This window comes from Macaca mulatta, chromosome 6 (genome assembly GCF_049350105.2).
Source record: "Macaca mulatta isolate MMU2019108-1 chromosome 6, T2T-MMU8v2.0, whole genome shotgun sequence".
Taxonomy (NCBI): Eukaryota; Metazoa; Chordata; class Mammalia; order Primates; family Cercopithecidae; genus Macaca; species Macaca mulatta.
Window position 1 is genome coordinate 37,671,744 of NC_133411.1, and position 144,179 is coordinate 37,815,922.

At 41.5% G+C, this 144,179-nt stretch overlaps 1 protein-coding gene across 3 annotated transcripts; it reads left to right on the forward strand.

Annotated features, from left to right (window-relative positions):
• The first annotated feature begins 22,207 nt into the window (after positions 1–22,207).
• On the forward strand, positions 22,208–106,407 carry SLC1A3 (solute carrier family 1 member 3). Of its 3 annotated transcripts, NM_001266066.1 has the most exon segments (10): positions 22,208–22,340; positions 23,966–24,241; positions 47,125–47,262; positions 88,839–89,043; positions 91,871–91,913; positions 94,719–95,011; positions 97,431–97,664; positions 98,199–98,393; positions 101,985–102,119; positions 104,186–106,393. In NM_001266066.1, coding segments are annotated over 9 exon segments (1,629 nt in total). In that variant the 5' UTR covers positions 22,208–22,340; positions 23,966–24,060; the 3' UTR covers positions 104,391–106,393.
• The last annotated feature ends 37,772 nt before the right edge of the window (positions 106,408–144,179 follow it).

Here is a 144,179-nt window from a genome sequence, read left to right on the forward strand (position 1 = left end):
AGGGACCCAACCCAGCTGTCCCATTCAGTATTGTCCTGGCAACCCGGTGTGGTTGATCTTTCCCTTGCCCTACTTTTTTTAAAGCCCTTTCATCACAGCTTTTCCCTTTGGAACATAACAAGAAAGGACAGAGGTGAAGGAGTGATGGCCACTCCTTGTCCCATTCGCCACGGTACTAGTTGGCCTGTACTGCCTGGGCAGCCACCCCATCCCCAGACTCCACCCTGCTGGAGTGCCCCTTTCCTGCTGGCACTGGGGCTAGGTCTGGCTGCAATGCAGTCAGCTGGCCCTGTCCACCTTCCACTTTGCTCCATTTCCCTTTCCTCTGAGCGCTTTCACCACCATCAGGCCTCGGTTCAGCCACTGCTGCTGACCAGTACTCTTCTGCTAAAGAGGAACAACTCCCTGGTGAATGCCAGAATCATCCTTAAAAAGCCTAATGGAGAAGTCAGTTCTTTAAGATACCAGCTCTTAGTCTCCCTCCTCCAGAACCACAATAATGCTCTGGCCTTGCCAGGTGCCTCCCTTACATGTTATTCTACATTCAGGGAGAGACACTATTCACACTTTCAGGGTGTGTGAACCAAGACTCTGAAAGATGAGTAACGGAAGGAAGGAGACAAGACCATTTCTTCAGTGTGTAACAGACTCCAGCTGTACACACACCACCTCCAGGTAAATGTTTCTGGGGCTGGTTACTGATGCTCACAGTCATTAGGCAACTCACCCAACCCTGGAGCTGAACCTAACTTCTCCAACTCCAAACCCAGCATTCTTTCTAGAATTTGAGAAAAAAACACTTATCCCCAGATCTCTCAGGAATAAAATGGCTCCCTCCCAAAGGCTCCCACAGCACTCCCACCTTCACCCACAGCCTCATTACCTGCATAGTTACCTTTACCATCCTGGAGGGTAAGGCTGCCATTTTGTTTCTCTTAACATCAACTCTCTGTCTCCCACACTGGAGATGCTCAACAATATATGCTGTATGGAGATATTTTAAGACAGACGAAGGTCTCATAGAAAGTTTTTATAAATACTTAGGATCAGGCTCACACACAAAGGTGATTGAAGACGCTGACATTTTTTCGTAAGTGAATCTACTCCTGATCTGACCCTCCAACCCAGCGCCATTAAAAACACAATATACATTTCCTCCTTCTGTCTGTCCATGGGAGTTAGTAATAACCTTTATAGTAATTGTTACAGTATGTCAATATAACTTCTTTCTCATCCTATCTCTCTACCAGGCTTGGAGTTTATCAAGGATAATCACCTTGTATTTCATTTCTGTGATAGATAAATAGTGGGTGGTAGGTAAATGCTTTTTGAATGGATGAATGAAGATTAAATGAACCAGATTCTCTGCTTGAAATAGGAGGTGGGGAAGGTTGATATTGGCTATGAAGTTGTCAGAGTCTTTGATCTATTGAATGCTAGCGTTCAAAGGCACTTTAGAAGTGAAGCCAAATTCCTTCATCTTACCAAGGGGGAAGCCCAAAGAAGTTTAGCAACTTGCCCAAAGTTACACAATTAGCCATTGAGCTGGAACTAGACCTCAGGTCTTCTGGTTCCCAGTTTAGTGACTCCTGTCCTTTTGAGAATTTGTAACAAAGAGGAGGGAAGACTTAGAAATCTCCCAAAGTGTCCCCATTTCTCCTTCAACCCAAGTTCCTTTAGAAGCCAGCCCAAAACTGTTATCCCTTTTTAGGAGCCTTATATCCAAGGCAGCTGTGGGAGATCATGAAGAACTTGAGCTGAGGTGGATAAGGAAAGCCCCAACTCCCCTGATGTTCTCTCCCCTTCCCTCAAAAATTGCTTTCACTTCCAAGAATTTACCTTCATCTGTAAGATGGACAAAGTTTTATATTGAAGGACTTTTATCACAAAGTTATTTACAAAAGTAAGCATTTTGCACAATCTAAATGTCCAAAAACAGGAAAACAGTTAAATAAATCATGGTACAGCTATACAATGACTATTATGCACTAATTGAAAAATCATATTTTGATAATACAATGAATTCATGCCTGACATAAAATATTAATATTAGCTAACATTTAATGTTTACCATATGCCAGGTGCAAGCTAAGAATTTTACACATCATCTTATTTAGTCCTGACAGCAATCTTGTGAAGAAGGTACTATTATTACCTCCATTTTACAGATGAGGATACTGAGGTTTAGAGAGGTTAAGTAATTTGCCCAAGCTAAAACAACAACTAAGGATAGAGTTAGAAACTTTAGAAAAATGTCTTTATTATAAAGTTAGGTTTTAAAAATCAGATGTACAACTTTCTGTATTATAGTATTCCAACTATCTAGTTATTTTCTTCAAAGAAAATATCACCAATGTAGTTGGTCCTGGCTAGTAGAAATATGTACAGCTTTTGTTTTCTATAATGTGCAATATTTTTCAAGTGTTCTATAATGAATAAATATTTCTCTTATTTTATTTGTTTGTTTTGTTTATTTAAAGACACAGCAAAAACAGTTTTAAAAAGTATTCTCCTCGGGAAATGGCAGCTACATCATCAGAATTTGAAAAAGAGGAAAAGAGGGGATACCTTAGAAAAAGTCCATAAGAAAATGAGAGAAGTTGAGCCATCTGGCTGCCGGCACCCTACTCCCACCTCCTCCAAGCCTCCTCCCCTTCACCAGTAAGAACACTCCCAACTCAGGACCCAGAGTAGCAAGACAGGAGCTGCTTGTCTTGCAGTACCAACCATCAGTGAGATATAGGTATATGGTTCAGATTTTGCCTCTCAGATCCACTTGTGCCAAACTCGAGAGCCAATGACCCAATATAAAGGAATCACGATGTCTTTTTTCTCCCACTTGAACATTTCCCAAGTTTCAAACTAGTGAAAGTTGCTGAAGATTGTGTCCCCCACATAGAAATGATGGCCATACTAGTAATGAGCAGTTAGTAACAGCCAACATTCCCCAGTCTTCACACTGAATAATCTCTCTGTGGCACTGGAACCTGCTTACGTTTGTCTTTGTTCATTCGTTCAACAAACTTTCATTGACCACACAGTATATGACTTTTCCCCAAGCATTGACAATACAGAGGTTAAAAAAAGACAGACCAGCCCCCTGTCCTCACAGAATGTGTCTATAAACTCTCTAGCGTTCCTCCCCTCAAGCCCTGGAATATGGCCTGGCCTTGGTGACTTGTTATTCATGAATAAAATACAGCAGAAGTGACACCGTGTCACTTGGTAGTAAACAGCAATGAAGCTTCTCCTTAGCTTTCTCCGGAGTGCTCTTGGAACCCAGGCGCTTTGCTGCAAAGAAACCCAGGCCATAGGGGGAAGCCTCATATAAGTGTTCTGGCTGAGGGTCTTGACTGAGGGCTCAGTTGACGGCCACTATCAACTACAAGACACGTGAATGAAGAAGTTTTTGAGATGATTCCAACTCCAGCCTCATCTGGCAAGTAAATGAGAGACCCTGAGTGAAACCTGCCAACCTGAGCAAAGGCAATCTTTCAAACTATGAGAGGTAATAATAAAAAATAATGTTTGCTTGTTTTATACCACAAAGTTTGAGATTTTTTTTAGGCATCAAAAGATGAGTTTATGGCGTAGCAGGGGAAAACAGACATTAAATAATTATCCAAAAAAAGAAATCACATTATAAGAGTACCGTGAGACTCTTACCTTTCCTGGTTCACAAACCAGAAACACATCCCAGTTCTCCTCTATGCCTTCCCAGCTTCTCTCTCCTCGTTAATGGCATCTCTGTCCTGACAAAAACTAAAACTGCAGAATTTGTGTCATTCTGCACTATTGTTTTCAGACCCATACTTAATTGGTTATCATATCCTGTTGACTCTATTTCCAGAGGTACCTCCCATCTGGCTCTTTCTTTCCAATCCTATCACCACATGGGCCCAGACTGGGCCCTGAGAATCTCATCCCTGGCTTATTGGAATGCCCTCTCCCATCAGTCTCACAGCCTCCATTTACTTCCTTGTCAATCCATTCTATTCTCTGCTGTCAGACATATGTTCCTGTACCAGGTCATCCCCAATTTTTGCCTCCTCTGCTCACAAAACTTTACTATCTCTTCTCATTTTCCCCCTCTTTTCCTTACTCCGCCATCATGGTGTGTGCTTGACTTCACTTCTCACAAGACTTTCAGGATTAAGTGATTCCTGGTCAAGAAACAAAAGCAAAATCGTCCCATTCCCCAGTGGATTCGGATGAAAATTGGTAATAAAATCGGGTACAACTCCAAAAGGAGACATTGGAGAAGAACCAAGTTGGGTCTCTAGGGAATTGCACGTGAGATGGCACACATATTTATGCTGTCTGAAGGTCAAAATCATGTTACCATATCCAGCTGAAAATGTCACCACTGTCTGCAGAGCTGGACATGTTTCATTGGGAAGATATTTTTCCTCTCTGAATCTGTTATGAGCCCACTGGTTGGTTGAGTTGAGTAATAAATAAGTGAGACCTTCTGTTTCAAGGGAAAAAAAAAAAAAAAAACTTTACTATCTCTTCATGGCCTAACAAATGCAGGCCAAATGTCTTAGACCCTTCCTGGTCTGCTGTTCACCTCTGATCTGGCTTTGTTTTCCACACAGTTCTGCTACTGCCTGCTACACTCCGATACTCTGGACTTCTCCATACACTCTGAAAGCCTCTTCTCGTTGATGCCTCTGAGCTCTCTATCCCTCTATCTGGATGTTTTCTTCCTTCCCCATGTGTCCAGGAGTCTACCTCCTATGACTTTCAAGGCTCTTATAGCAGCAATTTTCATCAGTCCTAAGGCCAGCTAATAATGATAGCTGTGCCTGAGAACGGCTCATGGCCCAACACTTTGCACAGTGGAAGTTAGGAGTTTTAACTGAGCATGTGGTCAGCTAGAGACTACAGTTCCCACTTCTAATGCAACTTGGCACAATCAGGTGACTAAGTTCTGGAACATGGAATGTAACCAGAAATGAAATCAGCCACTTCTGGGTGATGTCCTTAAAAAGATGAAGCATGTCTTCACCTTGCCTTTTGCCTTTCTTGCTTGCTGGGATGTGGAAAGGGCCAGAGCAACCGTCTTGGTCTTAGAGCTGGAAGCCACATGTGGAAAATGTGGAGGCCCCCTTATAGCTGCAGACTTCCTACCTCTGGACAGAGAGAAGAATAAACCTCTATTATGCTCTGCTACTGGAATTTGGAGTCTTTTTGCTATAGTAGCTTAGTCCATACCCCAACTAATATAATAATCTTTATATTGACATTTTTATTATATGGCAGGTACTCTTCATCACATTATTTAATTTTCATAAATGTCATTGTGAAGAAGATAATATTGAAGATGAAGAAATTGAAGCTCAGAAAACTTTGCAACTTGCCCAAGGCCACACAGCTAGCAGGTAATGAAGTCAGAACTCAAACCTAGGCCAGATGATTTCAGAAACTATACTCTTAATGACTATTTATCCCTTTGCTCTGTTCCACAGCCTTAAAGGCATAGATAGATCTCGTTCAGGTTTGCCTAGTGTCCCCAGAAGCACTTAGGAAAAAATGCTTATAGATGCTCAGTAAATGTTTGTTGAGTGAAGGATTGATCTTAGGAAAACTTTGTGAAAATTTCTAACTAAAACAATGTGATACATGGCTGGGCGTGATGGCTCACACCTGTAATCCCAGCACTTTGGGAGGCCAAGGCGGGTGGATCACCTGAGGTCGGGAGTTTGAGACCAGCCTGACCAACATGGAGAAACCCCATCTCTACTAAAAATATAAAACATTAGCCAGACATGGTGGTACATGCCTGTAATCTCAGCTACTCAGGAGGCTGAGGCAGGAGAATCACTTGAACCCGGGAGGCGGAGTTTGTGGTGAGCCGAGATTGTGCCATTGTACTCCAGCCTGGACAACAAGAGCAAAACTCTGTCCCAAAATAATATGAATAATGATAATAATAATGATGTGATACAGTTAACTGTTTCTGGTCACCAGCAGCCTGCATCCCTATTTTATAGAGACCATTATTGTGGGTGCTTAATACCAACAAATCTCTTCACAGAGAATACCATGTATTGGAGCACTTTTTGTCCATATCACTATTCGTCTTACAATCAACAGAGAGTCTATGTGAATTGATTGGGAAAAGCGTTTAGCCTGTTTCAGTCATCTATATTTGTTTACACAGATGTTTTTCCCCTTGTTCAAGCAGAAGACTGTGGTTCAGAAATCAGAGACGGAAATAAAATTAGGGGCTTTTTGAAGACTGCTGTGTGGTATCCTGCATCCTGGGCTCTCAGCAGGGATGTGGGGTCCAGGGACTTTCAAAGTCTTTCTTTGTGCTATGTTAAGGGTCCTGGTAGAAAGTGAATAGTGCTGAGATCTTGGGGCTGTGGGAGAGGTTATTATAAAGTACCGGCATCCTACTGTGAGGGCTGAATGTGTTCCCTCCTTCAGGGCTCTTATCTGGAGCGCTTCGATAGAAAGGGAAGAGAACAGAATGCCTGAACTGTTCTAGGGCTGTCTTCAGCCCTCCTCTGGGAAAACTTTTAGCAAGAAACACAAATCAAGGGGAAGCTAAAGAATGATTTCTTAAAAGGGTCTTCAAACAGTAACAGCCAGGCTTTGTTTTTTTCAATTAAGAGGACCAAAAGAAGAAATTACAGCCAATTTTCTTTCTAATTAAGTCCCATGGACCTCCCAAAATACAACACAGATGCTGTGACGAACACTAACGCTCTTCAGTGAAGTACGCTTGAACTCAGTGGCACTTAGAGAATGATTTTTGAAACTAAAAATTTAAAACAAAAACAAAACACACAGAGAGAGAGAGAGACAGAGAGAGAGAGAGAGAGAGAGAGAGGCCATAAAAGCTTATTGTAATCATGGCTTGCACTAACCCTTTGGGAGGTTATGCAGTAAAGTTGAATTCTTTTTCATCAGTACATTCAAAGGAAATTCATTCTTCTCTTTCACTTCCAATACGGATATACATTTAAGATGATTCTTCCTCCTATGTGTACCTACCATACTGATATTAATATATCAATTTAAAACTGAGCATTATTTCATATTAGAACATATGTCTGGTGAGAATGCCCATGCCCTAGCATTTCATGAAGCCCTGTGTCCCAGGAAGAAGTTATATGGATAAGAAGGCTAAGATGATCCTACCACCTAGAGGACATTTACATTAGGAGGAGCTAGACAAACACTGAAGAGACTTGCTTGACCCAGTGCTGGTCAGTTTTAATGAGGCCAAATCTCATGGAACAGGGGCAGGATGGGCGGAGAGTGGGTGATCAGCCCTGGCTAATTCTAGTTTCAGTTCAGCAAATCAGAATCACGGTTCACAGCAGCAATCCCATGGATGCCATCAAGTGTAACCACCCAAGGGTTTCACCTTGCCTGCTGCCTAGACAGAGCTGATTTATCGAGACAGGGGAATTGCAAGAGAAAGAGTAATTCACACAGAGCTGGCTGTACAGGAGACTGGGGTTGTATTATTACTCAAATTAGTCTCCCTGAGCATTCGAGGATCAAAGTTTTTAAGGGTAACTTGGTGGGTGGGGGAGAGCCAGTGAGCCAGGAGTGCTGATTGGTTAGGGAAGAAATCACAGGGAGTCGAAGCTGTCTTCTTGGGCTGAGTCAGTTCCTGGGTGGGGGCCACTAGATGAGCTGAGCCAGTTTATTGATCTGGGCAGTGCCAGCTGATCCATCAAGTGCAGGGTCTGCAAAATTTTTGAATTTTGAACCATGTGAATATATTAACTATTCAGAAGATAAATAAAATGGAAATTATTTAAAAATACGAATTATTCACTCTCCTGATGGTGGTAATGGTTTCACAGGTATACAGCTATGTCAAAACTTATCAAATTGCACACTTTAAGTATGTATAATATTATGCCACAGTAAAGCTACTAAAAATATGATAAATGACAAATTTATTCACTATCCAATAAATACTATTGGGATATTTGGCTGCCATTTTAGAAAGTGAAATAGAAAAGTTAGATGCTTACATTACAGCAGACATAAAAACATAATCCAATTGGATTAAAGTGCTACACGAAAAACAAAACAAGCTGGGCACAGTGGCAGGCACCTGTAGTCTCAGCTATTCAGAAGGCTGAGATGGGAGAATCATTCGAGCCCAGGAGTTCCAGGCCAGCCTGAGCAAAACAGCAAGACTCCATTTCTAAACAAGATAAACAAATAAAACAAAAAGGAAAACAAAACAAAGCAAAAGCCCTATAAAACTGTTGAAAGAAAATATTGGAAAGTTACAATGTATGTTTATTGCTTTTGAGTGGGGAAGGCCTTTCCAAGAAATACACAAAGCTTAGAAGCCATGGAGAAAAAGTAATAATAGCAGAATTCACCACCTAAAATGTAAAGCCTCTGACAAGAAAGGCACCATAAATAAAGTTAATGTCATTGAACAAGGCATCAAGATATCCAGTAGAGGCCGGGCACGGTGGCTCATGCCTGTAACCCCAGCACTTTGGGAGGCTGAGGTGGGTGGATTGCTTGAGACCAGGAACTGGGCAACGTGTTGAAACCCTGTCTCAAAAAAAATATATATATATATATGTGTGTGTGTGTGTGTGTGTATGTCTCCAGTAGAATATACATCCAGTTGAATATATCTTTAGAGATAGCAGGGTCCTCCACCATTCTGCACCATGGACCCCTATCACAGTCTACTGAAGCGCCTTCTCAGATGACATCTGGAGATATCTGAAACAATTGTAAGGTGATATGAAAATATCTGTGATTTCTATGGGTGACAAAGTCCGAGTACTGCTAAAACTCATGTAATTTTCTACCTACATCCATTAGTTGAAGGAATTGCTGAATTTCAACTAAAGGTTAATGAAAATAAAGAGGTACTGTTTCTCCCATTCAAGTTCACAGACCCCTGGAGCCTATCCACAGAACCTTTGTAGGGTGTCTCCAACCCCACAGGCAGTGTTCCAGGGAAAGATCTTGGCATAACCTCAAAAGACAAAGAAATGCAAAGGGTAAAATGTGAAAGTCCAATCAAGTGGTATAGACCCCCTGGGGTTGCTTAAATTAGGTGCCCTCAAGCCTTCAAATTCATAACAGAGAGACAGAAAAGAACACCTTCCTTCATATGGCAGCGTGAAAGTAAGAAGCAGCACCATGTGTGCCCAGCTCCACATGTCACACCCAGCCAAAATCTCTAGGCAATGGGCACATGACTAGCTGAAAACAGAATTCCAAAAAATTCCCCTAGGAAAGCATCCGAAAATTGTTTGGATGACATAATTATTTTCTTAGCAGGTATGTATCTATAATCCTGGGGAGATTTAGAATTAAATGCAGAGGTGAAATAAATAAAAGACAGTATTCTTTGCTTATGCCAAATTAGGGGAGACTCTGAGACTATTTGATGTTTTCAGTTCTTGTAATTTTAAGATAATTTGGCATGTTAGATAGGATTTCTGCTTTTTCCTCCCTTACCTCATTATCTTCCTTCCAATTCCTCGATATCTTCTCCACTTCCAGACATTGGAGAGCCCAGGGCCCAGTCCTTATCTGTTCACTAGCTACACTCACTCACGCCCCATAGGAACACTATCTATAGCAGATAAAACCAAATCTAGTCTCAAACCAGACCTCTCCCATGAATTCATTCTCTCATATCTAACAGTTTATTCAACATCTCCCCTCGAGTATCTCAAATTATGACTTCCTGCCCACAAGTCTATTCTCAGTCCTCCCCAAATCAGTAAATTACAACTACATTCCTACAGCTACTCAGGCCAAAAACGTTGGTTTTAGAGTCATTAAATCTTATATAAAAATTTGGCTAACAAAATGAGGCAGAATAATATAATAGAAATCAGATTAGGTATAATACCAGCTTTTGTAATCGTGTTTGTTGTACTACCATGTGTAATGTTAAATAAAACAACTTTTCCGGGCGTGGTGGCTCATGCCTGTAGTCCCAGCACTTTGGGAGGCTGAGACGGGAGGAACACTTGAGGTCGGGAGTTCGAGACCAGCCTAACCAACATGGTGAAACCCCGTCTCTACTAAAAAATACAAAAATTAGCCAGGTGTGGTGGCATGCGCCTGTAATCCCAGCTACTTGGGAGGCTGAGGCAGGAGAACCACTTGAATCTGGGAGGTGGAAGTTGTAGTGAGCCGACATCACATCATTGCACTCCAGCCTTGGCAACAAGAGTGAGACTCTGTCTCAAAAAAAATAAAAAATAAAAATAAATAAATAAAACAACTTTGACCATTTAATTTTTAGTTATTCTACCCCATTTTGGTTTTGAATCTTCTCCTCCATCTTCATTCATTGTCATGCTCCCTTGGCATGATTACACAGAGCTTTAAATTCCGTGTGTGTCACAGGTCCCAAATGTAGAGCTCCAGCTTCACCTCTCTCGAGAATGCCGTTGCCACCTAGAGATTTCCATTGGAGATCTATGAGCATTCAGAGCTCTTCATTCCCCTGCACCTAACTTGAACCTTCAGCCCTCCACCTCATTTTAGTTAGTCTATTTACCTCGTTGCTCAAGTCTAAAACTTCAGCTATATCTTTCACATCTCTCTTTTCTTATTTTGTCCAATTTTTCATCAAACCCTGACAATTCTTCTTCCAAACTGTATCCCTAAGTTGTAGCACTTCTCCGCACATTTATGGTTGTACCTTAATCCAAGCCACCAACAACTCTCACTAGGCCTTTTTCAATGGCCTCCTAGGTAGTCTCTCACCCTGCTAACCATTTTCCACAAATCAGCCAGTTAGCCTTAAAAGAAAAAAAAAAAAAGCCATTTCATTCTTCGTGATGTCCTACGATGTCTTCCTATTTCACCCTGAGTGAGCTCCAAAGTCGTTTCCTAAAGCAGTGTGCATTTATTTGTTTGGGGTCTGTCTCCCCCCACCAGAAAGTAAGTTCCATGAGAGTCAAGATGTCCTGTCCTTTGTTCACTGCTTTATCCACATCTCCTTAAACAGTGCCAGGCAGAGTGGGGCTCAAGAAATACTTGTGGCACAAAAGAGAATAAACTGCTGAATGTGGAGTGAAGGCTGGGAGTATAAAGCAGTGGAGGAAGGAAGGAAACACTAACATTTTAGTCTATATTTTGTACACTTTTGCAAAGAGATGTTTTGAAGACTTCAGTCTTCAAAAATCTAAAAGGAAAAGAAAATTTATTTAAACTTGCTAACAAGTCCAAGTTCTATATAACGACTGAAAGGGCAGTATAATAAGATAGCAAAATCTGTGGGGCCACTGTGGGTAGAGCTGAGGAATCTGGAAATGTTAAATCAACTTTAAGAGGAAGAGGCCGGGCACAGTGGCTCACACCTATAATCCCAGCACTTTGGGAGGCTGAGGTGGGCGGATCACCTGAGGTTGGAAATTTGAAGACCAGCCTGACCAACATGGTGAAACCCTGTCGCTACTAAAAATACAAAATTAGCCAGGCATGGTGGTGTGCACCTGTAATCCCAGCTACTCAGGAGACTGAGACAGGAGAATCACTTGTACCCAGGAGATAGAGGTTGTGGTGAGCTGAGATCACGCCATTGCACTCCAGCCTGGGCAAAACTCAGTCTCAAAAAACAAAAATAAAAACAAAAAAGAGGAAGACCAGGGCTCGGTGTGGTGACTCTTGCCTGTAATCCCAGCACTTTGGGAGGTCAAGGTGGGAGAATCACTTGAGTCCAGGAGTTCGAGACTAGCCTGGGCAACATAGCGAGACCCCATCTCTACAAAAATTAATAAAAAGTTAAAAAATAAGAGGCAGAGCAGATAGAAGCCATGCTGTAGTCTGTATTGACTTTGTAATGAGATTCAAACCCCAGCTTTGACTGGACACTGTATCCCTGAAGAACATCTGTGCCCTTGTCCACTCTTATTTGTTCTTTTCCATTTTCTCACCTTCACAACATCGATTTCAACTCATACAGCCAATGGGCATTTTAAAATGTTCAGACAGCTCCTTTTGAGTTAAGATACACCTGAAGGAAAGGTTTGCTTCCATAAAGCATCAACATATCCAAATAAAGATTGCAATCTCATCAAAAAGACCCAAGAGAATACTTCAAAATGGACAACCAGCAACCAGTGAATTCTGCCTAGTTAGAAGCTCCAGACTTTGAGGACTCGTGGATTTGTGATGATTTTTTTCTGTCTGTGATGAGGAATTGGGAAGATCAGACATTCCTGGTGGGTAAAGGAAATGCTAGAGAGGAAGCTCCAGGATTACCAGTAAGTGTCTCTTGACAAGGGCCAGTTTTGGAAAGGTGGGATTTGCTAATGCCTGGCTATGGTAATGAGTTTGCAGGAAATGACTGATGAAAAGCAGGGTTAACCTGAAGTAAATTTACCCCTCAGCAGGCTCCTTTCCTTAACTCCCCCCCCCCCCCCATATTTTAATCAAGAGGCAAAGCCCCTGGCTGGGATTAGACAGGGACCACATTTTAATCACTACACTTCTTCATAACAATAGGCGTCACGTGACAGTCCTAACTTCCTGGAAGATTTTGAAAGCAGAACTAGGGGGTAAAAAAAACAACTCTGAATCCTTTGGGATTTAGTGAAGGAAAGGTCCAAGTCCAAGTAGCTCTCCAGAAAGGGGAGACTCCAGCTACCCTGTGCAGGGCTTGAGGGGTGAGTTCCATCTTAAATATTACATTTGAAAAACATAGCAAACATCTAAAAAGAAGTTCCCTAATAAAACTATTCACTCTCTTCTACATCTGGTGGAAGGTGCTTCTTCTAGTGTTGTCTCTCTGCCTTGTGAATGTTAGCAATTGTGACAATTTGGTGGATCTATTGTCCTCTAAGACAGGTCTTCCTCTAATGGAAGAGAAGAAAAACCAGGGTTTTGATCAGAGCATAGTGGGGGCCTGTGTCTGCTGATAGATATCTTGGAATATGGAAGAATGTTGGCCACCTGGGGGTTGCTCCCATGGTATCTGTGTCACATTTGGATGTTTGGGTTTTTTGGTGTGTTTGGTTGGTTGTTTTGTTTTGTTTTTGGCTCATAGAGATTGGGTAATTCTTGGAAGTTCTGGAGGCTGATAGTGTTGTTGGTGGTGTTACTGCTTGTTCTGCCAGGTACTAGAAAAAAGACTTTAGCGTGCTCCAAAGTGCATTAACACAAACTGAAAACTTCTTTTCAACCCAAGAAATGCTGTGACTGCCTTGTCAAGAAAGCAAGGTATACATCTTATTTCAGCTTTGTTTCCACTCCTTAATTTGTCCAGACTTGGAACTCTCTCCTCAGTCTTTTCTCTGGTCTCTTGCCGTGGGTAAACAGCCATCTGGGTCCCCTTGCTGGTCCCCTCACAGGACTTGTCGTGTTCCTGCCATTTCTTCCACCTGGCACACCTCTCTCTAGCTACTCCTAACTCCAGAAAAACCTTCCTCATCTTTAGAGTTCTTTCTGAAATGCTGCCTCTTCCATGAAACTCTCTCTTTCCCCCCACAACTGGAATGAATTCGTGTCTGTCCTGTCCGATGAGGGATTTTATGTTTTCATCTCTCTCATGAAGTCTTCCTCTGTCACGTATTTCTTTGCATATGTTTTCCCTACCATAATGTCAGATCCTTGAAGACTGCCACGATTTTGCCCCACTTTGTGTATCCCACCTTCCCTCCAGGGCCTTCAAACATAGTGGGAATCTGTAGAATTCTGAGGGTGGTATTTTTATCAGGACTGTTAGTCCCAGCAAAGCAGAATTGTGTAGCACTTAAGTTCCCAGGCTTTAAATGCAAGAGGACTAGGGTAGAATCTTGGTCCAATCACTCAACCAGCTTGTGACCTAGGCGGTTGCTAATTCTCTGAGAATCTCAATTCCTTCATTGGGAAAGTGGGAATAATAAAACTTAGTAACAATAAGATTGTTGTGACAAGTAAATGAGGCAAATATAAAACACTTGGCATGGTGCCTGACACATAAGTCTTTTCAAAAAGACTTAATAAGTGGTAGACCTTTTATTATTGTTACTATTACCATTAGCCGTAAACTTCTACGCAGAGACCAAAATATTCTTACTACATGTTAATCTACTTAAATAAATTAAGAGTGATTGCTCTGGAGAGAGGATTTCATGAGCCCCACCAATTCTATCTTTTTCCAAAGACTCTTCTTTAAAGAGCAATCACTTTCTAACAGTGCTGACCAATAGAAATATAATGTGAGTTATATATATAAATTAGAAATTTCTACTAGCTACAGTAAAAGAAGCAAAAAGCAGCAAGTGAAATTAATTGTTTTCTTTGTCACCCTGGCTGGAGTGCAGTGGCATGAACACAGCTCACTGCAGCCTTGACCTCCCGGGTTCAAGTGATCCTCCCATTTCAGGCTCCCAAGTAGCTGAGACTATAGGTGCCCACCATCATGCCCAGCTAATTTTTGTATTTTTTGTAGAGACTGAGACTGGGTTTTGCCTTGTTGCCCTGGCTGATCTCAAACTCCTGCACTCAAGCAATCTGCCAACCTTGACCTTCCAAAGTGCTGGGATTACAAGTGTGAGCCATGGTGCCCAACCAAAATTAATTTCAACATATATTATTTAATTCAATATATCTGAAATATTACCATTACAACATGAAGTCAATATAAGTATTAATGAGATATTTTACATTTTGGGGGTACTAAGTTTTCAAAATCTATTGTATACATAACACATAAAACAGCGCATCTCAAATCCTACTAACTCTATTCAAGTGCTCAGTGGTCACATGTGGCTAGTGGTTAACATACTGGGCAGCACAGATTTGTAACATAGAATTTGAAAACCTCACCCTCATAAATGAATCCTGTCATTCCAGGCTTTCACAGAATGTAGTTGGTACTACAAGAGAATGTGTCTCTCTGAAAATGGTTAGGACTGGGAGTGCCAACTCTAGGTTCTGGTCTGGACTCTGTCATTTACTTGGATAACTTTGGGTAAACCACTAAATTTGGCAGTTTTATTTCCTGTATTTGTCCTGGGGCTTAGCTAGCTCACAAGTCACAAAAAATAGGACTGGCCTCTTCAACTCAGTCTGTCTCATTGCCACCTCGCGTCCCTAGGAATAGGCCTAAGACCTGAGACAGAAACCCCTAGACATCCTACCTACGGTTGAACTTTTTTTTTTTTTTTTTTGAGATGGAGTCTTGCTCTGTCACCCAGGCTGGAGAACAATGGTACTATCTCAGCTCACTGCAAGCTCTGCCTCCCTGGTTCAAGCGATTCTCCTGCCTCAGCCTCCTGAGTAGATGGGACTACACGCCAGCACCACCACGCCCACTAATTTTTGTATTTTTAGTAGAGATGGGGTTTCACCAACTTCGTCAGGCTTATCTCGTACTCCTGACCTCATGATCCACCCGCACAGGCCTCTCAAAGTGCCTTTGTGGGTGAACTTTTAAAACAAGCCATGTTTTGAAGAAGATTGATTGATTGATTTTGAGACGGAGTTTCGCTCTTGTCACCCAGGCTGGATGGAGTGCAGTGGTGCGATCTAGGCTCACAGCAACCTCTGCCTCCTGGGTCGAAGTGATTCTCCTGCCTCAGCCTCCCAAGTAGCTAGGATTACAGGCATGCGCCGCTATTTATTAATTGAGGTATCATGAACACTGTGGAGTTCTTGGAGTTTAACTCATCCTTTTCGTTTTTCACCCAGAGATTATTCCAGTTTATGGGAATTTCATTCTTAGAATTTGAGTACTTTGAGTTACCCGATCCAGTCATTTCCAAATCTTGCCCCAACAACTTGGAACACACTCAGGGTCCAGATGCTGGTGGTTGGGGTTAGGGAAGAGAGAGGAGGAGGGGAAGCTAGAGGAAGGGTGAATCAGTGGCTCTGCCTCCCGACCCTTCAGGTTTATAACTGATGTGTCATGCTGCTTGTTTCATCATGAGATTTGATTGGAACAGAGGGTTAAAAAAAATTGAAACCCAGACCTCACCTCACTATTCAGTTTGGAGGAGAGGACCTCCAACAATACCATATTTGCCCAACCTTGCACCACTCAGGTCTCCTGACCCCCAGTCTCCATGCATTTTTCTCTAATGTCACATGACCTATGCTGATTTCACCTGTTGATTATTAAGCGATTTTGAAGAATCTACTGGACTTCAGCAAACAAGTGAGGACAGGGGTAGGTATAAACTAGTCATCCTGCGTTAATTCTATTTCAAGCAAGTGTGATCCTTCCTTCCTGGGAAAGCAGCGGAATGAGGAAAGAGGCTTGCATTTGCTTCTTCTATGACTCAAAAATGAACTGCCTCATAATTCAATGGGAATTCCCTGCCTGGCCAAGGAAAAGGGGATTGTTAAGCATTCTGAAGTCTTTCTTCCCTGGTCTTTCAGCTTAGAATCAATCCATAGGCACGACATTCACAGAAGATGGAATTTTACTCAGGAGCACAGCCCAAGTCTTGAATGTATGTTTTAACGCGTAAACTAACTTCATTCTAACCTTACCCCCACATTACTATAATTGCATCCAATGTCCAAAAGTTATTCCAGCCACTAAGGTTGATTTGTGCTCAAGGCCCAGTTTCCACAGTTCACCCTGTTTTCTCAACCCAAAACTGAATTTTCTGTTGCTTTAAAAATTAGCATATTTTCTCAGTGCCTGTTTCTGACTTACAATAAACAATGCCCAGACCTCCTGCCAAAAAAATGTCCAAACGCGAAATAGTTGCTATAATAGTCGTTTTTGTGATGGCAACTTTGAGCTGTGTGCTTTTAAATTATAATTACTTTTTTTCCTTACAAAAGATGTGTATCTGTCTTGATTGCTGTAATTATGATTCTATACCAGCAAACAGTTATAAAACATTCATGTCATCACTGTGCTTCATAAAACTCATGCCCTTCAATAAGCTTCCTTTGGTGACTGTATTATGTTTGTGTTTAATCTGTGGCAGGGAAATCCTAATGAGAAGCCATTAATCACTGAGTGTATATGAAAATTTGTGTCCTTAACTAAACAGACCAAAGTGGATATGGCAAGCCCGTTATTGGCATGACATGATTTCGAATCAGGAAAGCGACTTGAGAAAAACAATCTGGTCTAACCTAGTTTTATGGATGACATTCAGAATTGGGAAGGGAGAGCATGTGGCTTAGTGACTGCACACATGGGACCAGGAGCCCAGAGATTGAGGTTCGAAACCTGAACTTGGCAGTAAGGAATTATGGCACAAACTGACTTGACTTCTGCATTCATCCTCGCTTCCCAGCTGTGATGTGTAGAATCCACACATTAAGGAGGTGCCTCACCCAGGGAGCTACTTGGGGGCAAGAAAAGGGGGACGCTGACAAAGGCTATGACTCCCACTCACCCCACATTCAATTAGAGCAGCCACACTGGGATCTATTTTACATTGTAATGATTGAAGAAGGAACTCATTGGCTTTTTTTTTTTTTCCTTTTAAGTTTGATGTTTACTGACTTCCATTCTCCAAGTCTTAGGATTGGAAATAGACAGATGAACCCTCTCATGTTTGTGACTGTGTTGCATCTGCTTATTGGTGCAGCAACTCTTTTCTGAGCACCTTTCATTCTGGTTCCTGAGTAACCAGTAGTAATCCATACAGGCCCTGTGCTCAAAGACCCTACAGTCTAGACAGGGAGAATTGCAGCACAAAGTGGTAATGACTCTGGAAATTTAAACCCAGGGGGCCTTGGGAGCACATAGAAAGGGCAACCAAGCCTGTTGGATTTGGAGAGTGGGAGAAGATTAGAGTTGACTCCCCAGAAGAAATGACAGATGGTAGGCCTTCCTTTTAATGTTCTTTCCTTTCTTTTCTGTCTTTAAAAAAACACCTGGGGGCTTCTTTTGGGAAAAGATGATAAATCAATATGAAGAACTCTTGTCTTAGCACTGACTATAATCCTCAGCATGTTACTCAATCCCTACTGATCTCCAACATCTGGGTCTATAAGTAATAATAGAGTAGAATATACCTCAAAGTATTATCATGAAGATTAAATTAGATAATGTGTGTAGAAGTACTTATAAAACTATAAAGCCTTATAAAAATGTCTGCTGAAGGCTTGAATTCCAATCAACCTACATAATCTTTCCCAGCTAAACTGATATTCTTGGTTCTACAAAGGCTTGACTCATGTTGAGCAACTGGGGAAAATGTCACTTTTCAATATAAATAATAATTGATAACAATAACATGTGTGAAGCCTTCACTAAAAAGCAGACCCTCTTTAGCTTTAGAATGGAGAAAACATGTTGTTTTTTAAGGCATCATTGTGTCCACCTGTTGGCTCGCTTGTGATAAAAAGAACAGTTGGTGTAACTTCTCGCCATGTGGGAATCTATATCGGGGAATTCCTCTTGCTGGTCTTCACCTTTGTGTTGGGGTTCCTTAGGTTTCTGCCCTTGCTCAGTCCTCTTCTGAAACCTCATCACAGGTCAAAACAGAAGAACTTGCTAGAGCCACATGCTGATAACTAACTTGAGTGAAGTGGGCAGGCCTAGTGGGCTGGACAGTGCACACTCCACCTACAGTAGGCAGCCTTGGCTCAGTGTCAGCCGACCCCTAAAGGGCCTCAGTATTCTCAAATGGTGAGTATTTTTCAATGTGAAAGTGAACTCACCCAGTTTGTAAATGCTCCTCCTGCCCCTTGACTTCCTAACCCAAGTCTTAGTCACTTCAAGGCTTTGCATTTTACCTAAAATGAAAATTACTCCCCTGCTTAAATCCTGTGGCTGGCTCCCCGTTGACTAGGAGTGGAGTTCAAGTTGTAAATTTGGCCCCTACTGGCCTGTTCTCCAGCAGGAACCGCTACTGGCTCCCTGCCATGCCACGCTATGCCTGCTATGGGCAGGCACCTGCTAGAAACAGTGTACACAATGTGGATCCAGGCGCGGCTGCTTCCCTCAAGTTGCTACCAGTCTTTTTGACAGACTAACTGGAAAATAGGCCTCAGCACACGGCAATCTCATAACTTTCTGTTGGGCCCTGTCCTGGCCCACTGCTTAATAATTACGATGTGTTTATGGGCTCCTTGAGGAAAGAACGTGGTATTTGGAGCACAGTGGTTGCTCAATGTTTGTTGAACGAATAAATGAATGTGATAAAGTTAATTTTAGTTCACCTCTCTGTAGTTGGATGTTTTTAAGCTTCATGTGACTATGACTTTAAAATAAAACCCAGTTATTTAAAAATTCAACTAACTAGACTTCACCACAGGTTTTTTTATTGTTATGCTTTTTACATTCATATTTAAGAAGAAAAAAAATCAAGACAAAATGGAAGACTACTACTACTACAACTACCACAATTTCTTCTACACCTACTGCCTCTAACACATCCACTGTTACACTCTGGGGTTAAGTCAGGTCTTGTTCATTGTCTTAGTATTCTACAATTTCCAAATTCTAGAAGGGGAATTGATATTCTGATGATCCTGAAATGCAAGCTATTTAAACAAGGATTGATTTTAAAACTGTCATTAAATTAAAAATCAACGTGGAAAATATTGAAAAAAGATTAAAAGGTTTTCTAATCCATTTTGTTGCTCAAAAAAAATCCAATTAACCAGAATTTCCTAATTTTGAATAGTGAAGTTCGACTGGCCTGTACCACGCTAAGATCAGTGCACGCTTATTACCGTAATCTCTTGTTCTTCAAACCAATAAATGCTCCCTTTAAGGACAGGTTGGATTTGGTTATTTCTTGTTATACTGACATTTTTTTCCTCAAAAGAAAGAATTTACCTATAACATACTTAATCACACAATGTTCAAAGAAAGATCTTGGCAGATTTTTTCAGCAGGAACAGCATTTGCTGCTGGTGTTTGTGTTTTTCTCATTTGATAATACTAACGTTAATATGATCCCCCAGCTCTGTGTCTCCCACCCTGAGTAGCTTTGAATGAAATACAGCATGCAGAGGCTTGTTCATAATTTCTTGATCTTTCATTTATTTAGTGTTTCTATGAAGGAAAAAAAAAAAAAGATGTTTTAAAGCTCAAGGGACTTAACTGTAAAGTAGAGAGGAAAAGGTAGAAATACGTGTTGAGGAAACCCAGGGGGCCCCCAGGGCATTATTTTTGCTATAGCTTTCCAGAAAGAGAAAGTGGTGCTTAAAGAAATAATTCCCAATGTTTCCCTCCAGACTAAAATTCGGATGAACTCTGAACTGAGACTCTTTGCATCTCATTTTCTCATTAGGTTTTACTACAGCCAACAAAACTTTCAGTGGTGAATTACTTCCCTTCTCAACAGAATACCAGACTCCCATAATTCTACACAAACTGAAATAATGAAATGGTTTTTAACCAAGCTTTAGGGATTAGAGAGGAAAAAAAAAAGTAAAAAAGAAAGGGCACCAGGGTCTTCCCATCTCTATGCTAACCAAAGTGTGGTTTTCCAGCCCTTTTTCTTGCCTATTAAAAAAAAAATAAAAACAAAAAACGGAAATGCCAGTGGGCTTGAAACCCCATTTAAAATCAGATTTCTCTTTCAAGTTCCCTTGCAATACAAATCAAAGTCATTTCTACAAAAAAAAAAAAAAAAGTTGGGGGGGTTCAAATTAATCCTAAACCCATGGCTCAAATAGGACCTGGTATAGTAAATAAATGCTTTTAAAAGTAGTCATGGCATTGAGAAATGGTTCCATGCACCTAAGCCAGAGGCACCAATGTAAAAACTAGTAATTGTATATTAACACAAAAGATTGAAAAGCATTTTGTTTCACATCCTAATATTATTCCATTCACTTAAAAGAGTTACTTAATATTGACGCTGTATCAGGCATAAGACAGGTTCTTGCCCTCAAAGAACTTATAATTTAGTTGAGAAGCCAAAACCTAACATGAGCTTTAAAAGAAGGATGCAGTACAAAACATGGTATAATTAAGTGTTAAACAATGCAGTATAGATGCTCAGTGACCTAGGAGATCAGAGGACGGGAAAGGTCACTGAGGGCTGGGAATGTCAAAAGCCTGTATTTTCAATAAGTTCTTAAAATGATAGCATGTTAGAAAGCTGTTATAATTGCTGCTAATTTGTAATTTTAAAGTGTTGACATGATTCACCATTGCTTTCCAACCAGTAGCTGTTCAAAAGGACATACAGTTGAAGGTAAAAGGAGATATTTCTTTATGATCTCCAGAGATTTGTATTGAGGGGAAAAAAGACATACTTTCTTGTTGAATAATAGACCAATAATTGAGCATATTTTGCATGGGGAATACTAAATTGAGTGAACAGGAATTCAAACCTCAGGCTGTGATTTTGGTATAAATTTTTGTTTCTAATAAACCATTTTCTTCCTGCTAAATAAGCTTAAAGTTTTGGGAATAAGTCAGCTCAAAAAACTTTTTTTTTATTTTCTAATATCTATTTTCACAATTTATTTTTCTTTTAAGAAAAGTGGACTAAAAGTGCAAGTCACATTCCCAAGGCAATGAGAATTTTTTAGCTCTAAAAATGGTGTGTGTGGCAGGGAGAACATTTAGCATCCTTTAAAATTGAGACATCTGAACAGCAACTTATCTTTTGAAATCACCAGATCTCAAGTGTGCTTTGCACTCTTGGTCTTAAAATGCGTTTCATTTTCTAGTTTGGCAAACATTCCAGTCTCCTTACATTTGCTACCTTTTCCGTCTCTGCAACACAGGCAGTCTGAGCTAAATTAGGTTTGTTATAATGAAGTTTTGAAGTTTAAACTGCTAAAACAGAGGCATGTCCCTAACTTTATACAAGTTTAGAGAATCGTAGTAAGCATTATTTTTTTCTCCATACTTGTCTGCATTCAGGGTCTTCCCAAGAAATGTCAGTTAATTCCCCTATTCGAAAAAGAGGGACTTTTTCGTAACAGTTGTACAACCAGGCTAAAGAGCACACCCTTGTCTTTCCTGAAGGGGAGGCAACCTGCAGTAATATGAGGTAATTAAATTTAGCCTTAGAAATGTCTTTGAAACGTTCTAATCAAGACTTTCAGCTTTCCGATTGTGTGCGCTTTATTTTTCAATTCTTGCTAGTCCCGGTTTTGCATTTCTAATGACAGTGAACTGACAACGCGTGAAAGCGGTCTGAGGAGCAAAACAAAGCCAGCAAGCCTGCTTCTGGTGTGCCAAGATTAATCAATATTCCAGAAACCTCGCGGTTTCCCCCTCCTCCCCTGTGCGGTTTCCATTCCCCGCTCCTCCTTTCCCGGGTACAGACTCCTCCCCTTTTCTTAAGTTGCCCTGATAGTAACTTGCAGTCTCAGAGCACATGCACACTGTCAGGGCTAGCCTGCCTGCTTACGCGCGCTGCGGATTGTTGCTCTGTTGTACCTGCTGGGGAATTCACCTCGTCACTGCTTGCTATCTTTCACCCCTTACAAAATCAGAAAAGGTAAGTGTCACATTCTGTGTTCCTGCTGGGTTTAATTTCTCCTTTCACTTCTCTGCCGATCTATTTTGCCTTCCAAGCAGAGGAGTAGCCTGAATCAAGGCTAGCCATTTTGGTAGATAAAGTCCATGTTAGTCATCTCACGTCGTGAGAGTGTGGTGTCTATTTATGCCGGGTCCTCTGCTAATTTGGAGTTGAGTCATTCGGGGTGGATTGGGGGCAGACTGTGGCGCGAGATCTAGAAAAGGATCAAAGTTGAGCGGATCTGCTTAAAAGTGACTGGTAAGAGAAATCAGAGCTATTAGTTAAAAAAAAAAAAAAAAAAAAAAAAGTCTGGTCTCTCCTACTTCCCAGTCTTCATTTCTCGCTAAGCATTTAATCCGGTGTGACGTCTTAAACAAATTATAAGTCTTAATATCACTGACCCCAACTTGCAATTATATTTAAAAGGCAAACTGTTAAGTCTTTTTTTTCTTCCTGCACTGGGATTTGCTAAAAGCTTGCGAGGAGTCATTTGCGAGGAGTCCTTTGGTTTCCAGTTACCTCCCCCACAGGCGCACACGCTGGCTGCTTGCGTTGGCAGCGACACACAACCAGGGTACGGCTGGTTTTCACTCGGATTGATTATGGGAAGGGCTATGGATTAGAACTCCTGTAAAGCACCAGGAGGAATCCCTTGATTTTTCAGAACAGCTGATTTCCACCAGGAAAGAGATTTACTGAAATGTAGTTAAATAGCGTGAGTGGTTTAAAGAAACCAGAAACCACACGCTGTAATGTTTGGAATGAAAATTGGTTTCATCTCCTCATCTGTTCTAGAAATCCTAAATCTTAAAATGCTAAAAAGTCAGCGATGGTTTCCTTGGAAGACTCCAGCATGTGTGTCACAAAGAAAAACGCTACTTCAGACGTCTACTTGTGATAAAAAAAAGAAGCTGAATTGTGATTTCAGATGATTTATAGATGTGCCCAGAGCACTTTGCTTATTTCATGGAAAAAAAATGAAAAAATTACCCTGTAAAATAGTCACATGTATTTCCCGTGTACTGTGGGCACTTGTGTTCTTTTTATGACCATATTTACTAGTAGATATTATTATTTTTTAATGAAGAAAATAGCTGGTTACTTCACTACATATAATAGAGAAACTTCCACCTATCAATATCTTAATTATTTTTATTGACCTGGTTGTGCCTTCAATCATGTATACAGCATAATTTGTCAAGTAATGATTGAGTACTTTCTGTGCATTCAGTTCAATTGGACATTTATTGAGTGTGTACGTTGTGCAAGGCATGGGCTGGGTTCTGCGGGGGATAGGGGATAGGGGTTCTCAGTCAGATCCAGCTCTGAAGAACCCTTTCATAGCCTCATTGGAGAGGGAAGGATGGATTTTTAAAAAGAAAATAGAACATAAGTTCTGCATATATATCCCGAATTTATGCACATTTCCCACACGTGGTCCACTAAAATATGCACACTGCAGCCTTGAAGTCTGGTATTGTGACTCTCCAGTCCTTGATTCCTGCTGAGATTATGCAATTTGCCAAGAGCTTGCCTGGTGTAGAGCAGCACTGATTTCTCACCCCTGGAGGCTATAACTCATGTCTCTTTTTCTCCCATTCTAGCTGTGTTTTCTAATACCAAAGAGGAGGTTTGGCTTTCTGTGGGTGATTCCCAGACACTGAAGTGCAAAGAAGAGACACTCCTAGAAAAGTAAAATATGACTAAAAGCAATGGAGAAGAGCCCAAGATGGGGGGCAGGATGGAGAGATTCCAGCAGGGAGTCCGTAAACGCACACTTTTGGCCAAGAAGAAAGTGCAGAACATTACAAAGGAGGATGTTAAAAGTTACCTGTTTCGGAATGCTTTTGTGCTACTCACTGTCACCGCTGTCATTGTGGGTGAGTCATTTGATTAAAAACAAACAAACCTGTATCTTGTTTCTCTGGGGCATCTGGCTGCCCGGGGAATATTATCAGATGAACTAGTTGTATCAAAATGATAGCCTAGGCTTTCCTCTGAGCTTGATGATTTTTCTCCACAAAAATGACTGTCTGGGCATGTTTGGAAGAATATATCATAAACACATCATTAGGCATCATTAAGCATTATGCAAATCAATTGTGTGAGAAAAAAATAAATACAATATTTTCCTATTTCATATAAGGAGAAAGAAGCGATAATTTCATCATTAGGCATGACAAAGCAAGCATGCTAGATTTGGCCAAAATGTAATTATATACAATGTCAGTTCCACTTAAAACTAATTTATACAATTAGTACACCTAAAATGAGATGTTGGTTCCAAATATAATTATATTCTAACTGATGCTGACTTGAAGCTAAGTATCAAGACTTAGACACAGAGGCCGAATCCTTTATATGTTTGCACTCTGTCACCCAGCAACTGGGAAAGGTAGATTGGGGAAAATGTTAACACAGATCTCTTTCATTCATTGCTTTGCAGAGCCTGCCATAACCAGCTATACCTTTTTTTGAGTCATTTCCATCTCTTACTAATTTAGCAGGGTTGACAGCAATCTGTACTAATAAAATATTACTGTTTTGTTTATTGATCTTAAAAGTTATCGTTTATTACTTATGGGTGGCATTGGTCCTACTTTAAAATATAGCTGAAAAAACCTACTTATTTGGAATTTTTGACCAAACCAATACAGAAATCCTTAGGTTGACAAACATACAAGCCAAAGGCAGGTTGTAAAAATGCTCTAACTTAACCTACCAATTTGCCACCAAAAAAGAGCATTCAGTACAGTTTTAATCTCTACTTTGGAGTTTGCCAAGATTTCCATCAACTTTAAAGAGGTAATGATTTAATAAAGATTAAGAAAATTCTGTAGTGTGTAAATATAATTATAACATTTTTCAAGGAAATTGAATTCTTAAATTGTAGACAAATGAAATATAGCAGGAGAGTGTGTCAGAAGACTTCAGATACCTCCCATTTTAACATGATTCTCTTCCATTAGTAATCACTGGTGATAAATGATGGTTCAATTAATTTTAGAGATATTCAAAGAGAACATAGCCTAACTGACCCAGAGAAGTAATGGCTTTCCACAGTAGGTTTCCAGGCTTGAACATTTTCCTGGATGAAGTATTTCAGTCCCACATCATCGTCCTGGAAGTCAATGCAGAATGCAGTCTGCTTGCCTCAGTTTTCACTCTGAATCAAAGTCATTGCCAAGCCAAGAAATAGCTGCATAGTAATAATTGCAAACATTTGTATAGTACTATTCCAGCTACTCTGTAGGAGTTTTGTTTATATCGGCTCACTTAATCCTCAAACAAGCCTATGAAGCGAGTGGGAATGTATGATTACTATGATCTTCCTCATTTTGTAGATGAAACTGACTGTGGAGACATCAAGCAATTTGCCCAAAGTCACAACACTAGCAAACTCTGGAGCTGGAAGTCAAATTCAGTCTAGTGTCAGAGGCCATTCTCTTAACCACTCTATTCTTCCTCTGCTCTAATGCTAGTTGACATCTTCTAAGAGATGTCAGGAAGAGAAATACCCTCATAAGTTAATGAAGGCCAGTTAGCTAGCAATGCTAGATGCATTCACATAGCATTGTCATTTAACTGTATGATTTACCCAGTTAAACTCAACATAAAACTTACAGTTCTCCTATAGACCGTTAAGCCACATCCTTCTCATTCATTTAACAAATACTCATTTATAATTCATGATCCTGTACATATAATAAATAGAGCTCAGTTATACTGGAGTATATTTGAAAAAGACGGAGAAACACCATTCAAAATGGTGTTGTAAACACCAGAAGAGTTGAATTTCTAAGACAGAAATGTTTCATTCAAGAACAGAGGAATGGAAAGTCATAAAACTTAAACATGGAAGACAGATTGATGGAGAAGGAAGTTCCTAAGTGACTAGTACAAAGCAATAACATCTCTAATAAAAGGAAGATAATGCCAGTATTTAAAAGTCTGTTTTTCTCTAGGAGTTCTGGGATCATTCCTTACCCAATGAGGGCTTTCCTAAGATTTGTGAGAACTGCAATAAGAGTTGGCTGAGCTAGGGTAGATAAGTTGGCCGGGTGCCCTCATGGTTGGCTTTACTAATGGAAACTGAGGAGGCAGAAGCAGCAAGAAGAAGGCACTAACAAAGAAACACATAAAAAGAGCTCATTGACAGTCCAAGAGACCACTGAGTCTACATCAAAGACTTGGAATAGCAAATAGACAACTTAGGAGCAAACAGATTTAGGAGAGAAGGAAGAACCCTTCAGTTATCTGTTAGTGTGTCTTCCACTGAGGGCTCAGTGGATATAAAGGCTCCATTTAGCTTGTCACTGGGTTCCATGTCTACCAGTCTTAAGAGAGAGGAAAAGAATGTGTCTGTACACCAACTCTTAATTTATTTGCAGTAGCATAAGAAAAAGCAAGAAATATGCTAGCAAGGATGGAGATAATTATTTTCCCCAAAGATGAGATGAGAAGAGCTATATTTATTACCTAGTTTTCAAATTCCTAGGTTTTTATTGCTTTTAGTGAAAAAAAAAAATCATTGGGAAAACCTGTGTACTGGGTTGAATCTTTGGTTCAGTCTGTTTTTTTCTGCCTTTTTGAAATAAAATGTATATGATTTAATGTGTGGAAGTGGAAACTAGAAAAATATTATGATAAAGACATGTGAATCCATATATTCAAAATAAAGTAGAAATTATAAATATTTTGATATCAATTCATCTGCAAGCATAAGCATAGAACCATTGGTACAATTTTATGTAATTTCTACTGTCATTTCTAAGCAACGTCAAAGTCTGAATATGCCATGCCATGACAAAAGCTCGTGTAACAAGAGCGGTTAGCAATCTGAGAGAACACAGTGCCAAGTTCCACATCCCTTAGAGGGCCCATCATGAAAGCATTAGGTAATGGTCTGCCAGGGCTGTTGTGGACATCTGTCTGACAAAAACCACACTGGGAAGAGTGGTTATTGTCTTTCTTCCTCCAGAAAGCAGTTTCTCCCTTCAGACTATGGTAAGTTGCGTTAGAGTGACCTCAGACATCTCGCTGAAAGAAAGGAAAAGTCCTTTGTCATGTTCAAGTCACAGAACACTGACTCTTTCCATGGCTAGGGAATGAATTACACAATAAAAGTGAGATCTCAGGCCAAACAATAGAAAGAAATGGGTCATAAGATCAGCTGCAAGGTGGGGAGATATTTATAAATAGGAATGCACAGAATTGAGTGGTGGTTTTACCTGAAGGCATTCACAAACACAGTAAACTAGCAGCTTTCTCTGATGTTGGTCTTGGTGCGTGCGCACGCGCGCGCACACACACACACACACACAGAGTTTACATTTGAGTTATCCTTTTTCTGATGTTCTCCTTGCGCAGTTTACATTTGAGTTCTCCTTTCTCTGATATTGGTCTTCACACACACACACACACACACAGACACACACACACACACACTCTCACAGAGTTTACATTTGAGTTCTCCTTTATATGGATTTGAAAGAAATTGGTGACTTCTCAGGAAAGAAATCACACTGGCTAAATTTTTATAAAGCATTTCCCTCTGTTCTCTAATACTCTGGCTATGAATTTAAATTGCACTAAAATTCAGTGCAATTCTGTACTATCTCTAGACGGATATACAAGAAACTGGTCAGCATGGCTGCCTGTTGGGATAGGAGCTAGGTGTCTAGAGAATGGGGTGGAAGGAATACTACTTTCCTTTGAGTAAGTTTTTGTATTATTTGATTTTTCCCCTTATTTTTATATTATCTACTGATAGCTATTATCTACTAAGTAAATAAGATAAATTATTTATTTAAAAAAATTCAATGCTATTCAATTTAACAAATATGTTAAATTGTTATGTATGCCGGGCGCGGTGGCTCAAGCCTGTAATCCCAGCACTTTGGGAGGCCGAGGCGGGCGGATCACGAGGTCAGGAAATCGAGACCATCCTGGCTAACACGGTGAAACCCCGTCTCTACTAAAAATACAAAAAGAAATTAGTCGGGCGTGGTGGCGGGCGCCTGTAGTCCCAGCTACTCCGGAGGCTGAGGCAGGAGAATGGCGTGAACCCGGGAGGCGGAGCTTGCAGTGAGCCGAGATCGCGCCACTGCACTCCAGCCTGGGCGACAGAGCGAGACTCCGTCTCAAAAAAAAAAAAAAAAAAAAAAAAAAAAATTGTTATGTATCTTAGATGTTATGTATCTTGCCCTGTGCTATGCTATGGGGATCCCCTGTTCTCAGGGTAATTTCATAGGAGACATGGATGAAAAAGAAGATGAGAAAGGAATATCCAAGGATCAGAGGTGGTAATAGAGAAGTTTCTAATTAGCTGTAAAAAAAATTTTAATGAGATCATATTATGCATACTGTTCTACATAATATGGCATTTTTCTGTGTTGGGACTTTAGAGGTTCCATTTCCTTTTAATAACCACATTAGGAGTCCTAGATGTGCCATCTGAAGAAAAAAAAAAAGAGTGTGGCTTCTGATGAAGGTAGATCTGGATCCATGTGCCAGCTTTATTATTTAATAGCTGTGTGATCCAAAAGGAGGCATCTCTGAGCCTCAGTTTCCTGTAGCTATATTTTTGCTATAGTTATAATATGTGTTGCTAACAATAATAGAGGCTGGGTGCAGTGACTCACGCCTGTAATCCCAATACTTGGGGAGGCCAAGGTGGGAGGATCTCTTGAGCCCAGTAGTTTGAGACCAGCCTGGGCAACATAGTGGGACCCCATCTTAAAAAAAAAAAAAGAAAGAAAGAAAACAAATAGTCTTGTTGATGTTCACTATTTTGGGCTGGGCAAGGTGGCTCACACCTATAATCCCATCACTTTGGTAGGCCAAGGAGGGAGGATCACTTGAGCCAGGAGTTCAAGATCAATCTGGGCAACATAGTAAGATCTCATCTCTGCAAAAACATTTTTAAAAAAATTATCCAGGTGCACATGTCTGTAGTCCCAGCTACTCGGGGGCTAAAGTGGGAGGAGGATTGCTTAAGCTCTTTATCGCTGCAGTGAGGCTGCAGTGAGCCATGTTCATGCCATTGCACTCCAGCCTGGATGACAGAGTGAGACCCTGTCTCCAAAAAAGAAAATAATAATAATAACGATAATAGCTAACACTCACAATGTATGGAAAGCACAGTTGTATTTAAGTATGTTAACTTTATTTAATTCTCACAACAACCCAGAGAGGGAGGTAATTTTATTACTCTCATTGTACAGATGAAAAAACTGAAGCCCAAATCCTTATCACACAGCTGATGAATACTGAGTGGGATTCAAATCCTCCATTCTGGCTCCAGGTGCTCATTCACCACACTGTTCTGGGTGCTAGAACACCCATTCTGGCTTTACTCCAGCAATTCGCTGAGGGTCTGCCTGAGGTAGCAACGGAAGAGATGAAAAAGAGAGGTTGAACTGAAAGACCACTGGTGAGACTTGGCGATTGATTCAATGAGAGAAGGTGGACTGCAGACCGATGGCACGATTTCTGGCTTAGGTGGCAGAGTGGCTGATGGCGCCACTGTTGAAGGTAGGATACAGGAGAAAGATTGGGGCCTTGGGAGTGCACGAGGATAAGTTCAGTTTGGACCTGTTGAGTTTGTGGGGCGGGATGCCACTGAGGTGGATATACAATGGAAGAAGCTTGTTGCAAATCAAGATTTACAAGGTATTCCTACAATCTCCAAATTGAACGAAGACAGTCTGTCTTTGGAGTTCAAGTGAATAAGGATCAGTGAATTGGGCTATCCTACTGCAAAAGTGAGTCTACTCTGTAAGTGAGTCTATTCTCAGAACAGTTTCCATAACTCTAGGGCCCTCTCCTTCATGCTTAAAAGCACTAATCTTTCAGAAATGCTATAGTGATTTCCGGATGTAACTGGCCAAGTCCGTTAGGTCAGCCAAGCAGGTTAATCATATGGTTTGCTATCGGCTGCTGAACTGAACTGACAGGTAGTGGGACCACACCAGTCAACTGCTTGAGTTCGTGAAGCAGGCACAGTTGGGCACGCACACCTCTCAATTTCCTGAAACCCTGATAGCGGGGCATTTCCACACTGATTGAACAACAGCAATCCAAAGAACGATGGACAGATATCTGGGTTCCAGGAAGTGTTTCTTCAACACTTCCTGGAAATGAGCAGGGAGAGAGGAGCTTCAGGAAGCTGGGGGGAGGGTGATCCTGAGTCTCCTGGTGTTACCAGAGCTCAGCTGTGCTTTCACTAAGCAGAGACTGGGAGGCAAGGAGGAGGAAGCTGAGGATTTGCAGAGTTTTGCTCTGGAGAAGCCACACTGGGATAGGGTATAAGAACTAGGGTCTGATTTATCTGTGCTTTGTCTTCTCCCCTGGGAAGAAAAAATACAGAAAAATTGTCAGGGCTAGTGATGACACATGTGCTGCCCACAGCACATGCATCCTAGCCCTCTCCCGCCTTCTCCAAAAGCACTGCAGGAGCTGCCTCCTACTGTGAGGGTATAGCCCAGTAAGGTATAGTGGAGATCAGAGCCATGTGCTCTGGAGTCAGACAGCCGAGGTTTATGTCCAGTTCTGGAACTGAGCCTCTGTTTCTTCATGTATAAAATAGAATAATTATAAAAACTGTCGCCAAGATTTATATCTCAGTTCTGCTCTGTACAAGCCATGTCACCTTAAATGATTTCCCTAAGTGCTTGCCAGTAAAGTGTTCATAGACATTGTAAACCCTACGTCTTTTATTTACATCTCTGATACGGCTTTGAGCTGTCATATGCACTGATTTGATGATGCTGATCTTCCAGAGAGCTATAAGACCCTGGCATTTGGGGAGGCTGTGGGGCAGAGATGAGAGAAGATACTCACCTGGTTTGGGTTTAGAAGTGGCTTCCATTTCCTTAGCTAGAGAAGAGAGCCAAGAGAGTTGTAGGAAGAGCCTTAATAGTTGTAAAGGGCTTTTAGATGCAGAAATGAAAGCCTCAGGGTAAGTGATACCATCATTATCTGTCCCTTACCAATCTGGCCTCCTGAGCAGAACCAGAAAGTAATCCCCAGGCAGCCGTTATCACAGTACACTCCTCAGTGGAGGGGGCGCCTGAGAGCAGACGCCTCTCTCGGGAAAACGGAGAGGTGCTAAGAAATGTTTTAATAAGTATTGTAGTACACTCAATAGTGAATTTTTTGTTCATACGCCTCGGGGCCAATCTGAGTGTTCACCACCTCCCTGGTTTCTTCTTTCCTCCACCCCTTTGGTGCCTACTGCCCATTAACTGCCACTCTGATCAGAGTGGGGGCTGGCTGGAACCCTGAGAAAACTGTGGCTGGTTTCCAAGAGAGTTGGGAAAGGTGGTTTTGAAGCAGTGGGTAGAAAACTTAATGTTGTTCTAAGCATATCTCTGGATTCTATTTTGCTCTTTTTCTTCTTGTCAATTCAGATATTGAGGAAACAGAGCAAATAATTTCAAATTTCTCTTTCAAGTAGGTCATCAAATAAGCAAGTGTGTTCAGAACAATTAACCTGCAGTAATAATACCTTTCATTTTTGTGGTGTTACAGTTTACAAAGCACTTTCTGTTGCACTCTCTGTAGCATGTAAGCTACAGCCAGGCCACCCTCCTTCTGATTTGTAGCTGCAAATGTCTGGGATGCAGCTAAGAAAGCATTGAGAGCCTAAAGGTCCTGGGTACAGGCCCGACTCTACCATCAACTAACTTGATTTATGATGTAAGACAAATCTCTGGGTGTCATTTTCTCATCAGCAAAGTAAGTTTGGACTAATGTCTGCTTCCAACTCCAAAATCCTATCTTTTTAAGTCTAGTTTATCTTCCTCTAAAGTATCTGAATATATGGAATAATAAGCAGAGATGTTTTGCTTTATTTTGTTTTCTTTTGTTTTGTTTTATTTCCAGGGCATGACACTGTACCTTGCTTGAATCTTTTTCCTGGATAACCCATTCTGGCTGGTCTCTCCAGTCTAACAAATAGCCCCCTTCTCTCCCTTTGACCTCTTGAGGGCCCCTGGCTCTGGGTCTGATAATCAGTGTTTCCTAGCCAGTGTTTGAGAACACAGTGAGGGCACACTTTGCAGGAGCTCCTTCTGTCCTTCAGTCTCTGCCCATCTCTCATGAATTAGGGGAAGAAAACCATAGGCTTTTGTTTTCGCTATGGAATAAATAAGATTGTGAAGAGCCTAACTTGTTTAGAGGAGGCAACCAGAGTTTAAGCACTGTCTTTTGCAAGCTGTACGTTCCAGGTACTTGATATTTATGGAACACTAGGATACTATCATTCATCAAGTATTTGCTGGCAGCTAGGTGAGCTGCATCATTGCTGGGAGCTGAGAAAACACACAGAGCGCTTCAGTGCACAAGTTTAGCAACTGTACTCACTGAGTATAAAAATGATGAATTTTGGCTGCGTGCAGTGGCTCACGCCTGTAATCCCAGCACTTTGGGAGGCCGAGGTGGGTGGATCATGAGGTCAGGAGTTCAAGACAAGCCTGGCCAAGATGGTGAAACCCAGTCTCTACTAAAAATGCAAAAATTAGCCAGGCATGGTGGCGGATACCTGTAATCCCAGCTACTCGGGAGGCTGAGGCAGAGAATTGCTTGAACCCGGAAGGTGGAGGTTGCAGTGAGCCAAGATCACGCCACTGCACTCCAGCCTAGGTAACAGATCGAGACTGCATCTAGAAAAAAAAGATGAGTTTTGTGTCAAGCTTCAGTGCTATCAAGATTGCCTAGAGCTTATTCCCTAGGCCAAGAATATTCACATCACTATGCCCTATCAAGAGATAGGCTCAAGAGAGTTTGAAACCAAAAAGAGAAAGATAAAAGGCGCAAAAAGGTTTAGATAAAGGAAGATATACCCTGGATGAATTAAGGGAGGGCGCTCCCTTTTTCCCTTTGTATAACTTATCAATGATTGGAGGGTAGATTTAAGAGCAGCGAATTGAAAGGCACAACCAAGTTTTGAATTTCAAGACGGGGTTTCTGTCTCCAGAGAGGGCAACTCCATTCTTCTTGTCCTCAGGCTTCTCCAGTTCTCCAACGATGATTCCAGGCTACAAACTGCTGCTGCTTCACAGAGAGAAGACAGCAGGCTGTTAGTGAGAGGCTTCTTATTCAGAACCTTGTATGAGGCTCATTTATCCCTAATGAGAGTAGGGAGAAAAATACACCCTGCAAAGATGGTGCCTTCTTTTATACCCATTGCATTACTTGAAATTTCATCTTTCAAGCAAATGAAACAAAAGCCCGGGTTTCTTGTGCTTGTCTAGAAGCTTGCTGGTGTCTTCAGCTACTTGATGAATGTGAAGAGAAACATCAAGAAGGAAATTATTAGTCTACCAAGAAACTTCTTGTGAAAAAAGTAGTCATGCTTTTATTTATTTATTTATTTATTTATTTATTTATTTATTTTTGTTTTCTTAGATTTACTGTCTTAGGGCAAATGAAGTCGTTCATAAGCAAACCTGAGATTCAGCAGACTTTTCAGGGCTTTGTAAGTTCTGACATTGCAATGCTTTCCACGAGATGATGGATGACGAGAAGCTTGTCATCTTTGCAGAGCTGTTTCAGTTTTCTCATTCTTGCAACTTCAAGGGCTACTAATTGGTTGAAGCAGCACATGAGCCTATAATGATTGAGTTCAAAGTTTTTTCAGGTTCGCTTCCTTGTCTCCAAAAAAAAAGAAAGCGGTTTGGTCAGAAAGTGATCTACTCACTATAAATCTGAGCACAGTGAGTGACTTTCCTCTCCATGGCCTAAACTAAGTAAATTCTTCATTAAAGCAAATTAAAGCAGGATTGAGGAGAAATCAACCCAGACTCAAAGCGACATTTTAGAAAGATGCAGGCATCCAGCAGAAATATTGCAGAAAAGAATCCAGTAAGATTAAAAAAGAAAGAGGGAGAAACAGTTGTGGGCCTTTTTTTTTTTTTTTTTTTTGGCCTATTTTATTTTACTTATGTAGTAAATAAATTTACATAGTCCAAAATAAAAAAGTACAAAAGCTTGTAAAAAGAAAGTACCATACTGTCCCCTGTCCCCCAGGGTTCCCGTTTATCTTGTTATTCATTTCTCATATGCCCTTGGAGAAATGTTATGACTATAAAAATAAATATGTATTTATTCCTTTTTTAACTCTTTGTATACAAATAATAGCATGGTATACATAACCCACTTTTCACCTTGCTTTTTTCACTTTACAATATACCTTGGATATTATTCCTTAGCACGTAGAAAGGCCCCTCATTCTTGGGGCTACATCGTATGGGTATACTATAACTTATTTAAGCAATTAGCAATTGATGGACGCTTCGGTTGTTTCCAGTCTTTAGACATTTTTATTTAAAAACAGTGCAAGGAATGATCTTTCACCCATGTATCTGTGGATATACCTAGAAGTGAAATTGCTGGGTCTAAAGGTATACTCATTTGTAATGTTGATAAGTATTGCTAATTTGTACCCCATAGAATTTGTGATCATTTGCTCTCCCAAATTGTGGGATTTAAAAAAAGTTAGCCTCGGTACTGTATTGCCTCTGCCAAAGGTAAGCATGAGTGGACTTTGCAGTTTGTGTGGGTTACGCAGACAAATGGAGGAAACTAAGGAAATCAGCGCGTTGGAAAACTGTAATTTCAGGATTGAATTGAGTAGATGCAGGTATCTCCCTTCTTCTAAAGCCCAAATTTAATCCAGACACAACACCCAAAGCTTTCATTTGTATGTTACGTTCAACTTTTGAAGCACTTTCACGTCTCTTACCATCTATAATCTTCACAATAAACTGTGAAAAAGATGGACGAGGGTTTCAGTTTTTATCGCTCCCTCTAAGCCCTCGCCTCCTACCACCGATTTAACACAAGTTTAGAAAGTGAAACATTGAGCAATGTGTCAAGGGCACTTAGAAAAGAGATTGCCATTTGGCCGGGCGCGGTGGCTCAAGCCTGTAATCCCAGCACTTTGGGAGGCCGAGACGGGCGGATCACGAGGTCAGGAGATCGAGATCATCCTGACTAACCCGGTGAAACCCCATCTCTACTAAAAAATACAAAAAACTAGCCGGGCGAGGTGGCGGACGCCTGTAGTCCCAGCTACTCAGGAGGCTGAGGCAGGAGAATGGCGTGAACCCGGGAGGCAGAGCTTGCAGTGAGCTGAGATCCGGCCACTGCACTCCAGCCTGGGCGACAGAGCAAGACTGTGTCTCAAAAAAAAAAAAAAAAAAAAAGAAAAGAAAAGAAAAGAGATTGCCAGAAATAAGACTATAGAAGCTAGGATCACCCTGCTCCCAGGCCAGCCCTGGCTCTTTTAGGTGCAGTCTTAAGGGATGCAATCTGTCCATTAATAATTCCCCAGAATACTGGTGCTGACAGTCTGAGCACAAATGGGTCTCGGCTGGGCTCTACAGCAGAACATAAAATCAGGAAACAGGAGTAAACTTTACTCTTCATACTGCACAGAGACGTATCAGTTACTAGAATAGAGGCTCTGAAAGAACAGAAGAGGGAATAGATGGAAATGGGAACACCCTTGCTGTGCACCACCATGTAACACACAAAGGCACCAGGGGAACGTGGGAAATTTTAAACATATTTCATTTCCAGTTTCTACTCACTCATAATAATATTTTTTTCCAGAAAGGAAGGCAACAAGTCCTGCTTTTAATTGCTAATTCTGGAATAGAATATTTTTTAAAATAACAACCGATTGGACATTTAGAATACCTGTAGGATTATTTGTAAATTAAATTATCACTTCACATAGCCTTTTTCAGTGCAGTTTTTGGAAGAAAGCACCAGGCCTTTCTTAGAACTCCAAGATTCTTCTGATGCAGTTGTCTCTAAGAGTCACACACCGCGTGCACATAAGTCTGTGTCTCCACTCTACTTAGTCATCAGTCACCCAGGGCTCGCTCATCTGGGCACCCCTTGTGGAACAAGGCTGGGGCAGGTATTTCCCACCTTCAGCAACAGGAAATACCAAAGGACAAAAGAATGAGCCAGGCCAAGGCCCAAATCTCCCAAGGATGTGGGAACAGAGGAGTGGGGGAGGGTTGAGAGGTTGCCTCCAACACCCAGTAGCTTCTCACCAGGAAATGCCTGGAAGTTTGACAGAAACAAAAGACCAGGGACCAGCAGAACTCTTACCCAGGTAGATTCACCATTATGGCTTTGTCTTCTTTGTAAAAATAAGTAATGCAGCCTGGCGCAGTGGCTCACTCCTGTAATACCAGCTATTCAGGGGGTTAAGGCAGGAGGATCCCTTGAGACCAGGAGTTTGAGACCAGCCTGGGCAACATAGTGAGACTCTGTCTCTAAAAAAATTTCTAAAATTAGCCAGGTGTTGTGGTGCGCACCTGTAGTCCTTGCTACTCAGAAGGCTGAGGCGGGAGGATCACTTGAGGCCAGGAGTTCAAGACCAGCCTGGGCAACAGAGTAAGACCCTATCTCTAAAAATAATGAAAAGAAGCAAGTGGAAATTTATGTCCAACAGCTTCATCAAACTGGCGTGAGACAGGCTTGTGATTTCTCCAAAGTGGGCCAATTCCTGAAATAGAAATTTTTATTTGATTTCTCAAATCATTATTGCATGCCTGCCATAATAGTTGTAATGGCTAAATTGCCAAAACATTTCTGACTCATTAAATGCTCTCATATGTATTATCAAGGAGTTTAGAATTCATTAACAGAAACAAGTTGAATTAGTATAAAGTGGCTAAGATTTATAATGTTTTTGATGAACATGGTTCTTTTAAACTCAAAACTTAAAGTTCAGGAGGGTCTTAGACACCACCCATTCCAACTGGTCTCTCTCATTTTGCAGATTATTTTAAAAAAGAAAAAAGAGGCCTGAAGAGATTGTGTGATTTGAAGATATGGAAACAGGCAGACCTAAGTTTGCAATCCCATCCTGTCATATCACTTACTGCAATGTGACCTTGGGCAAGTGACTTATTCTTTCTAGGCCTCAATCTTTTCATTAATGGGATACTGATATTAAATCCTACAGGTTTGATGTGAAGATTAAATCATTTAGATAAAGCATCTCCTACCCTAAGTTACTGACAGGATCAGGCCCAGAACTGTCTTTCTACAGCATCACACTTGCTCTCCCTTCTACTAAAAAAAAACCTACCTTAGGAGCAAATTCGGGATCCATAGCTATCACTCCTCATTTGTGAATTTAGAAAGCTAAGCCTACGAGAAATCATAATTCAGTCAAGATCCAGTCCCACAGACCATGAGAGCGAAATCACATGGTTTTGTACAGAGGGGACATTCCTTAGGGTAGGCTACTATGCTCAGGGAGTGCAGTAGGGAATCGGATTTACTGGGGAGCACAGGACAGAGAGATTCCTGCATTCAGAAAGTGTGCTCAACACCAGGTGGGGCCCAGGCACTGGTGGATCCTGTTTATCTGAAAGAAAATAAGTCATGTGTGTTCATTTGTTCAGCAATATATTAAGCACCTACTGTGTGCCAGAAACTGTTTGAGGGGCTTGATATAGGTCGGTGAACAAAACTGTCCAAAAAAAAACAAAAAAAATTCTAACTTTGTGGAGCTTATATTTAGCAGGTAGAGAAAATAATAAACAAGCATAATAAACAGAAAATTATATTGTATTTTGGAAGGTGATAGGAACTATTAAGACAAATAAAGCCAGCTAAGGGATAAGAAAATTCAGGGTAGACCTCGTTCAGAAAGTGACATTTAAGCTAGGTCTTTTTTTTTTTTTTTTTTTTTTTGGCAGGCTCTCTGTCTGTCACCTAGGCTGGAGTGCAGTGGTGCGGTCTCTGCTCACTGCAACCTCCACCTCCCAGGTTCAAGCAATTCTCCTGCCTCAGCCTCCTGAGTAGCTGGGACAACAGGCGTGCACCACCATGCCTGGCAAATTTTTGTGTTTTTAGTAGAGACGGGATTTCACCATCTTGGCCAGGCTGGTCTCCAACTCCTGACCACAGGTGATCCACCCGCCTCGGCCTCCCAAAGTGATGAAGTTACAGGCATGAGCCACCGCACCTGGCCGAACTAAATCTTAAAGGAAGTAAATGTTGTGAATGTGTGGGAATTATGTTTTAGGCAGAAGGAAGAGCCAGTGCAAGGAAGATAAAAGGGGATCATGTCTAAGATGATGGAGAAATGACTAGGAGGCAAGTGTAGAAACAGGTGAGAGCGAGCAGAGTAGGAGATGGGTTCTGAGCAAGGTGGATCTAGCGGGGCTTGCCAGGAGCAGCCACTGATTGCATGGCCTTGGGCTTAGACTGCATGAGAGGAAGAGTCAGTGGAGGGAGTAGGGGAGTGAGAAGCTGACCTAGGTCTCAGTGTTCTTTCAGGAATAGGCTGGAGAGAGGTGAAGCAGAGGCAGAGAAACCAGTTGGAAGACTACTGCAGTAGTCCAGCCAGTAAGGAGGGTGACTTGTAAATTTGGAGGCTTCTTCATTTACAAATTATAAAAAAAAATTGACGCATAGAAGGCAATAGAGTTATCCAGGGTCACACAGAGAGTTAAGGGCTAGGACTAGAATCTCGACATCATTCATTCCTTAAACACTTGTAGGGCATCTTCTCCATGAAGACAGAAGCAGCCTGGTAAGGACGCCCAGAGACTTTTGCATGTTAGGTTGACCTCTAACTGCCATGTGTAGCTCACTTGTTAAGTGTGGGTGGGACTTGTGACTTCTAACCAACAGAATATAGCAGAGGTGATGGGATGGCACTCCTGTGATTATATTACAATTATACATCAAATTCTTGTAGCCTTGAGACAAATTAGTGCTAGTTTGGTTTTGGTTTTGCTACCTAAATGGAAAGATCCTAACTGAAATAGCAGCATGTTTGTCACGTAAAACCAGTGAGTGGTGTACTATCAACACTCTGATTTTCCTTGAGCCACTAAAGTGGACATCATGGTCTCCTTTCTGGCTAGGTATCAGGCTGAGGTTTTTCTGGGCAATGGGTATGAATGTCTCCTGGCCTTCCTGTAGCACTAATGCTGAAAGAGCTGGCTGGCTCATCTTGGTCAGGCACTTAGTTTTCTCGTGGTTGGCCTCAGAATGCGAGGTCTTTCTGTCAAGATCATTGCCTCTATTGCTTTGAGATTTCCTTTTGACATTTGAGCTCCTTTGGAGCACTACCTTGCTTTCTGGAAGATTTTGAATAGTGAGTGATATCTCTTAGAAGACTTTGGTCTGCCAACTTGTTCATGACAAAGTTTGCAGATAGAGGAGATAATTTAGCAAAATTTTACTATTTCAAACTCCAACATTTACCAAAAATTAAGTAGTGTGATTTGGTCTAAATTTTACTTCAAATTATGCCTCATTCTTTTATTCTTAAATATTTTCTGGTATCTTAATATTTTCAATAGTTTTATCAGATTAAATGTAGACCAAATTCTTAAAGTTGGTCTTTAGCTTTCAACTTATTGTATGTGTTTGGCTGTAAAGAGTAAACCTATGATATCTTCTTTCTGAGGCTCCAATGTGCACACTGTGTCTTAGTTTAGAAAGTGAGATGATATTTAATTTTCCAAATAAGTATTAGTTGTTGGCCGGGCGTGGTGGCTCACGCCTATAATCCCAACACTTTGGGAGGCCAAGCCAGGTGGATCACAAGATCAGGAGATCGAGCCATCCTGTCTAACGTGGTGAAACCCCATCTCTACTAAAAAAAATTACAAAAAATTAGCTGGGTGTGGTGGCAGGCGCATGTAGTCTCAGCTACTCAGGGGGCTGAGGCAGAATTGCCTGAACCAAGGACGTGGAGCTTGCAGTGAGCCAAGATCATGCCACTGCAACGCAGGCTGGGCTACAGAGGGAGACTCCGTCTCAAAAAAAAAAAAAGAAGAAGAAGAAGAAGCATTTGTTGTTAGGAAAACAAGGAACCCCTGAAGAACTCCTTTCTTGAACTTTCTACATTAGTAAAGAGAAACTATTTAAGCAAAAATGCAATTTTGTTTATAGCGTTCATCCAGCACAGTTAATTTTGATCACTTTAAACATTCTAGTCAATATATTTTCTAGATTCTAGAAATCTTGTTCAAATACTAACACTGGAGTAAACCAGAAATCTTAATTAATATTGATAACCAAAGGTGCATGATCTGAATATTGCTCATGACATCCATATATTGTATAACATCACCTAGATGCAAACTTTGCAAAATTTGTTTTAGCTCTAACAAATTCTGCTAGGAAGTGATTTTGATTTTCATTGCTATTTTTGCAGAGTAATCTATAATAAAGGACTTGTTCTTTTGCACTGAGGATCTGGAGTCCATAAAGCTTTTTGTCAGCTGTGGGACTATCAATCAATGTGTTTCAAATAAGTGACCACTAATGGAGCTCAGTTTTGCAAAGGGTGTGCTGCTTTGCCACAGAGAAAAACTGATTGTGGCCGGGCGAGGTGGTTCACACCTGTAATCCTAGCACTTTGGGAGGCTGAGGTGGGTGGATCATGAGGTCAGAAGGTCGAGACTACCCTGGCCAACATGGTGAACCCCAGTCTCTACTAAAAATACAAAAAAAAAAAAATTAGCCGGGCATGGTGGCGCATGCCTGTAATCCCAGCTACTTGGGAGGCTGAGGCAGGAGAATCACTGGAACCCAGAGGCAGAGGTTGCAGTGAGCCGAGATTGCACCACTGCACTCCAGCCTGGGCAACAGAGCAAGATGTCATCTAAAGAAATGGAAGAGAAGGGAAGGGAAGGGAAGGGAAGGGAAGGGAAGGGAAGGGAAGGGAGGGGAGGGGAGGGGAGGGGAGGGGAGGGGAGGGGACGGTAGGGTGGAAGGACAGAGCAAAGAGGGATCTGAGAAGTCTGTGCATCAGGCTGTGTTTCCAGGAAGGCATTTTTCATTGCTGGGCTAGAATGTAATCGGAAACCAGAACTGCCCACCAAGACAAGCAGGCTTGTATTCACTGCGTTTCCTCTTGATTTGATGCTGATAGCTGGTCGACCCTACCTCTGGCTTCAGCTCTAATGTGGCTTGTAGGAGCAGAAAGCTGACGAAAAATGGCTTTTGTTGATTCATTCAGCAATGAGTTGAGAAAAGCTAGCTGTTGACTTCGTTAAGTAAAATCAGCACAACTTTTCCTCAGCTTAAGCTCTAGATTTAGTTAATGTCATTCAAAATAGACGAAAAAATGGGCAAAATATTGTGTACCCATTTAGACTCCTTCAGTCAGTACCACAGTTGTTGAGAGGCTGTGAGGACAGTAGAGTGGGTGAGTCTGGACCCTGAAGCTGGACAGTGTGGGTATCAGGTCCACCTCAGCTACTCCATGGACTTGAGTGAGCACATGACCCCTCTTTAAGCCTACTGTGGTGGCAGTCTGCCAGCTGTGTGGTTTTGGCAATTTACCTGCCCTCTCAATGACTCTGATTCCTCATCTGTGAGGTGTGGATAATAATAATAGTCCTGGCCTCGATGCAATGTGTGAAGCAATGTGCTTGTGAGGACTTGGTATCTGCCACGTGGTCAATGACTAGGAGCTGTTGCTGTTAAGAACAAACGTTGACACGCGTCTTCATTAACTTCTTCATTAAGTGTCCTTTTCACGTTATTACCAATGGTTTCTAGTGACTGAAAATGTGTGTAGTGGAGGGAAAGGCAGACTATTTTAATTGATAAACTTTATATAAGTTTTATTAAATTATAAAAAAGGATTTGGTATAGCCATTTTTGAAAGTGGCAATATCACTTTTGAGATCTTCAACTGAAGATGAAAATGTGTGTAGTCGAGGGAAAGGCAGACTATTTTAATTAATAAACGTTATATAAGTTTTATTAAATTATAAAAAAGGATTTGGTATAGCCATTTTTGAAAGTGGCAATATCACTTTTGAGATCTTCAACAAGTAAGAGGACCTGTAAAGAGGACCTGTAAAGGACCTGTGCTGGGTGCTGACAGGACATGTCTAGGAGATCCAAGGTTATTCCTCCAGAGTGTGCACCTTGTAGGAGTTCAAGATGCTAAAGATCCAGGAACCAGGCTCTTTTGAGAACTATACTCAGGCCTAGGCTACAAGGACATGTTTGTGTTTGAGAGGCATTAAAAGAGTAATGGAAAGAGCACTAGGCTTTGTGTAGAATCCCCCCACTCAACCACTTATGAGATCTATAAGCTTGAGAAAGTTAACTGACTTCTGAGCATCAGTTTATTAATCTTTAAAATAGACACAAGGCCTGGTGCAGTGGCTCACGCCTGTAATCCCAGCACTTCAGGAAGCAGAGGCGGGCGGATCACGGTGAGGTCAGGAGTTTGAGACCAGCCTAGCCAACATGGCAGAAGCCCATCTCTACTAAAAATACAAAAATTAGCTGGACCTGTGGGTTCATGCCTGGAATCACAGCTACTCAGGAGGCTGAGGTATGAGAACTGCTTGAACCAGGAGGCGGAGGTTGCAGTGAGCCGAGATTGTGCCACTTCACTCCAGCTTGGATGACGGAGTAAGACTCCGTCTCAAAAAGATAGAAGAGAAAATAGATACAATAATATCTACCTCATAAAGTTGTGATGAGTGTTAAACACCACCATTAACACATAGTAAGGGCTCAATAAATATTCCCCTTTCCCAGTGTAACCTCATCTTTTTCAAGAGTAGAAATAGTTCGCCTGGTAAACCCAGAAATAGTAAACCAACAAAAGCATAGTCAGGGACAAAAATGATTCAAAGTGTGTCTGAATCTACTATCACTCTAAACAACACTTCTCTTCAAAACTTTTGACGTAAAACTATCCCTTATAAATACATGATGTCTCCTCTCTATAGAGAAGAGATGTCCTACTTCAGAGAAATGATGCCCTCCTACCACAGAGAAGAGCTTTTAGACGATGTAGGTGTTGTCTTGAGGAATGTAAATAAATAGAGACACATCCTAGAGTAGCTAATTCCATGACTGCACTTCCCAGCAAGACCAGCTTGTTAACTATAAGGAGAGACACACACAAAATATCACTAGCTCTTGAGACTTTGCTCCCCTGACTGTCTTGCATTGTTCTCTTAGATATCTGTTTGGCAGGTAAGATTTTGTCATTCGCACATTACCCAGAATTCATTCATGGAGCTGGCTTACTTTCCCTCCTAACACCTAAATAAAAATTGGTGCACTAAGTGCAGGGCTTGAGCGGGGAAGAGGAGAGAAGGTAGTAAAACACCCAAGGAGAGGAAGAGGCTGTATACACAGCCAGTGTTGTTGTATCAATGGGAGTAGAGTTAGCGTAGGCTCAGATAAGACTCTGGGAGATGAGATCAAGTGCACCTAGTGTTTAGATAATTGCTTCCTTCATCAGCACTTGTTTGACTTTTGCTCCTAGAACCTATATCATTAGCAGAACAGCTATTCTATCAATTACTTATAAATAAGGTAAATTTTTTGGACTAGACAGGATCCTGCCTACCCTTGGAAATATTACTGTATATAATATAAATATTACTGTATATATAATATATACTGTATATAAGTAAGTGTATTTCTAATAACAAACAGCCAACTAGGATATGAATTTGTAAAACCAAGCCTGGTCTTCAACTGTCATTTGCAGAATATCTAAAACTCCTAACAGCTTGATACGTTCAAATTCCAGATGACCAAAATGAGCCCCTTGTGTTTACCATGCACATGTTTTGTTACAATTGAATGTCAAGTGTTTAAATCCATTCAAATGAAGATCAGAAAACACATAATTCAGTCAAATTAATTTGATTGGAAATAAAACAAAATGTTTGTTTATTTATTTATATGTGATAAAGCACTTATCTTTGTGTGACTAGGCTTTTATGTGAGCAAGCAGGAAAAAGACAGACATAACCAAAGTCTTTTATTAATTCCTATAAGTTATGGATGCTGCTGTGTTAAATAATGCACATTGCAAATCAGAATTAAATGCCTAACCCCAGATTGAGTTCCAGGAAGACTGAAAGTTAAATATTTTAAAAACCAAACAAGTAAACATAGAAAGAAAAATGAATTTAAGATGTATCAAACTTGTGAGGGGAGAGGGAAATTAAAACATATAAACTTATGAAGAAATCACCTAATAAAAAAGGTGTGCAGACATTGTTACAAAAATGCAAAATACCGGTACATGTTTAATGCGATAATGTAAGGCAAACAAAGCAGAAAAACTGTTATAGCAAATATTTTATACATAGACAAAGGGTAATTGTCTTTATTATGTAAAAATACTCAACATGTACACACACACACACGTACGTGCCTAGACCCTTAAACGATTAGGATTGAATAGATACTTGGAGAAAATACAATTAGAAAAAATAATCAACATCATTAGATGTTAAGTAAATACAAAACAAAACGAAATATATACTATTTACTCATCACATTAGCAAATTTTGCTTGTTTTAGCAATCTTTTTATGATAATACTCTGCTCCTGGGGGTAGAGGAAATAAAGCCTCATTCACTAGCGGAGCATTAAGCTACCCAGCCAACCCACGCAGAAAGCAATTTCGTAACATGGATTAAGGTAGTCGTATCCTCTGAGTCGTATCCTTTCTCTAAAACTACAATTTAAAAAAAATCCCAGATGTCAAATAGCCTTCATCATGATATTCTTCATAAAAGTGAAAATGCCGAACAACCTAAATGTTCAACAACAGAGCGAGGACTAAGTAAAGCCTGATACAGTGAATGAATCTGGTATCAGGAGACCTAAAAGTGATGCTTATGGTGACCGTATATGGAAAAGTATATTCTGTATGATTTCCACATGTTTAACTATGTTTTGGAACATCCTGCAAAGAGACACACAAAGTGGTTGCCTTTGCTCTGCAGGAGAAGAGGAAACACATAAAAGGGTTAAGAGCCTGGGATCTGTCCGGGCGCGGTGGCTCAAGCCTGTAATCCCAGCACTTTGGGAGGCCGAGACGGGCAGATCACGAGGTCAGGAGATCGAGACCATCCTGGCTAACACGGTGAAACCCCGTCTCTACTAAAAAATACAAAAAACTAGCCGGGCGAGGTGGCGGGCGCCTGTAGTCCCAGCTACTCGCGAGGCTGAGGCAGGAGAATGGCGTGAACCGGGGAGGCGGAGCTTGCAGTGAGCCGAGATGGTGCCACTGCACTCCAGCCTGGGCGACAGAGCGAGACTCCGTCTCAAAAAAAAAAAAAAAAAAAAAAAGAACCTGGGATCTGAGTCCAAACTGTTTTTAAATCCTAGCTCTGCCACTTGAGTATATTTGACTTTGAGCAAGCTTTCAGTTCATTGTGATTAGGTTTCTCCCTCAGTAAGTTTGTGGTAAAATAGTACCCTACTCCTGGGGTTGTTGAAAGGATTAAATTTGCTGCTAACCCAGGTAATGCCCAGCATATAGCAAGAGCTCAGTAAACGTTAGTTATTTGCTATTTACTTCAGTGATACAACCAATATGTGCAGGCTTTTGTCCCACCTTTCTGCGTTTTCCAGTTCAACTTTTCTCTCTTAACCATGTTACTGTTATATTGGAAAAAAGCAATAAGTATTTACCTGAAGGCCCTGAGAGCTGGGTCAGCTGGATTTTTTTTTAGCCACATAAATTAAGATTCTTATTAGAATACCACAGTTTAGAGACAAAGAATGGATACTTTATAGTTGCCGAGACCCAAGAATTGAAATTGGAGTTGCAGTGACAATTCAAATGAACTTTGTGTCCCATTTCATAAGAAGTTAAGACAGTTCAGTTTCCGTAAAAGAGTGCTTGCCTCCTCTGGAAAAGCTGTGGCAACCCAGTATTATTCCTGTGTCCCCCCACCACCCCACTACCCCCAGCCTTTAGCTCCTAGTTAACCCAGTGCTGGGCATGCTGCTTTCTCTATAACTTACATGAACCTTTTTCAAGAATGGAATCACATGTTTCAGTAACAATAGCAAGGCAAAAACTTTACAAACATTTACAACACTGGCATAAGTAAATTTTCTTTGGCAAGGAAAGTAAATTAGGGAAAGGGGAGAGGGAGTAAATTTACACTTTTGACACCAATACCTTTATTAATTTCTGAACATTTCAGTAGTTATCATGCATAATTTGATTTAAATGTAAATTTCTCATTCTAAAAATATTTTAAAGTTTCAGTTATAGAGGAAAAATTAAGGGGAAAATTGCTTTCTCTTTCCCCTATATTCTCCCACATTTTCAGGGAAAATTTTGGGGAGAAAATCTCTGCTCATTTTGGAGTCTTCTCTTGCCAGCAACTAACAAGTCGGTACAATACAGTTACCAAGGCAATGTCAAGACCATGTAGACAGAGGGAGAAAATGTGGTGTGAAGACAGGGAGATGATGAAAATGGACTAACAATGTAAACATGAGGGGTTTTTCTAACTGGAAAAAAAATAAAATCACTCTATCCTTTAAAAGTGGTTATGTTAGCAATTCTAACATCTGTTGTTATAGAGGAACTTAATTAGAATAAAGCCTTTTTTTTCTATATCACCTGTTCACGAATGCTTATTTGTTTCCTAATTATGCCCCAATCTTTGTAACTCCGTACTAAGCCAGATCAGAATGAGTTCCACTGCATTCAAGTTAGACAAAGGGATTTTTTTACTTGTTGAAACTAGAAAGAGTTTTTTTTCTGTAAGTTCTATTGGACCATGGATTTAGCCAGACCCTCACAGATAATGACTGCAAAGATAGATACATCTGTTGCTCCCAAAGCTGCACAGGTATTTGCTGCTTACATAAATACGACCACCAGCCAAATACTCATTTTGCTAGGGCTGTTCCTTCTGTTTCAAAAAAGACTCAATTTTTCTGGTTTTTTTTCTCCCCTCTTCAGGTACAATCCTTGGATTTACCCTCCGACCATACAGAATGAGCTACCGGGAAGTCAAGTACTTCTCCTTTCCTGGGGAACTTCTGATGAGGATGTTACAGATGCTGGTCTTACCACTTATCATCTCCAGTCTTGTCACAGGTATCATAAGCAGTTGTTGGTTTGTTTGGTTTTTTTTAAGTGTGCTTATTGCAAAAGATTGCTTAGAAAAGCCAATGCTTTAGGTTTCTGCTGGATGCATGCTCTGTTCTAGAAAAAAAAATGATGGAAAGGAGGCTTTAGTAATGCATGAATGATTATAACTCTCGTATTTTACCAATCACAAGAGGAAACGAATTTAAACAGCCACGTAATCTGGTTCGCCTCACCATGAACGAGGTGCTCTGCTAAACACCACACCATCAGCCTTCTCTGACCACAGTGATGTAGTTGACAACAGCGTACAACAGGTCTGTTTTCTCACCCTCTTATCCCACCCAGATAACATCTGGTTGGACAGCCTATTAGCTATTGATGCAAGAATGCTTGTTCTCAGAACCACCAGGACTTGAGCGGGAGCCTTCTTGGAAGCCTCATCAAGAGGTAATGCCCACAACACTCACCAACTCTGCTGCCACCAACACTTATCTTTTCCTGGTGTACCCGCATGATTTCATTTCCTTCTCCAGTTGCCTCCCACCCCCATTACCTTTTATGCTGGTGGGAGAAGGGGGAGGGGGCGGGAGATTTCCCCATCTGAATATTTTATCAGTGGACACTTGGACTTTTAACAAGTGGAAGCTTTGCAGGATAGGATTCTATTTTCTATGATAATGAGATAACCATTTATTCCTGCATGGGAAAAGGTGAAAAAGTCATTTGTCTATGTGATTGGTGAATCATAGGAGCCAAGAAGTTGCAGAAAAATGTTACTGTACATTCCTTCCTGCCCACTCTTCTCTTTCCCCACAGCACATCTCTGACTTGGAGAAGGAATTTCCATAGACACTGCCCCAGCGGGATGATTTCTGGGTTTGTAGGTAAAGCCCAGAACTCAGGTATTACTGACCCTATTCTTTTTTCCACCCTTGGCTCACTGTTCCCCTGTTGGGCATATACCACTCTGCCTCTATGTGAGCTGGCACTGAGAATCCTTCCCGTCCCAGGGAGTTCTCAAGGATATTTATACTCTCCTTTCAAGATCTCTGTGTAATGAGAACTTCATAGTACTCAAAAGTCAAAAGTCATGGAGGAACATTCTATTACATGCCTTGGAGGGCTGGCTATTACTTAGACAGGAACTATGTCAGATTTTCCCTCAATGCCTTGCAGATCTCCGCTGGTTTCCACTTGTCCAGGGCCTTAAACAAGTGATTGCATGTACACGTGCTTTCACTGGAGAATGAATTGCCCATAAAACAGTCCTGGAGTTGATTTGGTGTACTTGTTTGTGAAGCTGGGATGGTCCATTGCTGACCAGGGGTAATCACAGCAGCTACAACTCTTACCACCAAAGCTATATTCATGCTGACATGAGGGCACATGCTTATTTTATTATCCATATGCTGATAATTTTCTGGGAAACAAATTATTCACAGAAAGCACTTGTAAGACAGAACCCACATCTGACATTTTCTGTGGTACAGCAGAGTCTCTCCTCACCGTCCCTGCTGGCAGGACATCTGGATTGAGTGCCTGCAGTTTTCCTGTACACAAACTGAGGGGTTCTGGATCTTCTATACTTTCTCTTCAAGGGTGGAACCAATGTTTAGAGGTTTCTGCTTTCTCTTAACTGTGCTGAAAATCCAATGTGTTACTCTTTAAAAGAGAAAAGCCCTTATCTGATACAATTAGAGAAGTGTTACTTCCCCTTAGTAGCAGTCCCAGTTGACCACCACCTTGAAGTGGAATTTCCTGATTTTTCTTAATACCTAATAACAAACAACTTTATTGAAGAAATAAGAGCTTTGGTTGTGTAATTTTTCAGGGGGAAAAAAAAAAAAAACTATGATGCAATCCCTTTGCATGGCTAAAGATACATTTTTGGTCAAAACTTGGAAAAATCGTCAACATTTATAATATTATTAAAGAGAAAGGAATTATAAGCTGCAAACAACTAATATAAAATGAACTTTTAAAAATGTAACCTAATTGCAAGTTGGGAGTGTTGCCAAATTGGACCATTAAGAGAGTTTTAGCTCTTACCCAGAACTGTGTTAAGGCAAAGAGCCTGAGGGGCATAATTTAGTCTGCCAAAGATCTTTTTAAGGTGTTAGTCTGAAGTAATTTCCAAACTACACAGTAATTTAGATATTTAGGATCAAATGGAATGAATGATTGTTTCAATAAGAACGTCCTTTACGGTTTTGAATACAATAATTCTAACCCAAATGAGGGTATGACCCAGTTGTAATGGGAAGGGAGGAACTTTTACAAATTACACAGACCCTGAGGATCCCTGTGTATACTGGGAAATGTGTATACTAGAGAATGTGTTGCCTAGGGAAGAAACAAAGTCAGGCTCCATTATTTTAGAGTGGAAAGGCAACCTCAAATGCCTCCAGTGGCCACGTGGGTGATGTATGTCCATGAAGCTGCCCTTTCAGGCTACTCTTTGTTTTCCTATTTTGATAGAGTCATGGATACAGAGAAATATTTCTCTTCAACGAGAGAAGTAAGAGGGGCAAGTATGATGATAACTGGAGAGGGAACCAACTACAGAACAATGTGGCAAAAGGAAGGCAAAGAGACTATTGAGGCAAGGGCCAGATCTTCCCATTTTTCAAGGGTATCCAGAAATCTCAAATTTTTTAAGAACCTGCAGACTTTTTGATATGCTTCACAGAACAAAACACTGCAAAGCAAACACAGTCCATCTACAGGCCCATTCCAACCCTCAGACTACCAATATTGGAACTTAGGTTTGAATGTCAGTGCTATTCATTATGAGAAATGTACTGCTAAACTTGTGTGCCCATGAAGCTATCACAGGATTTCATATGTTGCCTTATCCAATCATTGGCAGTCCTGTGCCAAAGCTTAATTGATAATGTGGAATATGCTACTGAACATCATGTTTACTGCTGACTAAACAAATTGCTATTGGAAAGCCTCTTCTCTCCATCTTCTGGGTATAACAGCATTGTGTAGTAGCCATTCTGGTCTTTTCTGCACCAGAAGGAATAGTAGAGTAAGAACTCAGGTCATGCTCCCATGGGAAATATTTCCCAGTGGGAAAATACTTTATAGACTTGTTGCTTCTAAGTTCAGTTGTCCCAGGGTCTGTAGACAGAAACTGAAATGCATAAAGTTATTATTGTGTTTCTTGGACTAAGCATTTTATTGTGGAAGATTCTAGAAAACATGCTATAAGTTTAATTGTACTAAAGCCACATTTAAAATCTGAGACATCTAAGTTATTCATTTTACTTGAAACATCCGTGTTTACGAGTTGTGGCTCTATAGCCCTTGTAAGCCATGTTCCCTTTTCCCTGAATTTGAAACTCCAATCTTTCCAAACATCCCTAGTGTGTATTAGCATTCCAGAGGCTGCCAGAAAGAAGCTGGGAGGAAGCCTAATGGCTAGATTTCTACTCAAGTACCTATTTTTTGAACAAGAAGACTATGCCTATGCCAACACACCACACAATAAAATAGGGGTTTGGTGCCAGTTTCTATTGATTTGGTCAGGATAGGCAGCCAAACTAGAAATTTCATGCCAGAAATATGAGTTGGTTTGGCTGACTTAGCCTGACTAAATTCACTGGATAATAATTAAATGTCACATCTGGTTGTGCTGTGTAGACATAACTATTACCTCCTCACTTCGGAATCTTTTCAGAAACTAGTGCTTTCTTCTTTTCTCATTCTAAGCGTGCATTCCCCCTCAATCACTTACTTCAGAAGAAATCTTTGGTGTCACCCCAGTTTTCTGGAAGTGGGGAGCACAACTTTTGACAGGCAATCTCTGTGCAGTTGGGCATGATGTAAGTAAAAGAGGTGAGAGAGGAGTGTCAACACAAAAGTAAAAGCAACAGTGTCTGGGACCTATGGTAGGGCACACTGGAGGCAGGATTATCAAATAGATGAAATTTCTCATTTAACATTCGTTCACTCTTTAACAGCTGTTTATTGTGCTCCTACTATGTCAGACACTGGGGATATGTGAACACAAAGGTATAGTTCCCAAGAAGATGTATGTTGGGTGCTGAGGAGTGAGCTTCCCTACATCCCTTAATTCACACAATGTATGTCAGCAAATTCCCATTCCAATTCCAGCTAAAAGGAGATAAGACTCGTTCTCTGTACTCCCAACAAGAGACAAGTTGATTTTTAAGAACATGATTTCAAATCTGGTTTTCCTGTCACAGCATCTTCATCCTAAAGTCAACTAGCCCAGAATTTTCCATCATAGGTACCGCCTCAGTCTCATTTACTTAATATTTTGTTTAAACCAACATACTCTTCTTCCACAGCCTACAATTGTTACCCAAAATGGAAACCTCCTATTACTTGTCATGTGAAGGAGATAAGTAACAATGTTATGAAATTGTAAACTGATACAATTGCCTAACAAAGGCTCTGGGAGCCTGTGACCCCACTCCCCAACTCTTGTAGTATTGTTAAATGGCTGGGTACTGTGGCTCACGCCTGTAATCCCAGCACTTTGGGAGACTAAGTCTGGCAGATCACTTGAGGTCATGTGTTCGAGACCAGCCTGGCCAACATGGTGAAACTCCATCTCTACTAAAAATACAAAAATTAGCTGGGAGTGGTGGCATGCGCCTGTAATCCTAGCTACTCGGGAGTCTGAGGCAGGAGAATCACTTGAACCCAGGAGGCTGAGGTTGCAGTGAGCCAAGATCATCCCACTGTACTCCAGCCTGGGTAACAGAGTGACACTCCATCTCAAAAAAAGAAATATAAATAAATAAATAAAGAGAGGGGATTAGTAAATGTTAACAAGGTGTTAAATACACATTAGCACCAAAATAAGCTTTGCCTTTCCTGTAATCCAAAGAATCAAAAGAGAACTGAAAAGAATGACTTCCTCACTGTGATTTTATATTAATTAAGGTAGGGTTTCCACACCACCAGGACACCTATCGCACTTTGGGAAGCACTGATCTGGTCCAACCATTCCTGCAGTGTCCCTTCCAAATGACTGTCCAGCTTCTTCCTGAACATTTCCAAGGACAAGAGATCTTTGGAACCCATTTGTCCTTAGAAAACTCTAACAATACTTTTTTTGTATCCAGAATAAAACAAATAAATTTAAAAACCAGAAAAACAAAACACAACACCTGCCTGTCTGGTCCTCCAAGCTCTATGATGTGTCACGTATTATTTGGGCAACTTCTTTTCAAATCTATACACCAACGACTTCAGTCGAATGTGGGACTCAACAACTGTTGAAGGCAACAAGCTGGAATCACCAGCAAAGGGCTTTCTTATTTAAAAATAATAAATGTTGTACCTCCAAGTATGGTCCTTTGGCTTCAGAGAAACGACAGTTGCAGTAAGATTGAACAGAAGTTTTGTCATTTCATTTAACACAAGAGGGCTAGACAATTCTTAAATATGGAGCATCTGAAGGGTTTGTCAAGGGCTTGCAAAATGAGTCAAAACCACTAAGAGAAATTTAATATCTTAAGCTATGCATTGCCATGGCTCTGGTGTATAGCTGAGGCCTGTTTGAATACTCTGAGCATTTATGGACAAGAAAAGGAGCTGTAGATTTCACCACCTGCCCCCTCAACACCTACCCATACATTGTATTGAAAAAAAAAAACCAAACAAAACAGTATCTCTCTCAGGCCAGGAGGAGTTTCTTTAGGCTTCCCTTTCATTCTCTGTAGAATGTAAGTGATAGGATACCTGTGTCACAAGGTTGTTGTGAGGATTTATGCCTGGCACATAGTGTGCTCAATTAGTGGTAGTTGTTGGTGGTAAGAGTAGCAGCAAGAGCTGTCCTCTGGCGGTTCCCATTGTATAAATGAAAATTCTAGAGCAAGAAGACAGAGCTTCAAGTCAGGGGCACGGAACTAAGGCTCCAGATTCCACACTTCTCATTTGTCTGTGATCCCTGAAGCAACCACTTTCCTATTAAGGTAAATGGAAGAAACCATAAAATTAATCCAGTAACAACATGGGAGTCAGCAAGAATTCCTTCCTTATTACTGGAAGGGATAGGTTTCTGCCCTACGGCATGGAATTCGATTACCTTATCACAGCTGCATAATTCTAAATATTATCATTGGTTATACAACTGCTCCGTCTTTTCTGAGAAACTCAGCCCCAGTGTGTAGCACCCTGGATTCCACGGGCCAGCAAATTCCATATACTGCACCCATGCTGTGAATGGAGATTTTCAGGCTGACCAAAACTTGAGGTGACCAAAACTTGAGTCTCCATCTTAACACTCAAACACACTTCATGGCAGCCTGGAAACAAGGCAATCATTAAGAAGCTTCAGCCCAGTTCATGTGAAACCAACTTACTGGGACTGCTTCATTGTCTCTCTAGGGCTAATTACAAACATGTGGGATGGGAAGCTAAGGAACGCCTGTCTAGAAAGGGAGGTTGTATAATGTAGTGGGAAGAACCCATCTGTGGGGTAAACTTTTTTTGCATCATGTAGAAAGTAAATCTGGGTAATTAAATGTGTGTGTGTGTGTGTGTGTGTGTATTTAGGTTTTGGTGAGGTATAAAGTCATTTAAGCTATACCAAAAAGAATTTACCTTTCCATTACAGATGATTCATTCAGTAAGCATTTGTTGAGGATTTTTATGTGCCAGGTGCTTCTCTAGGAGCTGAGGATACCAAAATGGAGAAGACAAGATATCTGCCCTCAAGGCATTCAACGTCTGGTTGGGAGATGGACTCATGATTGCAGTATTCATGGTATCAGTGACACGGGTAGTATCATCTCAATGAAGGGACAACTTAGGGAAGAAACGATGCACCAGTCTCTTCTCCTGCCTCTCCCGTCTTCGGGCTTCCTTGCTGGGAAATAACTCTACTAGCAGAGAAGGGGCTCTTTTCTTTCTTTTCTTTTCCTTCTTTCTTTCTTCTTTCTTTTCTTCCTTTCTTCCTTTTTTTTTTTTTTTTTTTTTTTTGGCCCTGAATTGTTTTCCTCTCACCTGAGTCTTTCACCATTAAATGCAGAAAGAACCAGAGGTGGGGCCCTGTGAAATTCCCAACAAAAGTCAATCTGGGGAACATGGCCTCACAAATGGGAAGTAAAGAAGAAAAGGTGCTTGACAGGCTTTCAACCACAGAAACCTTCCCTTTCAGAGGGAGATTGCAGGAAGGGAGCCAGGAGACTTGAGGATCTCTGGGCTCATGCAGCCTTGCTCCCAGAGCAGGAATCCCCTCTCCAGCCCCTGGAAAGTGGACATGGAGCTCCCCCGAATGCTCCATTCTTACGTGGTCTTAATTATGAAATCTGTCTTCTGTGAGGTCCACCTATTAGTCCTAATTGTGTTATTTGGCACAATTAGGATGGCAGTTTTTCAGATGGTCGCAGGGAGAACCTAGCAGTCTCTTGGGCACCTGAGCATAAGCGCAGTGTCCCAGTGCTTCTTCTGTGCCTGTTCTCCAGGCCCTCCACCATCCTGACTGCCTCTCCGCCATCCACTGTGCTCCCAGAGCTGATCCTGGTGCTTCAGATGTCATGTGACTGGGTAGGGACAGTGGCCTAGATCCAGTCCTCTATGAATGCAGGCTGAGGTTGGGTCCACTGCTTTACCAGACATGACAAACCATTGGCTTAGAAGAGTTAAGCTTGTGGTCAACTAAATCTTGCAGAACTGACTGTGGAAAGATTTTTGTGGAAAAAATGGAATTGTTCTTCAATTAAAAGATCAGTAATAACTGGCACACGGCTTTGTTGTGAGACGCTGCTTTCCAGAAGGCTTGAGCGTGTGCAAGTTAGAAATTCTTATTTGCTAATTTCAGCAGCTTCAAGTGAGCCAGTGATTTTGATCAGTTCTGGTTTGGAAGAAACTTTTGAAAAATTTAAAGAAAATGTAAATAAGAAAGGAAAGTTTAAAGTTTCCTTTATTTCTAGGAAAAATAAGATTTTCCACCCTTAACTTATCAACTTAAGTCTCCTTCAGAATGCTGTGGAACTGCAGGTTTCTTCTGCTGATATGATCATTGTTTTCAAGAGAGTGAGTTACCTGATTAATTCTGACTTGGAGGTTTGTGCCTAAGGATTGGAGGTGGCAGGTGAGGGTTGGAGGCGGGGAATGCTTCCGAAGTGAGACACCATCTTAGGCTCTTCTAATTTCTGGAGTTCACATTCTGAGAGGATTCACTGTCCCATCAGATTAATTGCACTACATAGAGGTAGTGCCCAGCCCCCAATTCCTGCCCCCTACCCCAGAGTTCTTTAATTAATTGACCTGAAATGGAGCTTAGGAATTGACATTTATTTGTAGTTCTCTAGATGATTCTATTGTGCGCCCACGGTTGAAAACGATCACTTTACAGTTTTTCTAGAATTGTTCTTTGTTTTCTAGTGCCACAGTCCCCCAGTGTTACTACTTTAGTTGGTACCTTTATTAGTTCAGACACCCCCTCTTTTAGGAAGCCTTCCCTGGCTTTCTCCTGCTAATACAGGCTGGCAGAGGTGTAGGTACTATGTTTCCACCTTATCACAGTTACTGCATCACAATGGAATGTGCTGTTAACATGTCTGTCTTCCTCATAAAGGCTTCTTGAAGGTACTGTGTCTTTATCTGGCACATTCTTTGCATTGCCTAGAGGACAGAGTCTGCATTCTTGGCACAACAAATAAGACCCTTAGCAGCCTTCGCAAGCCCCTCTACCGCTTTATTGCCTGCTGCTTCCCTGGCAGAAACCCTGTCCCTCTCTCAACATCCTAATGCCCTCAGCACTTCATCCTTACTATGTTTCCCTCTTCCCCAGCTCCATCAGAATTTTTTACCTCCTTCAAAGTAAATTGAAAGCTTAGCTTTCAATCTTTCCATAAAGTTAGCCCTACTTGCTCCAGCTGAAAGTAAGGATCCCTCCCTGGAGTACCTGTCACTGTCACTCATACATTACCAGCACATGCTGTCATGCTCCAAACTAAACTGGAACGTTCCACTAAGACCATGTTTTATGTATTTTTGTGGCATCTGGAGCAAAGTTCATCCTGCCTGAGAAGTGTACCATTTTTAATGTTTTTTTTTTTCTTGAGATGAAGTCTCACTCTGTCACCCAAGCTGGAGTGCAGTGACACGATCTCAGCTCACTGTAACCTCCGCCTCCCGTGTTCAAGGGATTCTCCTGCCTCAGCCTCCTGAGTAGCTGGGACTACAGGCACCCGCCACCACGCCCAGCTAATGTTTGTATTTTTAGTAGACAGGAATTCATCATATTGGCTAGGCTGGTCTCGAACTCCTGACCTTGTGATCTGCCCGCCTCGGCCTCCCACAGTGCTGGGATTATAGGCATGAGCTGCCACGCCCAGCCGGTTATTTTTAATCACAAAAGCAATGCATTCTCTATTAGAAATGACACATACAAATATTGATGAGCACAAAGTAAAAAGTGAAATGCTACTCTGCTGAGGTAACCACCGATAACAGTGCTAGACCTGTTGCTGGAGAAGCAGCGTGTGGTAGGGAATAAGTGTTCTGGCTAGAAGGACTGAGCTGGAAGCCCAGCGTGGCCACTTCCCAGCTCAGTGACCTTTGAAGGGCTACTTTATCTCTCTCTGCCTCGGTTTCTTTATCTACACAGTAGTAGTATCTACCTCATTGGATTGTTGTGAATATGCAAGTTAATACTCATTAAGCAGACTGCCTGACACACAATTGCTGCTAAAACATCAGCACTATTAATCTTTCACACTCTTTGTTAAAAGCTTACACACAAATATACCACTGTTTTTCTGAAAACGGAATCATGTATAATATGCCTTATTTGGATCGTATTCTCCTATATTAGTACATGCAGATATGCCTTATCACTGAATGATTAGTGTATTTGTAATATTCTGCTCTTTCAAATAATTCTGCAGTAAACTTCAGCAGGTATGTATCTTTGTAGTCTATTTCTGAATGATTGATGACTAAAAGCAGAGTTGTTAGAGCACCAAGCAAGTGCATGTAAAATCCAGAGAGATATTGCTAAATTACCTCCCAAAATTATTCTCCCAAAAGGTGCTGTTTTCTCCTACTCCTTCAGAAGATATTATCCACTATAAATTCCATACAGTTCTATTTAAAGTCATTTTTATTACTCAGGTGGTGCATGAATGCTTACTATTTGTGTAAGTAAAATAGAAAATGCTATATATAAGGGAAAACATGAAAGTACACTGCACACGCACACACGCACATGCGCGTGCACACACACTCACAAACACAAAGACCCCCAGTATATTGACTTTAATTTGAATCAACTTGTGAACTGATTACCCTGGAAATGACTGGGAACCTGCATTCCATTATAAAAAGACTCTGTGCCCATAAAGACAAGTAAAAAGATGCTGGAGTTTCTGCTGGCAGAAATAGACAGAGAGAGAAGAGGTGGGGCGGGCGGCAGCGGGGAAGGGTCTATATCCAGACAAGGATTTCTGTGGCCATGTCATGAATTGTATGCCTCCAGAGGACAGTTCTGTTTTTTCCCTCTGTTTGGCATTTCGTGGTCATTTCACGATAAGCAGAAAGAAAACTTTGGAATAGTGCTATTCTCTGCTGAAGGATTGATTTACCTGAATGATCTTCCAATTTTGAGTCTGGGCAGAATCTAGGGTCCTAAGTCTTAAGTTTCTGCAAATTCATTTTACCAGGCAAGATAGACTTCTTTTTGCTTCTTCAGAGTGAAGATCCTTGCAATAATCTCAGATCCTCAGGCTGGAAGCCAGTGCATTACCCCATGATGTCCTTCTTTCACTAACCCATCAACTTCTGTACTATCAGTGTAACACGCTTCTCAACTGGACTGCCTCATATGGGGATATAGGCTTGCCTTCTTTGTGTTTATTTTTTAAAACAATTGTTTGAGTTTTCATCCAGGTTTCCTTCAAAGGGAAGAAATCTCCCCTAAATTACCAAACGAGTTTCCTCTCACAAGGCATTGGATTACGGGTGGCCGGTAGCTGAGTTTTGTGATTCTGAGGATAAGTAATAAGTCAAGAAGAGCTATTGGCTAATCCTTTAGAAGGATTCTATAAGAAAAGTAAGATGATTGTAAGCTTCCTAGATCCAAGCTGTTAAAATGACATCCGTATTACCAAGACTTGTCAGTACTGTGAAGGGAAAACAGAGGGGAACCCCTATATATAAAAACACAGTCTTGTTTCATCTATAATACCCCTGGTCCCCCTCCTTCATCTACATTGCCACCCCACCTACACCCACCACTTCATTATTTTATAGCTGATATTTTATTACATTTTTGAAAGCAAAGGAAACATAAGACAGGTGTACTATTTTAAGATTATATTAACATATTTCATGTTTCTTTACTGCCCCAACACACACATACACACACACACATACACACACACACACACACACACACACACACACCAAGGGCTGATCACTTGAACAAATTGTTAACCAATTGACTTGCCTCCCATTTCTGGTATAAGCTTCTGTACCAGTGCTTTATATTAATTACCAAAACCCTCCTGCAACCTGAGCATGATACATCTCTAGTATAGGATGACACAATAAAATATTTATGCTATGAAATTTGGGAACAAAATTTTTCATCATGGCATAATGTGCATGTATGGGCACAGATAGCTTTGTATGTTTATTCCGTTTTCAGAAGTCCTTCCAATTCTAAAATGCGTTGTAGTCTGACAGTGCCTCTAATGTTGGTAATTCTTTCTAAGTTTATAACTTTTCCAGAGTTTCTTTCTGCACTTTAAGGTTTCTTAACTAGATTATTTCTAGTTGAGCTGTAATTTCAATGTGTAGTTCTCCAGAGTGTTTGTGCTAAGCGTGGAAGTTTCATTATTTTAAAGCTAACTCCCTGAAAGTATATTACAAATGTTCTACAATTGTAATATAGTGATTCATACAAAAAAAAAAATCCCTATTATCAGCATACCTAAACTACACACTAAATATTTAAGAAAAAAAAAGTGGAAACATTAGTAGCTTTTATGCTGGAATCTTGCCATTTCTTTTTCAATTTAGAATAGAATTTGGTTGTCTTATCTTGAGACTCTATGCTTCACGACATACCTGAAAGCATTCTTTTGGCATGGATTTGGAAGATAGTTTTAGAGCCAGACATCAATGTAGTAGTTCTCAAGGATACCGAAAATTCATAACATTCTTATGGGCATAATAAAAAGTGTTTACATATTGAATTCTATAATATAAAGTAGGAGCACACTTACTATGAGAAATATAGCTCCTATGCAATGTAAAGGTAAAATTATAAGCATATTTCCATAAATAGTAAAAGCTATTGAATCTAAGCATGATTGGCAATTTCAAATGTTCCAATATCATTTAGGCATAATGCTTCAAAGTTTTCAAGCCCTTTTTCTGTTAGCTTTCAGAAAAGTAGACGACAAGAAAGGATGAAGAAAAATTTATAGTGAAAAATCTTAAAATTGAGAGAATTCAATCTATTAACTTTAATCTATAAACTTTTTTTCTCCAAATGGCATCATTATTTGATTTTAGCAGCAAACATTTGGGTTTAGCTTATGGAAGGCAGATGTCCTGTGGGAACGTGACTTGAAGTCACCATATAACGTCCCACTAAATAAACATTTGAACTGTAACTTGACAGCTACCAAGTGAGGTCAAGTGTCTGAAAGTGCTGTGTACACCCCATAAGCACGTTTTCCTTATGTGAAGGATTCATTTCTAGCAATGCGTATCAGACTTTCAAGCACTCAAAACATACTTGCTGCCAAACTTTGCCATCCACCACTAACCTCCATTTGAGCCTTAGAAGGTAGAAACTTACTTTACAATAGAAAAAGATATTATTTTATTTGTATGATGTCCTAAAACTATTTCTAGGTTTATCTTATTTCAAGTTTTCCTTATTTTTTAAGAGGTTTACTGAGATATAACTCACATACATGCAATTTACCCATTTAAAGTGTACAATTTAATGACTTCTAGTATATTTATAGAGTTGTGCATCCATCATCACAATCAATTTTAGGAGATTTTTATCACCCCAGAAATAAAGCCTGCATTCGTTGGCCATCATCCCCCAATTCCACCACGCCGTCAGCCCCAGGCAAACTCTAGTCTACTTTCTTTCTCTATAGATCTATTTATTATGAACATGTCATTCAATATATGGTCCTTTGTGACTGGCTTTTTTCACTCAGCACAATGTTTTCAATATTCATCCATGGTGTTGCATATATCAGTACTTCATTCCTTTTTATGGCTGAATAATATGATATATGCATATTGCATACACATGGACATGTGATATGTCTGTATAATGGAATATTACCCATTCATATAATGAACATATCACATGACCATATTCCATATATGACATGTCCATATAATGGAATATTATCCATTCATTAGTTAGATATTTGGGTTGTTTCTATATTTTGGTTTGGTTTGGTTTTTGCCATTATAAATAAGGCTGCTTTGAACATTCATGGACATACGTTTTCACTTCTCTTGTGTATTTACTTAGGATAGAATTGCTGGGTCATGAGCTTGAAGTGAGCTGAGATCCGGCCACTGCACTCCAGCCTGGGCGACAGAGAGCGAGACTCCGTCTCAAAAAAAAAAAAAAAAAAAAAAAGAATTGCTGGGTCATATGATAACTCTTCTTAGCCTTTTGAAGAATTACCATGTCATTTTCCAAAGTGGCTGCACTATTTTACATCCCCAGCAGCAGTGTGTGAGGGTTCTAATTTCTCCACTTTCTTACCAACACTTCTTATTATCTGTCTTTTTATTATTATTCATCTTTTTATCAGGGCGGGTATCAAATACTGTCTCACTGTGGTTTGATTTACACTTCTCCAATGGCTAATAATGTGAAGTATATTTTTATGTGCCTATTAGTCATTCATACATCTTCTTTAGAGAAATGTCTATTCAGATCCTTTGCCCATTTTTCAGTTGGGGTGGCTTTTTATTACTGAACTATAATTGTTCTGTATATATTAAACTTACACTTTGCAAAAATGCTGGGCACTAGACTATACAGGGATTACTGTACCACTTGTCATAAATCATAGCTATGATCCTCCTTGAGAATTCCTTACTGTAGTTAACACCTGTTCTAAATAAGCACTCTTAAGTGCTTGTTACAAGTGTAACGTGGGCCAGGTGCAGTGGCTCATGCCTGTAATCCCACCACTTTGGGAGGCCGAGGCAGGTGGATCACGAGGTCAAGAGTTCGAGACCAGCCTGGCCAACATGGTAAAACCCCGTCTCTACTAAAGATACCAAAAAATAACTGAGCGTGCTGGCGTGCGCCTGTAATCCCAGCTACTCGAGAGGCTGAGGCAGGAGAATCGCTTGAACCCGGGAGGTATAGGTTGAAGTGAGCCAAGATTGGGCCATTGCACTCCAGCCTGGGCAACAGGGCAAGACTCTGTTTCAATAAATAAATAAATAAAGTGCAATGTGAATAATAAAACATTGGTGAAAATCAGTAGTTTTATACTATTATGTACTTTTGAAATAAAACATCTCCCCACCTATAGCAAGGAGATATAATAGCCAAAATCAAAAAGGAAATACAGTGGGGCATCATTAGTAATACATTTTGGTTGTCTTAGGTGTGAGAGGACTCTTGCTCTTATCTGCATGATACATGTTTTAGCTAAAACTTTGAAGTCATAAGATATGTAGTCTAGGTATTGTAATTGTGCATTTCACATTTCAAAAACTGTAAAATTCAAATGTTAAGTCTTTGGCTACACTAAAATAATTGTTGAAATCCCTTAAAATGTAGATGGTAAACTCATCAGTTATAACTTTTTATTGCATTAAAATATAATATGAGTTTATTTCTTTAGTTGTAATGAATAAAAATAAAGTTAATTACAAAAGTAAACCAGGTAACACAACTATTTGAATATACTTAACACTATTGAACTGTACCTCTAAAAATAGTTCAGATAGCACATTGTATTATGTGTTTTATACCATAATTAAAATTTTTAAAAATAAGTCAGATACAAATATTTTAATGTCAATTGTTTTGAATGGAATATTCTAAATGGTTATTTGCTTATCAGTCTAACTGAAGCACAGTTAATCACTCTTACACTGCTTTGAGTACACTGCTTTGAGTTAGATAGCTGCTCCCCATCCTAAATTTTACTTTCTGAGATGAGTAATACAGACACTCAAGTTAACCAGGATGTTAGTCTGCGGGTCAGTGATCAGGTATCTACAAGTCAAGACATTCCTCAGCCGCCCCTGTGGTTGCCCTGTGAGGTGGTTGGGGGCAATGGTAGGCCTGAGGGGAGATGGCTGCAACAGGAGGACCTCTGGATTACATACCCAAGTTCCCTCTCAGGAATGTGGATGCTAAAAGTGAAGTGCTGATAACAAATCTCACTGGTATGAAGTAGATTTTACAAGGTGCTTTGATCTCAGGCTACATCTCAAATTATGGGGTGGCCTTATTGCTGAAAGTTCTGTGTAGATATTTTACAATAGTATTGTATTTTACATTCATTATAATGCTTTTTATTATGAGTTCTAATTCCAAGTTAGTTATTTTTAATTCAGAAAGAAAGTAAATATTTGCTTTCTGGAGGTATCTGCACTTGAGTATCTGTAAGGAGAGCCCCTCAAGTTCTGTTTTTGGGGATCCTCCCCTTTTGAAAGCACTAATCGAACCTCAAAACCAGATTTTATCTTTGAGGACTGACTTCCACTGTCTTTTTTTTTTTTTTTTTTTTTTGACAGAGTCTTACTCTGTCACCCAGGCTGGAGTGCAATGGCGCGTTCTCGGCTCACTGTAACCTCCGCCTCCCGGGTTCAAGCAGTTCTCTTCCCCAGCCGCCCAAGTAGCTGGAATTACAGGTGCCCACCACCATGCCCAGCTAATTTTTATGTTTTTAGTAAAGATGGGTTTCATCATCTTGGACAGGCTGGTCTTGAACTCCTGACCTTGTGATCTATCCCCCTCAGCCTCCCAAAGTGCTGGGATTACAGACGTGCGCCACCGCACCTGGCCATCCACTGCCTTTTGACCATCACCAAAAAACGCCAAAGTGAAGCTTGCTGGAAAGGCTTTCTAAGCCAACCATTCTCAGTAATTTTGGGGTTGTTTCATTCGTCTTTATTTGGAGTAGGCTAAAATCAGTTGCACATTTGTGGTGAGCATTATGGAGTCCTGTTATTTGAATTATCCATTATTTCCTATTTAATTGGAGAGTTGGGGTTAGTGTTTTCTTCTATCTCATGTCTTGAATTCCCAGCAGAGGCTGCACAAAATTTACTTCTACTTCATACACCAGTTTATCATGATGCAGATTATTGCTCATTTTCATTCTTGAGTAGAGCTACAGGTCAAGCAACTTCTTGCACTGATATTGATGTCCTCTTTCACATATATAAGTAATGTATGTAGTGATTACAAGACATTCCTTTTGTTCGTTAAAGAAAACTCCCAGAAGACTCTTTGGAATAAGCTATGTATAAGCCACTGAATACTCTTTAAAGAAGCAAACCTATGTCATTAAGGGAAAGCTAAAGATACGTAAGCTTTTTGAAGTTGATGTCAAGGAAGGCAGCATTGCTTGGTTGGTGCAACTGCCGGAGACAGGACAGACGGGTCTGACCAAGGACAATCTGGAATTGTAAAGAACGCTGATAGACTATTGCATGGACACGTTTAGATAACAAGGGCTGGCATTTTTCACTAACACTTGGTTTCCTCTGTGTGTTTTCCTTTTTCAGATTTATCTTTTCTGTGTTGAAATCCACACAAGGGACATAAAATAACCCTCAAAAAATATAAACACAATATCCAAAAGTTTTGGAAATTTAAATGTTAAGTATTATTCAGTAATGTCTGCCCACTGTAGCTGGACAAAACCACATTCAGGTCTATGTGTCAGCTTTGTCCCTCAGCCCTGTGATTTGCTTTTGGTGGCTCAGGGCCACCTCTCCAAGGGCAAGCTGCATGAAGGCAGACAGCGCGTCTCCATTTTGATGAAGCTTTGCAGTCAAGCTCCTCAGTGTGTGTTAGAGAGGCATAGTGGTCTGCAAGGGTATGTTCATGTCTATAACAATAATTGACCTCCCTAGTGGAAAGACAGGATTTTCCCAAGGAAAATAGTTTGTGGTGTCATATTTGTGGTCTCTCTAAAGAGACAATTCCATAAGTGGTTCCTAAGCCTTGGAAAATTCTCTTTTGCAATAGTACCCACAAATAATGTTCAAAGAGCTATTTTTGAAGAAAGGATTCCTCACATTTTTGCAGGTGTAAGTCATTCCTGCCTCAGTGGAGTACAAAGAGTGACGTGAGGGAAGCAGACCTGCTGGCAGGAATTTTAAAAGTATACTATATTTGTCCCACGTTAACTGTGCTTCTGGGGTATAAAGGTCAGGGATAGAACTGGTCCTGTGGGATGTTTCTCATTGAAACCACCTCTATTCCAAAGCCCTGGTGTCACTAGCCAAGATGTATCTATTCTAATAAAATATAGGTCTCAAATGACAACACATTACAAAACACACATTTTCATTTGTATGTATTTATCTAGTCTATTGGAAATGTGTGGTTCTTTTGTAGTTTCAATTAGGAGTCTAATTTGGTCATTTTCCTCTTAAAATACTCTTCAAGTCCTGTGAGTACTCAACAAACACTTACCATTGACCAATTTCTATTTCCAGCCACATACTGGTCATAATGAAACCTACTTAGAGGATTTGAATGAAATAATTTATTTAGTTTCAGTGTATGAGAGGCAAAATTATCTGCCATGAATTTCTCTGGAGTAAAGCATCCTCAGTCCATCCAAGTAAATCTTTTCATTTTTTGACATTCAATCAAGAAACACTCAAATTCAACTGTATTTTTTGTTAAGAAGAATATTTCCTTTGGCATTCAAAATGATCCCAAACATTGCTTGAAAGAGAGAAGTGAGGAGAGAGACCACATGTATTAAAGCATATTTAACCAGTTCTACTTTGGCACGTTTTGTTTTGCCATTCTACCTATCAGTCTTCTCACACTGAAGAGCACTTATAAACATTAAGATCGAATTTTCATCTTTCGTGGAAGGAGCTTTTTGTCGGCATTGGAAAAAGGGAGATTTGGGTCAAATTTTGACTGAAGGGCCATTTCCTTAGCAAACATCCAGACTCCAGGGATCCATTTTGTTTTATTTTTGCCACTGAAATCAGTTTCTGAGAAAAGGCAAAAGTCAAAATTATCAGGCTTTAAAAGAGAGCAGTTTCTTTTATCACAATTTGCCGCACTAACTTCGTGGCTTTTTGTTTGTTTGTTTCTTATTTTTGATTTATTCCAATATTTATTTGGAGGAGACTAAAATCAGCTGTAAGTGTATGGTGAACATTTTGGAGTTAGGGTTAATGTGTAAGCCATTCTGCATTTCTCTCATCACTTAGATTTTTATTTAATTAAGGCATTCATTAGCATGAAACTTACTATTTGGTGTCTGCTTATCTCTTTTTTTTTTTTTTGCGGACCAAGCATATAGATGTGCAAGGAACAGTGTTTTATTATTGTAAATACCTTTCCATGATTAAGAGGTTTTTTTATGATTATACTGTCTCAATGTTGAAAGAAAAAATTTTAAAGATTTGCATTTCAATTTTTTTACCTATAGGCAAGACTGTACCACTCTGAGCAACAAACTTAAGTTTCAGAAATTTAACTTAGGAACTTTTCAAGGAAATTTGAGATTTGTGTCAAGAAACCTTTTTACTAACGATTAATGTAATTTGGAACACGGTTCTTAAATTAATGTGAATGTGCAAAATCTACCATTTTTGCCACCATAATAAGTCAGACTTTGTACTACTTAGAAATGCATTCTGTCCCACATCTCATGCTGTCCATTCCTCAGAATAGTTTGGGAGTTTAGCTTTTATAACCTTTGGTTGCCCTTGGAAGGTATTTATGGTTTGGATGGGCTTTGTTCATAATCACAGTGTTCTTATAGGATAACCCCCCTGGCCTTCCTGTGACACTGAGCTACTGATAACTTCTCACGTGTCCAGATAATCCAAATCCACATTCAAAAAGTGCAGCATCATCAAGACAGACTTGAACAGGGCTTTTTTAGTCATCAACAGGTCATTAAAGATAGCACATCTCACTATTTTTCCCTTCAACTGCATACATTGTGAAGACTTAATGGGGGAAGGTGTAAGATTTTGATCTCTCGTGATCCTAACTGCATTAATGGCCTGTAGTTCAAAGGTTACTAAGATTGCAATAGAAGAAAAAAAATATGAAAACAAAAACATTTCCCAAGAAACTACCACAAGTATATACTTTTATACTGCACATAATGAACATTCGTGACTGTACAGTGCTGTTATTATAGTCCTTATGTATGTTTAATTATAAAAGTCACATATCTACCCTACTTGAATGAATGTATCTGATTGACTCATTGGTAAAAGATTCTTTATCTCAGCTGGGCCTGGTGGCTCACGCCTGTAATCCCGGCACTTTGGGAGGCCGAGGTGGGTGGATCACCTGAGATTGGGAATTCGAGACCAGCTGGACCAACATGGAGAAACCCCATATCTACTAAAAAAAAATACAAAATTAGCCAGGTTTGGTGGTCCATGCTTGTAATCCCAGCTACTCCAGAGGCTGAGGCAGGAGAATCGCTTGAACCTGGGAGGTGGAGGTTGCAGTGAACTAAGATTGTGCCATTGCACTCCAGCCTGGGCAAGAAAAGCAAAACTCCATCTCAAAAAAAAAAAGATTCTCTATCTCTATTCCGTATCTCTATCTCCACACCCAAAAAGGGACAATTGGCATAAATTCTTATTTTTAGGCTTCCCAAAGGAAAACACAATCCTATGTTCTGTTGGTTGACAAGACTAAGATTGAAAAGTGACATACAAAGTAGGGCTACTTTGTATAGTTTATTATTTGTTTATTCTTTCTATAGTTTATTATTTGTCTCCTATAAAGGAAGATATTTGTATTTCTTTTAGGAACTTCACTCCAACAGATTTATTATTAAACAATTCCTGTGTTGAAATAATGAGGTATAGTTCACTTTGGGAGGCCGAGACGGGCGGATCACGAGGTCAGGAGATCGAGACCATCCTGGCTGACACGGTGAAACCCCGTCTCTACTAAAAAAAAATACAAAAACTTAGCCGGGCGAGGTGGCAGGCGCCTGTAGTCCCAGCTACTCGGGAGGCTGAGGCAGGAGAATGGCGTAAACCCGGGAGGCGGAGCTTGCAGTGAGCTGAGATCCGGCCAGTGCACTCCAGCCCGGGCGACAGAGCGAGACTCCTCTCAAAAAAAAAAAAAAAAAAAGAAAAAGAAAAAGAAAAAAAGAAAAGTCCTGATCATTGATTCTCAAAATTTTTCCAGTCTCAATATACTTATGAGATAAAAAGTCATTCTTCTCAGTAATTAATAGGAGTTAATATAACCCTTTGGTTTTGTGTTTATTGTTGGTGTGGAGAGAGCAGAAGGAGCTATGTTAATTTGTATGGCTTTTAAAAACTCTAAAGATTATTCTGATATCTGGATATTCGTTTTGCCCCAGTCCTCAACCCTTAAGTGAGATGGGCCTTCCCAATTGAGAATCACTGTGTAAGTTTTCCAAAAACAATTAATTATAATATGTTCCATCATGGATTACTTTAGTGAACTTAAAATTTGACTCAAAATTTTACAAGCATTGATTTTACTTTCAGAAATACATTCGTGGGCAGATGTGAAATTTTCCTATGGGAATATCAGTCTACTTTATTGTTTTGGGGACATCCAAATCTTAGTGTAGAGGCGGGTGGGGAAACTAGATTAAATGTTGGGTGAACTTGTTTACCGTTTCTACCTTGACCTCTGTCAGATGAGGGTGGAAGTCCTCTCTCCTGAATACAGGATAGAGATTGTCTACAGTCTGAGGGAAAGGCTGCTTTCTACTGGGGTCATTTATCTATCTGTAAAAGAGGATTTTTCTCCCCTTTAATGTAACCATAATACTCATTATCACTTGTTAAAAAATAAATAATAATCTTTTAATAATGCCATCCAGCCAGTTTTCAAAAATCCTCATTTCTTTTCTTTCTCTTTTCACAGTTTGTTTGAATCAAGCCACATTCATGCATTGAATTTATTTGACAGAGTCTCTGAATCTGATAAGTTTGCAGGCTAGCTCTCACATTCTCTATTGCCAGCTTTATCTCTGTCTTCCTTTCCCACCCTTTTTATTTGTAATTTGTTCGTTAAAGAGATCAGGTTGTCAGGTAAAATTAGTCTTCCACAATCTGGATTTTGATGATTATATCACCATGGTATTGTGTAACATCTTTCTCTTTCCCCCAAACCGTTGTTTTTCAGTCATGAGAGATGGATACAAGCATTAAAACTATATAGCTGAAATGGCCTTGAAGATCCTCAGTAACCACAGCTTTTAAAAGCTGATAGAAGTCAGTTGGCCAAAGGATATTGAGTTAGGCAGGGCCAGTCTTGGCAATGCAATTGCTGCTTCCTCAGACCCATAAAAATTATTTGTTTTCTTTGAAAATGGGAAAAAGCTACAGGATAAGTCATAAGGCATAAGCATAGCTAGAATTGTCTGCAAAATAAGCTTATACACATGGTAAAGGCCTCATGATTCTAAGCCTGTCTCCCAGGCTCCCTTTCAAGTTACCAAGATTTGCAGAGTTACTTCATTTATTATGAAGATGATGAGTGCGTGCAGAACAAACGTATTCCTGGTAAAAGAACATTAACATGATGGGGAATGCAGCTATTTTAGATGTGATATACAAGAGTAGGGAAACTATTGAAGTTTTTTTGTGTGGTTTTTGTTTTGTTTTGTTTTGTTTTGTTTAAAAAAAAGGAAATACAGAAACTAGGGGCTAAACTAGACACTTGGCCCCTCCTTGGGTTCCTTCCCCACACCAGGCTTGTTGATTCTACCTTCCTAACTCCATTGACCTCTGCCATGGCCACCATCTGCACCCTAGTCTGGGCAACATCATATTGATCCTAATCTACAATAACTTCCTTTCTAGTCTCCCTGCCATGCCCCTACCCCGTGCTCCAGGGTCTTGCTCTTTTCTTACCTACTTTTTTTGCACAAAGGTAGCATGTTCTTCCTAAAACTCAACTCTGGGCTCGTTCCCCACATTGCTTTTGGAATAAAGACCAAACTTCTCACATGGCTCCAGCTTGTGCCTTTCTGTCTTATTTCTCATTCCTCCTCCCCACCCTCCCACCCCCAGCCCCACCCCACTCCCAGCCTAGTGTCTACCTGTACTTTTTTCCCCAGCCTCGTCACCTGAAACCCCTCCTTACTCTCAGGTCTTACCTTGCATGTCATTTTCTCCAGGAAACATCTCCTACACACACAGTGCAGTTAGGCAGCCCCATTGCCAGTCTCCACCTCCTCCAGCCAACTGTGTCATGAAAACAGGGACCATTTTGTTCAGCACTCCATCCCTGGGGACAGACAACAATCATTTCCTGAGATTCCAGAGAGTCTTAAGTTATTTTATAAAGTGTTGTGAAAGTCTCCACTTTCATGTTAAAAAGTACTACACACTGCATAACATTTTTCAGAAAGGGTTATTATGGGAGAGCCGAGGGTCAAAGTTCCAAGTATTACACTGCTTCCTTGAGCAGTGCCAGAAAAACCAACACCGGATTCTTGACTTAGGGAAATATTGCACCCTACTGCCAATTTATGTAGTTGGCTTTTTGTCTTTTTAAACAGGCAAAGAGAGCTTTGCCATACTTTTCCTGGAAAGATTCACTGATTCAATCCTTCAGTTAATATTTGGTGGAATGGCTTCTAAAGCCATGGCATGCAATTCTGCCATAGGACGAGAGTCGTGTGTGCCTGCCATTGAAAGCAGTGAGCGTTACATGGGAGTTTTCTGATTGCCAGCTAGTTCGCTTCCCCGACAGGCACTTCCAGATATGAGGAAAGATTTATTTTGGCATTCCCAGCTCCAAGTGAAGTGAGTGCACACACACATACACACACCACACACACAACATTCACTCTCCTTCAGTGCTTAGGATTATCATCCTCTGCCTTCAAAGTTGGTAAATTGAGTTTACGCTACTGCAGAATAACTGGCTCTTGGTAACTTTCAAGGGGAGAAAGGGCATCTCTCCCTCCCCTGCAGCTGAGTACAACAGCTTAAAAATAGAACAATGTGTGTTTGGTGTGTTCTTTTCGTCCTCTGCATCAATAACAGGTGTACAGTTACAGACTGTACAAAGAGCTAGATTCACGTCTTCGGAAGCCTCCAGAGAATTCCCAGAGTTCCCCACAGAGCAAGAACTGGGCCTAAAATGTTTAGTAAAAAGAAAGTAACCCAATATATCTATGTATTACTGACACTGCTGTCTCACATGGCTTTATTCTTCTCCTCCCATAGTGATCCTCAGATGTAAATGCACAGTGGAAGAAAATTTTACCAAGAACAATTCTTAGCAACCTTACATACCCACACTTTCCCCAAAACAAAATAAAGTTAATACCTCTAAAAACTGAAGTACAGAAATTGGTGTGACTGCTGTAAATAGCAAGCTTGGAAATGCTTTCGGTGAGGGTACAATACTGAACATTCAAATGCTTCTACTGGAGAATGAAGGTCTAGCTTCATAGTCAGATTGATTTGCTAGTTTGCTTTTTATGCATTTTCTAAGATGTTTCTTCTTGTTTTATGACCTCTTAGAAGCACTGACCTCATATTTGCCTTGTGATTGAATGCTTTGCCCATCTTGCCGCACATCTGTGATCATTAATGGTACTACTTAATGAATAAGTTAGCACGTAAATTTGCAATGTGGAAGCTGCATCCCCTGCCAGCACACTTCTCAGCAGCTGCTTACAATTCTTTCACGTTCCCTCCCACAAGGAAATGGTTCATAACAGAACTGAACAGATGCTAGGTGTTTGGCAGCATTTTGAGCGATACTGGTTTTCAAAATGTAGGTTATTTCATGTCAGATAATTACAATTTCAACAGCTTTTAGACCTTTAGTGTGTTGCGGTGTTCACATAAATACTTAATCTCTGACTCCACACTTACCCCTCCCAAGTTCCCCTAACCTATTTATTGGTTCTGACAACACCACTACTAAATTCTTGGCACTCAAAGTCGAATCTGGTAAACACGCATGGGCAGATCTGACTTGGCACTAAAATTGCTCCTTCTTTCTAGATGAGCTTTTACAGTTGTTCCTGACAGTAGTCAAGTGTTGCCAGAACTCCAGTGTATAGGTCAGTAGAGTTTCCCAAGTGCCTCTCTCCCGGGCCCCTCGCTTCTGACACACACAGATCTCTTCTCTCTCAACCTGACGCACTGTTCTGTCTCATGGAATGCTGTACTCCCCCGGACCTGTGAGCTTTCAGAGCAAACACTAGGTTGCATTTCTGTCTAGAGCTCCTGAGAGTGGCATACAATAAGTGCTAAATAAATGCATCCCAAATGAGCTGAGGATAATTAGCTAAAAATAAGGAAAATATTAATGTTTTCTTATTATCATTATTATTTTTTTTGAGAGAGAGCTTCACTCTGTCGCCCAGACTGGAGTTCAATGGTGCGATCTTGGCTCACTGCAACCTCCACCTCCCGAGTTCAAGTGATTCTCCTGCCTCAGCCTCCTGAGTAGTTAGGATTACAAACATGTGCCACCACATCCAGCTAATTTTTGTATTTTTAGTCGAGACAGGATTTTGCCATGTTGGTCAGGCTGGTCTCAAACTCCTGACCTCATGATCCACCTGCCTCGGCCTCCCAAAGTGCTGGGATTACAGGTGTGAGCCACCACACCTGTAATGAAACACAGTGAAAATGGTTTGGGCGTACAGAAAATGCTCTGTGAGTGGGATGAGCCAATGGAAATGTTCTCGTGCTGCAAAACACTCAGCGGTAGATGAAGGGTGGTTTGGGTATCTTAATGACTGATTCCCTGCTCGTGGTTATCCCATTCACTTGACTTCTTAACATGGTTTATCTCCCACTTGAAATGTTTTTTACCTTTCTCCCCATTTGAAAGTTACTCCACACACATTCATGAAGCATTTTACAAATGCTGCAGCCTCCATAAGACTGGATGTTGATACACTTCTCAAGAGGCACCATTTCCTTTCTTTCCCCTAGCAAGCCTTGTATAGCTCTGTCCCCTCACTGCATACACAGGAAACAGTCCTGACAGAGCATCTGCCATATATCTTCATGCTTCATTCCCTTCCTTGTCCTCATTGCATGTGTGCTCTGAGTTATGCATGGCTGCTATTGTCTAGCTGAGGTTGTTAATTCATTCAGTATTGAGGCCCTCCAGTTAGCTGTGCTAGGTGCCTAAGAAGGAAGTCACAGTGCTGTTAACCATAGACTCCAGGTCCTACATCTCCTTCCTCTGCAGGGCGAGGAGATGTTTGCATCTGAAAAGGTGAACAGGGGCCAGGTGAGTGGTGCAAGGGACATTCACTCCGGCTGCACTTATTTGTAGTAATTCCTGTTTGGTTTTTAAGATCACAAACTTCTGGAGCTACCAGTTGCAACATTGACTAGCTGTGGGAGAAGTCACTTTGGCATTCAGGGCTTGTTTATGGAGTGGAAATAATAGTAGTGACAGTAATAAAAATGTTTGTTGTGTGTGCCTCCTGGGGGACCTGGAGGGGAGCTCATGGGGAATCATGGCTGTGAGCGTGATCTATGTGAATCTATAGGCATTGGCTAATGTCAGTGACTACTACACTCTGAGATTCTGCTTTAATATTACAAACACCAACTTCAAAAGCCCTTTTGGCTTCTTTGCCGGAGAGTATCAGGTGTAAGGTCCCTCCTAGAGCTTGCATCTCAGGTCTGTCCAGAAAGGATCATTTCCTCAGCCTTGGCTTGGGTCAAATGATGGCATTCTCACTGGCCATGCCCTGGCTTTGTCACTAATTGTTAGGCAGTTTCAGAGATCGTGTTGCACGTTACTTTACCCCCTTTCTGCTGACTGGCTGCCTCCTGGGTCCTGCTTACTGCAGTTCATAGATGTTTCTGAAAACTGCTTATGGGTGACCCTGAGTAAACAATTAAAAGTCACTGTATTTTCTGTTAGAATTAAAAAATCAACCTTGCCAAGAAAGCTTGTGACCTTGTAAAGATTGGGAAAACTCCACTTGTCATAAACTTAACCAGTTTCCAACTCATGTACTAAAGCAAAGCTTTGGGCCACTTTGCCTTATCAAAAAGCCATGAAACTTTCATTCTGTCTTAGCCTCATCACTAACGAGTGGCATCATTTTGTACATCGTTGAGCCTTTTGGATTCCTTGACCTCACTCACCAGACCTGGAGGGCCCCGGCCACTTTTTGGCATTTAATTTTGACTTTTTGATGACAGAATTGGTTTCCAAGGGTGTTTGAGATTCCCTATGGGATTGTGTTCTCTACAATCAAGTTTCCATTGCATTAAGATGAGTGCAAGTTAGAGGCAACACATCACAGGATTTACTTAGCCTGGAACAGAGCTGGATGGATGGTTGCTCCTCAGTAATTAGCTAAATAAGATGTGATTTACATCAGAAGCTGTAAATGACTGAGAACATTGGTGTTGCAATAAAGATTATACTCGTTCTACATTAAAGTACTAAAATCCTAATTGTGATTATAGGTTCATTCTCTAATTGGTCAGTGACTTTTTAATTTTACCTGCCATAATAACTGCTAGCAACCACTGGGTACAAAAAATATGCTGGTTATTGAACAAATGTACTTGTTATTCCTTCTGCAAGGTCATCGTTATTATTCCCATTTACAGATCAAGAAACTACGTCTCAGAGAGGTTGCATAATGTCTCAGGGTCTCCCTGCTAGCAAGTGGCTGAGCTTGAATTCAAACTCAAATCTACGTGTCACTAAAGCCCCCTCTCTCTAGAGCCATGTAACCCCTGATGTGGTATGTGACCTGTAGATTAGTACTGGATCAGTTTATAATGTTAAGGTACATTTGTTGCCTTAAGTCTTTTCTCCACATAAGCTAAATATTTTTCATAATTTTTCTGTACTCATGTACTTAGCCCTTTACATTATGTGTGGTTGATGTATTACCTGGTGAGACTATGACTTGTCTAATTGCTTGGTGAGAATCTGACTTGTCTACATAACAAAAGAACTCCTTGAGAAGAGGAGCTACTATTTGTACATTTGCATTCCAGCCCTAGTTGCGGTGATGAACTCTTGCTATAATACTTTACAAAAATATGTCATTGATTTTTATGTTGAGTATAGTTGCTTTATTATTTTCACCTGCTGAATTTGCAGAATTTGTCATTCATCATTCATTCAACAAAGCTATATTGAGTTCCTGCAGTGTTAGTCACTGGGCATATAGTAATCAATGTAAACCATCATGTATTACTATACTTGAAGGGCTGTGACCTGGAAAATCACTGATATGTTATTCCAGAAGGAATAAAAGTGAAGATGAACTAAAGGCATATACTTTAAAATAATGGACTTTTTAATAATCATTGTAGCACAACCAGAAATTTTTACTAATGAATTATCCAATTAACTTTTCTGAAGCCTAAAATAATTATGCTATCATTTCTTTTGCATATGAATAACTTCTGTTTGTATTAATCCTTGATGCATTTACATCTCTGCCCAAATGATATGACATTCCTATTTAGTAGGGAAGGATATTTATTAGCTTATTCTTCTCTAGATTGATACTACTGATTCTTTTAGGAAAAGAGAGTAATTCCTAAAGTTACAAACTCAGGCTAACAGGGTTCTCACAAAACATCTTGTAATAGCTTCATGTGCTATAGGGAATCTTTTTTGTTTAAAAAGTGCTCCCTTTCTATAATCACTTTTTGGCTGTGGAATTCCTGAAACATTGTGTTTTGGTTATTCTGAAAAATTCTGAATCTTCCCTAATACCTTTGGTAATAAAATAGGACCTGATAAAAATCATGAAGTGTCTTTGAATCTGGCTGAATATCTAGACTTAATGAGTGTTTAAGGCTCCCCGTCAACCTGCAAAGACACCTGGTGAAGCACGTTTGTGTACTTCTCAAAAAAACCCTGTCCTGTTCCATACTTTAATCAATGACTAAACAACATAGAAGGCATCTACATAGTGTTTTCATATGACATAAGCCCAAAAAGGATGGCTTCCACTACATATGCCTGCGATCATGATTCAGAATGACTTCAATAGGCTGCAATGCTGGATGGAAACCAACAAGATGAAGTTGAGCAAGGAATAAGTGTACATTTCTGCTTTTAGATTCAAAAGGCAATTGCGCAATTACAGGATGGGGAGCAACTGAGCTTGGCAGCAGTTCATGTGACTAAAGGCTTAATGTGAACCAACAGTAGGAAGTGGTGGCTAAAAAAGAATGAATATAGCTGTGTGCTTCCTCAGTAGAAATACTAATAGTCACTGTACTCTGCACTGACCACACTGCATCGGGAGTAATCTGTTTCATTCTGTGCACCTTCAGGAGAGACTTTGACAAACCAGAGTAGCTACTAAGAGGGTGTTGAATCCAATCCAAGATACATTTATTAGACTCCTGTTTCGGGCAGGCAATGTGCTAACCAGGGCAGGCAATAAAGATACAAAGAGACATTGCCAGTCTCTAGGCCCAAGGAGTTGAAAATTTAAATAGAGAGGCAGACAGGTACATGCATGACTATAAAACAAAGCACCCCATGAAACCAAGAAGCATAAAGAAAGTGTTGTGGGAATTCAGGGGCTGGGCTAGTGGTCAGATTTCCACAGGAAATGAGGACGAGAGCAGAGGAAGCCTTAAGAGCAAAGAGACAGAGACAGGAAAACCCAAGGCATGTCTAGGGAATACTGAGAAGTCTGGGTTGCCTGGCAGAATAGGGTAGACCTGCGTAGGAAATGAAGCTTAAAAAAGATTTGGGCCAGAGTGTGAGGACGTTAACCGGTAGGCAGTGGGAGGCATTACAGGTTGGTGAGCATCTGGAAATAATGACACATGAGGATCAATTGGAGAAATGATGCATATTGAGTCTATAGAAAAGAAGACCAAAGTCCCCTGGTAAACATATATCAGACTTGTTTTGGGTTCCTCCAGAAACAAAAGTGTATCTCAAAGGGAAAGGGTTAAAAGGAATGAGATTTTAGATTTCTAAGCAGTTTTTTTGTTGTTGTTGTTTGTTTGTTTGTTTAATCAAAGCTGCCCAATGGTGAAGATTTACCGTAGAAGATTGTGAGGACCATTGTGGTGGGACTCAGAGAAAGTTTGGTAACTGACACTCTAAATAGAGTTGGGGAAGGAATGCTGCAGCTTCACCAAGTGGCCTGGGCATTCTAGGGATTACCCATGGCCATTGCAATGTGTGATTATCCATGGTTGAGGTTTTTTTCTTTCTTCTTTGACTTCAGACATCCATTAGTATGTCATTTTCTGAATAAAGCCACCATGTTATGACTCTCCAGTTCAATGAGAGATGTCAAACTAACTCCAGTGCAGGTCCCAGGGCTGTGACAGTAGCCACTCACCATGACTGTGGCACTTTACAACTTATCCTTTTTTTTTTTTTTTTTTTTTACTGTGATATATGGCTTCCTTTCAAACATGATTTTAAGGAGATACTGTCACAATTCCACATTGAGTAGATCAAATGCAAATCAATGATTGACACCAGTCTAGTGTGAAGAAGAATTTGTTTTATAGAAAATCTCCAAGACAGCAAGCATAGTGATCAAACAGTGGGCTCTGTAGTTGGAGAGACTTCAGATGCCAGCAATGCCACTTATTAGCTGTGTGATCCTGAGTGAGGGACTTAACCTCCCTGTTTCCTAATCCATAAATGCAGAGTGACCATTGTTAGCCCCCACCTTGAAGGGTTGTTAGGAGGGTAAAGGAGGTGAAGCACTCAGCACAGTGCCTGGCAGTAGGCTCTAATTTGACTGAGTTCTTATGGTTTACAGTGGTGTTTAGTATGGTTTTCAGAGCTAAAAATAGTTTTTTAAAAACAAAAATAAAAACATCACTGTCATCACATGCCACATATTTTTAAGGCATCACATATGTTAATTTATTGAATTCTCAAAAACATCCATTTGCCAAGAGAGTGAAGGGTTACATACCTTGACCAGTCACAAGCTAATAAGTGGGAAAGCCAGGATTCAAGCCAAGCAGCCCTGGGGTTCACGCTGATGACAACCATTTCCTTCCAATTCCTACCAACACATTTCCGTTTTCCTCCGATTCCATTCCAAATCACTCTGCTGGATAATTTGATGTGTTTTATTTGTTTAGGCCAGTTTCACAATTTTTTTTTAAGTTCTATTGACTGTAAAAAATATATCAAAGGCTTAATGTTTATGTCCTTTGCCAGAGTATCAAGAAGGTCCTTAATAAATGTTGAAAGAGTACAGGAATAAGTAAAAAAATTTTAATTGTAGGAGTAATTAATAGTCACTTTTAAAAGAAGCACGTTATCCTGAATGTCACTTAACTACCTTACCAACTCATTCCATTATTTGTGATGAGCCATAGTCCTTTGAATCCTTCATTTAAAAATAATGGTTTTGTATCTGACTTATCTTTACCTTATGTATAGGTATTCTATTCCATACTTCTTTTTAACAACAATGTCCCCAGTTCTATCACTCACTGTCTTTTTAAATCATTTAGTGTGACTATATTTTACTCAAATGTATCTATCCACCAATTGTGTTTGTTCCAAACCCTGGTGACTGTGTCTTCATCACTCACTCTATTCCTAAATTCCAGATTAAACAATTATTTTACCAACCCGTCTCATGCAACTCAGGTCGACCAAATGTTACTTCCACATCCTTTCTCTATACGCCTTCCTAGACCCCTGAAATCTATTCAGGATAAGTGAAGTTTGCTATAAGGGACTGTCCACAGTTTTCTTGCATAATTTTTGGGATTCCTAAATACCCCTTGATTAAAAAAAAAAAAAAATCGGAATATGAAGCTGAGAAGAAACTACATGCATAGGTATTACAAAACTAAAGTAGAATGTGCAGAAACAACTCCCTCCTAGAGAAGGAAGAAAGCTATAAAAGTGTTGTGCCACTACTTGTGGAATATATCAGCAATTATTCAATTCCATTGCTGCCCTTGGGCCTGGGGGCAAAAATGTAGCTTTTCCTGTTTCAAGGGAAGAATGTTCTCTTACAATGGTAACCAGAAACGAGGGAAGATGACCAATTCTAGAGTTTACTACAACAGTGTTTTCACTCTATGTAATGACATTGCTTTATTGTTTGACTCTGGTAGCTGAGACAATAATCTCCCACTCCCTAGGTGAGACTATTCCTTTGTAGGAACTATTCTTTTAGATAAGAGCAACCCATGAGCTTTCAAATGCTGAGAAAACTAATCAACTCAAAGGGGGTGCAGTTGGCCACAGCCCAAGAAATATGCTGACTGAAATAAAAGCCCCTTCTTAACTTTTCTCCATCCCATCTTCCTTTGCTTTCTCGTCTCCCTTCCTTTCTCTATGTTTTCTCTTTTCTCTTTCTCCTCTTGTCATTCTCTCAACTCTGTCTCCACAATCTTCCCTTTCTCCTCTCCTCAGCCCCAGCTCTATCACCAAAGATTTCATTTTGCCCACTCTCTTTATGGCCAAAATGTGGACCTGAATTTTTAAAATGTATTTTCTTACATAGTAGATAAGATTCACATCGCTGGATTTAATTTTAAAAATAGACAAAGTGGTGGCTCACGCCTGTAATCTCAGCACTTTGGGAGGTCCAGGAGGGCCGATCACCTGAGGTCAGGAGTGCGAGACCAGACTGGCCAACGTGGTGAAACCCCGTCTCTACTAAAAATACAAAAATTAGCCAAGCATGGTGGTGGGCAACTGTAATCCCAGCTACTTGGGAGGCTGAGGCAGGAGAATCACCTGAACCTGGGAGGCAGAGGTTGCAGTCAGCTGAGATCACACCACTCCAGCCTGGGCAACAGAGAGAGACTCCATCTCAAAGAAAAAGAAAATAGAAAATAGACAAAGCGAACATGTTTTATTCCCTACTTGCTTTTCTTCTTTAAAGAAATACATCTGTTTGAAAAATCTTAATTTCAGTTTCAAGCAACAAACTTAACCTCAATCCATTTCAGAGTGCTAAGGTTGGATTCTGGTTCCAGAATCTTTGCAGAGTGTGGATGAGCACAGGTTCGTGTGGCCCTTTTGGCCACAAGAATCTGCTGCTTCCCAGCCTCATGGCTGGGCCTGGAGTCACACTCCTGCTTCGGCTGTTCTTTGGCAAAGCAGGGCCAGATTGCATTGATCTTTAACATTCATATATTGCTTTCAACTTCTATGAGGCTTTCATTTCAATTCCTTTTCTTCTGTGAGGGACAGGCCTTCCATGGGAAGAAAGGGCACCCCTTGAGTCTGACATGCTCTGCAGTCAACTTGAGAAGTCCTTTGGTTAATTTTGGACAGGTCAAGCCTGGTTGTGGAATTCAGCCCCATTTAGCATTCTGCCAGCTAGGAAACGTGCTATCTCGATCATCTTCCCAAGACAGTCATGCGGGAAGGTCTTTTCCCTAACAAGAAACACAATCCAAAGAAAAGACGGCTTTTGTGGAAACTGCAAGCTACTCATCCAGTGGTCAGTTGTAAATCATGATTCTTTTGGGATAAAAAGGGAGACAGGCTGGGGCTCTGGCCCTCAAAGAACTTCCTCTCATTAAATCAAAGCAATTTGCTGCTCTCCCCAGGCTCTTACTGTGCGTGAATTCACCTACTTTTCCCGCCACCATCAGCGCTCCTGGTGCTGCTGGTGAACGGGCATCACGGGGAGACAGGGCTTTCCACGTGATCGAGGTTTCTTTCCAAACCCAGGCTTTACAGGTAGATCCAAGGGTGGCTTTCGTCAGCCTGTTGCCCCCACTGCCCAACACACACTTTGCTTTTTGCCGCTATTTTCTGTGGTCCTGGGTTTCTAAATCTTGGCAAGAGGACAGTCATTCCTTTGTGCTCGGCTGTTACAATGAGGTAGCCAAAGAAAGGGTCTTGGTCTGAGGCTGTCAGCTGTTACTAATCACGACTCCCCGGCCCACGGTGGGTCCCGCTCGCCTCTCCCTCTTGCTCTGCTTAGCACACATAAAGAAGATGAATTACTCTCTGGTTCCTCTTCAAAAAAGCATATTGTGCGGCACATTCCAATACTGTGAGCGAAGGATGGGCTCATGTGAAGGGTAAATGGGTATCCAAATCACCTCGCAGCGGGGCTCGCGCCGGCAGCTGTGGCCTCTGAGAAGTGAATTTCAGGGCTGCGCCTTCTGAGAGTTTCCGGCGACCTTGCTGAGAGGGAGAGGAAGTCCCTGCGGTGGGCTCTCTGGCAAACCACATTACTGGAAAGATCGCAGGCCTGTGTTAAGCTGTCATGAGAGGCAACTGAATGGTCAAGACCAGCGTAGAAAGAAATAAAGCTTGACCACTCAGAGGCCGCCACGGGCTGCTTACCCCGGAGAGGCAGTCTTCATCCCGAAGGTTAAGCCAAAGGGCGCTGGAAGTTCTTTGATGTTAGAAGCAGCAGTGGTGGAAGTTGTGCCTCAGTTTCCTCTCATTGCTTCCGAATTAAAGTTCATCCTCAAAGCACGACTGTAGCCAGAGAAAAGGGATTGTCTGCTTAGTCCTATCAGACCGAGGATACAGTGATTTATTTGACTTTTTCTGCCACTAATAACATTGTCTTCGCCACTGATTTTTTTCCACTTAATCTTTCAAAAGAGAATGTTTCTCTTTTCCTTTTCTGCATTTCTTTTTCTTTGTTGTTTTTGATTTTGTTTTTTAAGACGGAATCTCGCTCTGTCCCCCAGGCTGGAGTGCAGTGGCAGGATCTCTGCTCCCTGCAACCTCCGTCTCCCAGGTTCGAGCAATTCTCCTGCCTCAGCCTCTCGGGTAGCTGGGATTACAGGCATACGCCACCACGCCCGGCTTTTTTTTTTTTTTGTATTTTTAGTAGAGATAGGTTTCCCCATGTTGGCCAGGCTGGTCCCGAACTCCCGACCTCAGGTGATCCACCTGCCTCAGCCTCCCAAAGTGCTGGGATTACAGGGGTGAGTCACCACGCCCGGCCCTGCACTTCATTTTCTTAAGGAACACTAGAGCTCGAAGAAAAAGACGTGTTGACAAGTTTTAAGGGTCAAATTTAAAAATCAGTTTCCCTGATAAATTATGTGCCATCACACGTCGCAAATCTGTAAGGAACACTTGGTGTTTCCATGCAATGTAACCTTATAAGGCTAAGCCATGTTATAGGCTAATAAAATGTCATTTGTGATATTATAAACAGCCATAATGAGAAGGAACCTTTGACCAGGGTGAAAACCCATGTGACAATGCTTGTGACTGTGAATTCTGCAAAATAGTTCTCCACTCTTCATGGAGGTGGTTTCATTCTCTTCACCAAGAATCACCGATAAAAGTAAATTGCCTTCTTTGCTCAAAATTCCATAAAGTGAACCTTTCTAAAATGTATTCCCTTGTTACGATGTCCATAAAACTTCTGTTCAGGCGAAATGACCCAATACCAGAGATCAGTATCCTCATTCTGTGGTCTCCACTCGTGAGATGAAGCAAGTTCTTGGGTATGGTGGGCAGTCCAAGATCATAGGAAGCAAAGATGGTAGGAAGGGAAGACAATACATAGTTCATGGTTCCCTTTTGTTGTTGTTGTTTTCAGACGGAGTTTCACTCTTTTTTGCCCAGGCTGGAGTGCAATGGCATGATCTCAGCTCACTGCAACCTCTGCCTCCCAGGTTCAAGGGATTCTCCTGCCTCAGCCTCCCGAGTAGCCAAGATTACAGGCGTGCACCACCACACCTAACTAATTTTGTGTTTTTAGTAGAGACAGGGTTTCACTATGTTGGCCAAGCTGGTCTCGAACTCCTGACCTCAGGTGATCCACACTCCTCAGCCTCCCAAAGTGCTGGGATCACAGGTGTGAGCCACCATGCCCGGCCCACGGTTCCTTTTTAAAGCCTCTACTATTAGCCAAATGGGGGCTTATGCCAGTGTTTGCAAACTTTTTTAAATTTTTTACCGGAAACTACAATAATAAATATATTTTGTATTGCAATCTGGCACTCACACACATACACACAAGGAGCTGAAAAACATTCTCACAAAATAATACTTACCTTTACCACATGTGACCTACTGTGATATTTTCTATTCTCTTTGATTAATTGATGAAAATACTAGTTATGACCTACTAAATTGACTTCATGAAGGCACACATTTAGACCACAGGCCACTCTTTCATTCCCTTCTCTGTATTTCTGTTTTCATTTATTCACTCATTCACCTGTTAACATATGGACAGATAGAGCTATAGCAGTTACTTCTATAGGCCCATCTGCAAGAAGGAAATATGCTAGCAAAAGAGGGAAAATAATATAGGAGTACCAGAGAGAAGGCAAAGGAAGGGAAAGCAATAGGGTGCCCATTCCATGGTGGTGAGTAATAAGTGGAAGTTTTCCAGCCCCCTGGGCTTCCTGAGCAGCTTAGGGCCACCTTGCCGGGAACTCATTCCCAGCTCTGGAAATGAAACTCCGGGTGACGCTGGGTTTGCATTGACACTCTTTCCCCACAAGGTTTGTCTCTTATTGTTCCAGACAGAATGAACCTCATTATTTTGGATTAATTGGGGTAAGATCAACCAAAATTAGTGAGTCAGAATTAAAGAGTGTTTTAAACAAAAGCAACTTTAGAATTTGTAATTCATATAGTAACCCAATCTAAGTGTTAGAAAAAAAAAAAAAAAAAAAAAAAAAAAAAAAGCTTGTGGCCTTTATCCAGCATAGCAACAAAAACACTAAGAAGAATGGCTGGTTATTCAAAAAAATGATCATTGAGCCCCTCTCTGTGCAGACACTATGCTAGGCACTGAGGCCACTGCAATGAATAAAACAGATGGTCCTGCTCTCTTGGCACTAAAATTCTGGCAGCAGGAGACATAGAATAAACAAAACTGTCCTTTATCAAGGACATACTTTGTACCCTGTAAGTATGTTTTCTCTAATCTTGCAATGTAGGTATTGTAGTTTATTTTCTACATCAGAAATAAGTCTTAGAGATGAAATAATGCTTTGTGAGCAGTTTGTTTATTATGTACCTGTTTAATGAGTAATAATAACACCTAACATTTGTTGAATGCTTACCATGTGCTGAACACTACTTTAAGTGCTTTCTATATGGAAGCCCCTTTAATGCCAGTGAAAACCCTATGAGGGAGCTTCTATTTTTCACATTCTACAGAGGAGGAAACTGAGGCTTGGAGAAGCCACATGGTACCAGAGCCAAAAGTAGAATCCAGGTATTCTAATGTCAGAGTCTGAACTCTTAACCACTGTGCCACTGTGTCTTTTAGATTACATTCTAAGGTTATCACCGGCTTACTATCTGCGATGCAAAATTGTGACATAATCATTCTTTACTAACAATTTGGTATCTAACTTTTAAAGATTTGTCTTCAGTTCCAGAACCCTTCGAATCGTAGCACTTTGCAGTGTTTTTACAAGCTAGTCTATAAAGGGGCCACAAGAAAATATTTTTGTGCAGAAAAACAATATAGTTCTGGCTAGAGAGAGATTTGAAGTGACTTTCTTTGTGCTCCCTCACCACCCCTCACTGCCTTTCCTGAGTGAGTTTTTTCACCCTCCTCCTCACTCTCTTCCTAGGATGGCAGTGTACCCTGGCCCCAGCAGTGGGCAGCTGCCTAGGACACAGGGTCCCATTTTTCAACCTGTAATTATGAAGTATATTGTATTTTTAGAGTTTGATTTTCTTATTAAAAAAAATCTTGTATTCACATGAATACAGTACATATTAGCGCTCATCCTTGCTTTCCTTGTAAGTTTGCGCATCTTGAAATTCTAGGAGGGTTGAGAACAGGAGGCTTTCATTAGATGCATGTTTGAGAAACTCATTGTGGAGAAGGAGTACATCCAAAATAAAATAAAAACTGAAACAAAACAATTTTCTTGAATCAGCAGTTGCCGTCACTCTTTTCTGTTCCTCCTGGACCTGGTCCAGTGGCCCTGGAAGAACAATGAAACATCATGGGGATAAGTGGGAAGACAATTCAAAACAGAAGACTGCTTCTCTAGATTTCGTGTTTCAAAACCGGAGACGGGAATTGTTGGGGGAAGTACACTGGTACATGTTAATGTCCAAGTCATAGATTTTCAGCAGACGGGAGAATAAAATCATGCCAATGATGGAAACTTGGGAACTTGACACATTTTATGTTGTCTTTTAATACTTGATTGAATATGTATTTTATTTATCCAAGAAGTCATATTAATTATTATACCAAAATAGATCTAATTTACAATACAGTCTTACAGAGTACCACATAAACATTTATGAAACATTCCCTCTCTGCCCCTAAAATCCCATGAATTTGGTGCATATTTGTTGCGACAAACCAATTGCCAAAAGACTATCTTTATAATTACCCATTTGCTCAAGAAACTCTCTTCCTTTCCTCTCTCTTCCATGTGACTACTGCCTAAAATACTCAGGTGTTTGAAGCAAAGTTTTAATCTTTTGCTTTCTAGAAAGCATCTTATTCCGTCTCCTTCTGAAGCTTAACTCATTGTTGAACAGAAGTAGGTTTGGAGAAATGATTGCTTGCTTGATAAGTGGTTATTTATGGGTAGATTTGTAGAAAAGAAAATAAGACTCAAGTGCTCACAGCAGCCAGCAAATATGCACGGGTCTCCACCCTCCATTAAGCATGCTCTGGGCTGTTTTTCTAGGAATGGTGAAGAATTTGCACGGATATTATCAGCTCTCTAGCTAGTCCTTCTTGTGGCCAGTGTTAATCACCTTGATCTTAAAGTAGGTTTAGGGAATGTTGAGTAATTGGACAGAGATTTTTCACAATTATATTCCTCCATAGAATTATCCTCAAGCCAAGTGGCTCATCTTAGCAATTAACTAAAATGCAAGAAAGTTAGAGAAAGTCAGCATGGATAACAAGCAAATGAAACATGGGTGACTCCTGGCTTGTCCATAGAAAGAGAGGTACAGCAGTAAGAATACTCCCTTGGAAATGTGGGTTCAAATCCCGCCACTGCCATTTATTAGCTGTGCAACGCTGGGCAAGTTATTTAACTTCTCTGGTCTCTTGTTTATTCACCTATAATATAATATCAACAATATCTGCATCATACAATTGTCATGGAATTAAATGACTATTATCATCAATCAAAGATAGGACTTAGTGAGTGAGTCTTTGGACCAGATAAAAGTTAACTCGAAATGTACAAAGCACACACACAAATGTGTCATTGCAAGTGAAAGAGCCATGACGGTACTTTAACAATAGTACAATATAGTATTTCTTTGGATTTCAGGTGGATCTTGGTTCTGTAGGCAGGTTGTTTTCGTATTAAAGATGTCATGATGTCTTGAATTGGGCTAGTTTAGCTAAGCCCAGATCAAATGAAGAAAAAGAAGCTAGTTAAGATCATTATCTTTACCACTTGCTCTGGAATGTGTTTCTCAAATACGTGTTTAGATGAATGCATGACTGTCGTAACACACTCCCACAATTACGTACATACCAAAGTAACTTTCTAACTCCCCATCACCCCAGTGCTCTTTTTCCCCATATATTTTAAAGTGATAAGACTCAATGTAAACTTCCTCCTTCCCAAACATTTAGGGCAGTTCCTGCCAAGCGCCCCGTTCTACAAAGTGATTTAGTACTTTAACCTCGCTCCAGACACTCTGACATCTCTGGTTAGTCTCTGGTGTAAAGGTTAGTCTCTCATGTTTCTTGAGGTTGGGTAAAGGAAATGGTCACAGAGTTTAGGTGAGGGTGGGGAAAGTGATGCCCTGCTCATTTGGGGTTTTATCTTCTAGAGTTCTTCCTCCATTTTCCTGATGCCACCAGTATTAAGGCCATTGTGTGTGAACAGATTGTACACATCAGTCCTGCTGTTCCCTGATGACAGTGTACCACCTTGTTCCTGGTGGTCTCATTCGTTTTACAAGCCAGGGTACCTGGAACAGAGGTGGTAGAGGTGGTCAAGTAACTCTGTGTGGGACTTCGATCCTCCTTTAAGGGAAGGACCTACATGGAGATGTGATTAATGAATATACTTCCCTTACCTTTCTTGGCTAAAACAATAGCAGCTGTTGTTTTTATTATCTTTCAAAGGATAAGGGCCAATATGTAGAGGTGAGGGAGGCCTCTCATTTGATGATTGATTCTCCTTCTGTGCCTTTTGGGAAAAAAAAATGCCTTGATGGTTGTCTTTAGCTATTTAGAATTAGAAAGTATGAAGAAAATGCTTTCATATAGGTTTTTACTTTAAACATGTTTTAAAAACCTATAAACTTTATTTTCTAGAGTCAACAGCCCTGTAGCTGTGGGTACTGGGATAACTTTCCCTATACCTCTCCCCATGGTGTGGGAAAGGACATATAAGCCTCATCCTTTGTTTGCCACTTTGGTTTCCAGTGCTCTGCCTTGACCACTTAGCACTCTCTCCGAATAGCTGTAGGTCGAGAATAGTGGGCAGGAGCGTCAGAGAAGAGTTGGCGTGAGAACGGAACAGCACCACAAAATAGAACGCGAGAGGGAAAAAAGCATCTCGGAGGAAGAAAATACTGCCGCCTGGTACTCCCTGGTACCCAGAGATATCCGGCGTATTGTGCTTACACCACTCGCCGGTTCCACAGGGAGAGAGCCGGAAGAATTGCAGGCTTTGGTGGTGACAAGTTCAGGCACTCATGGGAAAGAGAGTGGGCCCCTTCTGAGAGAAATCATTTTGAGCACAGCCAAGCCAAGATATTTTCAGATGTGATTCAGACCTGAGAATGAAACTGCAGGGGGATGGGATACTTCGGTTGGGAACAGATTAGCCCATTTTTAACATAGTTGAAGTGTTGAAGTGGTGCCATCCTAACAAATGAATACTTAGCCCCTGGTTTCGAGAAAGTGGCCCAGGATAAAAGAGGCTAAGTGCATGGCATCAAAGCCAAAGCTGGCCTCCTTATCTGTGGGAGCAACGGTTGGTTTTCTCAGAGGCAGAAAGTGCACTGAACCTAGTTACGTAAGACCCGAGTTCAAGTTCCCACTCCATTCCACTTCGTGTTAATTCCTTTAGACTGTTACTTAATTGCTTTTTAATCTGTATTACAGGTTGTTCAAAATAAGAACATATGAAATACTAAGGGCTTATAATGAAAATTATAAGTGATACGTTTCAAATACAAATGAAATTATAAAATGAAGGTCATGGCTTCAATTTCCACTTAAGCTAATTACCTTTATATTAAGATTTTTGAGCAAACCCAACCAGTTATCTGGCAATTGTAGACACCATTTTTATCAGTACTTTACTTTCTAAATATGCAAATATTTAGAGTTTGCACAACCTGTACATATGTTTGTGTGAACAGGGCCACTAGCTAAATATTAAACCACCATTAGAATCTGATACTCATTATTGAAATACAGTATAACCTTTTAATACATTTGTGGAAACACCATTTTAAATTGTTTTTAAAAAACTCAATTAACTGTAATTGGATTACACTATAATTGGATTTTAGTGGGATTGGGGAGGATAAAGAATGAAGAAAAGTGAAGATACAGCTAATAAAACGGAAGAGCTCATATTAATATAGATAATTTAATCTTTTGAGAGTTTTGTGTCTTTTCCAATAGTTTCTCAGTCGAAAATGCATCAAACTGTGTTCCATTAGCTACAGCCATTAGGAAAACCTTAAAAGTCATGCCTCCTTTTTTCTCTAGGATGACACCTTGCCTGAGGCAGACTTTGAAGATGTCCTGAAAATGAGGGAAAGAGGGATGTTTAGCATGAGATGAGGCATCTCAGACCTGTGGGACAAAGTAGAAGAAGACAGGGTACAAGAATGAGAACTGTGCCACGATAATTTTTTAAAATTTTTTGATTGGATGAGATGAAATAGCAGAGAAACTATTTGAGAACCTTATAACCCAATGTCTACTTTAAATGCAAATTGAAGATAGATCAGTGGGTGATCAGAATAATAGCTTACATTGTACATTAAAACATTAAAAAAAAGACTCCCAAATACATATATAAAATAATTCCTTTGAAAGAATTTAACGGCAGTTAATTTGTGTGTGAATCACCACAGTGCTTGAACTTGAAGTAAACTTAGATTATCCTGCCAGAAAAATGTTTTAAGTATTTCTTTACACACACATGCACACAGGCACACTCACACACACACTACTCACACTCGTAGCTTCCCCAACTAGTGGTAACCTAGGAAAGAATCTGATGCACTTTCGGACCATTAGAGAACAGTATTGATTTGGCCATGTGAAATCAACTCCTGGGGCAGAAAATGAGTGACTGCATGTTCACTGACACCGCTGATGCCTCACCATTCTAGCCTCGGCCTTTTTCCTTCACCTTGTAAAATTTGGGTCCAGGTTCTCACAATATGTACGAAATCCCATTGCTGGGTGGGATGAGGGTAGGGGAGTATAAAGGAAATGCTGTTCCCATTGTCTTCCACTGCAGAATTCCCTGGACTGACTTCCTGAAAATCTTCTGTTTGCCTCCACCAGGAATGGCGGCCCTAGATAGTAAGGCATCAGGGAAGATGGGAATGCGAGCTGTAGTCTATTATATGACTACCACCATCATTGCTGTGGTGATTGGCATAATCATTGTCATCATCATCCATCCTGGGAAGGGCACAAAGGAAAACATGCACAGAGAAGGCAAAATTGTACAAGTGACAGCTGCAGATGCCTTCCTGGACTTGATCAGGTATGTCCTTGCAAGCCCGTCCTTTGGGGTGTATTTTCACCATCCAGATCCTCTTACTGGGAAGCTAATCAAACCCTGGAAGGGGTGTCTGACTGAACCAGCCTTGCCAGGCTTGAAATGAAGGTCATATAGCTTTACTTCTTTCTTATAGAAATTGAAGGAAGGATCCATTTTCTGATCTTGTATGAGAGAGGCGAAAAGAGCAAGGAGAAGATATGAATTTTGAGAACCTTGCCTTTAGGATTCAGAATCTGGTCACTGAGCTCTCTCAACTATGCAGCTCACCTTGGAATTTTAATAATTCTTAACCTATTTTTCTTAAGTACTGTTCTTTAAGGCTAGTTTTTATTCAACTATGCCCTATTCTTTGGACCCTTCTGATTTAGAACTTGTGATCAGTATCATTGCCCACCATGCACAACGCATTATACACAATCTGGTTCCAGAGGGACTTTAGAGATCATCTTGCCAAACCTGTCCCAAGGTTTTCCTTTCATAATATTTGTGGAGAAAGAATTTGGCAGGTCTGTAATAAAAGAATAAAGGATGGTTTCTTTAGCGTTGTTTTACATACAAACCATACATTGATTACAGATGAGTCTTATCTACTACTTGAAGCAGACTTGGTAATAGAGTCAGCCTTATGTAGAACTGTGAAGTAAGTCAAAATTCAATCCTGGCACCTTCCTGCTTCCTCTCCCCTACACACCTGCCCTTGCTCAGTCAGGTCCTGGCAGGAAGCATACCACATACTCAAAAGGAACCTTGAAGAAGGTTTGCCAAGGTGCAGGCAGCCTTAAAGGAACCTACCAAGGATGGTGAGGCCCCAAAGCACTAACAGTAAGAAACTATTTTGTTACCACCCTTAGCTATGAAGGAGCAAAAGAAAGGAGGTGTTATGGAACCCAGAAAGAGCTATAGCCTCGGGAGGGAAGGGCCTCAGGAACCCTAAATAGAGGAAGGAAGCTGCCACCAAATCTGTCAAAGAGAGCTCTAGGAGAATATAGACTCCCTCTGCCCTGTGATCTGTTAGTGCATGTCACTAGACAAACCCAATAGGAGTAGGAAGCCAGAGGGCAAGAGAACCCATGTGTTGTGGTCCACAGAGGCCAGGCTCCCAGGGCACAGACAGAATGGAGAGTGAATCTAGAAGGACAAAGGAAAGCTATCTCATAATAGGCTCTAGATCCCCCATCTGCTTAGCATTCCCCCACTGTTTAGTCCCTCCCAGCCTGTTTTCCCAAAGACTAGCTATTTCCTCCCAGCTTTTCAGCTAACTTACCTGCAGAGTGACTGGGTTGTCAATTCTAGATACCTGTGTAAAAGGCCCATTCCCCATTGATCATCTGAAGGAAATTCCTCCATTGCATCTCAAGGAATGGGGCTGTGGCAGGTAAAGTCAAGAGAGGTTTGGGGAGCAGAGGGTACCTTCAGCAGCACCTCTCAATTCCAACCATGGGTGACTTTCTACCATCTCTATGTATGTAAACACTGCCCAAGGGGCCTCTTCTTCAAAGTCCTTTTTCAGGGAGTTAATCACAATGATCTGCATGTATCAAGCCACCCTGTAACATTACTCCATGCCAAGCTGACATTCAATAGCTATGTTTTTATTTAGTTCATACAATTAATTAAGGCTTTTCACTATTTCTTCATGAACTTTACCCTCAGATCATTTAGATTAGAAGTATTTTATTATATTACATTTTCTTTCCCTATAATTTTTACTCCTTGTTTGAAGAATTGGAATCTCATCATCCCCAGTCTGATTGATCCATCAGAAGACTGTGTTTCTGCCCTGCCTTGCTCCAGTGACAAATGTATCCTGCTCACAATCAATCACTTGGTTTGAGCATGTATCCTGGAATCTTCTGAATGCACATTTCTATCAAGGTTGATAGCAACAACCCCATAGATAGATAAGAAGGAAAAGAAAACAGGATGGTCTAGTAGGAAGAAAGGGACAAACGTTTATAATATTAAAATATAACTTTGGTAACATGCAACTGCTGGAATCTTGAGCTTGAGATAACTGCTGGGTCATGTCTCCTTCTCCCACAGTCTTTCATCTTGGAGCCCTAATGATAGTTTAATCCAATCTCCTCTTTAAGAGATAAGTCAACTGAGATATAAATGGGTGCCATGACTTGGCCAGGGTCACACAGCTGATGACAGACTTCCCAGCCAGAGTGTTGTCCCTCACTCTACCGCCTACAAACATAAACACTGCTTTGACACAGTCTCTGAAGAAGTAACAAATCCTGCCACATGGGCTTCAAGTTCAAATTTTGCAGGTCATCTCTCCATTGGCTACCAAAGAGCTGCAGAAGCTTTAGCAATTCAGTGCCAAACCCCCGTTCCCCAGAATGCCTTTGGGAGACTTTTGGAGAACAAAATTCCATAGGCTGACCATGGCTTTTGATTCAAAACATTTGGTTCCTAGACACATGGCACAATAACCAAAATGACCACTACTGAACAATACCTTAGTTAGCCAGAAAGCTAACGATAAAAGTCATTTCCATTCTTACTTTGATTATTCCTAGCAGCAGAGTTTTTAATAAGATAATGGCTGAATCAAGAACCCCATTGGCTGACAAGAGGATAAATGAGTCGAGTTTGGACTCCCCTGAAAATATAAACTACATGGGCCACACTTAGGGAGGACCATATATTCCTTTTCAAGTCGTAAAATCCACTAACATTTTTCTTTTTCCATTTGTTGCTTGGTTCAATGCAATCTTTACCCTACACACAATGAAACAGAATTTAAGGAGCAAACTTATTACTTGGAAAATTTTGCAAGTGACTATTATTTTCTTTGCAGGAACATGTTCCCTCCAAATCTGGTAGAAGCCTGCTTTAAACAGGTAAACACTCTACAGACATTAACTCATCTTTGAAATTCCTCTTATTTATACCAAACCAAGTGGGACCCTCTTTCCCCCCTCATTTCTCTGCTATAAGAAACACTTCTCTTGTCAACCAGATTAAAAACATTAGTGTTTTCTAGGAATTTTTTTGGGAGGGGATGGTCTTACCTTGTATTGAAGGCTTAGTAGTTGCCAGACACTGTGTGTCTTGCATACAAATAGCTCATTGAGTCTGCTATTGTTAAGAAGGCTAATCACAAGACCCCCCCCCCCTTCCTATCCCCCAACTCCCTGCTGGCAAAAGCCCATCAACCAAGCAAACACCAATATAAAATATATTTATAACTTGCCTTAAAGAAGATTAGAGAGATTATTCAGATTTCTGGGTTTGATTTAAATATCAATGGACTGGTTTTTTTTTTTTTTTTTTTCAAGTCTACCAAAGACCTAATGGACTCTAAAGGAGAGCCAAAGCAGAAAGGAATGGCATCAGCACTTATGGAAATCCTGCTATATGCCAAGCACTAACATTATTTTTAGTCCTCACATAAATACAATAAATATCATTGTCTTCATTTCACTGATGGGGCAGTTCATCTATATGAACTCAAGACAATTATGTATCATGCACAGATTCTCACAAGTAGTAAGTGGCAGACTCCGAATTCAGATTCACTGTGTTGACTCCAAATTCTGTCTGCTTTCTGCTACTCCATTCTGCTTCCAAGAAAGGAATATTCAGGGTGATGAGACCCCGACCTGGAGGCTATAGTGAGGTCCAGCTCCTTTTAGCTCATATGCAAGCAACTCTTGGCTCTGTGTTGTGGATACAAATACCTTTTACTATTAGAAGATAAAATCAATAAAGCTCACTTTAACCTCACTTGAATATAAGAACTTTGTTGCCTAAAATATTAAAAGGGAAACAGACACTCTGGGTTAAATAACACTTCCCATACATTTCTCCATATAGTGTCAATTCACTCCTGTTGTAATTCCCTAATGCTTCTGCTTAGGATCTGTAAAACAAACCAAACAAAACCCCAACCTAGTAGAAGACTGTGTTTTACACATGTAAGTCTCCCTTTGTTTTTTTTTCCCTTGTAATAATTTTTAAGACTATTTTTCATATGTAATACATGCACACATTGAAACATTCAAACCAAATTCTTTCTTTTCAAATAAATAAGCCTGAGGCCAAAATCTAACTTTCTTTGTTCAAAAACAACTATAACTATAAATAATAAGTGCCTTTCAATCCAACCAGCCAACTCCAGCACCATGGGGCTGACATTCCAGTAAGTCAGCTGGCCCTGGGTGATATCAAAAATGTTGATTTCCAGATCTTTCAGATAGAAAAAGTGCTGACTTGTGCAGATTGATTGTGTTTGATTTGGATTTGCATTTACAGGATTTTGAAGGGAAAGAAAATCTTTCTCTCCAGGTCTAGTTGGCTTAGACCAGAACTCTAACAAGGTTGCAGTTTCTGTGCATACTGCAGAGTGTAAGGGGAATGCGTTAGAGGCATAAGAAAGGCTGATCAGGATTGAAAATCTACCCTGGACAATCCACAAAATGCATAAGAACCCAATGGAATAAAGAAATTTGAGAGTCGATTGGAATAGATGAGTGGGGCCAATTTTTTTGTTGCTTGAAATTACCAGCGCTACTAACTGTTCAGGAATGTGTGCATAGTATTGACAGCTGGCCATGCCTTTGTTTGGGAATAGTTGTTTCCCAGTGGATAAGAAAGCTTTCCATTAACCCTTAGTAAAGAAATGACCAAGCACTTCATATACAGCAGCACTTTCTTCCCCTGGATTCTAGGTTCACTCACCATCCATATATTATTACTCTTACTGGTGCTTTCCCTACAATCGCTATCAAGATCAGGAATTCTACTCTCATTAAAATCACAGAGGGATGAGCTTACTTGTTTCATGTGGCCAGCATCTCCTGACTGGGGCATCTATGCAGAAACTGAATAGATGATGGGAAAAAAGACCATCTCTTGAGTTAGAAGTGAAATCCCACTATAGACTTGGAGAAGGTGAGTTGTCCTCACCAACTATTAATCAGGCACCTATTCTTAAGAATTGATAACATCAAGAATGGCTTGGAGACTGGTTGTTTAGGGATTTTTAATTTTTAATACCCACTGAAATCTCTAAACAGGTCTAATCCCTGAAGGGCTTTGTCATTGAGCACCGTTAGCAGAAATTAGTACAGTACTTTAAAATTTGCAAGATGTTCTCATACATTCTGTTAGATTATCACAACAACACTGTGAGGTAGAAACAGCACAGTTGTTCTTGTTTCACAGCTGTGGAATATGAGAGAAAGGATACCAGGTGATTTATCTATTATACCATAGCATGATCCCCACAGAAGGGAAGAGGACTATTGTGAATATTTGGGTTTATGGTTTAAAACAAAAATCCCATTATAGTCATTTTATTAGGGTTTCAGAAGAAAGCAAAAGCAGATGCATGTGTTCAGTCCAGCATCTTTAGTGGATATCTCTTTCCTGTTATCATTTGTTATATATTTGAGTGAGTGTGTGTGTGTGTGTGTGTGTGTGTGTGTGTCATGATTTGTATGTATTTCAGTATGTGTTTCTGTCTATGTTAAGAAAGTAGTAGGGGGTTGCCACAGATTAAAGAGAGAGAGAAAGAGACTTTCTATAACACTAGTCTCTGAATACAGAGTAATAAATATCATTTTAGAAAATTTGACAACAGGAAAATATAAAGAAAAAAATAAAAATCACCTTTAATCCTCATTGTGCTTTTTATTTTTAAGTTTAAAACCAACTATGAGAAGAGAAGCTTTAAAGTGCCCATCCAGGCCAACGAAACGCTTGTGGGTGCTGTGATAAACAACGTGTCTGAGGCCATGGAGACTCTTACCCGAATCACAGAGGAGCTGGTCCCAGTTCCAGGATCTGTGAATGGAGTCAATGCCCTGGGTCTAGTTGTCTTCTCCATGTGCTTCGGTTTTGTGATTGGAAACATGAAGGAACAGGGCCAGGCCCTGAGAGAGTTCTTTGATTCTCTTAACGAAGCCATCATGAGACTGGTAGCAGTAATAATGTGGTATGTATTTCCATTTTCTGTATATGTTATATACGAGATGGTGATTGCCATCAACATGTGTTCTGTACTGAGGAAGGTGCCACGAGTCAGGATGGCCAATTGCAGTGATCTCACTCTGGTAAGCACAGGAAAATCAATGAACCTCTGGGCCTCTAGAGGCCTTGAACCTATCTGCAAGCCTCTCCTAATAAGTTTGCTTCCTTGTTTTCAAACCCTGTCACCTCCTTTTACCCCAGTGCTGATGGAATCTCATTCCTCGTTTCTCCATTTTTTATCTAGTTTTTCATTCAAGACCTAATTATTGAGTGTCTACTATATGCTAAGCGTATAGTGCCAGGCACTGTGGATATAGCAATAAAGAAAACATACAAGGATATTCCAGATCTTACACTCTTTTAAAGGAGACAGACAATAAACAATTCAATCAACCATATGCTTTAGTCACAGGTGCTGTGGAAAAATAAAATAAAATAGCAGGTAACTAGGAGAAGGCACAAAATTTGCCTTGGATGGTGCAGAAAGGCCTCTGAGGAGGTGACATACTTTGTTAAGACCTGAATGAACAGAGGAAGAAGACACACCAAAGTGCCAGAAGAACGGTGTTTTCAGTAAAGGGAAAAGCAAACGGAGAGGCCCCTTAGGCCATCAGGAAAACTGAGGGCTCCTCATCTGTTTCAGCCCTAAGAAAGAATTGTAAATGGCAGTTCTGCTGCAATGTCTAAAGGATTCACAGGAAGTATTATAAAATGCCAAGTCACAATTTATGACAAAATTTGCTTTAATAAAGTTGACAGCAGGAGACAAAAGAAGAGACTATAAACCCAAGAGGAACATTAACCTTGGAAAGTAAACTTTACCCAACAGGGAGAAAACCCTTTGATTGACTTAGGCTTTCTGTGGAGGTTGCTTCTCTTTCATTCTTTATTTTTAATCCAGGCTCCTCTGTGGCACCTGAAGCAGGAAAAAATCCATTGCTAAGAAAAGCAGTCACTCACCAACATGATTAAAAATGCGCTTGTCTTTAATGCCACCAAAGCCCAGAGAAATCTATTTTTCAGGAATTTGTACAAGATGGATATGAACTTGGGCACAAAGACAGATCAGAATGTGGTCTCCACAGGAGCCCCCACTTGGAAGGCTCCTTTGAAGTCCTGGCAGGAACGAAAGTGGACATTTCTCTTCATATTATTAAATGCCTCCACCTTTCACCTCTTTTATGAAAGAAGCCCATTCAAGGCCCCTGAATGAATCTCACATGCAGCTTGTCTAGCAGTACATTCGCCTGCACATTCAATGCTCAGTTACTATATTTCTGAAAACAGGTATTCCTATGATTTCCTGGCCTGGGTTCTCAAAGGACTTTTGAAAGAAGCATTATATTTTTCGATTTGAAACAAGTCCTCCATAGTTGCCAGGAGACCCTTCTCCTTAAGTGTGATTGGCTTCTCTGTGTTTGGTAATGTGAGTTTGGTTGTAGTTTCCTGCACATATGAAACAAAGAGAAGGGAAATCCAGGCAGCGAGGTCTTTAAGCAACCTCTGGGTTATTTCAACTTGTAGAAGTCATTTTGAGTCTCAGTTGCTCTTTCTTGCATTGTCTGCAGGAGGAAAGCTCACAATGGCAGTAGCAGCCTGTGGGGAACAATGACTTCATTAGAACACCTATAACCTGATTGTGGTAGTACATACATGCACATTATTAAGTTTAATCATGAATTTACTTTATGGACATCTATTTATGGCAAGCAGTACTAGATTTTCATTTGCACTATAACAAAATTTTCTCTTAAAGTAAATTTACTTAAGTAAAAAAGATGATTGGAAGAATAATACTAAGTAATCTTGTAAGTGGTATGTAGATATGGAAAGGCAATAATAAAAGTAGCCCTTGAAAAAGAGAACTGACTGCAAACCTGAGACACTGGCGTACCATCGTGTGCCTCTTGCTTTAACTTGGGAATTAGGCTCTGATGTGGAAAATGCTTCCAAAAGTCTGGATGTTGGTGCAGTGGATTCCAGCAGTACAGGACACTTAGCAGGGGAGCAGGAGGCAGAGGGAGTGAGTGGCATCTGAGGACCAGAAAAGTGACCCCCGTGTAGTGAAAGGAGAGCTGTCTAGGAAGACAGAGGTGGGTATCAAAAGCTCTGTATCTGCCTTTTTTCCCAGGTTTAAGAGAAAAACATTGTGTCCTAGAGCAATTCTGAGGGAGGGGAAAGCCCGATTCTGCAAGAATCAGGGGAAATTCATATTTACAAAAGAAAAAAAAAAGAAGTCCACAGTTTCTGTAAGTCCTAATGGTATCCTGGGCAGGAAAGTTTGGCAGTCAACTCTCTTTCACTTTTTCTTATCACTTGGAAATTTCTGTGGACTAGCTTGGTGGAAACCAGACTCCAACCGTGCTGGTGTTGCTTCTCCCCAGGTACGCCCCCGTGGGTATCCTCTTCCTGATTGCTGGGAAGATTGTGGAGATGGAAGACATGGGCGTGATTGGGGGGCAGCTTGCCATGTACACTGTGACTGTCATTGTTGGCTTATTCATTCACGCAGTCATCGTCCTGCCACTCCTCTACTTCTTGGTAACACGGAAAAACCCTTGGGTTTTTATTGGAGGGTTGTTGCAAGCACTCATCACTGCTCTGGGGACCTCTTCAAGGTATGTATATATGTGTGGAAAATGAATCTGAAATGTTACCTTGAACCAGGGCCCCTTAAGTAGGGTGTAGGAGGAGCCATTTTATTCTGGGTTTTAAACTTCCAGGAATGATGAGTCAGCTTTCTCACTTCTCATGCCAATCACACCTATTTGGGATTCGGGGAATGCCTGGCTACATATCTTTTGCGGGGATGAATTGGAAATCAACTATCCTTTCCCGCCCACTTCATCTCTCTTTAATTGACATCTGCCTGAGGGAAAAGAGGCAGAGTGACTTGGCACAGGCTGTCGTGATGGGGGCATGATCACAAGTGATGCCTCACAGAGGAACCCAGAAGCAGGAGAGCTGCCAAATGACCCCGTGAGGGGACCACACTGTTCTTAACCCGCTCCCCTATTTATATAAGTGCTGACTCAGTTCCCATTAAGTTACAACATGGGAGAGGAAGGAACTGTCTGTCCCAAAGACCAAACACACAGACAGTCAGAACTACCAGGATGCTCAGCTGATGTGCCCTGTTTCACTGTTCTCAGTTCTGCCACCCTACCCATCACCTTCAAGTGCCTGGAAGAGAACAATGGCGTGGACAAGCGTGTCACCAGATTCGTGCTCCCTGTAGGAGCCACCATTAATATGGATGGGACTGCCCTCTATGAGGCTTTGGCTGCCATTTTCATTGCTCAAGTTAACAACTTTGAACTGAACTTCGGACAGATTATTACAATCAGGTACAAGGAAAGAGTTCTATACAACCCTTTCTTAAGAATGCCTTTAAGGCTGGGAGCAGTGGCTCACACCCATAATCCCAACACTTTGGGAGGCCAGGGCAGGTGGATCACCTGAGGCCAGGAGTTCAAGACTAGCCTGGCAACATAGTGAAACCCTGTCTCCACTAAAAATACAAAAATTAGCCAGGTGTGGTGGCATGGGCCTGTGGTCCCAGCTACTTGGCAGACTGAAGCAGGAGAATTGCTTGAACCCGGAGGCAGAGATTGCAGGGAGCTTAGATCGTGCCACTGCACTCCAGCCTGGGGGACAGAGCAAGACTGTATCTCAAAAAAAAAAAAAAAAAAAAGAATGTCTTTAAAAGACAAGAGGATAACCAGGGTTGGGAAGGGGATCCCACATAATCAAGAGGTGGGGATTTGAGGTAATCATTTTATATTTAGATATTTTAATTGTTTTCTTTTTAGAGTATAGATGTATACACTCATTAATAACAAGGTTCAAAAAATATAGATATGTATAAAGTAAAAAGGGAAACTTGCCTGCCATCATATCGCCCCACATCTTTCTGTAAGTGACCATTGTTCATGTTTGGTTTGGAAAGACTCTTCCTATGCATAGACATGCACACACTTCTTTTTTGTAGTTAGTGAAATTATATTATACATACATGTTTGCCTTTGACTGGTTTGCTTGTCAATAAACCAATAAATATGTCTACCTCATCATTCTTTCTAATGTCTGTAAAATACATAGTATGGATATTTCTCCTTTTTAAAAGTGTTAGATTATACTTCAATATTTAAAAGCATTAAAATAGGTTAGCTTGTATATATACTGCCAGAAAATAAAAAGTTAGATGAACTTTTTCTCCTGAGTGAGTTTTTTGTTTTTTTGAGATGGAGTCTCACTCTGTCACCCAGGCTGGAGTACAGTGATGCAATCTCGGCTCACTGCAACCTCCGCCTTCAGGGTTCACACTACTCTCCTGCCTCAGCCTCCTTGAGTAGCTGGGACTACAAGGGCCCACCACCACTCCCAGGTAATTTTTTTGTATTGTTAGAGGAGACGGGGTTTCACCGTGTTAGCCAGGATGGTCTCGATCTCCTGACCTCGTGATCCACCCGCCTCGGCCTCCCAAAGTGCTGGGATTATAGGCGTGAGTCACCGCGCCGGGCCTGGGTGAATTTTTAGCCAGTGTAAGATAGATGACAGACCACACTGACAAGTAGTTCAAGAATCTGACTTTTGTGGAGAATTTTTTAAAACTATTATATTGGAGGTGTTCAGTGAAAAGTTATTTTCCTTTCCATACCCTCCCCCAGTCTCTTAGTTTCCTTCTGTAGAGGCAACCAGTGTTACCTGCAAGTTTCTTCCATGTCCTTCCAGAGATACTCCAGGCATACCCTTGTGCATATGCAAATATAATCCCTCCTTTTTACTTATTAAAAGTTATTTTGCACAAGGTCCGCTTGAGTCTAATGGCAACGGGACGCTTTCAGACTCACAATCCAGATCAGCCTCTGCTCTTCACTGTTGTGGGGTTTTCAAAAAATTGTTATTAAAAGTACATTTTGGAGAGCAAAATAAGTCAGATTTGGGGGGATTTTTATCACTCAACATTTTGTTGTGAAATTTGCCCTATATACAGGGAAGTTGAAACAATATTATAACAACCATCCTCTACCAGATGGAAAAATTGCAAACGTTTTGCCATTTTTGCTTCTTCTTTCTCTTTCTCTGCCATTATGACATTTCACCTGTACGTAATTCAGCATGCATCTCCTAAGAACAAGGATATTTTTCTACATAACCACAATAGTAAGAATCTTAAAAATACTTCCAGAATATTCAATCTATATTCAAATTTCCCCAGTTGTCCCCCAAAACATGTTTTTTACAGCTTTTACTTCCAGACCAAGTTCAAATCCACATTTATGGCCTACATTTGGTGTCTTAGTTTCTTTTCATCTAATCAGTCACCATACATTTGTTGTTATGTTTATTTAGAAATAAGTTGTTAGACTCTGTGTATGTTTTGTGTTAGTAGAAAATGATAATAGTTGTAGTAGGGTGCATTGGAGTAAAAAGGACAAGGCTGATCAGGGCCAGAGGTCACTGACTGACCTGGGGGTTCTGGGAACCTCAGGCCCAAAGTAGTTACAATGGGACTGAGGAGATCATTAGCTCAGCTCACCTGTAACCTATACTTTGGCATATTGATTGAAAGGCTCTGAGTTATAAAAAAGGTTCAGTTGCATGTGACAGAGTTAAAAATAACAGTAAGAGTGACAAACAAGATAGAAATATATTTCTCTTTCATGCAGCACAGCTCTGCTCCACAAAGCCTTCAAGGCTGATTGATAGGTGTTCTGTAATATAAGGGACTGAGTCATTTGAGTGTTATCATTATCCAGGGGGTCCGGGATGACCTACCACCCCCAGATTTTAGCCAGTGGGAAGTGGGGAAATGGCATACCCTGCAAGTTGTTCAGTCACTTCCATGCATGTCTGACTGGCCAGAACTTAATCTAAGCTTCAAGGGAGGTTGGGAAGTGTAGTCTTCATTCTGGGGAGCAATATACCAGCTAAAAGTTCCAATACCTTAGAAGGGGACCAGTATGGGGACCATGAATACTTTCTGTGCCAGACTTAATACTTTATTAATACCACTTATAACTAGATAATACTTCACTATTTATAAAACATTTGCTTTGCAAGCCATGTCTACACTGCCTTCATAAAAGGTATTCCTAATACTATAAAACTTTGTGCATAAATCATTTTGCTTTTGAATTAACTAAGCAAACCAAACTAAGAAACCAAATTTGATTCTTTTGACAACATTAATCATGAATGTTCAGTAACTTTACAACCCTCCACTTGGATAGGGGAATTATTGGAAAGAAATTATTATTGTAACTCTACAGAATTTTAAACTTCGCCTTACAAAATACTTTCAGGGATGTTAAAAAGTGTATAGCTGCCAGTTTATTTTAAAACAACTAGAATAATAGGTCCAACTTCACAAGGGTCATTGTATGAGGACCAAATGAGATAAGCCACGATTAGTATATCAGAAGACACATAGTAAGCATATGATAAATATTAGTTAGCATGATGATTAGTTCAATTTTTTTTTAATCTCATTTACAGGCTGGGCGTGACGGTTCATGCCTGTAATCCCAGCAGTTTGGGAGGCCAAGGTGGGTGGATCACTTGAGGTCGGGAGTTTGAGACTAACCTGGCTAACATGGTGAAAGCCCGTTCTACTAAAAACAAGAAAATTAGTCAGGTGTGGGGGCATGCACCTGTATTCTCAGCTACTCAGAGGCTAAGGCACAAGCATTGCTTGAATCCAGGAGGAAGAGGTTTCAGTGAGCCTAGTTTGCACCACTGCACTCCAGCCTGGGCCACAGAGTGAGACTCTGTTTCAAAAAAAAAAAAAAAATCTCATTTACTTTTTTCCTGAAGCACATCCTCTTGTGTTACATGGCAAGTCAGGCATTGGCACCGTGCGTATTTTGCAGCCTATATGCTCTACCTGGGGAGCTTTGTAAAAGTGTTTTCTGTTCTGGTACTTCTGTTAACAGCATCACAGCCACGGCTGCCAGTATTGGGGCAGCTGGAATTCCTCAGGCAGGCCTGGTCACCATGGTCATTGTGCTGACATCTGTCGGCCTGCCCACTGACGACATCACGCTCATCATCGCAGTGGACTGGTTCCTGTGAGTATGCTTGGCCTGCATTCTGACTCACTGTCACAGGGCCCACCTCTGTCACTCTAGGGCACCAGGCAGCCTGGCACAGCTACAGAAAGAACTCTGAGGAGAGGGGCCACTCGGCCCATAGTTAAATTGTCCTCATTGTCTGACCCCTGGTCCTTATCTGGAGACCGAGCCCCAGCCGACATGTGCACTCACTCCCCTATCAGCCTGAGGGGCACATCTGGCTGCCACAGATCTCACTCCATAAAGCCATTCAGGAATTGGGAAACCCGCTGTCTGCAAAGGCAACATAAATCAGCAAGGCTGTTTCTGAGTTGCACAACACAACGCCACAGCAGCTGGAACAAAGCTGCAGGCCCCACATGCCAGCTCAGGCCCTGCCTCTGTGCGCTTCCCATTCCGGTGGGAATGATTTTCCCATCCTAGCCCAACAGGGTGAGGCTGAGCCATGCCGACACTGGGAAGAGAGTTAGTGTCATTAAGTGGAATTGAGTTTTGGATCTGGGAAAAGTTCCAAGAAATGTACCCTCCACACTCTCAAACTCTAACCTCTACAGGCCCATCCCTGTGCCCCCTTTCCTTGCTCTTCCAACTGGCATTCTCTGTGCCTTTTCTCTTGAAAGTTTACTTCCACTTTTGAAAATCTTTCCCCAGGATGCCCAAAGCAAATGCCTAGAACACAGTAGGTGCTGGAGTTAGCACAACGTGTGTTCACTGGAACTGAGACCATGAAAAGAGCTTGACAGTGTGTGTGAAGCCCCAGAACGGGCAGAGAGGATTCACTTATGGGGACCTGTGTTTGTGTCCTGACCTTGTGTGAGACCGGGCAGATTACCCAACCACCCTCGGTTCTACCTCTGTAAAATGAGGGTGCCTGTGTCTGCTACCTCCGAGGGGTACTGTAGGCTTCAGTGCAATGATGCCTAGAAAGTATGCAGCCTACTGTCTGGCCCACAGTCAGCATCAGTTAACATGAGCACTCTCGTATAACGCTACAGTTCTCCACAGTCTTTGATCTTTACACTTCAAAGTTATTGAGCACTGAAATAGCATTTCATCTATATGGGTTGTATCTATTCATATTTATCATATTAGACAAACATAAATTTCCATTTGTTAATTTAGAACACGTTTTATTTAAAGGTGACAATAATAAATTCATAAAATGAATAAATAAAATGAATTCATCATCCTTAAAAAGGTTACATATGCTAACGTAAATAGCATTTTTTTGTAAAAAATAAACATTTTTGAGCCCAAAATTTATTTTATTTGTTTATTTACTTGTTTTGAGATGAAGTTCCATTCTTGTTGCCCAGGCTGGAGTGCAATGGCACAGTCTTGACTCACTGCAACCTCCGCCTCCTGGGTTCAAGTGATTCTCCTGCCTCAGCCTCCTGAATAGCTGGGATTACAGGTGCACACCACCACACCTGGCTAATTTTTGTATTTTTAGTAGAGACGGGCTTCACCATGTTAGCCAGGCTGGTCTTGAACTCCTGACCTCAGGTGATCCACCTGCCTCCCCCTCCCAAAGTACTGGGATTACCGGCTTGAGCCACCGCGCCCAGCCTCGACCCCAACATTTAGTGAAAAGAATGGTACTATTTTATATTTTGCAAGTTTCCTTAATGTCTGGCTTAATGCAAGACAGTTGGAGTTTCCTAACTGTTTCTGCAGTTTCACAACTGCTTCAGTGAGTTGTGACATCACACATCATGTAGTCTTTGCAAAACTCCACTATACATTCATGAGAAAATGAGACTGAGAGGGACAAATGATATCTTAGTATTATTTTGAGAATAGCTGAAATAGAAGGCTCATTCCCCACTGTTGGGACTCTCACTCCAGTCAGACTAATAGCTGAATATTCATCATCTATATGGCCTTATAACTTTTAATTGCTCCTATTATGAACATTATGTGTCTATTATGTAATCTTGCAGTTGGTAGACACAGCGAACTGAATTTTAAGAGGTGCTTCGCTGGCCAGTTCCTAATGTAAGTTGAAATCTTGTGATGGTCACGGGAGCCTCATTTTTCCCTCCTCCCCACCCTGCCCGCAGGGATCGCCTCCGGACCACCACCAACGTACTGGGAGACTCCCTGGGAGCCGGGATTGTGGAGCATTTGTCTCGACATGAACTGAAGAACAGAGATGTTGAAATGGGTAACTCAGTGATTGAAGAGAATGAAATGAAGAAACCATATCAATTGATTGCACAGGACAATGAAACTGAGAAACCCATCGACAGTGAAACCAAGATGTAGACTAACATAAAGAAACGCTTTCTTGAGCACCAGGTGTTAAAAACCATTATAAAATCTTTCCATCTCATTACAGCTCATTCTCTCCAGCAAGCCCCTTAATCCCCTTTCCTCCCTTCTGATAAGATTGGAAAGTAGTCCTCCAAAAAACAAGGGAGGATTTTGGGTGGCCAAAGTGTATAATTTTCATCCCACAATTGAAATTTTTACATCATTTCATGTTAGTCTTACCTAATAAGGTACCAAGATCAAAAATATTCTGGATCAGATCTTACAAGTTTATGTGGCACACAATCCTATAAATGTGATTTTTTTATATAAGTTAAACAAATAGTAGGCTAAAAACATTTTATAATCAACTTTTGAGATTTGAAAATCTTTCAGAATACAATTGAGTTTTAGTTTCAAAATGTTAACTTGAATTACAACCGGTTATCAGTTGAACAGTAAGATTTTGTCCCTTTCTCTTCTGACTGGTATACTGATTTCATTAGTAGCGAGGTGCACATATACATCTAGCACAGCTGTGAGGACAGACAGAGGCAGTTTCCATGTGGCCTTGAGTAAATCCCATCTCACCTCTAGGCCTCAGTGTCCTCATCTATAAAATGAGGGACTTCCCTAGATGTCTTCGTGGTCTCTTCCAGCCCAGACATCCTATCATGTCATGAAAGCGCCTGCCCTCTATTTCCCCTCAGAACACCCCGTACCATCCATGGAGCACAGGGCTTTCAGAAAGGACACTTTAATGGGAGTGAAAATTTCTAAGGACGGGATGGCTATGTGTGGTGGTCACCAGGTCCTGTGTGCAAAGTGCAGGTTATGCAAGTCGCCAGGCAGGAGGCCATTCCAGGACTGGGATTATTCGTAAAACCCGTTGCCCAGTTCATCCCAATGGGGGAAGTATTCCCTTCTTACTCTGGGAAGAATGTCTCCCGCCACTCCTCAAACAGAAGAGAAGGTAGCAGCTAGCAAGGGTGCTTGTGGGCACACTATGGAACACTAAAGAGCTAGGAAAGAGTTGAGCACAGGCAACATTATAAACAAAGGATTTGAAAACACCAAGAGTACAGGTCTTCTTTAAGGAAGAATAAAAAAGAGGTTCTTTTTTTGGCTTTTTTTTTTTCACCTGAAACACTTCTTCTCTTGAGTCCAAAATCATTCCCCCATGAAGTCTGCCTACCAAAACATAAAGATCACTTATATATTTGAAAGAAGTCAAACGAATGAGCTGTCTAATAGAAGTCCATGAGTTGAGTGGGTATTTTTTATTTGAAAGTGCTTTTCTTTAATCAAAAGTCCTTAGAACGAGAGAAACAAAATATTTCTGTTTTGGAATCCCACTTATCAAATCATTCAAAACTTTCAGCTGGAGTGGGGTTTGCTTTTGTTTTGTTTGTGTCCATAAGAAAAATGGTAGAAGATGAATCAGTATGAAGACACTGTCAATGAGGTTATGAGAAAAAACAGCAGGGGCATTAGTTTCAGGCAAGGCAGCTCCCAGGTTTAGAGATTAATTTTTACCCCCTAAGGAATATCCAGTCAAAGATGCTGAGTGGGAGCTGTCAGGCAGTAGCAGCTGTGTTTGAGTTTCTGGCTGAAAATGGTGAAGAATGGACTTAATTATGCTAACAGACTGAAAATCTAGACATACATCCTCTGATATACAATTAGAGATATTTTTATATAGACCCCAAGCATTCTGTGTATAAAAGTTAACATTAGGCTGTGATGGAGTAACCATTTAATGTCGAGGCTCTATTTGGGAAATACACTACAAATGTTAATGTATGTGGCTGTCATCTTAAGATACTAGTAGAGCAAAGACTTAATCATATCAACTTAATTCTGTTATACAATTTTTTTACATACTAACCATTTCTTATGGAAAGATCCTGTAGGGAGCCCATCCTCTCACCAAGCCATCACAAGCTCTGCATACACATGCATTCAGTGTGGACTGGGAAGCATTACTTTGTAGATGTATTTTGAATAAAGAAAAAAAATAGTTTTACATTAACATCTTTGCATGTTGTTGTTATTCTTCTCCTCAAAGGAAAATACATTTTCCATTCATGGAAATATTACAGTAAGCTCAGAGCAGTCTCTGGAAGGATCCCGTGCAGCAAGGTAAAATCTTGGCAGAGCCAGCTGGGGGAGCCAGCCACAAGAAAATAAGTAAGGACATGCTCTCCTGCTCAACTCCAAGAACTGGAGCTGGAAACAGGAGGAGGTGAGCGGAGCACTTTGCTGTAGCAGACCGTACTTCCTTGTCCATGTCAGATTCAGATTTCTCACATGAATTGAATCATTTCCATGTTGGGATTAGAAAAGTGTGATGCCACCACGGGCCCTCCAAAAAAGTAACTTTCTGTCTGACGTTCAAATTAGGTAGATTTATCTCTGTGATTATTACCACCATTTGTGAAAAGAGCTAACTAAGATCTCAAGGGATGCCCAAAAACAGTCATTGTACTAGTGAACTGCTCTATTCATTAAGAACAACTTATGGATGACTACTTTTCATCATGCTTTTTAGTAAAAAATTGGCAGGCAATATCATGAAATCCCCAGATTGAAGTAGTATCTGGAGACTATAATCTGACCCTCTCTACCTGCAGGTGGCAGCCACCTAGAGGAAAGGCTCTTAAATTGGATCCATGGACCCCTAGGTCATCCACATGAAGAGTTCAATAGGTTCATCGCCCTTGAAGTTGTGGGGAAAGTTTTGTGATTTGCCTTTTTCTGGGGGTAAAATTCTTAATTTCCATCGGTTTCTGTAACAGATCTTACGACTAAAAAAAAAAAAATTTACAAATTGCTATGTTTGAATCATACATCCTAACTTTTGCGAAGGCATATATGGTATTTACATGACCAGTTTGGGAAAAGAAAGGCTGCTCACAGACTGAGGGAACCAAGCCCGGCCACCCTGAGCGGATCAATATTTTCCCCCTGCGAGATGTTCTGGGAAGTGCCACATAAAATCAATCCACTGCTAGGAAGTGCGCCCTTCTGCCAGGACCATTTTCTTCCCTTCTGCAGCCCACGCTAGGTTTCGGCCACCTCCACAGTGCAGACCTGAGAAACAGGTCATCGGGCTGTGGGAGGTCTGTGGAGAGGCCCTTATGGTCAAGGGAAGTGCCCCTCATCCAGAGTATGACAAAGAGGGTGGAGAAGCGGGCCTTAGAGCCCTACAAGTGGTAGTCACAGATGTGCTCACAAACGGAACTATAAAAAATATTCAGGTTCACATTTTTTTGTTGTTGTTTTTTGTTTTTTACGATACAAGGTCTCACTCTGTGATTATGGCTCACAGCAGCCTCGAATTCCTGGGCTCAAGCGATCCTCAGCCTCCCGAGTATCTAGGACCATAGGCTCACACCGCCACGCCCGGGCTAATTTTTATTTTTGTTTTTTGTAGAGACAGGATCTCGCTATGTTGCTCAGGCTGGTCTCAAACTCCTGGCCTCAAGCGATCCTTCTGCCTCAGCCTCCCAAAGTGCTGGGATTACAGGAGTGAGCCACTGCACCCAGCCTCAGGCTTTTTTTTAATGTTTCTTATAAGTAATCACATTTAACAAAACGTTTAAATCCTACCCTCAGAAGTTAGGGGTCTATGTCCTCCTGTATCCACATTCATCCTGGCACCACCACTGTCCCACCCAAGCAAGATTCTCCTTTTCAAGAGAAAAAAATCTCATTTTACCTCACTACACCTATAAGTAAAGGCATAGAAAAAAAAAAGTAAAATCCTTGACTCATCATCTACACCGTGCTGAGAACAGAAGTGTTAGTTCTGTTAGCTGAAGGGGCCTGGAGGAAGCGTGGCGGGAAGGCTGGATCCCCGCTGCAGGGGCTGCGGGGCTGCGGGGCTGCGGCTGCCTGCGGGCCGGGCAGGGCCGGGAGCACGCCCTCCTTCCGGGTGGCCGCGGGCCCGAAGGCCCCGAAGACCCCAGGCTGCCATCAGTCAAGCGGCCTCCGCAGCAGCCGCGCTTCCCCTTCTCCCACCCGGGTGGTCCCAGAACTGGAGCAACAATGGCCAGCTCTGTGTGGCCGCGTCCTGGGGCCAGAGTAGTCTGGACGTGTCACGCCAAGGGCGGGCTCCGAATGAATACGCTGACAAAGTAAGAAGGAAGAGGGAGCGAGGGAGGTGATGGGCAGCGTCTGAGAGGGAAAGCGGGAGATGAGAAATCTATGGGATCCGCGAGGCGGCGTCCGGGGAGAGAGCCTCATAGTGGCCACCAGGGGGAGTCCGGAGCTCACCTTGGTCGCTTTCGCGGGGAGCCCCAAAGGGTGCTGGGGCACTTCCTCTTAGAGATCTCACTTGGGTAACATCGAATTCCAAGTCTGCAGTGCGAAGAGGGAGCAATCTGTGAAAGCCATCAAGCCAGGTTTAAAATTCCTCAGTGCCCCCATGTCACTTTTCCCTCTGTTCACCCTGCTTCTTCAATAGCCTCCCCAGAGGACCCCCTTCCTTTCTGGGTATCCTGTTTTGTCTCCCTTGTGTCTCACCTCTCTTCTCTCCCATCTCCTCTACTGGATTCTCATCTCCCCATTCTGTCACTTACATGTTTTGCAGCTACAGACAGGTACTCAGAAGGTGGCATGGTAACATTTCCCTGCAGGTCAGGCCTCATCGTGCCCACAAAACTGCTGCCTCAACCTTCAATTTTGAAACATTCACAGCATGCTGAATTCCTCATGTAAGTAGGGTTGTCAGATAAAATACAAGACACCCAGTTAAATCTGAATTTCAGGTAAATAACAATGTTTTAGTATAAGTATTAAATAACAATGTGGTGGTATCAGTATGCAAAATACTGCATGGGGCATGCTGTAATTTTATGTGTTAATCTGGCAACCCTCTAGACACGTGAAATGTGGAACTCAGAACAATTTATATTTGCTTCAATGAAACTGATATTATAGGTGAAAGAGGTTGCTTGGAGTGGGGGCATCTTCATTATAAAATCATCACCCCCATTTTGAATTTCTCTCTGAAAGCAAAAACATGCTTTAAAAAGCAATTTAGATCTAACATTTCCTACTATTAATTGCTCTGGTGACATTATCACTTATGTGCTTGTAAATCTTGTGGCCACAGTTAAAAACCTTGATGAATCACCTTTAGGATTTCACAAAACTGTCTTGAATAAATTAAGCAATACCTCAGTTATCCATAGTTGAGATATTTAAGACTGACATCTGCTTTTGTTTTCTTCACTCTCCTATTTTCTTCTTTCCTTCTCTCACTCCTTACTTCTACCCTCCCCACTACCCCAACGTAAAATATTTTCTGTAATCCATTACAGAGCTGAAAAATTTGGCATTCACATATTGTTCTCCAAAGACGGACACATTTTTTTTTCATTTGGGGGTCATCTATTAGAAAAGCACCCATATTTTTTTCATATTGTGCTATTCAAACTTGATCATTTTCCAGTCTCTGAAACTTGAGAATGAGGCATTTTTCAGTCTCTTCAGGGAACTCCAGCCTCCATGAATGGGAATCATTCCCACAAAAACCCCCTTTTTAAGCCAAGTCTGAAGGATGTGAAAAAGCAGGACCCAACTGACACTGCAGAAGGGGAACAAAATCAAATCATAAACTCTTTCCAATAATGGCATATGCAAAATCATGTAAAGACGGTAGTGAGTGTCCTGGAAGATGGTGTCAGATGACAACTTTTTTACTTCTTTTCCAACTCTTTAACTTCAGAGGATCATAAGTCCTGGAAGCAGCCAGCCAGGAGCTTCCAGACATAGCTGTCACAGGGGAAAATAAAGACCATTTGGAAGTCAACTCAACCCTGCACAATGAACTGATGACTGGCCTCCCCTGGGGAGAACTCAGCACGCAAAGATTTTTGTCTGCAACACAAGCCTCTGAACGCTATAACCAAATTCCCCTGCCCTTGGCACTCTGGTGCCTCAGTGAGGCCTTCTTTCATTTAAGCCCATGAGGAGCTGTTAGCTAAAGAAGTGGAAAACAAACATGAGAAAGTCAGCAGGCATGTTAGAAGACTCACATGGCTAGACTAAAAATAGCTTTATGCTTCCTAAAACTTAAAGGTCTGCTTTAGAGTGGTGGTTGAACTCAAACTTCTACACAGGGGTGGGTTGAATCCACACCTGTTACACCTGAATTCTTAAGCAGTTTAGAGCCCCTGGCTGGTCCACTCCCTGCACCTCCGCATCCTCATCTGTAGATTTGGGGATTGTATGAAACCTACCATCTCCAAACCAACTTTCATATCAAGTGTCTGTGTATTGGAGGGGATGCTAGAGTTAAAACGCTCCTTAGTTAAATGGTCAACTGCCCTTCGCATATGATAGGTGAAACTTCAACTTCCCCATCGTAAATGGGTATCATAATACCTTCTTTATTATGGTGTAAGGAGAATTAAATAGATAATAACTACATATAAAATTCTCAGCACAGTTCCTGGCACTCAGGGAGATTCTTAAGATGTTCAGAACAACCTCGGCTCAGTAGGGAGGAAGAGGCACGGGGTGACGCTAGAGGAAGGGAGAATGGTTCCCGGCGCCATCTGGGCCTGCTGTGAGCTGGAATGAACTCCCCGAGGAGGCCACAGACCTACATTGCCCGGGGGGGACGCTTTGCGGAGGTCGTCACCCCTGGAAACCGGCATCATGAGACACTGCCAGGCCTCTTCACGGAGGGGCCCGGGCCTCTGCGCCCGGGGCGGCCCGGCAGCGCCTGCTCGCCTCCGCACAGGCCTTTTGTCCCGCGGGCTCTCCCAGCGGCCCCGCGCTGCGTGGCGGTTTTGTGAAGGGCACAATCCGATGTTCTGAGGAGACCACCCAGCTTCCTCTCCCAGAGTCTCCCAGAGAACAAAACCGCCTCTCCGTGTGCCAGCGACCTCCCCTTCTGCCAGGCCCCCTCCCACTGGCCTCCTCCCTGCCCTGCCAAACGGGGACGGAGAGTCAATCGGCCCTGGCCGGTGGGAACCCAGTTGATGGTGCGCTTATGAACTGTCCTGAGCGCGGGGACAAACTCTCTGTGCCTGGGCCGCTGCTGCCACCCTGCGGCCAAGACCTTTCTCTAGGCCCCGATGGCCCAGAGCAGCGCAGACCAGACCGCGTGCAAACAGGAACGCTTACAGCAGACTCCCCGCTGAGGGGCTCAAGGAAGGCCGGAGAGCCAGGAAACAGTTCGGAAGTCTGAAGGAAAAGGAACTCATGATCTGTGGTCACAGCACTGACTCTCAAAATGTGGTTCCACAACCAGTATCAGCATTCCCTGGGAACTTAGAAATGCACATTCTCAGAGACCACGCTAGACATACTGAATCATAAACTCAGAGGGTAGACCCCAGCAATCTATTTTTTGGTTTGGAGGAGTTTTTTAGAGATGGATCTTGCTGTGGTGCCCTGGCTGGAGTGCCGTAGTTATTCTCGGGCACAATCATAGCGCACTACAGCCTGGAAGTCCTGAGGCTCAAGTGATCCTCCTGCCAAAGCCTCCCAAGTAGCTGGGACTACAGGTGCATGCCACCTCACCCGGCCCAGTCGTCTGTCTTAACAAGCCGACCAGGGGATTCTGAGGCACACCCAAGTTTTAGAACCACTGGTCTAGACTCTAAAAAGAAATGGAAGTCAGAGTTGACAGAGCAGGACCCTAATCCTGGCTTTACCTATGAGCTGTGTGACCTTGGGCAAGTTTCTTAACCTCTCCGTGCCTCCTCTGATTTCTGTCATGATGAAAACTATTCCTGATTTCCAGGATTGTTGAGGATTAGATCAGAAAGAAAGGTGAAGTCACTGACATATATACGTGCTTGATAAAAGGTGCTTGTTTCGGGTGTTACTATAATGGGGTCATAAATGTGCCCACATTAACACTAGAATGTACAGAGAAAACACAATTCCTCCTTTCATTTATTTAGCAGGTATTTATGTGATGCCCACTGTAATGAGCAATGTCGATAAAGCCGCTCCCTCCAGGGAGGTACACTTTAATATCTGTGTAATATAGGGTGCTATGGACTGAATTGTGTCCTCCCACCTTTCACCAACATTCATATGTCAAAGCCCTAACCCCCAATGTGACTATATTTGGAGATGGGGCTTACAGGGTTAAATGAGGTCACAAAGATGAGGTCCAAATCCAATAGGATTGGTGGCTTTCCAAGCACAAGGAAAGAGAGAGAGATCTCTCTTTCCACAAGCACACACCAGGCAAAGGCCATGTGAGGACACAGTGAGAAGGCAGCTGTCTGCAAGTCAGGAAGAGGGCCCCACAAGAAATAAGTCATGCTTAGAGGGTCAGAGGGTCAGACAGAGGCATCCCAGTGAAAGAAACGCCGTAAACTCATGTATCTTCCTCTCCCCACACCTCTGCGAGGCAGTTCATCCAGCACGCTGCTTTTGAGCATCGATGTAGCTGAACTACACAAGCGGGATTACTCTATTCTTAAAGATTCCCAGTTGCTGGTTTTAGAACTTAATCCCCCTTCCACATTAGAAATGCCCCCCTTCAGTGATTATAAAGTTCTCCTACCACATATAATATAAAAACCTTCAAGTACAGAAGGGAAATACAGCCTGGGCTGGCACAGTGGCTCACACCTATAAACCCAGCAACTCGGGAGGCCAAGGCAGGAGGACTGCCTGAGCCAAGGAGTTTGAAGCCACAGTGAGCTATGATCGTAACACTGTACTCCAACCTGGGCCACAAAGCGAGACCTTGTCTCTAAAAAGAGAGTGAGAGAGAGGAAGGAAAGAAGGAAAAAAGGAAGGGGAGGAGGGAGGGAGAGAGGGAGGGAGGAAGGCTGTTGCGTAGCAGGTACCTCACAATGATCCTGTGAATAGACATAATTCTCTTCATTTTACACATGAAAATGTTGAGGTTCAGAAAATAAGTAACTTACTCAAGGTAAAATCGCAGTTTGAGTCTCTCTCCAAATCCAAAGCAGGTGTTTTCCCCCTTAGACTGTTTTAACCATGGAAATTATGTCTGGTCAAGCACTGCAAACCAAGAACTTCATCTGAAATATACTGTGGTATAATCTCCTAGGCCAGTGTTTTTCTTTTCTTTTCTTTTCTTTTTTTTTTTTTTGAAACGGAGTCTCGCTCTGTTGCCCAGGCTAGAGTGCAGTGGCGCGATCTCGGCTCACTGCAACCTTCGCCTCCCAGGTTCACGCCATTCTCCTGCCTCAGCCTCCTGAGTAGCTGGGACTACGCGCCCGCCACCACACCCGGCTAATTTTTTTGTATTTTTAGTAGAGACAGGGTTTCACTGTGTTAGCCAGGATGGTCTTGATCTCCTGACCTCATGATCCGCCTGCCTCGGCCTCCCAAAGTGCTGGGATTACAGGCGTGAGCCACCGCACCCGGCCTAGGTCAGTGTTTTTCAAACTGTAGGCTGTCAGTTTAGAGGGTCCCAATTAGCATTTTTTAGTGAAAGAATAGAGCAGAATAGCCGGGCGCGGTGGCTCAAGCCTGTAATCCCAGCACTTTGGGAGGCTGAGACGGGCGGATCACAAGGTCAGGAGATCGAGACCATCCTGGCTAACACAGTGAAACCCCGTCTCTACTAAAAAATACAAAAAGCTAGCCGGGCGAGGTGGCGGGCACCTGTAGTCCCAGCTACTCGGGAGGCTGAGGCAGGAGAATGGCGTGAACCCGGGAGGCGGAGCTTGCAGTGAGCTGAGATCCCGCCACTGCACTCCAGCCCGGGTGACAGAGCGAGACTCCGTCTCAAAAAAAAAAAAAAAGAAAGTTCTTCAACTGCCGAAGACAAAATGACAGATTTGGCTTCCAGCGATACATTCTTGACAGCTACTAGAGTTTCAGGAGAAGAAAACAAGAAAATTAAATTTGACAGAAATGAAGAGGGGGAAAAAAGAAGGAATTTTTTCCAGTTAGCATCTCAATGTCTTTGGAGGGATTTTAGGGCAATTCAATAACAGACCACTTAGGCATCTCCCCCATGTTCCCCTATAGATGTGAATGTTATTTTAATGGAGCTGCCACCCTATAGACAACAGGTGGTATCTACACGTGAGTCCACGGACTGACTGCATGATGACTTGCTCAAGAGAACTTGAGAACAAACAGGAGCCACGACCCGCTTGGAAATGAATTGTACAGCTTTCCATCAGACTTCATTTCTGTAAACTTAAGAATATACTTCTGCAGAATTTTGCAAAAGCCTGTGCTCAAGTTTGGGCTTCAGATTGAGGAGCTTGTTTTTTCCATGTTTGGACAGCAGTGTGATCCAATATGGCAGGAGCTATTAAAATGTAAATTAATATAACTATGTTATTTAAATCAATTACCTAAATTAATAGGTTGATTATATTTAACATGCAACTAAAAGGTCAGTTCTTCAGCCACACTAGCCATGTTTCAAGTGCTCAAAACCCACATGTGGCTAGTGGCTACCACATTGGACAGCGTGGATACAGAGCATTGCCATCATGGTGGAAGGTTTTATTCACTGAGTCATCTCTGAGCTCAGGACACAGTCATGGACAGTGAAGGGTGGGAATTAGGAGTGAAGTGGCATAAAAGGAATAAGCTGGGGAGAAGAAGTTGCAGCGGACTTCTGTGAGCAATCAGAAGGCAATTTGAGTCAAGAAATAATTGCTAGCCTAGGCATGGTGGTTCATGCCTGTAATCCCAGCTCTTTGGGAGCCGAGGCAGGCCAATCACTGGATCTCGAGAGTTTGAGACCAGTCTGACCAACATGATGAAACCCTGTCTCTACCAAAAAATACAAAAAATTAGCCAGGTGTGGTAGCACATGCCTGTAGTCCCAGCAGCTACTCAAGAGACTGAGTGGGGAGGATCACTTGAACCCAAGAGGTGGAGGCTGCAGTGAGCCAAGATCGTGCCAAGGCACTCCAGCCTGGGCAATACAGCGAGATCCTGTATTAAAAAAAAAAAAAAGGAAAGAAAGAATTGCTAATTGCCAACGCATAACCACAGAACCTGAGGGAAACAGAGAAGAATAAGAGATGTAGTCCCTGCCCTCAGGAAATTCAGAGTAGGACAAAAGAAACAGAAATACTCATTACAAAACCACTTTAATACAAGTTCCAGTGCCAAAAAGGACATCTCAGTAGAGAGTGATCGAGGAGCTCATGGAGTTATAAACAGGAATTAAAGATGAGACCATTAAATGGCTGAAGGATGGGTGAAAAAGGAGACCAAGGAGTAGGACAGGAGGAGAGGACTCCACAAGGGAGATGACAGGGATTGGAGGGAAATGCGGGGGTGTAAGTGCTGGCAAACACAGGCTTGATGTGGAGCCAGGCAGGCAGAGGGTATAGATGCCCCAGGATTACCAAGGACCGCTTTTTATTCATCTCTCACCACTACGTTTGAAAGACACTTACTCTTATTACCGAAATGATGGAACAGACATGTGCTTTGGACTCAGAAAGTCTTGGGTTTTCACCCTAGCTCTACTACTATGTACCAGCTATGTGACCTTAGACAACTTACCTACCCTCTCTGAGCCTACCTTTTCTTCCTCATATACAGAACTGGGAAATGATAGCTATTTCTAAATATGGTCACGAGGATTAAATGATGTGTGTAAAAGTGCTTTGAACAGAGTGCCTAGCACATAGTAGATACTCAACAGGGTTAGTTTCCCTTCCCTTTCCTGAAGGCAGTGGCTATGTCTGCAGACTTTGGGGGCAGACTGCTTGGTTAAACTCCACTCCGCCTCTCATGCTGGCTGTGTGATAAGTGGGCATGTTGCATTCCAACAGAGGCATTCCCAAGTGACAGGTGAGTGTGGACATGTTACAGCTTAAGCCTGAGCACATCACTGTTTGCAGCAGGAATGGGAACTATTGCCAAAATCACTTGGTAGGATTCCATTCACACTTCTTATGCTAAGGATAAATGTTTGCCAGTTAATCTCACAGTAACAATTTGAGAATGATGGGGAAAAAATCTTGAAGCAACCACTCAGAACAATTGGTGAGGGAGAGGAGGCATTCAATAGGGTTTTATTTACACTTGTATGGTCAGATCTATTGCAATCTGCACCCGTAGTAACACCTCACGGCACTCCCTATTGGTTTACACTTTTAGAACTTAATCACATACATGTTGGGTTTACGGTGTTATCTCCTCTATAACAGATCATCTGCTTCCTTTTCATTTATCTTATCTCCCAAGCCAGTATCCAATTTTCTTGAAGGCAGAAGCTGAGTATATGCTCTTTCTATCCCAGGTCATACCTAGCACAGTCTTGAACTTGCTGTAGAAAGGAGAAAAAGAGAAAGGAAGGAAAGAAAGGAGAAGCTTGTATTCGTGCTTGAAATCTGAAATAAATAGATATTTGATAATAAAATGGCCATACTGGGTAAGACTCACACGGTCCATTACAGTCTAACATTTGGTGTCAAGTGCTGTGTTGTGGCACAGTCTGGGCCATCTTCATGTCAATCTCAAATAATCAAGACTGTGTCTTGGAAGCATGCTAGAAAAACCCTTTAAGGTTCTGCAGTCATTACTTGTTCTAAATTATTTTAAAGAGATACCATAAATCCTTTTGCTCATATTTTATATGTTTTTTAAAATAGTATATGAATTCATTTTCTTGTAAAAGATTTGAAAAATAGGGAAATATAAAAGTAAACCATAGAAGTTGCCTTCACACTTTCATCTCACTCCCACTCCCCTGACAAGCCCTGTTAACTATTTATTGTGTTTCCCTGAAGTAATCTAACTCACTAGGTTCAAGTTAGATCCATGCATTCATTTCCTGTGGCTGCTGTAACAAATCATCATAAATTCAATGGCCTAAAGCAACAGAAATGTATTCCCTCACAGTTCTAGAGGCCAGAAGTCCAAAATCAGTATCACTGGGCCAAAATCAAGGTGTTAGCAGGGCCATTCTCCCTCCAGAGGCTCCAAAGGAGAATCTGTTCATTGCCCCTTCAGCCACTGGCGGCTGCTGACAATCCTTGGCTTTTGGCCACATCACTCCCCTCTCTGCCTCCACGGTCACATTGCCTTCCCTCTCCTGCGTGTGTCAGATCTTCTGCTTCCTACTTAGAAGGATCGCACTGTGATGACAGGTAGGGCCCACTGGATAATTCAGGATCATCTCTCCACCTGGAGATTCTTCATTACACCTGCAAAGACACTTTTTCAGTATGTCATAACATTTACAGGTTCCAAGGGATTCGAATCTGGTATCTTCAGGGGCCATTATTCAGCCCACTCCAGTAATTTGTTTCATTTTTTGAAAAAACAGTGAAGTCTTCCTTCAAAAATTAATGACAATAGTAATAACAAAACTGCTGTCAAGACCATGTTCATGTTACTACAACTAGGAAAAGCTAATATTCTGATGAATCTCTAACATCCCTCACCACTTTCCTCTACTTAATTATACTCTCTTTAGGTCATCTGAAAAGAGTGGGATGTTCTCAGGTAAATATGCAGGTAGTAATTTAAATTCAGTGCCTCAGGATAATGTTTTTAACCTTCCTTTCTGTCTTCCCTTTCACAAGGGTAACTTAACTCCCAGTGCTCCCAGCCCCTTCCATCCTGTTGCATCAGTTTCAACTATGGTTGTTCCAGCCTCATTGTCAGAGCACGTGATGAAAGATCATTAGCCTCTGATGCAAGGCTGTGCTCCCTCAGTGCCTGAATAAGTTGGCTCCGTGCCCCCATGTGGAAACCGGGCTGCCTGGCGGTGGACCATATGCCAGTCCCAGGAGCCCTAAAGATTCTGACTTCGAAAGCAATCTTCAGGGCTTTACCCTGGGAAGCAGAAGAACTCTAGAGGACTCTGTACACAGCTGAGTTCACTAGGATCGTGAGCAAAGTGGAGGTAATGTACACTCCAGAAGGAAGAAAAGCCAAAACAGAAACCCCAGCCTCCACTGACCAACCTTCCTCTCCTGATTTCCCACTGAAAAGGTTGGATCTTCCAGAGACAACCTGGAAGTTCTTGCCTGGGGAATGTACAGTGTAGAGACTTGGCACTTTCATTTTCTCATGTAATTATGCATTGAAAATGATGCTTAATATTGAGCCGATAAGGAGAAGTTGAGTTCAAAACTTAACACCTTCCTACATCTTATGCCCTTACCCATCCTGGCTCCATCTCACCAGTATCTATTTTACTTTGGGGAAGGAAGGAGTTAAATTTCAGTATGAAACAACAGGTCCCAGAACTTTCATTTACCACCAGTAATTACTGCTCAGGGAAAGGATAAATAATAATAATAATAATAAAGCATAACTCCAATTCCCCATAATCTGCCTGCTAGTTGTTTTCAAGTGGCCAACATGATATTTACAATATATTTTAAGTCAAGCATGAAAAAGTTAAGACTACCAATAAACTTTATTATTTGGAGTGCTGACAAAGAAAATAATAAAGCAATTAAACACCATGTCAGACCGGGTTCATTACACAAATATGCCCATCCTTCTGGAGGGCTGTTGGGTGGAATAAGTGAGGTAATGTATCTAGGGTGCTCTGCACAGTGCCTGGCAAGTGGTAAAGGCTTGATAAATAGCAGCTAGTGCTATTCTTAGCACAACAGTGGGGCCCACATGGAAACTCCACCCAGTAGTAGGCAAAGGGAGGAAAAGATATGAGAAAGAATGCACTGTAAGAGGTGAGGAGGGAAAGAAAGAGAAGAAGAAAAAGAGAGACCAACAATCAGGCAGACAAGTCTTACAAGTTTCCAGCAGGATCACTTCTACCCTGGATGCATAATCCAAAATGACCATTTTATCTGATTGTTAATGCCTCCGATTGAGCTAAAATTGTTATACTTTTTATTTATGTCACAAAACATTTTCCAACTGTGGAAATACAGTTAGCTCTATTTATTTTCTTTTCTTTACAAAAATGAAAGACTCAGGTGATGATTTTTTTTCCACTCTTCATCCCTGAGATTCATTTCTGGTTTTATGGTTTCATGGACCATTTACCTATCTGGAATATCTGGAAAGTATGCCTGATTGGGTAAAACTTTCCTTTCCTGGTCAGCAACAAAGACCTCCCTTGATTGCCATAGTGAAATGAGTGAAATCTGCACCAACACTCCTGCCCTTTCAATGTGCTGGATTAAAATAAACTGACGACATTCATCACCAATCTTTTGCTGGAGAGAAGGACATTAATATTCTTGTGTGCTTATTTGTGTCCTGTATTGGTCCATGGAGAATTTGAAGAGCTTTTCAACAAGAACACATACAATACTATTATAAGTTAGAATAAAGAATCAGCAGCAACAGGGGCAAAATAAATAAAAATAGAAAGTTGAGACTGAGAAAAGCCCATTGTGACTGAAATTTAGCTGGAGAGAAGTATCGAGGCAGCCTGAGCAGCAACCTGGGAGCCAGGGCCCAGGAGGCCAACCTGGGGATTGGACAGAAGGAAACAGCATGAGCCTCTGGAATCATCAGGAGGACTGCAGGGTGGAACACAGAGAGGGGAGGTTGAAAAGCCTGAGAGTCTGGACAGAGACAGCCAGTGAGCCAGAGATACCCAACTTTGGTCTTGTTATTGCAACTCAACTCCGCCCCTCATCCCCCTTTAGTGTGGCCCCAGGGAAATATAGATTACTAGTTTCCAGTCAAGAACTCATTGTGTAGGGAGCCTGAGATGCTGGTTAAAGGGAGATCCAGATGCTTTTGAGGTCAGATCAGCAAGTGGCAAAGGGAGTATCTGCAGGGTCCCCCGTGAGCAAAACCAGGAAGTTCCTGGAGAAACAGAGTCTGCTCTAGCATGGCAACAAATGAAGGCTAAGCTTGCGGCATTCTATACCATGGGTCATGGCTCTGATACTCCTGGAATGGAAAATACTTAAATCGGGTCGTACCAGTCATTCAGCAAGGTCACAAAAAAAAGTCTCAGAAATACCCTCACGAGCAACAGCTTCCCAGTGAATCTGCCTGGATGAATTAACGGCACAATGTGCCCCCAGAGGAACTAGATGAAGAAGCCTGCAGCAGGCGGGTACTAGATATGAGGCAATCCATTTTGGAGGACATCTGCCAAAAGAATAATTTTCAATTTAGAATGGTTAATATTGAATCACTCTTTAAAAAAGAAAAACAATTAGCTAGTAGGACCACCTATGTGTGGTAGACCCCTCCTGGTCCCTACTATGAGGCTACAGATCAGCAAACTGGAGGGTTTGCATGTTTGCATTCTCCCGTCATCTGTAACCAGGCATCTGGGTGACTGCAAAGAAGTTTCCAATCATTAAAATATGTCTTTGCAAATAGGTGACAGTGGCAAGGCACAAATCACAAATTTATCCAATTTCTTAGCAATCTCTTCTTGCTTGGCTAACCCTACTTCTTACAGAAGTATGAATATACTATGTACCAGGCTTCCTATCACATCTGAATTAATAGCATAATGATTTTTGAGTGCTATGGACCTTCCAATTGCCACTTCTGATTAAAAAACTGTGCGGGAGGAATCCACCGGGGTACCTCTTCCCCAGTGTCCTTGTCCTTTATTATCTTAGGATAAGTAGAATAATGACCCCCCAAACATATCACATCCTAACCCCTGGAACCTATACATATGTTAGGTTACATGGCCAGAGGGGATTCAAGGTGAAAGTGAAATTAAGTGGTTAATCAACTGATTTTGAAATGGGACATTATCTGGGGTTTTCCCAGTGGGCCCAGAGTAATCACAGGGTCCTTAAAAGTGGAAGAGGAAGGCAGGAAAGTCAGAATCAGAGAGATGGCATTGCCAGAAAGACTCAACTAGCCTTTGCTGGCTTTGACGATGGCAGGAAGCCTCTAGAAATCAGAAAAGGCAAGAAAACAGATTCTCCCGTAGAGTCTCCAGAAAGGAACTCAGCTCTGCCAACACAGTGCTGATTTTAGCCCAATTTCTAATTTCTCACTGTAAAATAGTAAATTACACCTTACTAGTATGTTATTTCTCCCCAACTGCAATTCATACATAACCGGAGAGTTCACCTCTCTCTCTTCCCAGATGGCAGTGGTTCTCCAACCTTGGCTGTGCACCGAAATTCCTTGGGAATCTTTCAAAACTGAATCCTGGGGCCCAGACCCAGAAAGTCTGGCTTAATTGTTCTGGAGACTGCCCCAAAATTAGGAATTTTTAAAGCTCCCCTGACAATTCTAACATGGAGGTGAGTTTGAGAAGCACTGTCATTAACTCCTCAGTGTCTCGACAGTTTTCAGTGTCATGCTCTTCATGCCATAACTGTTTCCTATCAAAGGCTGATGAAAGAACAATAAAAGATATAAACTGACATATAATTATTGACAGATTTCTCTCCATAATAATGAGAGTATAACCATGATCAACAGTGGAGAAGCCATACTTGAACCCTGTTTGCTTCTCATATAAAATATTGGCATAGGCCATTGGGTCCCTAAAGCTCTACATTGATCAGAGTTTACTTGCAAAGAACTGAATCCACTGTAGCTAGTTTAAACAGGAAAAATATTTACTATAGGATATTAAATGGCTTACTGAATCACTGAGAAAGTTAAAGAAATAGCCTCCAAGCCATGCTTTCAGGAACAAAAGCCACAGGGTGCAAACGGTTACCTTGGAGCTTCTACCTCTTGTGTGGTGTGATCAGGAAGCAGCTAGCTCTGGAGTCGTACTACTCCCACTATGATGGGGAAGCTGCAACAATGCAAAAGCTGCCATATCAGGAAGTCGCACCTACTTGCCATGACACACATCAGCAGAAGGAATGCCCATGGCCAGCCTCTTAGTGCTCATCAACTCAGTTATCAGACACTGGTATCTATGTTAATGCCGAAAAAAAAAAAATCCCTCTATGACTGTGCTTTCCAGAAAAAAAAAAAAAAAAAAAAAAAAGCCAGAGCAGCAAAAGTACAGCCTCCACCTCACTTCTGCTGTCCAGATCTTGCAAAAATATGTTTAACTGGCTCGACTTAAATGGCATTCAAAACTTTAGCTGCAAGAGAGTCTGGGAAAAGCAATTTTTTTACTTTCAAACTTTCGTAGTTGAAGAAAATTCTCTAGCAGAAAGCTTGAGTGGATATTGAGCACCAATCCACCATAAATTCCATAGACTGTTCCTCTAGCTTTTCAACATACATGCTTACTTTCTGCCTGTGTTCAAAGTTCCTAACTGTCCCTTGTACTAACAAAAAAGCACTCACTTCCCTTCAAAAGGAGAGACCCAAAGTCCTCTAACTCTCTGCATCTATCTTTGGGTGATATTCATTTCTTCTCTAGCTCAGTCACAACCCCACCATAAATCCATTCATATGATATTCTATAAGATATAAATTACCTCATAAAGTTAATCAACAACAGTAAGCCATTTATAAAATTGTGAGGATGAGGGAAACGACAAGAGGAAAATGGTTAATATATCCAAAATATACACAACAGAGAAAGGAAGAAAATATTGATGTTTATGATAGTTCTAGTTATTGTCACAAGGCTGTAGTTGGCACTTATAATTTTTTTCCTCCACAACCCATTATAAGTTACTTTTGCCTCAGTCAGCAGCATAGCTGGGCCGGGCTACTTATCTGGTGGAGTCACCCAAATCTTCATTCCTAGTGGCTCTGAGCCCCGGTAATCCTGATTATACTAGATTTCAGTAGTCTGCCATTAAAAGTTGATATTACATATGTAAATTAAATATACAATACTAATATAAGGTAACTTTTACCAGTGGGCATGACATTACTTTGAGGTGCCCCACAAGATCCCTTGGGTTCCAAAAATACTCTTTCTTAGTACTGTTATATAACAGCAATCCTATTTCCCCTTGATAATTGGGATTAATCACCCTGCTGACAGACTAGTGACCCCTCTTTTGCCTGTTGGTTCATCAACACAATTTGTCCAAAATGTTCAATGGCAATCTCAAATTCCAATCCAATGAGACAAAATGGCATCATGGGCATCCTGATGTTTTCCATTGAGAAAGACACAACATTGGTTGGGTGGTATTCCTGCCAAAAGTGCACCCCCTGAATCTAATTGTGAGGAAACAACCCGTCAGACTGGGGAAAGAGGTTTACAGACATTCACAAAACAGGTCAATGTGTCCAATTTATTTTTCAGCAATTTCTCATCAGTACATGGTTATTGTGAACAAACATATAAGTCACACATATCCTCATATTCTGTGCCCATCCTGTAAGTTCTAGTCCCATATGTCTTCTGCACTCTTTCTTGACACCAATATTCCAATCTTTTGCCTTCCACATTTCTGATTACCAGCTAATCCAGTGCCCATTAGCTATTACCAATGAATCTGTGTTGACCTGGACCTCTGAACATCTTTATGTTTAGGCAACATTGACAAGTTCTGCCCATTGAGAGGTTTTCTTTTCCCCACTTCAAGATCACTTCAAGTGGTGCTATAATGCTACATCAGTTGACTTCCAACTGACACAAGAATGTCACACAGGTGCATCCACAAACCAGGCTTGATTTTTTTTTTCTTTTTCAGATAACGTGTTCATTGGGCCCTCCAAGGAATCTATAGGTGTTGATTGAGGGAGAGGGTGATGCAGCAGGTGATGCCCTAACACCGTGAGCCTCCTCTCCCGGCTCGTACAATGCACTGTGTCTTCAAGACCATGTAACAGTGAAAAATGAAGAATGAGAAGACCCATTCTTATAGCATAGTTAACCAACTAACACCCAGCTCATGAAAAGCAAACCAGGACTGTTTCTCAAAGGGAGAACAGTCAACTGACAAATAGGGCATGGCTTTGCTCCACAACCCCAAGGAACTACGCTGTAATTCTCCTAGAGGGGTTTGCTACAGGTTCCATGCACCATCCACATCTGATACAGACACTTCAGCCACTATTAGATCAGCTGGGTTATTAGGGCCAAGTGGTAGCACTGCTTGCTCTTGCTCTGCAGTCTGGACCATCTGAAAAGCCTTTTAATACTCTGGGCCCTGCTCAAAGTTGGTAGCCATACAGGTAGCTCAGTAAATGGGTCCAAGCAGCACATCCAAATGTGGTATATATACTGTCTCCAAAAGCCAAAAGAGATCTGCCAGGCTTGTACAGTGGAAGGTGCAGCAACTAGTCTTTTTTTTTTTTTTTTTTTTTTTTTTTTTTTTGGCGGGGGGAGCGGGGGAGTCTCTCTCTGTCACCAGGTTGGAGTGCAGTGGCGCGATCTCAGCTTACTGCAACCTCTGCCTCCTGGGTTCAAGCAATTCAGCTGCCTCAGCCTCCTAAGTAGTTGGGACTACAGGTGCGCACCACCATGCCCAGCTAATTTGTGTATTTTTAGTAGAGACGGGGTTTCACCCTAGTCTTTCACTTTGGATGGGGTATCCCAAAATGCTCCAGGCCACTGGCCTTCTATCAACTTTACAGGTGATGGTTCCTATGTTCCCATGATTTTTTAAATATCCTCCGTCATGTACACATCTTACCAAGAGCATATACTGCTTCTTTCACCAGGCCCAACAGAATGATGTCATTAATGTAGTGAACCAGCATGATGTTCTACAGCATGGTGTGATGATCAATGTCCCTGCAAACTAAAATGTGACTGAGAACCTGACAGCTGACACAGCTCAGAGATAAGATAGGGATAATGTACTACATTTCTGTGAAGTAAAAGACAACTGATTCTGGTATCTGTACTAACTAGAACAGGAAAAACAGTATTTGCCAAATTTACGGCTCTATACCAGGTTCCAGAAACTATATATTAATTTCACATGTGAAACAGCAAAATTGGAGTCACCATCTGAGAAAGTTTACAGTAATCTATTGTCAATCTCCAAGACCCATAGTTTTTCTGTAAAGACCAAATATGTGAGTTTAATATATATATGAGAAGAATCATCATCCCTGCCTTTCTCTGTTATTTCCTTGAGGTTGTAGTATTTTTTCTTGGAAGGGATGGTGTCACTATTTTGACAGGTGAGGTAGTTGCAGCTTCCACTGGACCCTTGACAGTTAATAACCTTTACTCCTCAAAACCATTCTCCAGGTGCTGAAATGTGTGCTCCAACTATGCATTCAGAAGTTCAGAAAATAATCACAAGATGGCTTCACAAACCCTCTAGGATCACATCACTGAGAGATAAAAATCAGACAGGAATTCTACTCAGAACCTCTAGAGAAACACAATGACATGTTTGGTCTCAGGGGATTAATGTTAATAAAAATTAGAATTCAATAAGCCCTCAAAGGTCTTGGTTTTTCCCTTTTCCCTATGCAGAGTTAAGTTGTTAAATTGCTACAAGTTTCTTTGAGGAAGGTTAGGAGGAAGATTTACAGCACATTCTCTTAGTAAGATCTCAGGATCCTGGCTTCCTCTTCATTCAATGGCCATAGATTTATAAACCGCTTAGTCTAGAAATTGAGTGAAGTTGGGCCTATGTTTTCCAGATCTATAGTATTTTTTTAATTAAATTGATCCTGATAGACTGGCCATCTACTCATTCCTAGAAACTCATCGACCAATTAACTTACAACAAAGATCAACTTGCCACTCCGATCCTGCTGCCAGTAGCTGCTTCCACCATGCTTCTGGCATTCAAGAATTGCTACTTGGCTTCTGCCACTCCAGCATCTCAACACACCCATTAATATCAAAATGCCCATTTCAATAGCAGCATTTTCTATCTTCACTCCTGGCCTACAGAGGACTTCACTGCAATACTTTTCAAGAATTTGTTTCTCACAATTGTATTCTCAATGCCTTGGTGAAATGAGCATCCTTGGCGTGTAACTGGGTCATACATGAAACATCCATTCCAATAGTTCTTCCTCCTAAATGTTTGGATCCCTCCCCATATGCTATACCATGAATTTTTGACATCTCAGTTTCCACTTGCCACCACAGGGTCCTGTTTCCAGTCAATCAGGCAGACTAAGTTACAACCATTCCCATCTGTATCAACGAGAACAATGAACTTATACCAGTACATCAAGCCAGATTTAAAGGTTTGCGTCTTCCTCTGTGGCCTAGATTCTTCTAATCCACTCCCACACCTATTAGCCAGGTTTTTGCTGATATAAAATGGGCAAAATCTTGCAGTTCTTTGAGTATGTAAACTTTTGCTTCTTAAGATAGGCATTGTCCTTTTGGGGTGTGCTGGGATTTGACTCTAATTATAGGTCTAGAGCAATGAATGGTGGGAGATGAGAACAGGAAGAAATCTGGCAGCCCCTTGCATGGAAACCACTTCAGCAAGACCATTCCAGAGTCTCTAAGGAAGGATAGACCAGCCTCATCACACAGAGGAGGAGAATATGTGTCTACTGACAACGGAAGTTCGATGGACTTTGGAGGACTTGTATACTCAGGTTCAGTTAACTCACCCAAATGGCTCCATTTCACTTCTCAGGGTCTCACCTCTTCCCAATCAATACCCAAACTTTCATGTAAGTGACCTAGTGATGCTGTGAGTTCAGACCATCTTTCAACCCACAGGATCAAACTGCATGTGATGATAGAATGCATCAGTCCTATGGCTACATGAAATAATTGATTATTCTAGAAAGTCATAGAAGCTCCTCGGTCCTCAGATCATACCTCATACTAAAAACTTTAAAATCCTTAGCATATAGTTTTCTTTCTTAAAGCTCTCCAGTGTAGGCAGAGACAGCCATCCAAATCTAGTCCTTGTTTTCCTCATTTTCTCCATAATGATTAGCAGGCACTCAGTCCACTAAAGCCTTTTCTTCACTGGGCATTTCATTCCAAGTGACCAGTGAGTGATATTTTAAGTAACTATTTTGCCACTGCATGTCAAGCACTGCAAGCATTCCGTGTTCTAATGCTAACCTAATCATTGTTCCTTTCAAATCCAATCAGGTCAGAAAACACAAATCCAGGTTTCCAGTTTCTTTAGAGTATGTTGTCTGTAACCCTCTTGTCTGTAACCCTCCTGGCACCAGTAACAGTCATAGTCAGGGTCCTATTGCAGAGAACTTAAGCCATTCTAGCAAGTTTAAGCATGAAGGGATTATAGAGCATTAAAAAGCTCACTGAATTATTGGGAGAGCCAAGAAAACAGACTAAGTTTGAAATTTCAGAAGTGGCTCCCAATGTCACGTCACAGAATTGGGTCACCAAGGAAGCTCTTGGGTCACCCAAGATTAGGAAACCACCACGTCCTAAACCATAGACTGCCAAAGTCAGGAAGCCACCCCAGTGTGGAAGTTTTCATGGACAGAAACTGTCTCCACGTCATAGCAGGGATGCTTTAATCCTTGCTTGCAGAAGGAGATCTCTGTGACTCACCTCTTGACACCCACAAACTTCTGCTAACACTGCCATAGAAAATGCAAATGCCTTCACAAGCAATTCCAAAAGAAAAAGCAGACACAGCAAAAGCATGGCCTCTGCCTGATTTCTGCCTTCCTCGTCTTGCACCAGTGCAACATAATGGCTGGATTTCAATCACATCCAGAATCCTGAGGGCAGGGGTGTGCAGGAAATGTGGTGTTTGGTTCTCCAGCCTTGGCAGTGCAGGAAGGCATAGTAGAAGGCAAGTGAAGTGGGGCAGATCTACTAAACCCATGACAAGTGCCAAATACTGAGTCCTAGTCTTAAGCTCCAACAAAGAACCCATGTAGATGTAACTCTGTTTGCAATCAATGTGTCCACAGCTTATATCTCTTTATATTCCCCATGTAACTGGTATAATCCCTTGACAGTTATATGTAAATTATAACTTCCAATTGATTTCATGATTGGTTTAGAATATGTTATAACAAGAAAGCCTTTTTTTCTGTCTGTTGACAGGATCCCAGAGGGGCTTCTGAATCATCTAAGTAACAGTAAATTATATTTGGTAGCATCACAGTTTGAAGCACACTGTGCAATATACTCATTTCTGGAAACTGATATAAGGAACAAAAACATCCCTTTTTTCCATTCACTTCAGAAAACAGAGAGTTTACTGTCTTGAGGAAAGGCACTTTCATGGCCTCTTGCCTTGAAGTCAATAATGTGCTATACCCAAGAGTCCCAGTGGGGATGAACAGTCTATCTTCTCCAAGATATCCTTTCTTATCTTGCATTCAGCTGTCTTGAAACTCCTAAGGTCTCTGGAGTAATCATTCTGCCTAAGACAGAGAACATCTTTGTGAGTATTTCCCAGAGGAACAACTGACCCAGAGAACTATGGCCCCCTCCTTCAAAGTCTGCTCTGAGCACCAAAATCTATTTGGATTATTTAAGAATCCAATTCACACAGTGTGCCAAGTATTGGAGAGAATCTACACCTTGCACAGCCCACCTGCCTGCTCAGAATTTCGGATATCAAAGGTCATCCTGTTCACCCCCCCTGCCTCCAGTCAGGACTATGCCAAATCATTTCTAGTCAACAGAAACCAGTTGTGACTTGGGAATAACATGAGACACTAAATAGCCATTTTCTTCTCCTCAAACCAAGTATCCCTTGTTAGTTTCTTTTTTTTTTTTCAGAGTCTTGCTCTGTCGCCCAGGCTGGAGTGCAATGGTGCAATCTTGGCTCACTGCAACCTCTACCTCCTGAGGTTCAAGTGGTTCTCCTGCCTCAGCCTCCCCAGGAGCTGGGATTACAGGCATGTGCCACCACGCCTGGCTAATTTTTGTATTATTAGTAGAGATGGGGTTTCACCATGTTGCCCAGGCCGGTCTTGAGTTCCTGACCTCAGGTGATCTGCCTGCCTTGGCCTACCAAAATTCTGGGACTACAGACATGAGCCACCACACCTGGCCCCTTGTTAGTTTCTAAACCATTGATTGAAAGAAAACTAGCTAAGGAAGGTGAAAAAGTTCAGTTTCAGAATCCCCAGAGATCTTGCCAAGGCCCATACAGGCCCAGGTAAAGGATATTTCACTGACTATTGTGTCTTGCTCAAAAAAATCTAAGGACTTGGGAGGCAGCACAAGCCTGGTAATATGGCACACATTGAAGGAGGCAGACCAACTCTCTCTCTAAACACAAAAAAGAAAAGAAAGAAAGTGGAGATAATTATTTTAGTAATTCAACAGCTCCCCTCCTGAATTACTGCAATAATTGCCTCCATCTTTAGTGGAGATTGGATTGTAGGCTTAGTAGTGGCTCTAGGCTTGGATCCTAACCATGGCCTTCAGGGTAGGGTAGTCTTCCAGTCCTCCACTCCTACTGCAAACTTTATGCTCCTTGGCAATGTGAGTACAACCCTCTCCGTTTTCTTTCCTTAAACACACTCATATCCGCTCCTGTTTAACCCTAAATTCTTAGGGCTTGTCCATCAAGCAGAGCCAGGCCATGGAGGGTATTGGCTAGAACAGAGGTTATGGCGCCATAGGAAGGTGTTTAATGTGGCATTATTTTTCAAAGGAACCATGGACAGTCAGATGCCATTTCTAGTCCTTTATAAGAAGTCAGCAAAGGAGTAAGAACAACTCCCCAGAATCTCTTGCTAGAATCCTGTCTGGCCCTCAAGGCAATCTCAGCTCTGTCTTGAGGCTTTATGGCATCCATCTTTGTCTCCCAACTCCTTCTCCCAACATGCACCAATGAAGTCCTCTGCATGTTCTTGCCTTTCTGACCTAAGTTGTGCCTTGCACTCTCCCTCTTATCCCTGTCCTACCCCTAGCACACATACACACATACACATTTGCACACACATGCACATGCATGCACACGCACACAATCTTTTGCCCCCACCCCCACACACACACCCCACACACTGATCTTTTGCCATGACCCCAGTGGTCATAAAGAACAGCAGCTTGGAGCTTGTGTGGGTTCCAGTTGTGGGACCATTTCTGAACTATTGGTCAAGCTCTATGCCTCAATTTTTTAATCTCTAAAATGAAGATAACAAAACATCCATTACAAAGAGTTGTTTTTGAGGTACTTAGAAAAAATGCCTGGCGCAACACATATTAGCTCTTATTATTATGGGACACGGTATCTGGGATGGTGTGTGCTGGCCATGCCCATAGCTCCCTTCAGAGAAAAGCAGTCACAGGTAGTCCTTTCTTAAGATGCCATAGCTAATGTTCATTGAATTGAAGATGAGGACCCAGGCCAAAGAGAGCCACATACAAGTAAACAGAAATGAGTAAGACCAGTTGCCAAGGAGATAATTCTGCTTTAGATGCTACCCAATGGGAGCCACCACTCAATATGGAGTGCTCTGATCAGAACTTCTCTCTTAACATTTTTTAATATAAAAGCTCTCAGAAAATAAAACAGGAGAGGCCTGCTTGGAAAGAAATGAAAAGATGACCAGATCACTAGCAGGGCCATCATATTCTGAATGGCAATGATTCACTGAGTTATCCATGAAGCCCACTATGTACATTTAAGTCTGGGAAGCAAAGGATCCAGGGATGGCATCGATGCTGAGATAATTTCCCACATTTCTTTTCTTCTGATGTATCTTTTTCTCAAAACCTATCCCTAAGCAGTGGTTTTCAAACTTTAGTGTTAATAGGAACCTGTGAGATTTGTGAAGATACAGATTCCTAGGTCCCCCTGCTAGAGACTGTGATTCAGGAGAACTGGGATAGGGCCAGTTAGGGCCTCAGATAGGGCCACTATTTGTGGCCACGCAGCTTACTCACTGCACTCCTCCAGGAAGCACATTCATACTGGCTGTGATGTGAATGCCTCCTGGGAGTCGTACAGTACCCAAGCTGCCCCCCTGAACGTGGCAGCCAGGAGTAACTCTATAGAAGTGGCTCCAGGTTCACAGTAAGACATACTGAAGGTAACCTGGATACTTTGTCACCTGAAAGAATTCGGGGCCAGGCATGGTGGCTCATGCCTGTAATCCCAGCACTTTGGGAGGCTGAGACAGGCAGATCACTTGAGGTCAGGAGTTCGAGACCAGCCTAGCCAACATGGTGAAACCCCGTCTCTACTAAAAATACAAAAATTTAGCTGGGCGTGGTGGCAGGCCCCTGTAGTCCCAGCTGCTTGGGAGGCTGAGGCACAAGAATCACTTGAACCCTGGAGGCGGAGGTTGCAGTGAGCCAAGATCATGTCATTGCACTCCAGCCTGGGCGATAGAGTGAGACCCTGTCTCAAAAATAAATAAATAAATAAATAAATAAATAAATAAATAATAAAAGAATTTGGCAAATACTAGTCCCCTGTTGACCTATTGCACATCCTAGTCACCACTCATAACCACACAGTATCTACAGCTGGCAAGGGCTTTGGTAGAAAGGGAAAAGGTTAGGCAGAGAAAGGACCAGCGCATTTGTGTTTCATTATATACAGAAAGTTTCAATAAGAGACTTAGAGTTTAGTCTAAATATATGTCCCTTCTGAGTGCTACTGGCTGTGAAGCAATCGGAATGAAACCAAATACAAAGAGCGTGGAATGAACCGCCGCTGAAAACCTTACAACACCCTGAGGCACCGGCATTGTGCTCCCTGCTCCCTGCCCCTCATTAAAAATACTGCTTTCCAAGCCCCATTAATTGGTGAGGGTCTCAATATAGTTAGGGAGTAGGAAGACTCCACGGGGCTTTGAAAAGATAATTGTGCATAGAGAGAAAGGATTTATCATCTACCAAGTGAGCTCAAGTCAACAGGTTTTGCAGAGTACTGTTAGGGGTTGATAGGATAAAAAGGAATTTAAAGACTCCACCCCCAGCTACCCAAAGAAACTGATGTCTTTCCTGGGGAAGGGGGACACAATTAAAACATAGAAACACATTGAAGGACAAGGAAGAGATATGTCATGCGGTGCCAAGTTACTGAGCCTGTACATGCAATTAGAGTTCAGAAAACCAAGAGAACAGTGAGGCTTCCCAAAGCCACATGGAAGCAATTGAAGAATATTCCAGTGGCTACTTTTGTAAAAGGTTTGAAAGGAGAAGCAGACTTGCTCACTTTTCTGCTGACAGAGCCCGGTGCTGGATGTGGCTTATGTCCATTTCATGTTCTCTGGACCTCACATGTTACTCCAGTTTTCCTGAGTACACCTCACTTCTACTGCGTGATTGCCAGGGGCTTCTCAGACGCCTGGCCTGGAACACCTATGCAAATCACCCAGCACTTGTGTGAACCTGGCAGTGTGAGGGAGTTAACACCTGGAGTTGATCAGTTGATCCTTGACCAGCCGAGGGTGGGAGCTTGTGGATGCCTGTCCCCATCGTGTCCCTTGAGTAGGCAATCATGAGATTCATTCTTCATGGCTGTAAGAGAGTCCCAGGAGGATCAGGCTCCAGTTTCCCACGACTGCAACCAAACTTGATAACACAACTTTGTAGGTATTGGTTTCCCTTCTTCCTTTGTTTCCTCCTTCCCAGTCCCCTACTCCAGTTCCCTGAAATCACTTCCGAAAATAACCTACTTGCACACAAACCCTTGTGTCAGGCTCTGCTTCCTGGAAGGAATTCAGGGGCTATGACAAGCCCCTGGGAATATGATGAGTTCTGTTTTTTAGAACTCAAATATTTTCTCAGTTTGCAGTGAACTCTGACACAGGGCTTCTCCCCAAGCAGTTTGCCCTCTAGGAAAGTGTAAACCAAAATGTACTATAGGCTTGATTTAGAGGTTTAACCAAAAATGAGATTATATTTTAGGAAGGCCCAGGATATGAGGCCAAGGAGCAGAAAGGAGCATTTTCTATTTCCTAAGTCCCTATGACAGGCCAGCACTTTATTAATGATTATGTAAACCTGATTAGGTAAGTAGAATGATCTGTCTTTTGGAGAGGAGAAAACTATGGCTCAGAGGGAAAAGGAAGTGACAAAAATTATAGTCTGAAATCAGTTATAGGGACTCCAGAGCCCACATCTGGTTCATTTCCCTGATGCTGTCTCCCACGCACTATTCATTCGCGGGGTTAGGCACATCTCTCAAGTATGTCAATGGTCTTCAGTAAGTTTTTTCAAGTGTTGAATTGGAAATCAGTGATCTGCAGCAATTAGTTGGCATTTTAAGCTCTCCAGGTTGAGGGATAGAGTTGGCCCCTTAAAAGAGCATGAACGCCCGGAACACTAGAAAGCTGCTTATATCGGGCTGCTACACTGAGAAACTGAAAGCCAGCTTCAGCTTGGCTCTGAGAAATGCAGGGCAGCTGTCTGGCTGGTGTACAACACAGAACATGTGTCATGCCTATCATAGCCCTGGGCTCAATGCTGAGCACACAGTAAGTACACAAGAAACATTTGCCAAATTACCTAAAAGCTCTGAGAGCCACAGCTCCATTTTCTTTGTTTTGCAGGTCACAAAACACATTTCTTTGCTGTCTGCACTGTGCGCCATTCATATCTTTTACATGTGGACCACCAGAATAATAAGGACCTAAATGCATTTATTAAAGCCACACAACAGCATCTTGAGTCTGAGAATCTTCTTGTGCTCACATAGCTCCTGGAGCATGATAACTCACAGCTTTTTGAGTTGTCACTCTATCTTGCTCCTGCACAATGAGCTAGATCCCTGCTGCCTCATGTCATCATCCTCTGTACTTTTCCTGATTCTGTGTTTATTTACTAATTGGCTGATTCCAGTTGTTTTTTATTGACTTAGAAGTCAACACAGACAAAACAATTCAAGTGCAGGGTATTGAAAGCCTAGGTATACATTCTCACACTGCTTTCTTTGGTCACAGTGACCATGTCACATCTCTGAGACCATCTACCCTCACTTTGCATCTCCCAACCTTGGAGAAGAAAGAATCAGAAACATTTAAGCCTTCTGCAGTGGACATGCCACATCCATTTGTTCATTTGCATTTGCTGAGATAGAACTACGTGATTTTTATACAATGAAAAGTAGGGACTCTAATAACTGATATGAATTTTTTTGAGCACTAGGTTGCCAAGGAGTTGGGATGCTATGCAGTGTTTCCTAAACTACGGCCCTTCAACCAGCTGCGTCTGAATTTCCTGGAATGATTGTGAAAAATACAGATTCCTAGCCTCCATCCCTGATTATTAGTTCAGAATTTTGTTCGTTTTTTTGTTTACAAGCCGACTGATTGCTAACCAAGAGATTCTCATCACAGTAAAGCTTGATACCCCCTAGGTCTATGGAGACCTGCAGGGCCCTACGTGGCCAAGCAAAGATTTTATTGGTGCATGTCGCCTCTACCTTGTCCACTTCAGAACTCTCACCCAGCTCTGGCACCGTGTCATCTAATCCTTCTTGATTATATGAATTTGTGAATGTATTGGTGGAGGTAAAAAGAAATGAAGAAGAAATATTCAAGAAATCACAATCCAAAAAGTTCACTGATGGACTATGAGAAGGAAATTGACCCAAAAGTAGACTACGACAGGAAGTCACTATAAACACATTATGCCTTCCAGCTATTTTCCACATCTGTATCTGGCTCTCAGAAACTTCCCTGCAGGTACCCCATTTTGGTTCCAAAACCACAGTTATCCAATTACACTCTGGAATCAAGGAAGAGCTAACCTAATTTTCTAATTTCCATTGAGAGTGTAGGAGAAATTTGGCTTTGTATAAAAGTTGTGTGTTGTATAAATAATAATACCTCCTTATGTTTGCAAAGTAATTTATGGTTTCAAACGTCATTTAAGGACAGTGTCTTATTTAAACTTTTCATTGTTGAAGATACCAAAATTATAATTTGGTATCTACTAAGGTAAACAGCAAGCCAAGATTTGATTGCTTCCCCCCAGGTAATTTCTGTCAAACACACAGAGGTCTTAAAAACCAAACCAGAAGAAATTCTTCAGCGAGGGCGTGAGAAACATGCGAACGCTGCCTCACAGGCTGAGTTTTGTGAGATACTTCTAATCTCCACATATATAGTCGACAGCAAAAAAAAAAATCATGATTTGCCAAAACGAAAATTAGCTTCTCTGAGTCACTGTGTTTAAGTGTATAAATTTTGTTAATAAAAGTACCTGCTATGGATTTGGTTCTAGGAGACATATCATGTCTTAAATCACTTCCTGAATGTATTCAAATCCGCCTGCCAAAGAAAGGTTCACTCTCAGACATAATGCTTTTGACCACAAATAAAGTCTCTGCCATCTGTTTTCACACTAGGAAAATGCTATTTGGATTCAGTGATGAAATAAAAAATCCTAGTCACATAAATCCAGGTCTTGTTCTCTTACCCTGGGATACCTCCTGCTGAAATTACAAGAAAAGGAACTTCGTTAATTAAAATGATGAAGTGTGAACATATGTTGTTCAAGAATAGCAATACCTCCACCTACATCTCCAAATTATTAATATTCATATAGCCCTTGGTTTTTATTTGTTTATTGGAAATGAGAGCTCTTCACAACCAGGGCTTCAGATATCATCATTTTATCAGGCACCAAAATACATGAGGGAGGGGATGTCTTTATTTTTACAGCCCCTTTTAGCTTTGTGCACCAAATACTTCAACGATATTTATCACTGCTGAGTATCTTCTTGAAATGAGAAAACACAAGCAGATTAGGACACTAAAGAACTAGAGAAGGGAATTTAAGTTTGGGTAGACAAATGAAATATTATCATGGTTGAGAAAGGTGGATTCTGGTTCCCTAAATCTCACCCCATTGATGACCCCTGCTCCAGGCACAGAGAAGGACATGACTTAAGGGAAAATGCATGGTCAGCACAGGCTGGAGTTTCAGTCTCAAACTTTTAGCTCCAACCTGGGGAGCTCAGGAGGCCCCCTTTTCCTCTGAGCACCAGAGCTAGAGTGAAGGCAGGTGGAATATCCTGTTACCCAGCTCATTACTCCCAGCCCCGACCATGTTCCTGATAGGAACATCTTGCTGTTTTGCCTCCAGAAGAGGAAGTATGAGGATGTATGAAAATGTGAGCATGTGTGTCCCCTAAGATACCTTTCCATGCTTCTTGCCCCTTGCCCCAGCCAAAAGGACATCCAAGGAAGTTGGGGGATAATCAGGCCCAGAAGTGCCCTGGACCAGACGTTCCATGATCTAGCACATGCGAAGGAAAATACTAAGAAAGTACACATGGAGAAGACGAGGGATACAAGGTGTTTCTTTCCAACCTCTCTGCTTCTCCCAGCAAAAGCCCCATCCTCCAGCCCTCAAGCATGCTGGCCCCATGGAGTGTAACTAATCCACAGCAGCATCCCTCCTTCTGGGGACAGAGTGTTGGGTAAGGAAGTGTGGGGGAGCCATAGTCTTTGAAACCTTATCAGCCTAAAATCTCAGGGTCACACACAAGTCAGAGGCACTTTTCTGCCACCCCTCCTTCTGACCCTGGTCCCACCATTCTCTCAGGTAGAATGCTCCCACCATGCTCTCCCCCTCTATGTACCAGATTAGTCCAAATGTTTCCTTCACGTCATCTCTCATGTCTATAGCTTTCCATATTCAGTTTCCACCCTAATTCACATATCAGGATTATTACCAGAGACTCTGTTACTGGATTCCTTGACTTTCCCATCAATTATTCTATCTCTCTGCTTCCAAATGACTCTTCCTAAGTATCATTGTCTTCGTGCCATGCTTACATACCAACCTTCTGTAGTTCCCATAACCTATAGATTACGATGCAAGGAACTATTAATAGCACAGATTCTGGAGCCAGTCTCCTGGAGCTTCTATCCTGGTTCTGCCACTTATTAACTCTGTTACTTTAGGCAAGTTACTTAACCTCTCTGTGCTTCAGTGTCCACCTCCTAAAATAAGGTAAGATAGTACATACCCCATAGGATTGATCTGAGGATTAAACGAGTTAATACAGAAGTGTCTAAGCAACCAGGAAGTGGTAGCTATTATCACTCTTGTTACTGAATGTGGTCCCAACTTCTCAGCCCAGCATCTATTGGGGCATACAATCAGTACTCTGAAACTCTTGAAATTGTAGATGCTATCCTAGGGGTCACTAGCAGCGTCTAAAACAAATTAGAAGCCCACTTAAGGTGATAGTCATGGTGGCCAATGAGTCATTCTCTGCTCTCACGGAGTAAAGATTTAATTTGAACTAAGAACCTTAGGAGAAATACAGAAAGCTGGGGAGGAGAGGTAGTTTTCTCTCCCCTGCTGTTCCTGGGGACACATGTGATGCTCAGAGAAGCCGGAAGGGAAGATTCGAGCTGATTATAATCTAATGAGGCTGCCAAATCAGTTTTACTTTCCAATACCACATAATGACTGGTGAGTCTCATGGGCCCTGAGCCAAGATTATTTTAAGTGGTAGCATTAGCTGGGTCAGACTGATCAGCCTCTATGGGGAATACTTTGGGAACTGTCATCTTCCAAGCCAGTGCAAGAGCAGCCTCTGCCACTGAACTGATGGTGATACACATGGTATTTGGAGGGCAAATCTGATTCATATGCAGTAGCAGTAGACAGAAGAATGGTTAAAATGAAAGAGAGAGGAGAAAAAGAGCAAGAGACAAGCATTATACAGGAAAAAAAGAATAATACAGGTAGAATAGGAATTACATAGAAAGGGGAAGATCATTTTTTTTAAAAAATAAGGGCCAGGCATGGTAGCCTATAATGGTAGCCAGAAATTTGGAAGGCCATGGCTGGAGGACAGCTTGAGGTCAGGAGTTTGAAACCAGCCTGGGCAACATAGCAAGACCCCCATCTTGACAAAAAAATACAAAAGTTAGCCAGATGTGGTGGAACACACCTGTAGTCTCAGCTACTCAGGAGGCTGAGGCAGGAGGATCACTTGAGTATAAGAGTTTGAGGCTACAGTGAGCTATGATCATGCCACTGCACTCCAACCTGGGTGACAGAGACCCTGTGTCTAAAAAGTAAAGAAATGAAATAGAAAATAAAAACAAATGGTAGAAATAAAAGGAACTGAGTAGTAGGGGGCAGAGGCATGTCTAGGGGAGAGAACTAGAACTGCCAAGGGATTTGAGTGTCTGATGGATTCTGAAGACTGAAATATACATGACCACAAAAAGTAATGTCATTCGTAAATATTTGTTAATGAGCTTAGTGAAGTGCTACATGGAAGAATGATCTGGCCAATGAGAACAATGTGCACCAGTCAGTTGGATTCTTGAAGCTGCCAGTTGGATTCTTGAAGACCTCATCTTCAGCCACAGCAGGTGGCTGGGGGCTAAGAGTTACTTGGGACTTTCCCAGTGCTCTAGTTCCTTCTATCTCTTAGAAACAAGTCTGGCTCAATATGTTCAGCAGCCCCACACAAATCCATTGATGTTGCCCAGAGGAAGTGTGGATCAGGGCTTGTTGACCCCACGGTTAGCAGCAGAAGAGCAGAGCCTCTGCCTCCCCAGCCAGGAAGCCCACAGTCTTGGCCACATGAATGAAGGAGGTCTTGGCAGCATCTGACACACCTTGGGGTAATGATTTAGCCACCCCAAATTACCATGTCTCCACAAAATAGTCACTTGGGGCCACACTACATTGTGGAGAGACAATGAAAGAGCTTCTGTGTTTGAGCTATCTTTTCCTCATATGTGAATAATTTCACATACACACACACAAAGAAAACAGCTTCTCTCTGTCACCTACTGACTCAGGAACAAGGATCAGATTATCTCTTAGATATCCACCCCAAAAAGAAATAAAAATCATGAAAATATGGGTAAATACCATGGTGGACATTTAAATGAAGCTGAGAAAGAAAGCTTTCTCTGTTTAGAAATTAATTCAAAATGGATGGCTGAGATGGATGCGTTTGTTGAAAATAAGGAAGAGGAAGAGAAAGGTTAGTAAATAATAGGTCAAATCTTCAGCCTAGAGGGCACCACTCAGTTTTCTTTTGTTCCCCCTTAGGTTTCCTGGTGTAGCTGTGCAGTTGCAATGTAGTTTTGTTTTTTGGGTTTCTTTAAACCTACAGCGGTGAGAGGGACTTGGTGGCGATGGACTGCCATGCGCTAGGTCCTTAGAGGGCTCTTGAGTTTTTCCCACCTGTCTCCAACTCCAGGGCCACCACTCTGATGAAGCCACTGCCATCTCTGACCAGCTCCCCTGCTGTGGCTTTCACTCTTTCTCTCTTTACAGCCCACTCCACACAGCAACAGCCAGCATGGCACTTCCTGTTCCGGGCCCCTCCCCCTGACTGCACCCTGTGCTTGTCCTTCTCGGCACTCTCCACAGTGTGTAAAGATCAGTATGTGGGGTGATTTGACTAACGATTATCTCCCCTTAAGTATAAGTAAACCCCTAGGGCAAGGACTGCTCACCAGGTGCCTGGTAGTATGCCCATCCCATAACAGGCTGGAGCTCTTGGGTGTGTGGGAGGGAGTAGGAAGGAAGCAACAGCTGCCAATCAAAGGCCCGTTTGGGCATGTGACCCTTAGCTAGCCAATCAGAGTCCTTTCCAGGGTTGTAGCAATTGAAGCAGTTGTTTGGGTTGTCTGTCTTGTCTTGGATTGGATTCTCCCAGAAGGAGATCCTGTGGATTTCTTCTGCGATCCTTTCTTTAATAAAGCACTTGCACCTGAATCATCGACTCAGGCTCTATTTCAGGATCTCCTTCTTAAGGGAGAGGGGAAAGCAGGATCCAGAAGAAGCAAAGCAATGGAGTAGGCATGGGATCAGGAAGAGGAGAGGGAGGTTGCCGTGAGCCCAGCAGACCCCCTTTCAGGCTGTTAAGGAGGAAGATTCGTACAAACATGAAGGTGGCCCAAGTAGCTCTAAGGTCCCTTCTCTCATCTCCTGTCCTTACCCGGGCCGTAGGCTCTAGATAAAACGCTGCCCCGCCACCTGCCTGGGCTCTTGTTTTGGCTCACCTTTCATCCGCCTTCACAGACTCTGTCTGCCTCAGCTGAACCCAGAGAATTTGCATTTTGCTATTTTCTATCTGTACTGGGTAGCCTGGCTCCAGATGTTTGGGGCAGCAAATGCAGAAATTCCAGGCAAACGGATCCGATAATTCTCTGCTTGGCTCCACTCGCTGCATCCCAGGCACCAGATGCCTCACTGGTGTCTGCTTACCTTCCTGGGAGGCAGATCCACCGCTCAAAGATAGAGCCCAACGACAAGACACGTACTTATGGAGGCCTTTTATTTAATAACTCATTTCATTGAAGGAAAAATCTGGAATCTACTAAGACCTCCTGATATTTTTTAATTAACTAGAAATTTTGGATGTTTTCCTCAATTATTTTCATCTAAGGTGGTTCAAATGACAATGGAGGGGAGACTGTTTTAAAAGCATGTTACTCCATTTCTTTCATCCACCTCCATCAATGATAATATGAGTTATCACTCTTTAATATTAACCATGTGGTAAGCTTCATGCATTCTCACGTACATTTCATCCTCAGGCCTGGAGAAGATAATTTCATCAAAGTCACACAAGTAGTACACGGAAAGGTGTAGATTTGAACCTGGATCTGACTGCAAACCCATACTCTTAACTGCTTCATTCAACTTTTGCCAGCAATCAAAGGATGCCAGATCCTTTGCCCCTTGTATTACAGTTCATTCATTCATTCATTCATTCAACAAATGCTTATAGAGCACTCCTGTAAGGCATTATTCTAGGGACTGAGTGTTTGTTATTGAACAAAAAGGATCAAAAAAAATACCTCACTATTCTCATAGAGTTTACATTCAGGGATGCAAGGAGGGTGAAACAGGAGATAAGAATAAACATTAAAAATTAAGAAAATTTTGTAGTATGTTAAGAGGTGATCACTATGGAGGGGAAAAGCTAAGTGAAATCGGAAGTGCAATTTAAATTAGGGTGGTCAAGTTAGGACTCCCTGCGAACGTGACTTTTGAGCAGAGTGCAGGAGGTAAGGGAGTGAGGCATGTGGCTATCTTGAGGAAGAGTGGTCCAAGCAGAGAGAAGAGCCAGTGCAAAGGCCCTGAGGCCCATCCAAGAAACAGTGATAAGACTGGTATGGCTAGAAGTGAGGATAATAGAGATGATGACACAGAAGTAACAGTAGCCAAAAGGCCAGAAATAAGAGGCACTGTTTTTATGTCTTGGTCTCTTGAAGGATCAGTAATGTGGTGGCTTCCCCAACACCTGCTAAGCCCTCAAGGTCTTTATATATGCACCATTTTCAGGATTCCAAATGAAAAGAACAGTATGGTCCTGATGGTACCAATGCAGCAGCTACAGCTGCTCAGAGAGCTATTTCTATCCCATTCACCCCACTTCAACACCCATACCCTTCAATTCAGTCTTTCAAGAAGCTGGGTTGACCAGAAACCGGAAGAGGCAAAATTCTCCATCCCTCAGGCCATCTGCAGCTGCCACCTCTACATGCCTTTCTTCCCCACAGAGCCTGAGCACCTCATCCCTTCCCTAAGAAAGTGCCCTCCAGAGTCTACTTACCCTCCTAAGAACAGTGTATCAGTGAGTGAAAAACTTGGTTTTGCAATTTTTTTTTACAAAGTACTTTCTCCAAGTAAGGGAGGCTGAATTTCCACTGGGAGCTAACGTCATTAATCAGAAAAGTAGCAAAATGTACCAAATCTTAGGGACAGGCTAGCACATAATCAGCAAATGAGTAAGAAGTCAGGGGCCAAGGGCAATACCCAGTGAGGTGCAAGTTTGGGTTGGGTCTAGTGGTTTGAGGACAGTCTCCTCCTTGGGAATCCCAACTTGTGCCAGAGGATGGGCTCCTGTTGTTTAAGGGCTCTGTGCCAGGCTGGACAGATGTGGCTGTATGCAAATCTCACTGCCATAAGTACAGGCCACCAGTGCCAATGTTAACTTACTGGTAGGGGGAAAGCAGAGCTGTGTTTCCCATGGCTTTGTAGAGTGACATTGCCACATGTCAGCAAAGAATCCTTTTTCACATAAACACATTAACCCCACTGCGACTCTCACTTGAGGGAATGTAAGACAGCCCATCTCTTCATTTCTGTTTGAGATTCAAGCTGATCGTGAACATGACCGAGCATTTGACTTCGAGCTGTCATCCACAGCAAGAAGTCAAGGCCTTTAACTGCAAGGTCAGAGACTCAAGGTTGAATCCCAGTTCTGCCACGGAACAGCTGGATGACAAGTTACCTTAAATTCTCAGAGTCCTCTTCTTGTAGAAAAATGTGGCTAAAATCATACCTCGAAGGATTGTCATGAAGATGAAGCAGGCTGGCCCATAGCGCCTACTCAGATAAACCCTTTTGGAAGAACATCATTCAGGATACTCTGTGGGCTGCAGAATTAGATGACACATTTGAGAAACTGAGGGAAAATATGGAAATGTCAATGATAATCTCCTCAGAAACATACTATTTACTTTCAACTCCTCTCTTAGATCCCTGAGCATCCAAGGGAAAGTGTGATATTCAGCCCTCAACCAAAGACCTTGCAAGAATGTCTCCAGACAATCTCAGGCAAACCCCAATTTTGATGTCCTTTCTTTTGCTGAGCGTATTTTATGGAGAAAAAGACACAAATAAATTAAAAGTTTATTCTGATACATCATTCTCTAAAATGACTCTGTGGAAAAGACAGCAAGGAAAAATCTTTAGGTAATCTTTCTTTCCTTGACATTAATTCACATAACATAAAATATTTGATTTCAAAATATTTCCCACCCAAAAGGATTAAAGCCAATTTTTGTATAAAATCCAAAAGGATTAGCCAATGTTTGTATAAAAGTCACCTATTTCTTACAGTTTTAGACCTTTATAAAGATATTTTATGTGGAAAAAAAGGATTCCAACATTTACTGGTTAATATTTTGGCAAGAAATGTCAGAAAGATCTTGAGTAAATTCAGGGTTTTTTCCTCTTCAGTTCTACTTAACACTCTGAAAGACATGAATGAGTTCCAGGATTTACCACCAGAGGGCACTAATGCAAAACTGAGTCACAAAGTCGCATACGGTGTATTTGGCCTTGCTATCACCGAAATGCTTCTTTTTAAATAAAATGTTCCCCTCTTATTTAAGCAAAATTTTGAATACAAATGCCTCACATTAGCACTGACTGACTACATGCAATCATTCATACAAAAGCATATTATTCGGGAATACTATACATAAGTTGTTTTCTTTTTTAAAGTCACAGTTTATAAAATTAAAAATAGGGTGGAACTGAGAACATGTTCAGAATAACCATGCCCTCATCTCTTGGGCTTGCTTCTCAGAGTTCTCTAGCTCTTGCTGTCTGTACCACTGCTTTGGGTTTTGCATATAATAAGCTCCAGTGAGGCTGTACTGCAAATAACAGAGTATCTAGACCAGATCTGGATTTGAATCCCAGCTTTTCCACATAATAGTTTCGTGACCTGGAGAAGGTCTCTGTGCCTCCATTTCCCCACCTGTACAATGGAAGCAGTTAAAGCTTGCAGAGCTGTGGTAAGGTGTAAGAGATTATGGTTACAAAGTCCCTAGAACATTCTGGGTGCCTAATTCAATGCTGACATTTCGTGGGATTATATGTGGGATTCCTGTACATAAAGATGCTAAGAAAGAAGTACATTATTATTCCTGTATGACAGACATGGAAACTGAGGTTAAGTAATATCCCAAAGGTCATAGAACTAGTAGTGAGCAGGGAGAGTTACAAAGCTTATGTTATTTTGACTTTCCACACTGCTTGCCCTCGAAGGGTGGAGGATGGGTGGGCAGACATTGTATATTAGGCTTCTTTGTACCTGCAGGGCTGACACACATGATAAGTTCTCAGTGAATGCACGTGAAGATGATGAATATACATACGTGGCAGATTCTGAAAAAAAAAAAAGGGGGAGTAAATACAATTGCTCTGAAAGATCAAAAGGGCTTTACCAAAGCATGGTATTGTTATCACCATTATTATTAACCATGATGATTAAATGCATCACCAGTTTGGCAGATTGCAGGATATGCAGATATGCATACTGTCATTTAGCGTAACAGGTGATACTTTCCCAGGAAAGGGAAAGAAAGGGGAGCTGAGCTGAGGCCCAGGGAGCTCAGAATTTCTGAGGCAAGAGAGGAGCTGGGCCTGTGCAGGGAGAAGGACCAAAGGGG

Coding starts and splice junctions, on each gene's coding strand:
- SLC1A3 (XM_078003884.1), top strand. CDS start 88,841: ATGGCGGCCCTAGATAGTAAGGCATCAGGGAAGATGGGAATGCGAGCT. Junction 89,044..91,870: donor GCCTTCCTGGACTTGATCAG/GTATGTCCTTGC, acceptor TTTTCTTTGCAG/GAACATGTTCCCTCCAAATC. Junction 97,665..98,198: donor GCTCTGGGGACCTCTTCAAG/GTATGTATATAT, acceptor CACTGTTCTCAG/TTCTGCCACCCTACCCATCA.